The sequence below is a fragment of the Archocentrus centrarchus genome, chromosome 9, assembly GCF_007364275.1.
Source record: "Archocentrus centrarchus isolate MPI-CPG fArcCen1 chromosome 9, fArcCen1, whole genome shotgun sequence".
NCBI lineage: Eukaryota > Metazoa > Chordata > Actinopteri > Cichliformes > Cichlidae > Archocentrus > Archocentrus centrarchus.
In genome coordinates, this window is record NC_044354.1 from 20,807,003 (window position 1) to 20,927,352 (window position 120,350).

The 120,350-nt window shown below is 40.8% G+C and overlaps 5 protein-coding genes across 7 annotated transcripts; 1 reads left to right on the plus strand and 4 right to left on the minus strand.

Moving 5' to 3' along the window:
- Positions 1–31,614: 31,614 nt before the first annotated feature.
- Positions 31,615–54,314, plus strand: rorb (RAR-related orphan receptor B). 2 transcript variants are annotated; one of them, XM_030737455.1, is made up of 10 exons: positions 31,615–31,916; positions 46,459–46,544; positions 46,655–46,796; positions 46,981–47,412; positions 47,929–48,050; positions 48,454–48,586; positions 49,154–49,261; positions 49,396–49,506; positions 49,761–49,873; positions 50,103–54,314. In XM_030737455.1, the coding sequence occupies exons 1-10, from the start codon at positions 31,910–31,912 to the stop codon at positions 50,265–50,267; spliced, it is 1,419 nt and encodes a 472-aa protein (XP_030593315.1). In that variant the 5' UTR covers positions 31,615–31,909; the 3' UTR covers positions 50,268–54,314. The 2 variants fall into 2 exon arrangements, with proteins under 2 accessions (XP_030593315.1, XP_030593314.1); XM_030737454.1 differs by lacking the exon at positions 31,615–31,916 and adding an exon at positions 45,627–45,834.
- A 191-nt stretch (positions 54,315–54,505) lies between these two features.
- Positions 54,506–72,559, minus strand: trpm6 (transient receptor potential cation channel, subfamily M, member 6). The gene is made up of 40 exons (XM_030737453.1): positions 72,437–72,559; positions 71,556–71,635; positions 71,306–71,344; positions 70,650–70,839; positions 70,143–70,356; positions 69,730–69,854; positions 69,408–69,579; positions 69,144–69,318; positions 66,452–66,575; positions 66,299–66,371; positions 66,004–66,104; positions 65,768–65,902; positions 65,482–65,535; positions 65,032–65,166; positions 64,783–64,908; positions 64,391–64,659; positions 63,965–64,193; positions 63,282–63,434; positions 63,010–63,165; positions 62,760–62,888; positions 62,414–62,665; positions 62,143–62,317; positions 61,153–61,267; positions 60,872–61,068; positions 60,654–60,786; positions 59,640–60,078; positions 58,682–59,324; positions 58,484–58,581; positions 58,288–58,390; positions 57,979–58,025; positions 57,815–57,879; positions 57,684–57,709; positions 57,515–57,565; positions 57,326–57,391; positions 56,944–57,242; positions 56,733–56,815; positions 56,453–56,658; positions 56,275–56,326; positions 56,027–56,139; positions 54,506–55,280 (listed from the first exon to the last, which is right to left on the minus strand). Exons 1-40 carry the CDS (start codon positions 72,512–72,514, stop codon positions 55,186–55,188), a joined length of 6,015 nt encoding a protein of 2,004 aa, XP_030593313.1. The 5' UTR covers positions 72,515–72,559; the 3' UTR covers positions 54,506–55,185.
- A 4,114-nt stretch (positions 72,560–76,673) lies between these two features.
- On the minus strand, positions 76,674–82,918 carry carnmt1 (carnosine N-methyltransferase 1). 2 transcript variants are annotated; one of them, XM_030736914.1, is made up of 8 exons: positions 82,779–82,918; positions 82,253–82,448; positions 80,757–80,923; positions 80,375–80,515; positions 80,053–80,231; positions 78,916–79,029; positions 78,430–78,533; positions 76,674–78,337 (listed from the first exon to the last, which is right to left on the minus strand). In XM_030736914.1, the coding sequence occupies exons 1-8, from the start codon at positions 82,916–82,918 to the stop codon at positions 78,140–78,142; spliced, it is 1,239 nt and encodes a 412-aa protein (XP_030592774.1). In that variant the 3' UTR covers positions 76,674–78,139. The 2 variants fall into 2 exon arrangements, with proteins under 2 accessions (XP_030592774.1, XP_030592773.1); XM_030736913.1 differs by having other exon boundaries at positions 80,757–80,926.
- A 699-nt stretch (positions 82,919–83,617) lies between these two features.
- LOC115786192 (alpha-1-antitrypsin homolog) lies at positions 83,618–89,703 on the minus strand. The gene is made up of 4 exons (XM_030738244.1): positions 89,601–89,703; positions 88,731–88,893; positions 83,943–84,090; positions 83,618–83,855 (listed from the first exon to the last, which is right to left on the minus strand). Exons 1-4 carry the CDS (start codon positions 89,701–89,703, stop codon positions 83,652–83,654), a joined length of 618 nt encoding a protein of 205 aa, XP_030594104.1. The 3' UTR covers positions 83,618–83,651.
- Positions 89,704–108,685: 18,982 nt separating this feature from the next.
- LOC115785380 (hibernation-specific plasma protein HP-55-like) lies at positions 108,686–114,411 on the minus strand. Its single transcript, XM_030736931.1, has 6 exons — positions 114,282–114,411; positions 113,129–113,744; positions 112,962–113,029; positions 112,681–112,874; positions 109,112–109,259; positions 108,686–109,024 (listed from the first exon to the last, which is right to left on the minus strand). Exons 1-6 carry the CDS (start codon positions 114,366–114,368, stop codon positions 108,821–108,823), a joined length of 1,317 nt encoding a protein of 438 aa, XP_030592791.1. The 5' UTR covers positions 114,369–114,411; the 3' UTR covers positions 108,686–108,820.
- Between the last annotated feature and the right edge of the window lie 5,939 nt (positions 114,412–120,350).

The window sequence follows — 120,350 nt, forward strand, 5'->3', positions numbered from 1 at the left end:
GCCCCTCCTCAGCTCAGCAGCCATGCTGAAGACGGGGCGATGCGCTGCAATTACTCTAATTGGTTGTGACTTCTTCATTTACATGACAAGTGCGCAGCAGTCCTGGGAACCAACGGCCTGCTTTCTGCACCCTTTTGCAGCTCTGGTCAGCTTGAGCCTGAGGTCCCCTGGGTTTGGAGGGGGGGGGGGGGGGGGGGGGGGGTCACTATGAGGAGCAACGGTGGGAGACCAAGGGGAGGGTGTCTGGCATTAGATGGTTTATGAATCTGCTCATGGGTCTCAAGAGTGTGAAGGACCCAGACTCATGGGAGTGGATTGCATTAGAGGGGAGTCTCCAGTAGAGCACCAGAAGTTCAGTCTCTCACAGAGTAGTTCTTGGAGGAGATGAGAAGCAGCTGAAGGTTGTTGGTTCTAGTTCAAATCCAGTCTAGAACTAAAAAAAATAAGAGATTAAAATAAGAATCTAAGGCAGAGAGGTCCTGCCATCCCTGAGGAGGTCTTGGAAGAAGTTTGCACTGGGAGTGACAACTTTCGGGGGGTTAAGGGTGATGGGATTTTGGATGGACGCTTCAGAACAATATTGTCTGCTTCTCAACATTCCTCCTGCTCATCGTCACGGCGACGCTGCTGCTGCGGCCACCACCCCTAACAAGGCAGCGATCTCAAACAGTGAAACTACTCATTAGCGTGGCCAGTGTGCATATGTGTGTGCGTGTGCAAGTGTGTGTGTGCTGTACTGTTAGTTTAAGCATTATGAGAGTACTCAGCTGAGCTATTCTTATGGTAATTCAGGAGTTAGGTATTCATTCAGTGGGCGGCTCTAATGTTTGCTTTGCGGATAAAAAAGGGCTTTTATTACCAGATGAAGTTCACTTGTCAAGACTAATCTCATTTAAACAGCTATTCTGCAGGCCAGAGAGGGCGAGAGGCAGCGGACACAAACTATTACTCAACAAGCTGGTGGTATTGAGAACGGTGCTGTTTTTTTTGTGAGGTACTGAATTATTGCCTTTAGAGAGCAGAGAAGTTTCTCTTAATTGACCCTGAGGAAGAGTGTGCTTCTGAAATATGGGTTAACATTTTTCTTGCCTGTCTTAAAGCAACAGTCACTTGTTCACATGTAAGATTAACATGGTTTTGGTTGCTTAAATTACTGCATATTTGACTACCAATATTAGGATCAGTCAAAGATCCTTTATTTAACCCAGATTCTTTGAGTCAAGCATTCATTCATCCACATGAAAATGTGGATTCTGTGATGCTCAGCTGATAAGAGAGCAAAAAAATTGAGTGATTTTACCACTTTTTACCACCTTTCCCTTAAAAAGAAAAAAGGGGGTCAATCTGTGAGTGACATAGGACTAGTAATATATGAAACAGCGTTATTATTGAATAGCTACGGCCACTGAGAAGTGTAGTGAAGTTACTGTATTCACCAATAAAGTGTTAAATGCAAACTTTGTCAGCAAGAATTTCCATATCATCCAACAAGACAAACATGGCAAGCTACAACCAAATTTCCAATAATCTTGTAATGCTGCAACGCTGAATAAAAGCAGCCCATCAAGGCATTAATCCTGCAAGGTGAAAAAGGATACTTGCTCTGTGCGTTTAAATGAGGTGCAAAGTGACAAGTTAGGCGTGAGACCCATCTCACTATTACCGCAAACCTGGTGCGTCACTGCACCTACGCCATAGGACACTTTGTGCGTTCAGCGACTTTTACAAAATGACCGTATATGATGCCCTGGGAATGAGAACAGGCTGAACTGTTTTACTTCTCCCTATGAGTGATATAGCTTATACCAAACTCAACAGAGCTTAAGGGAAAACAACCGGCAGCTAAAGTCAGTGTTTTCAGTCTTGACCTCTGCTGACCTTTGCGGGGACACTTTACCACTGAGAGCTTAAACAATAGAGATCACCCTTCAGGGGTTAGAAAGAGGAGAACAAGTGACAATGATGGGCAGTAAAACATGTCTTAGACTGATTCTCTCTTTCTGTGATGGTTGTATTCACTTTCAACCTGCTGAGGTAAGTTGAACAGAGCAAAATGAAAAATGAATCCAGTTTGTTTTCAAACACTGTCATGGCCATAGTCTTAGTTGTCTGCTAAGGTTACTAACCTATAGAAGAAGGTGGAGTGACATGAAACAAATGATTTTCTGCAGAGGAAAGAAGTGGAGAGAAGTTGAGACTGACAGTGATGTATGCAAAGGAATTGTACCTGCAGTAAGGAAACTTTAGCAATTGCGTTGCGATGAATATCTAATTAAACTTTTTTCAATATACATTTCAAAATCCAATTGGTTCACACAAAACCAGTGCACTGCTCTCCCAAGATGACAACAGATTAAAATAGATTCAACTTCAAATCATCCTTTTAAACGAATCATTAGGCTACTCTATTGCTGTCAGATCAAACTCTCTGATTTCAGGCATTAAAAGAAACACTATCACCACCAACAATACTGGTGCCAATTATCTTCTTCCCGCTTTGATTAGGTTTTTTTTTTTTTTTTTGCTCCTATGTTCATATTTCAAATTCATGTCATAACTAAGCCTCCAATTTTCTGCTAAAGGAAGACACAGCAATAATTTCAAAATTGATACCTTTCAAAATCTCTGTAATTCCTCTGCAGTTGTTGCAATATCTTTGCTCAGCAGCTTAAGAGTCTCCACGTGATTGTTTTATTCCCAGTCTCTTGTGGTGTCACCATCCAAACATTTCTGGACCTAACTGTAACTTTAAGTCAAACCATGGTAATCACATATCTCTCCTTTAAACTGAGGCTTTCACAGGTACCTTGCTTGATTCAGATTGTCCCTGTCTACTCTTAACCACAAGAGGATGGCACCTGTTTGTGTAACCAGAGGTACATTCAGTTTTTACAAGCAAAATAGAAAAATATGGCAGTATTTTTGGAAGCATATTGGAGCTTTTCTCTGATTTTACAGGGTGAACTATATTTAGACACAAGTATACAGCCTTTGTTTTGCCTAGATTGAATGGAACTTGTTGAAATTGTTAGCTAAGAGGAAGGGGTGAGCAAGACATTTATTTTTGAGACACAGAAGAGGTTTCTGGCTCACTTCACCTGCACATATTTACACAATTTTCATCTAAAGATTCAAAATATTAAACTGAAGTGAGAGCATGCTTTTACACCCCTGTAGAATTGGGCCTGTTTGAACAACTGACAGGGACGTTTAACAGCACTTAGTGCTTATTTAAAGATTTTTCCACAAATCTCAAACAGTCTGGACCATCCGTCCATCCACCCATCCATCCATCCATCCAGGAAGGTGGGGGGTTGGAGTCTATCCCAGCTGTCAGAGAGGGCTACACACTGGACAGGCTGCCAGTCTGTCGCAGCAGTCTGGGTGATCTGGAGGAAAAACAAGTACTCACTGCACAGTAAAACAAAATGCTGCAAATGCAACATAAAACCTGGGTACAACAAACCCAACTATTACAAATACTGTAAAGATATAAACATTTACACTAACATAAATAATGATATTTTTGTATGTGTTGTTTCTAGGTGTCATATTTGGATGAGCAAAATGAATTGCAACTTAAGAAAAAACTATTTTAATGTACAACAGTGAGATTTTTTTTTTTTTCATCCAGACTGTCTGTTTTGTTTTTGGTTTTTTGTTTTGTTTTTAATATCCCATTTTTTTTTTTTTTTTTTTGCCAAAACAAAAACAAAACCAGAAAAATCTGTGAATTTTCATCTCATCTGGAAACATTTCTAACTTTTACTATCACTCTCTTGTTATTTCCGTTTTCAGTTGCTGTTCAGGCATCAAAACCTAAATTTTTTTGTGACGAGTTTAGTTAAAACAGAACCTTTTATAAACAATGTTAAATGCATGCTAGAAGCCTCCATTTCTTTGCTCCCTGAGCACCCCATCTAAAGGTGACACTGCCAGCACGCACATTCGACATGCACACACCCACCTGCTAGTCATTGTTCAGCTTTAAAACTTAACTGCAGGTCATATGAACAGCTTGTACAAATGACCTTTTTTTCTAGTGGAGCTGCAGGTGGGCAGTTCTGAATTTTTAAAATATTAATATAAAGCCTTCAGATTGTATGTTTTTGGATGAAAAAAATATTCAGATTTAAAAAAACTTTTTTGTTGTTGTTTCGTTTTGTTGTATTGTGTAGCATTTCTTGAGTTCTGCTAGAACATCTTCAGATGGTCATTCCACTCCTTTACATATATAAACTTTGGCACTGGTAAATACTGTAATCAGGAGAGATTTCATGCAACAGATCACCTCTGTTAACTGCTCTCTGCATGTAACTGTGACCTGCTTACGAGGAGTTTGGAGAGTTGCTCTGAGCTTGCATCACTCAGACCTGCAACTGTGTTTGCATGGCTTCCTCACTTTGAGCTAATATGCAGCTATCAAAGACACCCCCTGAAAAACATGCTCCTTCTCGCTCGTGAGCTTGTGTGTGGATTCAGTCAAACAATTGAGCCGAAGCCTCGGTCTTATCTGTTTCTGGCTGAGCAGACACCAACACGTGATAAAGTTTTTCACAAGAAAATGTTCTTCTTTACTTCCTCCTCTTTACCTTGCCTCAAGGAAGTTGTGCTTTGGCAGCCGTAAATGCCAGTATCACTATAATATAAAAGAGTGATTGTTTCTTTATTCTCTGGGGCCTTTGAATCCTGCTGAGATAGTATGCTAGGTGTGTTCTCAGAAAAAGCTGTGTGTCCATGTGTGTGTGTGTGTGTTTTCTCAGCAATGCTTTTGTTGACTGTGTGAAACAGACACTTTTTAAAGCTGCCTTTTGAAGTTGTAGATCCTCAGAGAGAGAAGAGCAGTGAGACAGAGAGCTTGCAGATAGTGACAAAGCAAAAGGTACGAGGCGTATAACAGGGCAGGACACACAACCGCACAAGACATGTGATCACTGATACACACATTTACTCTTGGCTTCTCAGCAGACTGCCAGATTCCCTGCTGAACAAGCCAAGGATGAAACCCAAAGCTAACGTGTGTGTTCTCTTTCTGACCACAGCTGCTCCGCTCTCACGCTCCCTGAGGTGTGTCTCTCACATACACACATGCAGAGACACACACACAGAAACACACAGCATGCAGGGACAAGATAGTGACTGAAGGAACACATAGAATTTTATAAGCAGAGGGAGAGGGATTTTTTTTTTTCTTGTCACCGCTCTCATCATCGTATCATTCAGAGCCAGGTCACGACCAAAGAGGCATCAAAGATGAACTCCCAGTGAAGCGAGAGAAAGGGAGGAAGAGGTCATGACCACAGTGGCACAGAAATGAACCCTTGACTGTCATCAGGAGACCGAGCAAGAAAAAGAAGAGTTAGATGGAGGTGTGTTGCTAACAAATTAGCTTGGGCTTGTCTTTAGAGATTGGCCATTTTGATTGGTTCCTTTGGTCTCTTTGGCACACAGCAATTAGGAACCATACAACCCCTGCTCTCCACAGAGACAAAAGCTGGAGACGCCACTTCTGCTCTGCCATGCTGACTGAACCCCGGACGGTTTCTGGTGGGGGGAAATGCAGAGGACGAGGATGGCAAGAAATAAACACACATTTTCATGGTTTATGGGCAGAAACAGAAGGGGGAAGGAGATTGTGTTTTTGCAGAAGTTAGATGGTGGGAGATGGTTTCACAACAGTGCTTAATGTCATATATTACATGTGTTCACAGCATGCAAACCAGCACACTGGCTTTTTCTGCAGACACATAGTTACACTCGCAAAATTAGAGTGTATCCTTTTCTACACTGGTAAGACAATGACTCTTGGAGATTTAACCAATATCAAGGTAACCGGGGTTTTTGGATTAAGATATGGAGTAAAGATTGATCTAATAAGAAAGACTGAGTCACAGTGCCAGACTGAAAAAGTCTCAATAATGTCCACAAGGAACACATTTTTTTCTATCATCCTCTAAGCACTCTTATATCATCTAAGCTTGTCTTTATTTTCATAGACACACAGATTTAATATGTTGATAGCTAATGCTTAAAAAGAGAAGAGAGACAAAGTGGAAGCAGTGTAGAACAGCTGGTGAGCAGATACAACACACCAAGCTGAGATTTCAGAGATCTGTATTTGATTGGCGGCTGGTGTGAGCGTTTCAGACTGATATTTTTGGTGTGAAACGTATGCTGCTCTTTGTTGAAGGTGACCGTGTGTGTGTGTCTGTGTGTGTGTGTGTGTGTGTGTGTGTGTGTTGAAGCTCTTGCTCATTTCCAGTCATAGCAACCGCAGGGCATCACTGTGTGATTTCTGTAGGGTGTCCTCCTGTCCTCCCCTCTCTTCAGCTACACCACCCCTAAACCAGGCTGACATATTCACTGTCCTGTTTTCATGGACATGAAATATGTGTGTCTCCAGACTGGACAATTCTTTTTAAGTCAGCTTAAAGTGCAGTGTGGATGACTTACGTTTAAAATCCACAATGACCTTATTTTAAACAATTTGCTGTTGCTTTATCAGGAGTTTGAATTCAGCTGGTGTGAAAACAACTGAAACCTTCAGTTAATCTATGAAATGAATCTTCTAATCAGTATTTAAATTATTTTTGTTTGATTTCTCTGATTGTCTTTGTCTTATGTGATTGCAAAAAAAAAAAAAGTCTTATGATGGGTGTTTTTAATTTTTTCTGGACTATGCCATTAATAAAACTAATTGACAGTGGCTAGCTGCATTCTTCATAGAAGCACAAACACAGGGATCAAACCACTGAGAGTTATACTGTGGCTTTAATGTTGCTACATTTAAAGAGTTTTAAAAAGATGGGCACCCAGAGGGGGAGACAGTGAACCCCCAATACTCCCTCCAAAGTAGGAAGGAGTGTAAGGTACCCGGAGGCAAATAGAAGACAGGGAGAGCAAAGTTGCCACATCACATTTTGGTAAGATTCTCATAGTGGCCCAGGACTGGTAAGTTTCGGATGGGACCCCACACCTGCTTCTACAAGCACCTGACGTCAATCTATCAGCCCTTGGAAAAGATTGCTGGACTGCCAAAAAATGCAGTTCGTTTAATGGTCACATGAAACTTGCTCCACAAAAACTGAGTCAGTCCCCATAGACTCCTACGTTAGGATGCCCCAAACCAGTAGAAATAAACATCTTCATAGCCTTGTACAGGAAAGTGTTTTTTTGTAATAACTGTCCAAGGGGTATTTTTCAAGGCTTAAAGTTATGGGCTCTGCTTAGCATGACATTTGGATGCCAACCCATGTGGCTTCACAAACCAGTGGGTGACCTTTTAACTATTCTGAAACCCCAAGGCCAACACTTTGCATGCATGGGAATGGGTAATTGGATAGATAATTAAAGCCTTGTTAGCTTCTGAGACATTACTGCTAATAGAAGAAAATCATTTGTAAGTAGCAGCCACTATTGTACAGTGTAATATAGCTATTGTATAGTGTCTAGTGGGTATTTACTAAGTTACAGCTTAGCAGATATGTGATATCTTGCTAGCAGAACTGTAGTTAATTAAAAACAATCTTGGGTATTAAAATGATACCTACAATCAATTGGTTCTTGAAAGAAAATTGCACACTAACGCTAGAAACATCTACCAGCCAGCATACTAACGTAAATGAATCATAAATAAATGTAAAAATAATCATTTTAGATAATAGATCATTTTAATGTGTTATACTGAAGTGAGACTCAGGGTTGAACACATCCAGACTGCTGTTGATTGATGCCATGCAAGCAAAGCTGCCACCTGTTATTATACCAGCACTGACAAGTTCACACTTAAACACCAAAGTGTTCCTCTGCATTAGAACAGATAAATTAATTCACCTTTAATTCACCTTTGTATGGTCTGCAGCATTTGTTGCTGAGGTGTGATCTCCAAATTTGCTGTTTGTAAAGTTTACACTGTACACGTGACCTTTTATTTGGTCATCCATCTCAACAGAATGTAGCTCTTTGACAAGGTGTCAATAAGCTTGACTGAGACTATTTTTGCCACTGCAGAGTTAAAGTTTGCAGTTACAGTTTAATTTGCACATAACAGCACATAGCATAGGACACCATTTTCCATCCTGAATGTGATTTGACCATTGTGCTAATTTGACCATTAGTTTAAAGCTTTTCAAAAAGGAACAATATCTTGTTGTGTTCTCTTGTTGCGGTTGTAGTCGTGGTAGGTACTGTTAAGTCTTTAATTTCATTGTTGAAAATGTAGTTCAAGAACTACTTTGAAGGTAATCCAAAATAAGCTGAGCAATCTGAACTGGATAAAATTAGAATTAACTTATCAATCTGCTAATTATGTTTTTTCATTATCACACCATTTCAGTCTCTTTCTTCCCAATTCTCTCCTTTGCTTCCTCCTTCGGCTCTCTACTTCTCCACACACACGGAAAGTTACACAGAAAGTTCGCACAACTCCTGTGGATTGGGTGGCTTTTTATTGTGTTCTTTATTCATGTGTTATTTGTTTATGTGGATTAATAATTAAAAATTTAGTGCATTTTACAAAGGTTCAAGTCTGCAGATAATGATTCCTCTCCATTCTCTCCCAATGGGTTGTGTTTGTAATTTTCTTGAATATAAAAGTTGCATAATTCATGTGTATCGGCGGGCCACATCTATTAATTATGTCAGTCTTTTAGGTGCTCACATCTTTACCGCATCTTTTTTTCCTTTTATTCTTTCTCTCTCTTCCTCTCTTTCTCTCTTTTCTGATTCGCAACAGTAATAAAGACTTTTTCCATTTTCCCCTCTCTTTCTCTCTCTTATTACTCAGTTCATGGGGGTCAAATGGACTGTGTTCAAGTTTCATCTAGAAAAAGATAAAAAGAAACAGCGGAGAAAACGAAAAAGTTTGCAGTGGTGCTGTGATGTAAATGCCCTTATTTAGTAATTTATAGAAGAGGGAATTGAGCACAACTCTGTGGAGATTCATAAACTATTGATGTGTCTAATCTTTTAGATCCTGCCAACATGATGATCATGATCTGTGTTAGCGTAAGATGCTTCAGCCCCCCCACCCACCACCCTCTGCCTCTCATTCTTCTGTCTCCCTCCCCCATAACTCTTATTTCTGTCACTTTCCCCCGTTCTCTCTTTGCCTACACTTTTACTCAAAATGATTAACTTACTTCATCTCCATTGTTCATCTCGATGCGGTAATGATAACGGCCAGGTTTTTAATGCCTCATTGTAGTATATTGTTTATGCCAGGGATACAACAGAGTCGATAGAAATATACACTCAATGGCCCCTTCATTAGGTACACCTGTTCATCTGCTCATTATTGCAAATATCTAATCAGCCAATCACATGCAACTCAGTGCATATATGTATGTAGACATGGTCATGGTGAGCATCAGAGAAAGGTGATTTAAGCAACTTTGAACGAGGCATGATTGCTGTTGCCAGACGGGCCAGTCTGAGGATTTTCCCACACAACCATCTCCAGGGTTTACAGAGAATGGTCTCAAAAAGAGAAAATATCCAGTGAGCAGCAGTTCTCTGGGTGAAAATGTCAGAGGTCAGAGGAGAATGGCCAGGCCACTTCAAACTGATAGAAAGGCAACATTAACTCACATAAACACACTTCTTACAACCAGGGTATGCAGAAGAGTATCCCTACACAACATGTCAAACACTGAAGCAGATGGGCTATAGCAGCGGAAGACCACACCAGGTGGCACTACTGTGAGCTAAGAACAGGAAACTGAGGCTACAGTTCACACAGGCTCACCAAAATTGGACAACCGAAGATTTGAAAAACGTAGCCTGATCTGATGAGTCTCAATTTCTGCTGCAACAGTCAGATGGTAGGGTCAGAATTTGACGTAAACAACGTAAAACATGGATCCATTCATCCTTGTATCAATGGTTCAGGCTGGTGGATGGAGTGTAATGTGTGGGGGATATTTTCTTGGCACAATTTGGGTGCTAAGTGCCAACTGATCATCATTTAAACACAGCCACAGCCTACCTGACCATGTCCATCCTTTTATGACCACATCTTCTGATGGCTGCTTCCAGCAGGATAATGTGCCATGTCACGAAGCTCAGATCATCTCAAACTGCTTCACTATACTCAAATGGCCTCCACAGCCTCCAGATCTCAATCCAGTAGAGCACCTTTGAGATGTGGTGAATCACATGATGGAAATGCAGCTGAAAAATATGCAGCAATTGTGTGATGCTATCATGTCAATATGGACCAAAATCTCTGAGGAATGTTTCCAGCATCTTGTTCACTCTGTGAAGAATTAAGACAGTTCTGAAGACAAAAGGGGGTCCAACCCGGCACTAGCGATGTGTAACTAATGAACTAGTCAGTGAGTGTATGTTTACTACCTTTTGTCTTGGTGTCATTTCTCTGTTCTCCTCTGACCTCTCTGCTTACAGATCTGTGTACATGTAATCTGTCAACAGTAGAACTCCCTTTCTTTTTGTTCGAAAGAAAAAGTAAAATGAAAGAAAGATAGGCCCCTCCTCTCTGCAGATGTGTAAATGATATTCATAATGTATGTCAGTTCTCATGTTGAATGAGCCGTGACATTCAATTCTGTGACCTGATATCACCCTTTATTCAGCCTAACTCAGACATATTTTTAAAAATGTGCTACTCACCACAAATGTGGCGGAGGTGAAGTAAAGCAATGTAAACAAAGTCCTATATATATATATATATACAATAGAAATAAACATGTAATAGACTATTTGAATATGGAAATGAGATCCCTAAAATAAGTTCTAACACAGCATTAACCATATTTTTTTGTTTTGCAATACAATATGAAACCAGCAGTTTGTGTATGAAAAAAACCCCATCTTTTCCATCATGTGCACATCTCAATAAGCTTCAGTCCTCGCATATTAAACTCCTTTCCATCCATCACTTGAAATAATGGGTGGTATAATCAGACACAGTTAACAAAAGCAACAGCAGGAATAGGAATAGAAATCTATGCACATCTAAATAATACAACCATCAGTATATGCCAAATCTCTCAGGCTACAATCTCCCCCCTAAGGGTGCATGCCTGAAGCTGATTTGTATACAAAACAAATCTAATGTATGCTTTCAACACATATTTAACATATGCCACTCACTGATAAATTATTCAAGAAAAGAGGCTTACATTTTTAATCGTCAGCGTTTCGTCTTCCCAGTAAGTGATGAGGAAATGGGAGGACAATGGGTCTGTAGAGAGGAATGAAAATATTTTGTTGACGTTAATTGAATGTAAAAGTGATGCTAACATAAAATAATGTGCATAGAGATTTGTCTAGACAAAGATTTTCCCTATTTACTCCCCATATTTTAACCCCTGATGGATCTATCTATCTATCTAAACCTCTTCCAAATGCAGAAAATCATCACAGTATTGTAAACATACAAATACAGCAGAGTGAAACAGCAGTTAATTTCTCTCCAAAAGTCTACTCACAGAGACTGCTGTGAAAAGATCTCCCCCCAGCACAAACATACATGCATGGGGGTCCGTCCAAGTTGGCAACCCACATCTGCGCACTGACTAACACGTGAACTCACCCAGAAGTTGAACCATGAAGGTTAGTTGTGTTCAGGGGGTGATTTGTGACACACAGATGATTCATAATGCAGCCATGCAAACTGTTGTTCAACATAATAAGTATTCAGATGCATGGCCAAAAATAAACACAGGCAGACAGACTTGAAACCGAAAGGACACACAGAAGTAAACACATGTAAATTTCTATGCATAAGTACATAAGAAAACGCAAATACATGCATGCACATGCGTGTGCACACACACACGCACGCATGCCTGCACACACACGCACACACACACACACACACACACACACACACATGGAACCAGACCTGCTCTCGTGCAGGGAAGTCAGTGTGAAAATGTTATCAGTCCATCTTGTTTCCAGATGTTAACTGAGTGTTTTTGAGTGGATTTTGCCTTTGCCACATGCCTGTTTGCTCACACATACACATTCAATAAAATGTTTAGGAACAAATGAAAGCAGAAGTGTCACAGACGTACTCACAGATGCACACGTGTAGTCCCTCTCTGTCTTTGCTCTCAGCGTCTTGGTGTGTTTCATGCTATTGACAAAGAAACCTGACATGACTCTTGCCACACAAATAAGTGGGATAACTGAGAACATAACTTTATGTTGAGCAAACAAATACATTTGTTTTTCATTAGGAAAAAAAAATTTTAAGCACAAAAATTCACAAAAAAAAAGAACCATTTAGCATCCTCAACAGCACCAAAGATTAAAACTGTTAAATGTGGATTTTTAAAATCAGGTCTCTTTCTTCTAAGTCCTTGCTAGTAAATGGTTTTATAATTGATCAACATATTGATTTATTCTGCCTTACAGAAACCTGGTTACATCAGGATGAATGTTGTCACCTTCCTAAAATAATGGCCTAAGCCATTTTTTGACAAAAATGTTTGTTTGTTTTTTTGTTTGTTTGTTTTGGTTTGTTTGGTTTTTGTTTGTTTGGTTTTTGTTTGTTTCTGTTTGTTTGTTTTTTGCTTAAATCATCATATTTTCAATATTTGGTTCAATTTTTTGTGTTTTCTGAAAAACCTGAAAAAATGACTTAGGCCATTATTTTAAGAATTTGTTGATATATCAATTTAAATGAATCAACACCCCCGAGTCACACTAACTGTCAGAATGTGCGAAGCACAGGCCGAGGAGGAGGAGTAGCAGCAATCTTCCACTCCAGCTTATTAATCAACCAAAGACCCAGACAGTTTTAATTCAGAGCCTAATTCATACCCTTGTAGACTAACTGGAAAACTAAAAAAACAAACAAAAAAAAAACAAAAAACAGTTTTATTTGTTGTTATCTATTGTCCACCTGGCCCTTACTCAAAGTTTCTATTTGAGTTCTCACATTTTTAACTGATTTGGTGCTCAGTTCAGATAAAATAATTATAGTGGGTGATTTTAACATTCATGTAGATGCTGATGACAGCCTCAACACTGCATTTAATCAATTATTAGGCTCCGTTGGCTTTTCACAAAATGTAATTGAGCTCACCCACCACTTAAATCACACTCTGGATCTTGGCATATGGCATAGAAACTGAACACTTAACTGTATTCCCTGAAAAAAACCCTCCAGTCTGATCATTTCTTAATAACATTTATATTTACAATCGATTTCACAACAGTGGAGAGTAAATTTCATTAGAGTAGATGTCTTTTGGTTTAAGGATATAATTCCTCCACTATTATCTTCTTCAATGCCATGTGGCAGTACAGAGGTTGATTATTTCATTAGTTGTTTTACATCCTCATTACGTACAACTCTGGATACTGTGGCTCCTCTGAAAAAGAGAGCCTCAAATTAGAAGTGACTGATTCCGTGGTAAAATTCACAAGCACACACCTTAAAGCAGATAACCCATAAGCAGCAGAGGAAATGGCATCTCTCTAATTTAGAAGATGCTCATTTAGCCTGGAAAAAGAGTTGCTCAAAAAAACTGGTACTGTGTACCACTAAAAGATTCTGCACCCGTACACAGTACCTGGAAGAGGGGGTCTGCTGTAAAGCTGTCATTCAGAACCAGTCATGGCTGCACTTTGGGTCATAATAGATCCGCTAACAATAAGCAGTCTAAAACACAACTTAATCAGTTAATAAATAGCTTTTTTTTTTCTCATTTCAAATTGTTTCTGAACTGTCCGTGCTATACTGGAGCCTCAATTCTCTAGCTTCTCTCCCCTCGGAGCTCGAGGCTTTCGTCAACGGCCAGCCTTTAAAACGTTCACCGCTATGTTTAATGTCTGTCTGCTCGTTACAAAATATCCCAGTTAAAAGCAAAGAGAGATTAACTAATTGTGTTTCATGTTATTCTGCTCAATTTCAACAACACAGGACAGCTCGATAACACTGCTTATGCCCGGAGATTTCGATTTAATGAACTGTGTCATTTTACAAAGGTGGTGCACAGACGTTAAAAACTTCTGCTTTCATTGGGACAGGACGAACAATAAATCACTTATCATCTACAGACTTTTAAATAAAAACTGTGAAAACAACTGAACTGTCAGATTTTTAATTCAAACAAAATCAAAACTTGACTACAATGCAGAGAACAATAACTTCTTTATTCAAAAGAAAAGACAGGGAAACCAAAGATGAAAAGATACCCCACAAAATCAGAAAAACAGCCGATGAAGATTTTGAACAATCTGAGAGTCAGGGTGAAGAGGCACCCTGTCAGGAAGAAGGAGTAGAAGCTGCAGGATCTTCCAAACAAAAAACAGGTCATGATGCTAGGCCTACTGATTATTCCTCTGTCTGGACAAAGGATCAATATGATCAGTTTAAAAGCAAAAAAAAAAAAAAAGCCAGAATCCATGGAGGTGGTCATTAGTTGTGTTAAGTGTACAGTGTGTGCAAACATCTCAGTTATAATATATATAAAGTAATAGTATAGTATAAAGTAATATATTCCACATTGTCAAGTGCTTCTAATTTCTGGTTTTTGCCGGCAAGAATTTAAAACTACTTTCACTCCCAGTTCACTGATTGAAGAAAATAAGAACAACCCCAGGTTTCTTTTCAGCACTGTATCCAGGCTAACAAAGAGTCAGAGCTCTGTATTCCTTTAATTTTAACTAGTAATGACTTCATGAATTTCTTCACAAATAAATCATTATCAGAGGCTCTACTAAATATTGATGTATTTTTTTTTTGGGGGGGGGGGTGCAAATTTATGCACCTACCTAATTTTGTTTAAATATTTATTGCACACTTTCTGTAAATCAATCTGCTTTTATTAACTGGCTATGGACAACAGACCTTTAAGGTGGCAGTAATTAAACCATTACAAAGAAAGCCATCACTTGACCCAGCTGTCTTAGTTAATTATAGGCCAATCTCCAACCTTTCTTTTATATCAAAAATTCTTGAAAGAGCAGTTGTAAAACAGCTAACTGATCATCTGCAGAGGAACGGCTTATTTAAAGAGTTTCAGTCAGGAAAGAATTCATCATAGCACAGAGACACCATTAGTGAAGGTTACAAATGATCCTCTCAAGGCCTCTAATAGTGGACTCATCTCTGTGCTTGTCCTGCTAGACCTCAGTGCAGAGTTCTATTACAGAGGTTAGAGCATGGCTCAGTGTGTGAAGAAGACTCCCCATTTATATGAAGAGTCTTCTTCACACACTGAGGTTAATTATGGAGTTCCACAGGGTTCTGTACTGGGATCAATTTTATTTACACTATACACGCTTCCCCTAGGAAGGCATAGCATACATTTTCATTGCTATGCAGATGATACCCAGGTCTATCTATCTATAAAGCCAGATGACACACGTTAATTAATTAAACTGCAGGAATGTCTTAAAGACGTAAAGGTCTGATTTTCAGCTTCTAAATTCAGATAAAACTGAGGTTATTGTACTTGGCCCTACAAACCTTAGAAACATGGTGTCTAACCAGATACTTACTCTGAATGGCATTACCTTGGCCTCCAGTAACACTGAGGAATTTTGGAGTCATTTTTGATCAGGATATGTCTTTCAGTGTCTTACAATGTGCATAATAAACAAACATGTAGGACTGTTTTTTTTGCATTTGCACAATATCTCTTAAATTAGAAACATCCAGTATTAGTGTGATGCTGAAAAGTTAATTCATGCATTTATTACTTCTAGGCTGGACTCATTACTATCAGGTTGTCCTAAAAAGTCCATGAAAAGCCCTCAGCTGATCCAAAATGCTGCAACGAGATTGCTGACAGTGACTAAAAAGAGAGACAGCATATTTCTCCCATACTGGCTTCTCTTCATTGACTTCCTGTTAAATCCAGAATTGAATTTAAAAGCCTTCTCTTTACATACAAGGTCTTGAAATATCAGGCCCCATCTTATCTTAAAGACCTCATAGTACCTTATCACCCCAGTAGAGTACTTCACTCTTGTTTGTTCGTTGCCAAGTACTTGCTCTTAGGGGGCTGTCTGATTGTTGGAGCCTCTGTGCCTTGATGTGACTTGTGATTTGGCGCTATATAAATTGAATTGAATTGAATTGAATTGAATTGAATTGAATTGAATTGAATTGAATTGAATTGAACAAGGAAAATATTATACACCATAACATATGGGGGAATCATATATGAAGATAAATATAAAGAACTGAATTGTGTTTTTTTTAAGCTTATTTCTTCCCTCATGTCAGCCATTTGCATATCTGACTCTGATCACTGCCACCATAAGTTTAACATGAGTACAACCCTTCTCTAAACTTAACCTATAGCCAAAATTTGAACCATATCAGTGGACGGGGATTACATAATTCATCATTTTTGGTCTTTTTCAAAGGCTGTGACAAACATGTTTTTTGTCCTTTATGCTGGGGAACACTGAGTAACTCATTGGCCTACTGCCCTGAAGCCATCAAGGTCAAAAAAGTCAGGGAGAGATCTGCTCCACACACTGCAACAGCAAATCAGCATTGCACCAAAATTTAGAGTAGAGCAACAAAAGAACTGATAATGATTCTTTCCCCACAATAACCTTTCCTCCTGCCTTTGTTCTTTTTACCCACACTCCTCTCATCCCTTCATAATTTTCTCTTTCACTAAATGCTTGTCAGGTCTCTCACTCCTTCCCTTGCTTTTCTGTCCCTCTCTGTCTGTCTCTCTTTTTCCCCTCTCTCTGGGTAAGAATAAGGAGCAGCACTGCTATTCAGACCGGTAATTACATTTCTGTCCTTTGTTGGAGCCGAGTGTTATTTTCCATTAATGGTTGGACATATTATATAAGCAAGTCTTTATGGAAGTGATAATGGTCAGGGACAGAGGCGATGGTGAGCAGGCGAGTGTATCAGTGTTGCTCTTTTTCACAGAAGGGGCACAGCAGAGCTTTCATTAATCCTTCAAGAGTGCACACCTAACCCTGCTGTAAATGAACACACACATACGTACAGCTAGACAGGGATAAAGTGACACACGCGTACATACACAACACAGATATACTCACATATTCGCATATGTGGTTGGCCACCACAAACATCAGCCATCATCAACCCCACTCCCCATTCAGAAAAGCAGAGAAATAGGCCATGGTGATACGCTGATGCAGAGGTTATGCCCACTTTCACGATATAATTAATTCATCTGTTGTTTGCAAAATGCTGTATGAAATATAGATGGTCTGAGTTTGGCTTTAATGTTTCATACAACCATGACTGTGGAAGCAGGAAGGCTGGGAAACGTGGCCCTTGCTGCACACTCTGTTAACTCATGATGGATGGATGGATGGATGGATGGATGGATGGATGGATGTTAGTCATAAGTTTATTATATAATTGTGCACTCAATCTGTTTGCAGTATTACTGTATATTTGCACAGTGTGTTTGTGGAGGTGGGCAAGTAGCAAGTGCAATTTCACATTTAATGTCAGCTCAGCAGAATACAGAAATGGAAATTATTCAATAGGTTAGGATTATTTATTTATTTATATATATATTAAAAAAAGTATATACAAAAAAACCAATATATATATATATATATATATATATATATATATATATATATATATATATATATATATATATATATATATATATATATATATATATATATATATATATATATATATATATATATATATATATTGGTTTTTTTTTTGGTTTTTTTTGCAAATCTATCTAACAACTTATTGAGCTGAAAAATGAAGCCAATGTGGAAATGCCACAATCTCCAGTTCTGTAAATGGCCACTTGGGGCTACCTCCAAAAGAAAGTCAGTTCTTATAGACTCCCTTGTTAAAATGTTCAGCTTTAAAGGTAAAATAAACATGTTTACAGACTGCTACAAAAAAAGGGTGATCTGCCATAATTATGCTCCTTCATCAAAAAGGTTCTTGGCATACATTTTTATATAACTCACTTTTTATTTGTTTGTTTTATTGTATTAAGGCTTGAAGTCCTGCAATATTAGGGACGTCTACATTTTTAGAAATAGATAGATCCCTTTGAGGTGATTGTTTTGTCATTTGTAAATAAAGTTGAACTAAATTGCTAAGTGTCACCGCAGCTAATTCGGGTTACTGAATGCAACCTTGTGACCTTCACCTGTCTGTGGTGACGGAGCGTTTTGGAGCATTTTTAATGCAATTATCTGACAAGTAACATGTCCCGCTGTGCAGTTTTACTGAAGATTTGGTGCGCTAAATTCTGCTAAAAGCTGCTTTGCACTCATTAACATTTTTTTCTGTCTGTGGGATGCACACACGCACTTACACACAAAGATTTAGATAATAAATAAAGCACTCCACCTTCTCATGAGAGTTCACAATCCAAAGGGGATGTCACAGTGGCTTTTACTATATACAGTGAATGTTAATATGCAGTACATATACTCACACTGACATGACCATGTCTATATATACCATGGCACTGAGTTGGTGCCATGTGACTGGCTGATTAGGTATTTGTGTTACTGAGCAGCTGAGCAGGTGTACCTAACAAAGTAGCTGGTGAGTGCAATAAATGCAACCTATAAGAGTTTTGGAGGCCAGTAAAGCTTATGAACATTTCCTACACACAAAAGGAAACTATATCAATATTACAACCCAATTCCCAAAAAAGGTGGGACGTTGTGTAAAATGTAAATAAAAACAGAACGCAATGATTTGCAAATGTCATGAACCTATATTTTATTCACAGTAGAACATAGAAAACATATCAAATGAGTAAATGTACCATTTTAAGAAAATATTTTTAACTTTTTGTCTTCTAACAGCAGTTTATAAACATCTGGGAACTGAGGAGACCAGCTGATGGACTTTCGGAAGAGGAATGTTGTCCCATTCTTGTCTGATACAGGATTCTAGCTGCTCAACAGTCCTGGGTCTTCCTCACTGGATTTTTCATTTCATAATGCACCAAACATTTTCAGCTGGTGAAAGATCTCCACCCCTGTGCCATCAGAGATGCAGGCTTTTGAGCTAAGTGCTGAAAACAATTCTTTAGTCTGGAGAACACAGCATCCATGTTTTCCAAAAAGAATTTCAAACCTTGATTTGCCTGACCACAGAACAGCTTCCCACTTTGCTTCAGTCCATTTTAAATGAACAGTGATATTTCTGGACCATGTTCACATATGGCTTCTTCTTTGCATGATAGAGCTTTAACCTGCATTTGTGGATGGCGCAGTGAACTGGTTCACAGACAGTGATTCCTGGTATAGTCAAAGCCTTCACAATTTTACACTCAGAAACATCATTCTGAAATCGTTCCACAATTTGTGGATGCAATTTTTTTTGGAGGTTGATGAACCACTGCCCATCTTTACCTCATACTCATACTTGTGTTTAGAAGCTAAACTGTACTTACCAGTGTTTCTCACAGAGCCAGTACACACAGACACATCATCACCTGTGTCTACTGCATAAATTAATAGACAACATGTGGTATTTTGTTTAATTACAATGCACAACTTGTGTATTCGGGCAGCATGGTGGTGCAGTGGTTAGCACTGCTGCCTCACAGTTAGAATAACATCTGGAAGGCCTGGGTTTGATTCCACCTTGGCCCAGGCCTTTCCCTCTCTCTGTGTGGAGTTTGCATGTTCTCCCCGTGCTTGCGTGGGTTTCCTCCGGGTACTCCGGTTTCCTCCCACATTCCAAAGACATGCACTTACTGGGGTTAGGTTAATTGGCTAATCTAAATTGCCCATAGGTATGACTGAGCGCGTGAATGTGAGTGTGAAAGGTTGTCTGTAACTCTGTGTTGGCCCTGCAACAGGCTGGCGACCTGTTCAGGGTGTACCCTGCCTCTCGCCCTATGACAGCTGGGATAGGCTCCAGCCCCCCCACGACCCTGAACAGGATGTGCGGAAGCGAATGGATGGATGGATGGAACTTGTGTATTCTTAAATATTTTCATGTAAATGCAGTTGATTAATTGTTACTAGAAGTCTATTTATTCCATGATAAGAGTGGATAGCTGGGATGTTTGGTTGGTTCATAAATTGGCATTTATGGATTGTCTACAGGTGTAACTTTCCTGTTAGGCCTGAGCATGATGAGATCAATGTGAAAGTAAAACATGGTCCTGATCATTTTCACTTCACTGTAAAAGGTGGCATTGAATTCAAACAGACAAATTCAAAATGATAATATAGTTTGGCCAGCCAGGAAAAAATAAACATGCATAGCAACACACCACACAGCCATGTAGCATCACTTTTACCTACTAGAACAAAACATGATGAAAAGTGGCAGCATTGCTTCGGGCAACATGAGAGAAAGAGAGAAGACAGAGATGGAAACGGGGAGGGGAAGTAGAGGATAGGCTGAGCTATACTGTTACATCAGTGTACATAAAAATGCACACACCTACAAATCATACCGCAGCCATACATGAGTTGTCTAGTCTGGCATGTTTTGATTTGGGGAGTGTTACAGTGCTGGGGAAACATTTGGGAAGACCACACAGGTGGGTGTTGGACCAACACTGCTGATAGGTGGATGTCTGATCTTGGGCAGAGTATCATCCCCCGTGTTCCCTCAGCTAATTTAAGTTAACCCAACAGACTACTGCCTCCAGCTAAATAAGCCATGAATATAAAAGTGGTACTTATCCTCTCATTCAGCTCTTAGCAAAAAACATAATAAACTAATTTTCCAAAATATCCCAAAAAGATTTTTATGGTTACACAGTAGTTTCATTACACTTCAGTTCTCTATGAAGGGATGCTCCTGATTGGTCATACTTTGTAGATTATAAAAGTAGCCATCCTTACTGAATTCTGTTGTAATGCAAGAAGTAAGCAAAGAAGGACTGTAATTCATCATTTCACTTTAATATATAGTGTTGCCTTAAAGTTTCTGACTTGTGTTTAAAGTCCTAACAACACTCACATTTTATGAAAACAGAGCAGAGTTTGTCAGAAAGCTATTAATTTTTCAATTTCAGAGTTTCTGTGTGTTGGAAATTTGTTAAGAGGAATATAAAGTAGGGCTGTTATTAATATTTATTGCAGTCACTGGATACATATTCAATTTACGCTGATAAAAAACAAAGACAGCAACAAAACCCTACAACCCTACATATAAGAAACAAAAACCTTACATTTACCTAGACCTAAACACAATGCACAAGTCCCGAGATATTCCTATAAGACTAATCAGGGCCACAGCAAGGAAACAAAACTGTACACACCAGCTCACATTAGGAAGAAATCAGTGACCTTGTATCTTAGTACACATACACAACACTCAAGTTAAAAAAAAAAACAACAACACCATATTATACTCTGAAAGTCAAGTTGTTTGATCTTGTATCAAGATGATGCAGGTGATTGAGTACATTGCGCTGACAAGGATCTAACATGGTGTCCTTCAGCTCCACTATTCTCACATGTGCCTGCAAAGGTAATATTGCAGAGTAATCACAACAACATGTCTCCCTCATAATGCCCTGTAATGAGATTTCCAGTCGCACATCCATTGATTTCAGCCTATCTTGACCCTCTCAGACAGAAAGAGGCTGAAATTGGTTTTGGCACCAAGAGGTACTGAAAAAGACTCAGAGAAAGAAAAAAGAGAGAAAAGGCAAAGACACTGGACTGTTGGTCCTTCATATCTGATACATATATATATATATATATATATATATATATATATATATATATATATTTTTTTTTTTTTTTTTTTTTTTTTTTTGCAACAAGGTGATGGAAGAGCAACAGAACATGGTCTGTGTTAGGTGTGCAGAGAAAATGTTTATCACTTTGTATTTACAAAACAACATACATAACATTTGTACAAGCATCAGTGGCAAGTTCACGGGCAACCATGCATATATATGTGTGCATTCATGCGTGCATGTGTTTATATTGTGTGACAAAATGCATGTAAATCCACAGTTAAATGATGTCGGAATCTTTGAGCGAGGATGTCTACATGTTATAAAGACCTGTAATTAGCGGATACAGTGAATCATTATCAAGATGACACTTATGAAAGAAACCAATTTGTGTGTCATCTTGTCGTACATGACCCTTTTTAGTGTGTGTGTGTGTGTGTGTGTGTGTGTGTGTGTGTGTGTGTGTAACTGTATACATGTCTGTCTCCCTGTATTTGTCATGTTAGGCGAGAGTTGACGTTGCCAGCAGGTTTTCTCATTAGTGAAAAACGAAAGCTCTTTCGTGCTTTTAACCCACGAGACTTGAAAGATAAAGGAAGAAAGACAGAATGACAGACAGGGGCTGGGAGGGGGATTATGGAGAAAGAGGCTGTGATTGACTCGCTGAGCAACTTAATAAGTTTTTAAATGAGAGACAAAAGGAAAACAGGATTGAGAGAAAATGAAAAACTACACTCGTGAGGTCGGGCCAAAAGGAGGTAGACGGGGCAGACAAGAGGCACAACATTATTTATGGGCTGGGAGTAAGGCGAACATGAAGCTACTTCACAGACTGGATATGTCTTCTAAAAAGCCAAGTGAAGGTTCGCTTTTCTCCCACTCTATGTCTCTTCAAACACTCTGAAACACTCATGAATGCTGACAATGCACAAGCACAGCACGCACACATACACACACCTTTAATCCCATTCATCTATCAATATTTCAGCGTGGCAGGACATGACTGTTACCAGGCAGACTTAAAAAAAAAAAATCATATTTAAAATGATGACAATCAGCAAGAAATGGCAAAATTGTTGCATGAAAAACTGAAAAGAGGAGGCACAAAATCATTGTGGTGACAGTTCTTCAGTGCAGCCATGCACTTGTACTGTACAACCACTGCACCCATCACCCCACTGGTCTGGCTGGGGAGACAGAGGGCTGGCAAGGCTGGGTGGAGGGACTGAATCAGTATCCAGGGAGAAAGGGGGTGGGGGGTGGGGGGAATCACATCTGGACCACAGACTGAGCGAGAGGAAGAGCAGGATGAGGAGGAGGAGGAGGGGTGGAACATAGACTCAGCTTAATGAATCATTGCCCTAACAAACACACATGCAATCATTTTTCCACCACTTCAGAGGACACTGACTTAAATGCATTCCCCGGAGACATTCCCTAAGCGTGAGCATAACTACTACTTTCCAAACCCTAACCCATTAATCTAAACAAAACCTTTAAATCAAAATTAAAATTAACAGTTTACATAATGAGGACATGCTTTGTATCCCAAAAGAAAGGCAGGTCCCCCACACTGTGACTGTGTAAACAGCTTTATTCAACTACAACATGAGTAATACACATGCCCTTCCCCACTGCATGTTTCACCCTGCAGCGCCCCCACCTCTCCCCCCACCCCCCACCCCCCTTTAAAACAATCCTACACAGACATAGTTACAGTGCATTCATTTCATGTAGACACTCAGACAGCCATACACATACTGTGACCAGTTTTTATTTCCATTTATTGTTTTGGGGATTTAACACCAACCCAACTCAACAAAGGAGAACTTCACGGAATACCGCATTAACATTCTCTTTCATCAGCACTGGATTTGCATCTATGCACAGCTGAAAATTTTAGATCAATTTAAAGGAGCGCCCCGTGGTCATGTTTGCCCTGTTGTAAATATCAACTCCCAGCTAATGGCATTTACAATGACATTTCTACCACTCTGCTTTTTTTTCTTCACAGATGGCATTAATGTTTTTGGGAATGCCCGGCGTGCTGTGGAGCCTTCCTATAAGAACTTTCCCCCTTCAGCTTTTCCCCTCCATTTGTGTCTTTGCGTGTGCTTTTCAACAGATATGGACACACACATTCCACAGTCAGGCAGTCGATGGAGCTCCAGCGTGTTGCGGTGATTATGCTGGTCAATGTGCTCTGCTGTGTGACTGCATGCCCCCAAGACTGAGGCTGAGTCTAGACACGAGTCAGCCAAGCCGCCCTGCTGACCTATATCCTACAGTTACACAAAGTGAGAGACATAGGGAAACAGAGAGAGAGAGACGGAGAGAGGCAATGTGCAAGGGAATAGAGAGCAAGAGAGAGAGAGAGGGGGATGATGGGAGACATGAAGAGAGGATGCAGAAAGTGAAAGGGTGCAATAAAGTGAGAGAGGAAATTCAGAGAAGGGGGAAAAGACGAGCACGCAAGACAGAGAGCGAGCAAAGATGCAGACAGGAAAGAGGGGGATGGAGAGGGGAAAAGAGGAAGGGCGAGGGAGCGATGCTTCTATGGATAATTCAGAACGAGTTAAAAGGGAAAAGGGATAGGAGAAGAGGAGAAATTGGAAGTGGCAACCACTAAAGCAAAGAGAGAGCAATGGCTAAGTACAGCATGTAAAGCAAAAGAAACAGAGGAGAGAGCACTGAAAAAAATCCCAAGAGATGGACACCGACCACATTAAACTATCACCATGATATCAGCGCTGAGAAGATGCATCAAAGCCTGCACTGGCATATTGCCCCAAACCATCTTCAATATGACTGTTTGTATCTGGAATCCAAATAACATTTTTCTAAAATTTGCAATAACACTTTAAATTGAAGACGGTGATCAATTAACAATTTATTAACTTTCACCACTGTATCTATGGCTTACAATTCTACTGTCAAAGCTCCGAGTGTTTCCAGTAGCATCGGTGATTTGATAAATACAATCCTATCATTTTAGCTGCAGCAGTCATCCTTTTGTTACAGTACACATGCACACATCCAGACCCAGTAAAGCCACTCTGAAGTAACTTAGTGTTTACCATCTCAACCATGAAGCTCAATGGACAACTCATCATCTATGTCCTTCCAATTTTTTCTTTCTCTTTTCCCCATTACTCTTCCTCCCAGAATGGGAGAATGAATAGGCCCAGACAGAAGAGGACAAAGACTTAACATGTTTTTCTCTCTTTTCTTCTGCGCATTGAGAGGATGAGCTGGACTGTACTAATAGTCTTTGTGTGTGTGAATGGGACAGAGGGCTTTTTTGTGTGTGTGTTCCAGACAGCGGCGCATAAGGCAGGACTTAAGTAGATGTTCGCCAAAGCGTGCGTAATGCCAGGGAAATATCAACTAATCCCTACACTCTTCTACCCTTTACCCCTCCCTCAACATTCATTCTTCTCCTCCTCCTACTCATCATCAGCATCATCACCATCATCACCCTACTGTGTGGCTACACTGAACCCTTAAAGTAATATTTATAAATGTGATTTTACATCTTAAATGAAGGATTCAAAAATTCAGAGATGAAGATTCAGACATGGAATCCCAAGCACACTGTACTGCACTCTCCCTGTCACACACACATAAACACACATACGCACACACGCAGTGTGCACTCCATGGGGGATTGTTGTTGTTTCTTAATCCTGGTGGATTAAAAGACTAACAGACTCATTTTACCTCAGCCCAAACAAAGAGAGATGTCAAATCATCCACCCAATGCTAAAGGTGATGACTGTATTAACATGATGAAGCTGCATGTGTGTACTTGTGTATATTTGCAGGGGTTAGGGTGTGGTGGCAGGGAGTTATCTGGCCTCTATTACTACTAGCAAAAAAAGGAAAAGGGTGAAAATCATAGCACCTGTTGAGAACGTTCACGACCTCACTCAAACGCTCAGTTTTTCACACAGAAACACAACACGCCAGAAATGCGTCCACACGTCGACATATATGCATCAGGCCACAGTACTAAATCACGTGCCAGCGCTCAGATTGCATAGGATGTCATTAGCCAATGCGCTAACTCCAATATTCTCACAGAGCTGTGAACGTAAACTGCTTAAAGACGTAATCGTATATACCCTGTGGGACACGGTGCGTTCTGTCAAACAGTGGTGCTGCAGAGTAACCACTAATCCACATGCTAGACTCCAGATTAACAAGACGGGAATGGGGATGGGGATGTGGGGAAGGGAGGGGTTAAAAACATGCCGGCCAGACCCTCTCCCACCCCCCACCCCAGCTACATCATCACACACATACACACACATAATCACTCCCCCTCCCCTTCAGATTATATTATGCTTAGTGCTGCCCCTGTGCGACAGACAGTAAGAGGATCTCTGGATGGCGTCCCCCTGGGCTCTGTTATTGGTCTTCTGGAAGAGCCCCCTGTGGACTGGACACCTATAGACAGGATAGGGGTCAGAGGTCAAGGAGTAGGGGTAGAAAAGGTTTAAAATGAGGTGGTTATAAAAGACACATCTGTTTGTTTTGATGAGGGGGATTATTGTAAATCAATCCAGTCATGTCTCATGAGAGGAAGGCAGAAAAAACTTAAAATTCACTAAAGCATGACATGTCAGGAGAAAGGGTATGAAATCTGATTATAATGCAACGTCTCACACACACGCACTCAAAATGGCATACAATGTGATTTTTGATCATTCTGGAAGGTGCAATTTGCACACGCTCGCTAAAATCTGACACACGCAGTTTGACTGGTCCTCTTCAATAAAGACTAATGTCGAAAAGTGTTCCTCTTTAGGCCGACCCGTCTTTCACAAACCATCTGTGAATATTAACCGAAGAGGCTGATTTGGAAAGCTGTTTCTGTATCCTCCACTGGTTTGTATCATTACATACTGCTTCAGAAAATCAACATAACTATCAAGTAGCCTTGAACATGAAAGCCTCGTACAGTCCCCGTTTGCAATTTCCTCCCCATTTCAACGTCAACATTTATTAAGCTCTCCCAGAGAAATCAACGACGACTAAATTATTTTGAGAGAGAGCCTCGGGCTACAGAGGCATATTCGATATGCCTAACGAAAAAATATATATTTAAATATATATATATTAAGAGGAACAAGGAGAAGGGGGAAATGACTGACTCAAAGTGAAACTAGATTTAATATCTTAATGGCTTTGTGTGAAAAAAAAAACAGATAATAGAGAAATCCAATTAAAATCTGATGATTGGCACTGTGAGGTAGAGACATGAAACTGTTTGTCTGAACCACTGGCTCTATATAAAGCTTTGATTAGATGATGCTCGTAATAGTAGCAGCCAGACTAATAGGTTGTATATTTTTAACTCTGATATACCACAGGCTCTGAACACTTAACACAGATATATAACACTAGTATTAAAAAAGGGACGCGGGCAAAGTGGATGAACGGTGGAGTAACTCATTACAGAACGACATGAGCATAAAGTTTTAGATTTGCACGAAGACTTGAAATTGTACTGAACAGTGTTCGGTGTGTGTGTGTGTGTGTGTGTGTGTGTGTTCGTGTGTGTGTGTGTGTGTGTGTGTGTGTGTGTGTGTGTGTGTGTGTGTGTGTGTGGTGGGTAAGCGTTTCCCCTAATGCCTCTCAAGGTGACTTGGCCTTCCTCCTTCAGGGCTTTCCTTTCAATTCTTTTGGGATTGAAATTATGATGAAGTAATTTTTCTACAGAAATTGCCTATGTCACTTGTGGTATCTCTCGGCAAATTTCTCAAGTGTATTTTCAATCTCTCCCTCTCTCTCTCTCTCTCTCTCTCTCTGTCTCTCTGTCTCTCTCTGTCCTCTTCTTCCATCTCTCATCTCTCCCTTTTTTTGGCTTTCTTTCTCTTTCTTTGAGCTCTCACTTGACATGTCAATGTGTCAATGTCACATTACACCCAGGAAATATGTGTGAAACAATTTCGTGCATGGGCTAATAGGAAAAAAAAAAAAACACGCTCTTTATTTTGCACCAGCAAAACAGCCTAGCTTGGCGGTATACATTTACACTCACATGGTGTAGCTGTCTGTATATGTGTGTGTGTGTGTGTGTGTGTGTGTGTGTGTGTGTGTGTGTGTGTGTGTGTGTGTGTGTGTGTGTGTGTAAAGTAGGATGTATTACAATAAAACAAGACACTTAGCAGTACACTGCTGGTGTAACTATGCGCACTCACTCAAGTCACAGACCCACATGCTCCTACATACACATGCACATACACATGTAGTTTTACAGTGAAAATAAATCACCTGCTTGTTTCAGGGGAAAATAAGAGGCAGTGTGGAACATGTCGTCAGATTGAGAGGGAGATTCCTCAGAGACCTGTGGCCTAATTTCTTATTTTCAAGAGGAAACTTATCTAATTATATATAAGTTAACTTCCTAGTGGTCGATTCAAGGGCAGCACTGAGTGGTTTAAATGAACAGCCTTAACAGAAAGAAGGATATCACTTCTAGCTCTTTCCCAGCTTGTTGTTTTCTCTCATATCTCTCCATTGGTGTCTTGTTCACACATGATGTGAATTATTTGGAAACCATCACCTCAGCATAGCTAGCAGGCAGCATGTTAAAATGCTTTGATGATGGTTAACCACTGCAGTGCATTTAGTGACATTTGTGAAGGAAGTATAAGAAGCTTGAGAAGGATTTCCATGTTACTTTGATATTGCAGATTGAAACAGTCAAATAGGAATGGAATCTGCTGCTAAGTGCTCCATGAGGCTGAACTTAAGCTACAATCTGTGTTAGTTTACCATGTCAGCCCACTAATATTTGCTAATTAGCACTAAACACAGCTGCAGTTAATGGCAGTCTCTCTGCTGTTAACCTTCACAATTTATGGTTGCACATAGCTCTCCCTTCTCTGCAGAGGCATAATGCCAGCTTTACTCTGAGAATACATGTTTCTTCATTGCAATACATCCAATCACTGCTGAAATATATCTCTAAAAGCCACAGATTCAAGCAGAGAAGGATGGGAGTGACAAACTAAGTCATTAAAAGCATAAAAACAACTGGGTGCAAGCATAATTACGAACGCGACCGTCTCAAAACAGATCCACAATCAGTCAGCCGAGCAGTGCGACCTGCACTTCAAGGCAGGAGGACCATAGATGGGTGAATAGACAGACAGAGATGTAGCAAGTGATCTCGCAGCCAATAGAACCAGACAGCGAAACATAAAAGGCAGAAGGACCTGAGATCCCATCTCAGAGGAGAGCGCTTCTTTCTCCAAGTTTAGCCCTCAGGCATGGCCCAGTCTGCTCCCTTCCTCCCTCTTACCACCATATGGACAGAGCAGCCTACACGCCATTATATCTCATCAAACACAACCGTTATGTTCTTTTTCACAATTTCTCGCCCAGCAGACAACGTAGTTTACGTTCACGTTTGAAGTAATTTTTCTGCTATCTCTGTGGCTTTAGGAGAACAGTGAATGGTTGAAAATGAGGGGTAATCCTTCTTAATGGAGTCCCCAGCCCTCAGATGGATTGAAGTCCACACAGAGCACAGATCACATAAAGACACATTTTATTGCTTTGACAAAATGGGGAGAAACCTTTATTGTATTCTTAAGAACTACAACCCCCCCTTTTCACCCCTCCTCTTTCCCTCCACTGTCTATCGTTCTCTATCTCGTCTTCTCTTTATCTCGTTCTCCTGTCTGCCTGTCTTCTAGAGTGTTTCACCCTGACCAGTCTGCGATTTTATCACGCTTGCTTTGGTCATTACATCACAATTATGGAGCTGTTGGTACGGGAGAAATAAGAGATGAAAAAAAAAGAAGAGTGGAAAAAAGCGACAGATGAAATGTAGGTCAGTGGAGATGTGCTTGGGGCAGTTTCTCTCTCTGTTTCTCTCTGTGTGTCTCTCTCCCTGGGCCAGAGCTAAAGGAGGCTAAAAGAGACCAGGGGTGAAAGTGCCTCACACACACACACACACACACACACACACACACACACACACACACACACACACACCTGCCTCTGTCCTACCTTGCACACACTGACAGAATCTCCGGCAGTGTTACCTCTTAGAGAACCACTCTGATGGCACAGGCCTATGACTGAGTGTGATGCTAATTGTGAGTGACAAGGGTGGCTCTTTTCAGCACTGAGTGGAAAGACACTCACTTCTGCACATTGATGACATTATAATTTAGATTTTTAAATTTTTTTTTTTAAGTTTTATTTCAGTTCTTCACATTTTGTTAATACTTCCCTGAGCATCGCACCAGAGGTCAGCACGAGTCAGTCCAGGGTCAAAGATTACTTGGCAGTGGTGTTTATAAATCAGCTGGTAGACACTGAATCATGAAAAAGCAGACAGAGGGCTTAATTATCCCTTTATAGTTGAAAATTCACCAGAAAGGATCATATGCTAGCTCTTTAAATGATGTTACAAGTATTTAAACACATCTTATATCATACTAACCCTATTACACCATTTTTACTGTAATAACTTTTTCCTATATGAAGATATAACACAGTTGACACTAGTGTTTTGCAAACATATAAAGCACTGGTTGCCATGGCTTTAAAAACCATTCAATCACCTACGTGATGCATTTATTTAATCTGTAGTTATGATAGTCAAGTTTTAATGACTGTCAGGAAATTTGAATGTGCTCTGAAAGTGAGCTCATGCTAGTTACACTGACAGTGTAGTGAAATGACTTAATATTATTATTACTTCAAATTATTTAACACAATTATCTACATGATTGAAAATTCAGAGCACCTGGTTGAAAATTAGATCTCACACACACAGAAATTTTAATGCCTTGCAGCATACACCTGCTCAGCCACTCCACAGTGCAGTGATGGTCTAACACAGACCTTCTCTCTCATTGTCCAGCTCCGTATTTCAGTGAATCTCTGAGGAAGAAGAGGACCCCGCCCTGAAAATCATCCCAGAGTCACCTGAGACACCTGCTGTTATTTGAGCTGCTCTTCTTTCTCTTGCATATTTTCAGCATTCTATGAGTGACCTTAAGAGAATAAATGTTTTATTGTTGTTATAAATAAATAACAACAATAAAACATAAATTAACTTCGATGTAATTGATATAATAATTATAGCAATGTTATTTACTGTAATCACTGTGATTCGGCTGGAATGTCTACGGTGGTTTCAGTGACAAAGTATCCTGCTGGGTGCAGTAATGCATGCACATATGCAACAAAGTGTTAAAGTTTCAACAATTCAATAAAAAAAAATATTCCATTCAATGGACATTAAATGTGTGTGTGTGTGTGTGTGTGTTGGGGGGGGTTGTATTTCTAATTTTTTAACATCACATTTTTTGAGAATGTGGTTTCAACTTAAATGCAATCATGTAATTATTTGATTATTTGTCAGTTTCAGTGTAATGTGCATGTGCAAAATTTTTCTTTTTTTTTTTTTAAATCAAATGTTATCGTTTTTAAACTCTTGGTTTGTACACAAAAAGTGACCTTGACTCATAAAATCAAGTATAGTCTAACCATTTAAAATATTTTGCTGACTTGGAGAGGCTTGACTTGCAGATTCATTTAGACAGACGATACTGAGTAACTTTTTAGTGCGTGTTTCTATTCATTTCATTAAAGAAATAAAAACGAAATAGAACCAGAGGTTCTATGCTGCTAGACAGAAAGTTAGATTCCTATAAATGCGAGACCAGATCAAAGACTAACTTTTTATGTGCATGGATAAAAACAAGACTGTTATATGTGGAAGGTGAAGTTAAAAACTTCGCTGAGACTGCCTGTGTCTCATACCCAAATAGTGGGCTCGGGGTGTGTGTGTGTGTGTGTGTGTGTGTGTGTGCAGGTTCCAGGCTGCAGGCTGAGCAGGAGAGAGTGGGAGGAGCGGAAAGTGCTCCAGTCCAATCCGGGCCGCCGGGTAAAGCTCTCCTATACGCTCTTCCCTCCCTTAGCCAGCAGAAAATAGTGAAACCCTCCCATAGAGGTGAGAGCGCAGATATCATGAGAAAAGCGGCCACACAACCAGAGCGCACCGACCGACGCACCGACCGACCTCAGCACGCCTCCCTGCGCCCCGCTCTGGGATGCTTTTAGCGCAGAGACGCTTCCACTCAGGGCAGCCAGTGGACGTCGACGCAGATCATCTACACTCCTTTCGTTGTTATTTTTAACCGAGGATCTTTCACCCCCCGCAGCCCCTCTTTTTTTAAGTGTTTATGTTTGTTTCTTCATGACTGCTGCTTTGGGAAGCGAGCCTCAGCACCAGCTCCAGCAACGCCAACACGATGCGAGGTAAGACCATCCCACTGTGTTCGCACTTTCTCCCGCTGAACACACACATACGCACACGGTACGCCAAGCTTTCTCACACATTTGGCTTTGAAAGTTTATTCTGGGAGATTTAGACGCGAATCTGTATTTGTCACTTTCTTCAACCTTAAGCTCAAGGCAGTGTGTCTGGGGCTCCCTGCAATCTCATCAGCCACGTTAAGTAGTCTTTAAAAGTTTATTTGGATCCTTTCTGCGTGTGTGTTTTGACTCAGGAGTGTGTGTGGAACAGGCCTACGTTCCTGCAAATTTACTGGAGTCTGGGATTGGAAATTAAAAGTGCCGCATTATATTTAGCTTAATCATTTGAGCTCTACTCCACACGGGCGGAAATTGCGGTTAGGGTGCTAGATCGGATCAGATTAGCCCATGTGCAGAAAAAAAGAAAAAAACTTTATTTCGTTATGTTCTGGTGGTAAACTTTATTGACTGGTTTAGGGATGCGCACTTTGAAGCGCTCCACTAACCCATTTTCCCCAACGCCGCGCTGGGGATGTTGAAATTCATTATCAATGTCGTCCTCTGCACACTCACGCGCGTGCACACAACAATCTCGACCTGTCTCACGCGCGGGGACGCGCGCACGCACAGGTCATTCCGCTCTTAGCCTTTTCCTCACCGTTAAATTCCATTTAAACCAGAAAAAGCGCCCTTTTCTTGTTTCTCCTTAAACAGTATTTGCAGTTCATCGGTCATTAAAAGTCCAGCGCGAACGCTTTAATATTTAACCTTAATACTATCAGCTTAGTGTTTTGGAATTCGCTTTATTTACTCTTGACGTTGTGCAATTACCGCTGGCGCAAAGTTACAACAGTCGTTCAGCTGCATGATTTGAACTCTAATTTATAAGTCAGTCTGTTTTAACTGTCCGGTCCTTCTCGTACTAGCCTCAGAAATAAGTTAATTGGTTTACAAGGTAGCCTTTATGATGCCTTAATGTCCCCATATTATGTTGGAGGTGAGAATTTGTTGGAGCATTTTGATCCAACGGTACAAGGTCGCCTTCAAATTAAAGGCACGGCTCAGAAATCAGGGCCTGTGGTTTGTCAAATGAAAATGCTGCTCACACGTGCTTAAAAATAAAACACTCGTTATTGTCTTTTTACATCGAGTAATATTGTTATCATATTTTGCACTAACAAAAGTATGTTCTGACCAGAGGACAGGCCTAAGTATTATTCAGAATAATCATTAAGCAGACTTGTGTTATCATTATTTTAACTTGATTATTAGTTATGATGATGAATAATGATTTAATGAGAAGGTTCATTTTAATGCAGGTCTTACTTTGAAAAAAAAAAAGTTCAAACACCAATCTATCCATTTATATATGTCATATAAAGCTATCTGCTACCTCAGCTCCAGGAAATCAAACCTTGGGCAAGAAAGAAAAAAAGGAGAAGGCCAAACATCCCCTCCTCTTGCTCTCTTTTTCCAATCCCATGGCAAACTCTTCTGTCATACACCTTGTATTTTATCCACATTTTAATGGGCCTTGCGACTACTCTCGTGCATGGGAGGCTTTGGGGGGTATACCAAAAGCTCCTGCTTTCACTTTATAGCCATGGTTGGCAGAAGAGGCCCCTGAAGCGTCTCTCTCACCCCTCTTTTACCATGTCTATCTCTCTCTTTCTCCCTCTCTCTCCATCTTCCTCTCTCTCTCTCTGCACGCCCCAAAGGGTTTTGTCAGATAGAATTAAATCAGTGTGGGCCGTGCGGCCCCCACTCCCAACCTGTGTGTGCGCGCGTCTGTGTGTGTGGAGTCTCGGCTGCCCTTGCACAGAAACGTGCTCACAACCGCAAGGTTTTAAAAAATAGAGTCCCCTCATGAGCTGTGGTAATTATCATTTAACAATAGCCACAGCTCCTGAAGCCCTGACCGAAGATGATGTCACGCCATCACCAAGCAGAGAAATAACAGATATAATATAATCATAAGGGCCTTTTCTGCTTCTCTGAAAATGAAGCTGGCTCAGTGTTGTGTAGGATGTTGTAAACAGGCTCATTATCTCTGTACTTTCAACAGCAACACAGTGAAGCTGTGCTGTAAATGCTGCTCCTCTAAAACCCATCAAAAAGTTGTGTAACATAATGATATTATAAACGGTGGCAATATATATGTTTAAGTGTCAGCAGAGTTTTACTCTTCAGGTCTTTATAATACGACCATAAATGAGTAGGAAATAATACAACGCAAACATAATTAACATCCTTTTTATTTGAATGAATAATTTTAGTTATTGTAAACGAATGTTAGATTTTTCTTTTTTTTTTTGAAAGTCATATTTTGCAGAAATAACTTTTACCTAAAGAATATCTGAGCTAATCAAAATCAGCAACCTCATACCAAATCTTAAATTAATGCTATAATCAATATGAGATCAGAGCCTGTATATGAAATTAGCATATGTGTGCTTGGAAACATGCACAGCATCACACAAACATAAACTGACATGTATTCTACATGTGAGTAGCTCCCTGTGTTACACAGCGATCCTTACAGTCCACATTATACTGCATATGTGTATGCTTTTTATTACTGTTATAAGCCTAAGAGCTTATAAATGCAGGCGGGTCAGACAGGTCCACAAGTTCAGCGATGGAACGAGCAACGGTGGAGGAGGGGCTCGCAGTGCCATTTCTCCTCTCTTAGCGATCTGTGCCAGTCACCATCTCTCATTCTCCTAACACCATAGGAAAAGATAGGATGACGGGAAGTGGGAGAGGACAATGAAGTAGTAAGATAATGACAGGAGATGCAAAAAAAAAAAAGGCTGGTGGTGGTGGGGAGACAGAAACCATTAGAAATGTTTGGCTCCAATCTACAAGAACACATTAGTGGTCATCCCATTTCTGGCATTATTTATGTTATCTTGCAAGATAGCATGTGCACACATTCAAAATCTGAAAGCAGTGAAAACACACACTGACACAAACAGCTGCAATACTACGCATGACGGCCTCATGCCAATAGAATTAGTCCCATCCTGCTTTGCTTTAGAGGCTCGTTTGCAAATTGATTTGTCCAGTTCAAAAGCATCCCGGGATCAATTTTCAGTCAGTGACAATGGCAGCAGTCTGTTTAGATGAATCTGTGGCACATAACTGAAATGGCTTTACTTTAGACTGAATTCTAATAAATATCTGTATCTTTTAAAACATTTTTTGCATGTTTTCATGTTTGTTCCTCTTATTTTTTTGTCATAACAACATCTCCACCATTTAGAGTTTTACGGTGTTGTGGCTGTGAGTGTTCAGTGTTTACTGTTGTTTTTCTCCTGTGAGCACACACAAGTAGAGGCTGGTGTATAAACACATGGATGACAACACAGGAAAACTCATATGAATGCATACAAATGCTGTACAATAATAAACACATAAACACAGCTTTTCACAACCACATACATAGATATATTTAATTCCTAAGTATTTACATAAGGTGCTAAATAGGGGCGATAAAGTAAAAGGTCAAAAATCAATGGTGCTGTGTTCAATTTCAATACCAACAATGAATAACAGCATGAAAAATATAAGATGGCACAATTCATACTGGTTGACGGTGATGCCAAACAGCAGGTTAACACACGGTTATTTTCGCCAAATCACTGCTTTCCACTGTCACCATGAAATCTCTTATTGTACACCAGACTGGGCACCTGGCCTGAGTGAATCTTTGCTTTGCAGTGTTATCGCTGCATGTGTGGTCTGTTGTCCAGCTCAGGGTTGTTGATTGTGTTGTTTATTGTGTGTTTGTGCTGACTAATGGTCTAGTGTTATGTAAGAAGAGTGGAGAGATTACCCCAAGCTCACACAGGCCACACTTTTAATCCCTCATCACAGCCCTACTGACTGACTGAGGTACCAGCGCCAGAGTGCTGTTGCAACACTCACATATACACACAGTCATCTCACATTCAAGACTCCCTCTTTCTGCTCTTGTCTTTAGAAACCCACAGTCTACTCCTCACCTAGTACTTCTGCATGACCTTTTTTGTTTTTTCCAAGCCATCTACTTAAAGCATCCCACCATGCTTTGTGTGTGTGCAGCCTGGATAGCACTTCTGTGGTCCCACTGAGCCACTATCATAGCCTGTGTTTGTTTAGCATGCGCTCAGCATGCACCCACTGTTGGTTTTATCCCTTTGCGGCCGTCTAGGGGAGTCTAGGCGAACTGTTTTGCCTCCTCAGTCAATTCTCCCTCTTTCTTAAATCTTTACACACACAAAGCGTGGGCTATACGGCACGCTTCAGTTTGTGTCTTCACTTTATCTTAGCCGGGAGGGATTTCTGCCTGAACCACTCCTAAACTCTAAATCTGCCTTGAAGTCATAGAGTCCTCTGACAGCTCCTTCTGTTTTGTCAGTTTTACTCATCCATGAAGGCAGCGTGTCTCAGTGGACGCACAATGATACTCAATATTCACATTTTCCTCTGATTTACACTGAAGTAAAAACTGGGGGAAGAGGGTGACTGCACTTATTAAAACACAGAAAGCGAGTAAAATATGACAAAGATATCGTTGGAGGGGTTGCTTTTATAGGAAAAATATGCTTATATCAAGAGCGGGAATCATCATATCATCATAACAAATCTGGTTCTGTGGAGAGGGATGTTGAGTGCACCGATTGATAGTCCAAAGTCAGAGAGCAATGCACATGTGCTTCTATAGTAAACTCTGGTTTCTGCTACTATAGAATAATGTAGAGCTTTAGCCACTTATTCAAGTTTAGTCACTTTATGAATGAAGTCATTCTCTTTTATGGGATTTTTTTTTTTTTTTTGCATCTGTTTAAAGACCATGAGTTTAGCTGAGAATCTATAGGGTGAATAAACAGAAAATGAAAGGAGAGACAAGCACAGAATGAGAGAAGGGAGACTATGAGCAAGGGAATGAGTGAGATAAGAAAAAAGAGGGCAAGTATGAGAGAGACTTAAGAGTTATATAATAGTGCAAGCGTGGATGTTTGTGCGCATTTGCCTAAGCAAGTTAGTGTGCGCTTGTGTGAAAAAGTGAGTTCGGGTGCAAAAACAAAATTTACTTGCGTGCATACTGGCACAAACACACACAGATACAAACAATCCTGTTCTCGTTGTTGCATTTGCACATTGTAGTTGCACGAAACAATGCATAACGCCGGTACCTGTTATAGTTGTATCCAAAGTCCACACTTGCAAACCACCTATCAGACTTAAGCTAACATTCAAAGTAGATTAGGTCATATACTAAAGTTGTGTGCCAGTGTAGCATTTCACTCTCTATGTTACACATAATCATATACATATAAGATATGAATTTGCACAACACTGATTACTTGGAAGTGCTGCAAAGCTCTTACATTTACAGCTTTTGCACAAAATGCAGAATCTGTTCCCCCAACGTTCTAGTCAAGATGTAAAGACCACAGATAAAGTGGCACATTATATCCCTATACTGTGAAGGTGTTCTCTGCTAGCAGCTACAATAAGCCTATAAGATGACTTAGCCTACTGCTGTATCTTTTCTTAATGACAAAGATTAGACTGTTTTAGTGCTTGTAATCTCATTGAAGGGACTCTTATTAGGTCTACCTTTCTTCCCTCTCTCTATCTCTCGCTCTCAGTTACTGTGTCCAAGTCATGAGATCCCTCTCTTAACTCTGTGCATGAGAGTGCTCACATGTGCGTGTGTGTCCACAGCGGTGGCTGTTGATGTGAGGTATCCTGCCATTCACAAAGAGAATGCAATTATGAAACCAAGACTGCCGCCGCTGCTGCTGCTTTTGCTCTCTTAACTCAGATTTAATGTTCATAACGCATTCTGTTAAATCATCCCGCTAGAGAGAACGAGGGAGAGAGAGAGGGAGAGGGAGTGGGGGAGAGACAGAGAGAGCAGGTAAAGAGCAGAGCAGGCTAGGTCGAGCCGAGCTGAGTTGTGTGATAGTCTTTGTGATCAATTTGCCTCTGCGAGAGATGCCCCTGGGGCCACTTTGGGGAGAACCTTGTTAGGCTGAGTTAAATTGTTGCCCGAGGCGAGCTATTAGCGGCCATCCCTGGGAGAGGACACACACATATAGTCACACATGTGCATGCTCACACACTCAAGTCACTTAAACAGAAACACTGAAACACAAGTACATCGAAACCTTTTTAACACGGGCGTTAACTCAGAGGGAACTCATTCATATGCTCATGCTCACTCTTGAGCAGACAGCCTGTTTTACTCCAAGAGATACATAAGCTCACAAGCAGCAGGCCAAGGCTCTTTACTCAACATTGTGGCATTCTGGTCTTGAAAGGTGTCATGCAAAAAAAGAAAAAAAAAAATCAAGTAATAACCAGAGGTATCACTGCACATTTTAATTTAAAAATAAATAAATAAAGGAAATTTTGCTGCATGATTTGGGAAATATTGAGCAGGAACCAGTGTGATCCTCTAAGAACAATTATAAAAACATATTTTTTAAAAGTAAAATGTCATTAAAAGCCATTATAATGCAAAGTATTTTTATTATTTGATCATTGTTATTAATATTTATATAATGCTTTGTATTTTATTTTAGTTTATTATTTACACAATTCTCATAGGTTTCAAATTATTTTAGTGAAGTACGCGCGTGTGTGTGTGTGTATGCATGCATGCATGAAAAATTTCAAGAGTATCCCATCACATGCAGAAGTAACCTCTGTTTATTTAATTTAAAACAGTCACACAGACGAGTTTTCCATCCTCTTCTCCGTACTTTAATTCTGTTAGCGAGTCACACTAAGTGCTGCCCTCCTCGTCAATGCTTTAAAGTCCATTCAGCCTCACTGATCTTGATGTTGCCATTTCCTGATTTTTTCTGCCTGTCCACTGACTCTCACTAGAAAGGATGCGACTCCAGCAAAACCGAGGGCAAATTTCTCTCTACCTTATGCAAGAAGTGAGAGCAATTTTCTATCTCCATCTCTTCATGGATGTCCTTCTCTTTCCATTTCTCTCTTTACACTGTGATAGCCACCTTTTCTCTCCCTTCCCCCTCAAAGACACACACATGCATGCACACACACACACACACACACACACACACACACACACACACACACACACACACACACACACACACACACACACACACTGTCATCTACAATTAGGCTCAAGAGAAACACCATAGTAGGAGGAGCGTGAGGTTAAGCAAGGATGGCCATTGCTAACATAATGTTATTTTCTCATCTCAGGAATAAAGCGGTGGGATCTTAGTCAGTGTGTGTGCAAACATATTCTTCCCTGCACCGATTCCCTTCACCCAAACAAAGCATGAACACTGCTCAGTGTTTTCACAGCTCAGTGTGCGTCATAGGTGTCTGCTAGCATGAGGGTAAAGGTGCGAGATGAAATGGAAAAGAGAGAGAGAGAGCTTTAAAGTCTTTTAGTGTGTGTTTTTCTGTGTGTATGCATATATTAGCACTGTCTGATTTCAGGATGGTAATGACCAGATGCAGACCTCTCACACTTGGACTTGGTCCTTCCACTCTGATTCATTCTCTGAGTCCCTAAAGAGAGGTCAAAGGGTATCAGGGCCTCATAGGTCAGCCAGGGGGTTGAAGTGAGTGTGCACGCCTCTTTACAGTGACCACGAGAGGGGCTGGGTTTACCCTGTGGATTTTTTTCCCACGCCTCCGTCTCCTTCTTATCTATCTAAGGACACATGCTGCACTGGATGCGAGACTATCTGTTTGTGTCTGTGTGTGTTTGTATGTGTGTGTGTGTGTGTGTGTATTGGAGCTAGGATGGGAGCAGTGTGACCATAAAAATCATACTGTAAAGTGTGCTTTTTTGAAAGTGGTGTGCAGTAATGTGTGCTTTCAAGCATGTCTGAATGTGTGTCTCTGTCTGTCTGAATGTGTCTCTGGGAGCATGTTGGTGTGTGTGTGTGTGTGTGCGTGCGTGCGTGCGTGCCTGTGCATGTGAATCGATGCTCTGGATGGCAGCCAGTGGCCCCCTTCTGTTCCCTCTCTGCGGCGTCCAATCACACCATGGCACAACATTCTATGAGCAAATTGCAGCTGATCCCAGACCTGCTATCTGAGCAATTACCCAGAGTGCTTTGGGGCCGCATGGCAAGCTGGACAAGCTCATGCCCTCTGACATACAGCATTGGGGGAGGGCGAGAGCGGCACTGTTTTTTTCTGACAGTTTTATATGTGTGTGTGTGTGTGTGTGTGTGTGTGTGTGTGTGTGTGTGTTTATGCGTTGGACTGGGGGGGGGGTGGTGACGATAGACCGATGGGAAAAACAGAGATGGGGGGTGGTAAACGTATGCCTTTGCAGCAACAGTATGACTGTCTGTATAACAAAATGGACAAAGACATGGTGGAGATGGTTCCACTGCATGGCTTTGTGATTATCACCAAACTCACTGTGCAGCAGACTGTAGAAATGAAGAGAACCAGTATGGGGATGTGCCACCTTACATTATTTTAATGAGGCTGTTTCATGTCAGCATCATGTTTATCTGTTCAGGCCAGGTCTGAGATCAGTTTAGGTTTGAGTCTAGAGTGGCATATACTTCCCTGCTGAAGGGAAGGGCTGAAGCTGAAGAGCTTTTCACAAGCAATTAATCTACTATTTTCTCAACTAATCAAGTAAGTGTTATAAAATGTCAGAAGTTGCTATAAAAAGTCAGAAAATTATACAAAATGTCCACCTCACTTTCCAAAACAGATATCTGCAGTGAGATTATTAAGTCTGATTGAAAGTCCAGATTTCAAAGGAAATGAATTCTTGGTAATATTACCCAGAGAAAAGAACAAAAGCAGAGAAAAGCCATAGCATTATTTGATGAAATCTGCTGTTTGGAAATCAATGAAATTACTCATTTTTGCAGCTCTAATTTTTTGCAAGTTCTTTCTAAATTAGTTTAATACAACTGAGCAGGCAACATTAATGACATCAATGGATCTTTGCCTAAGAAATAAACATTATCAAAACCTTAAATATGTTTTGTATCAGACAAGCAAACAGAAACCAGAGAAAATTGTACTGAGCATTGTTAAGTACTGAAAGCCAGGCTTAAGGAGAGGATAGACAACACAGACTGCGAGAGGTGACTTAGAAATGATGTGCATCAAGTATCCATAGCCAGGCTGCAGGGCTCCCAAAAAATTTCATTTGTGGTAAATACTGTAGGCTGGTGTCGGAATCACAAAGTACAAAGATACAGTATGGAAAATGAATTTAAGTGAGGAAATCTATTTTTTTTTTCTTTTAGTTCAGCACAAAGTCCATCAGTCCTTTTATATTTTATATTGTGTGTGCATATATATATATATATATATGTATTCCATGTTTCAGACAGTAAAACAGACAGGAAAGAGGGAAAGTATGACAGACGTCCGTTTGAAACCATATGCCGTGGCAGGGTTTCATTGATTTTAATGGGACAGTATGATGTGGAAACATGACAGGAAACACAAGGGAGATAACCCAAGAAGCACTGCTATAAACTATTCCCAGCTGTGTGCATTAATCCGCTCAGTGATCACGACACCAAAAGTTTCCTCAGTGTTTTTCATCATCAGCAGAGAAGGAGAGAGAGGAAGAAAAACCTCTGCTTGTTCCTCTAAGTTCTGTGAGACAAGGAGACAGAGTTTGACTGAGAGATGGAAATAGATCATGAAATGCAGAAACTGAAGTGATTTCCCAGTCACACAGCCGCTTACAGCGAGGAGGAACACGCGAATGAAAAAGTCAAACAGACTGAAGCAGAGTGGATGGTGAAAAGTGATAGCATAATTCACAGTATATAGACATCTAAGACCAGCGCCAGAGTTGTTCAGATTTAACAAGGAGTGGTGGTGGTGGTGGTGGTGGGGGGTAAAGTGCTGATCTCCTTCATTTTCCCAGAAGATATCAAGTTAAGTGGGAAGAAGCTATGCATATTTTTTAATGAAGTGGAGATACCACCCACATTCATCCCCAACAAATCAACCCCTGGGACTACAGTATGAGTCGTGTTTGCATTTCTGAAGTGGCTTACACTGGCAAAAGTTACGGCAGGAAAGTGATTCCAACTGCTCCATAAGCTCTAATACTATAACAGCAGTCTCTAGTGTACACTGTGTTGTAGCTAACTGCGTGATACTGTGTGCTGCTTGAATATGTTTCTGTTGGAGACCCACCCTGCAGGCTAAATGAATGAAACATGCATGTCCATTCTGCCCTTTTGGAAACACACACACACACACACACGCACTCACAAACCCACAACTTAGACTTGTACAGCAACACCTAGTGGCCTCACTTTGCTGTTACATTGCCCGTATAAACAAGCTCCTTTTAGATAGCCACTTTATTCTCTGTGTATCTACGCACGCATTAACTCTCAGTAGTTCCCGTGTGTGAGCTACTTATGTGCTTTAGAATTAAGTATTGCTAAGATATTGGTGCAAGGCTGCTGCTTTTTTTTTTTTTTTTTCCTGTAGTGCAATATGGATAATTAGGGCTCTATTTAGGGAAAGGGCCAGCCCAGGAAATTCACAGGAGATCCTCACTTCATTAAAAATCAATTATCACAACACACGTGCTGGTGCAGTACAACCCTCAGCTACACACACATGCATGTGCGCGACTCACATTACAGCAACTATCTTTGCCTTCCCTATTTCTTAAGTGAAATTCATCTCTAGTTAGTTCTCTCTGTCTTTTTCTCTCTCAAGAGATTGTGCAGGCCTGATCCTCCTCTTAGCTGAGGAATCGCCAGCGCTGCAGTCCCGTTCTTACATAATAACCTCAGGATAACACTCACGCTCCGGCTGGCTGAGGACCCCGTCAGTCACTCTGCTATGACTGGGTCAGTTCAGGTTGGAAAAAAGTCCCGCCCACCCTCCAGAAAGGCATGTAGCTAGGAGCAAAACAGTCTCCAAAAACAGAAAAGAGTGGTTTATTCCACAAAGAGAGGTTAATGGAAGAACTGCAGTAGACTTGTTTATGTGAAGTTGTACTCACTGCATCTTTTAAGCTGCACGTTTGCTTCTGTAATGTAAAATCATGAAATCCAACACCCAAAGTGCATTATTAAATGTTCTAACTTTGAAAACAGTAAGAACACAGCTTTTTCTAAACAGATAAACTCGTCTTAATTCTGCCACATGCATAATCCATCGCTGCAGCTACAGTATAGCGTGTATTGTTGACTGGATGTGGAAGTGGGAGTCCTTTGGTAAACAATTCACAAAGCCTCCGCTGCTGAAGGAGGGCGACAGGACGAGCAGTGATGATACACCGAGTTGGCTTCACACACCAATGACATCATTTCCTTTTAGGTTGTGACAGCTTAGCACATCATCGCGGTGACAGCCAGACGAGTGCAGCGAGTGGGTGGTCACCCTGGCAACAGCTATGCTGTCATGACCATCTCCCTATATCCTACCTGACAGTCCCCACTGGCAATGAGTACAACACACACACACACACACACACACACACACACACACACACACACACACAGACAGACACACACACACACACACACGCACACAGAGGAAACAATGCACACACCCACACATACACACACACATACATTCACAAACACTTTGCCAAACACACACACAGTCATGTACACATATTTTATCTTTCTGTGTCTCTTTCTCATAAGTGAAACGCTCACTCAAACCATCCCTGAAACACACACAGAAACAATGCACATGCCCACACGCCCATGCTCTTTTGGGCATAATGACTTGATACAAAGAGGAATACAATCTCCCATGGGGTAAAAAGAAATACAGTCAAGATATAATATAATCAGCGTAGAGGACGAGGAAAAATGTAAAGCGCTTGTTCAAAAAATCAACAGAAATAATAACTCCGTATATCCACATCAGACAGCAGCAGGTGTGGGCTGAACGCTTTCAGATTGTCTAAACCCACAGAGATTAACTTGCTTCACGATTAACATTTTGATCAAAGAGTTTGACTGAAACTATGGGACTAACAGTGCCAACTGCAAAGAGTAAGAGGATTGTGAGTGCAAAGAATGAAGATGATTAGAAGCATGGCTGATGCACTGTTGTCCCGTCTTCTGTTTATGCTCAAGTGTGGTCTGCAGATAAATGCGGTCTGTTGATACCAGCCACGTCCTGGGTGCAATTGACCTGTTTTACAGACTAAAAATAGGGGCACACAGGCCGCGTTCATTGACAGCTCTGTGTATGTAGTCTGTGTGTCGTCCCAGTCCAGTGCCTTTCTGTGACCCAATTTGGCGAGTTGGCCGAGAATTGGTGGAAATGGGTCACATCTTGGGCTGCACCAGAACTCAGAGTATAGCCGTGCTACCCTAAGCATGCATTCAAACAGCATATGATTTTGTTGGCTGGGTAGTCATGGGCAACCTGCTGAGATAGATCCAATGATCCATTGCTCGGTATAAGCTACTAGAGATAGATAAGGAAATTACGTCTTCAGTAATAACTATGAAGATATGTGTAAGAAACATCTTGGAGTATGTGGTCCAGGATTATGGCAGCAAGTAAAAACATTTCATGTGTCTTAATAGCCACCAGGGGGCAGATAGGCAAACAAATTAATGAATGATGAGGAAAAATAAATGACTTTTTCACTGTCCACTCTTTGCATTTCATGTTCATGTAAAGAGAATACAGTGCAAATAAGGCATCATTTATTTATAGCAGATATGTGGCATAGAAACAGTAGCATGCACCTATAAATTAAACCAGGGACTTAAAAATCTCCTACCGGAAAGTTTGAGCATATATAAATATGCTATTTTAATAAATACATAAAATAATGAATAATAAAATGAATATGAATATGCAGATATGTTTATTTATATTTTTTTATTACAGTTTAACTAGAGATGTAAGATGTCAGTGTTTGATGTGGGCAATGCTGGCTCTGTGTTTTCAGAGAAAACACACAGAAACTTTTCACTTTTTGGAAATTTCATAACAGATGTGCATCTTTTTTTCAGGGCTGCTGAAACAAATAAAAGAAGTAACACTCATTAAAACCCATAGTTAATAATGATAAAATATTCAGACTCCCTGAAGTACAGGTGGAATGTATAGAAGTGGTTGTCTGTACCTGCGCAGTTGCTAGACAGACAACTGCTTCCATTCATCCTGATAAGAGATTATCCAATTATGTATACTGTAAACTCATTCTGCCAGACAGCATACACACATACATATTTTACACAGGTACAGTGCATGCATATATGTGTGTGTGTGTGTATATATATATATATATATATATATATATATATATATATATATATATATATACACACACACACAATTAACTGTCAAACTAAAGCATCAGGCTCAAATGAATGCAAAACTAATACAAACATAAAACTTGTAAAGCTGCTCTTCAGTGTGCACACGCATACTTGAGACACACATCTATGTGAGAACATGCACACAAACACAATGCTGTACAAAAAGTTTAGTGGAGTGCATAAGCGGGATCAGTTAGTCAAAATTCATGCAAACATGAACATATGTTATTGACTTCATCTGTTTCTCAACCTCTCAGGAAATTCATAAAACGTGCAAAATTTCCCACAGGCGGGAGTATGCAAGGAGATTACATGTGAATGGCTATTTCAGCTGTGGCTAAGCCAGCGCTCAGCAGAGGAGGGAACAAGCTCGTTGGGAAATAATTTAGGATTAGATAGGCTGTCTAATCTCTTTATAGAGACTGTGCCATCTCAGCAGCATACCTGCCTACCTCTACATCCATGTCATATCTCTTAACTGGAACTGCAGCTTTCTCTTTCCATATATTATGGATACTAAGTTCAAAGGCACCCATGACAGGTGCTTCTGTGTGTTGAAATAATTTCTGTTGTTCATATTCAGTGCCTTTGGTTGTGACTGTACATGGAGCTGCCTATACACAGTGAGTAAAATCAAAAATGAGCAAAAAGTAGTTAAGTTAGTTTACATGTAGATTAAGAGCTTCTAAATACTAACATCATTTGAGTTGTTGGACTCAATGTGTGTGTGCGTGTGTGCGTGTGTGTGTGTGTGTGTGTGTGAGACAGAAAAGATAAGAGTTGAAGAGCAAGTGTAGTCTTTTGGTGACACAATGTGTTTTCTCATTATGGGCAACCTTTCTAACCTGCAGGGGTCTGTCCTTTAAGGCTAACACAAAGAATCCACAGGCACAACCCTGTTACTTTGTGTGTGTCCTCAGTGTCCCGTTCATTAGAAAACTCCTAGAAGCACATAACAAATGCCCGCATGTCACTGTGCCCTTGTGAATTTGGAGTTAACGTGACACAAACGCAGTATGCAGGCACAGTGTAAGCTCAGTGAGGTCGTACAGCCAACTGATAACCCAGTTGGCTGGGTTACTCACTGTATGTACATTTAACATCAAATTAGACCACCAGCTGCGGTCTGACATCTGTGAGATGACTGAACGAGGTGTTCGCAAAACCCCAACTGCAAACTAGGCTGTATCCAAAATCTGATTAGTAACGCACATCTTTTTTGTTCTCTTTTTGTTTTTTTCTTACAGCCCAAATCGAAGTTATACCATGCAAAATCTGTGGAGACAAATCATCAGGAATCCACTATGGCGTCATTACATGTGAGGGATGTAAGGTGAGACTTTATGTGGTTTAATCAAAGCCTGATTTATTTGCTCAGAAACATCACCCAGTCTGTGCTCAGCGGGTACCTGAAGCCTGTATTCTCTTCTGACATGTAACCAGGGTTTCTTCAGACGTAGTCAGCAGAACAATGCCTCCTACTCCTGCCCCCGCCAGAGGAACTGCCTCATCGACAGAACAAACCGCAACCGCTGCCAGCACTGCCGCCTGCAGAAATGTCTTGCCCTAGGAATGTCCAGAGATGGTGAGGCCCAGTATACATTTATATCTATGGTGCATGAGTGTGCAAGCAAATATAAGTACTAACCCTCTATCTGTAGCTGAGCCAAAAATAGGATCACATATATTGTTTTCCCCATTCTTTCTACTTTAGTGGAAATATTGGCTTTCTTTTCATCCGTTATTTTATTTATTTTCTTCCCATAAAGCGGTAAAGTTTGGCCGCATGTCCAAGAAGCAGCGTGACAGCCTGTATGCAGAGGTCCAGAAGCACCAGGCACGACTGCAGGAGCAGCGGCAACAGCAGACAGGCGAAGCAGAAGCTCTGGCACGCGTGTATTCATCCAGCCTAACCAACGGACTTTCCACCCTTAACCATGAAATTGGGGGCACCTATGCCAATGGTCACGTCATTGAGCTACCCAAAGGTGGCCATGGCAATGGAGGAGGAGTCCCTGGGGGCTACTATGGGATGGATTCCACCCAGCCATCTCCAGACCAGTCAGGTTTGGACATGTCGGGCATGAAGCACATTAAGCAGGAGCCAGTGTATGACCTGACGCCAGTACCCAACCTGTTCAGCTATGGAGGCTACCAGGAGAGTCAGCTTGGGCCCAATAATGTCAGCATGGGAGAGCTGGGTAAAAACTGCATTTTCCTCTATTTGTCAAATAAGACGCAGCAGAATCATTTAAAAGCTACCTGACTTAAAGACATGGACATTTACGTGTTTGCACACAAAGAAGCCCTTTGGGGAGCGTGAGTCAGGGTCTTAATCTGGGAGCAGAACAGGAGATCAGACAGGCTTAAACTTACAGCAGGCAAGATGTCATACTACTGTACGCACAGCTAAGGCTGATAGCACAAGTTAAGATTTATTTAAGATTAAATCCTTCAGACTAATTCAATGGAATATCAAATCAAGTAGAAAGTGGGCAGCAATAAAAAAAAAAGAAGTTGCTTTCTTTTTCAACATAGAATGATCATAGTACCTGCAGCACAATGTGCACAATGCTTCAGACTAATTTTCAGGCCTGCTCACCCCTAAACATACGCACTCCACATACTGCTATATCAAATCTATAGTCAATTTACAAAAAAATAACATTGTGTAGGGAAATGAATACATAACCATCACGAATAATCCTCTTTTCCAGATCGTATTGCTCAAAATATTATCAAGTCTCACTTGGAAACATGTCAGTACACAACAGAGGAGCTGCAGCAGCTAGCCTGGCAGACACATTCCTATGAAGAGGTCAAGATGTACCAGAGCAAGGTGAGGTGTCATGTTATGACACCATCCAAACATGACATTTACAGTTACAGAGTGCTATATATCTCTGTATTCTCCAAGTCCTTTTTCCCATTTCAGTTACATTGGTTTTCAGCTACTTCTAACATACTGAAAAAATAAGGAATTTAGGAGTATGTTTGTGTTCAGTGCAGTAATGGTTATTCACATGTAATGCTTTGAACTTTGAATACTTGAGGTACTTATGTGGACATTCAAATTCACTTTACTGACTTAATGGGATTTTTTTCACTAATCATAGAAATGAAACATACATAAAATCAGAGAACATGTCAGTGATGGCAGTAAAATGCAGTTCATTTCATTTACTCACATGGATGTAGATACAAAAGTGCATAAGCCTAACCTGTCTCTCCTTTGGTACTAGCCCCGCGACGTGCTGTGGCAGCAGTGTGCCATCCAGATCACCCATGCAATCCAGTACGTGGTGGAGTTCGCCAAGCGCATCTCAGGGTTTATGGAACTGTGCCAGAATGACCAGATCCTTCTTCTCAAGTCAGGTGAGCCAAATGTCAGTAGCAGGCCAGGCCTATGTCTTTATGTAAGCAAAGGTCAGACATAGTCAAGTCAGCGGACAGTAAAGGACATTTACACCAAGCAGTGCAGGCTGAGGGCCATGAAGATCCTAAAACAGCCCAGCCACCCCGGACACTCTCTCTTCTCCCTGCTCCCATCAGGCCGGCGTTACCGCTGCCTGAGGGCTAAGACTGAAAGGTTGAAGAAGAGTTTTTACCCACAAGCCATCCGTCTGCTCAACTCTGAGCCCTAACTGGACCATTATTGCACAGTGTAAATATCATAATTTAAAAAGTGTGTATAGTGTATAGTATATAGAGTATAGTGTATAGTGTATAGTGTGAATTACTTTTTTTTTTTAATTTTTATTCTTATTTATATGTGTGTGTATATAGGTTGCAGGTACAAAATACATTTCACTGTGCATTGTACTGTGTATAACTGTGCATGTGACAAATAAACACTATCTTATCTTAATATACTGTGGATCCTTGCTTTGGTTGCCTTTTAGTGAGTATGTCAACTTCAAAGTTACCACAATCTCTCTCCAGGTTGTTTGGAGGTAGTCTTGGTGCGGATGTGCAGGGCATTCAACCCTCTCAACAACACTGTACTCTTTGAAGGGAAGTATGGAGGCATGCAGATGTTCAAAGCCCTAGGTAAGACATTAATACCTAAACATTTTGTCTTGGTATGAATGAGGACCACAGTCAAGGAGTATGAAAAAAAGACTGACGATGAAAATAATAAAGTTTTCTCTTCTTGTCTGCCATTCCCTGTGCATCCCTCCAAGGTTGCGATGACTTAGTGAGTGCAGTGTTTGACTTTGCCAAGAGTATGTGCTCGCTGCAGCTAACAGAGGAGGAGATTGCACTGTTCTCTGCAGCTGTACTAATTTCCACAGGTCAGTGTGACTCTGCTTATATTATAATAATGCAGGTAGCAATGTGCATTCACTTTAGCACTTGAATTAAAAAAAACTTTAAAGTAAGCAAAATAAGATAGTTACTCTGTTTACATTCATCTATATCAAGCAGTGTATTCAGTCCCGCCCATGTAGCATTTTATACAGTGACCTCACAGTCATGTCAACTTTATGTTCAGCCCTTCAGTCAACTCTGTGGACGGTAAAAGAGTCTATTCTTCTTTTCCACTCAGATCGACCGTGGCTGATGGAGCCTCGGAAAGTTCAAAAGCTCCAGGAGAAGATCTACTTTGCTCTGCAGCACATTATGCAGAAGAACCATATGGATGAAGATGCACTGGCTAAGGTAGGGCTGGAATTTTTAGTGTGAAAAGTCATACCAGCATAGCCTCTGAGACCTAAAATGCATGAATCTTTAGGCTAAGACAAATCAACCATAGACAGGAGCTCCTCTGGTCTCAGAGACAGGTGGCTCAATGGGGAAAAAAACACAACAGAAGTAGCAGTACAAAGACTGACTTCTGTCAGTCTTTAAATTTCCTTGTCCTTGATCATCTCCCCCTCTTTTCTGGTAGCTGATCAGCCGAATCCCAACGTTGTCAGCCCTGTGCACACTCCATACTGAAGAGCTTCAGGCCTTCCAGCAACTCCACCCAGAAACGGTCAATGTCCTGTTTCCTCCACTCTACAAAGAACTCTTCAACCCAGACCCAAACTCTGCCATGGCCATGCCCAAGTGACTGCCTGTGGTCCACGTGCAACAAATGACGGCAGCAGAGGACCAAGAAAATAAGACAGCCGCATCCAACGAGATGATAGCAGCTATGTCGACTACGTCATCGTGGCAAACAGATATTACCAAGCTCCCCCAGGCACATTTCAAGCTGGTGGGTGAGGAGTCATCTGCTAGCAGCTTAGAGTTACCGCCAACAATACTAGGAATGTCCAGCACTTATCCCATTCTGTTCACCGATACAGTCTGAAGAATGTATATATAAATGAAACGTGCCCCAAGCCACAACCTGAGCGGGGCATCCACCTCTCTCCTGAACTGAACTGACTGACCAGTAATGTACAGACTTTAAAACATCTAGGAACAATTTTAAGCTGTCAATCTTTAAAAAAAAAAAAAAAAAAAAAATTGGTAAGTTAAAATGATTTAACTTTTAAAAAAAAAAATCGTTTGAATTATTTTCCACGTGAAGACATTGTGAAGTTGGAGAAGCTGGATGGGGGCGGGAACTTGTGGATTTAGAGAAGCTATTGTAGATATTCTTCTAGTGGAGAGCGGATTCCAGTATTACTTCTTGTTCTGTTAAAATAAGTTAGTCCTAATTTAAATATACAGCAGTCCACCGTGGCTGACTATACCGTGTCTATGTGTTTTTATTTTATTTGATAGTTTCGTGTGTACAGAATTTGTAAAGTTGAGACTTGTAAAACAACACTGGCTAAAAACCGGGAGTCAATTTGGGTTTGTTGATATATAGAAGCCTTGTCTGGATTTTGTTTATTTAAAGAAGGTACTATATCCTTCTTATCTTATAGTAATGTAAAGAGAGCATATGAAGGATTTAAAAAGAAAATAATGGCTACTACTACTTTTCAAGCTGGAGATATATACAGAAATATTCTATTTTGCAAGAAAAAGAATCTGGCAGCTTTGCCATCTTATCACTCGTTTATTTCTCGCTGCAATAATTACGTCCAATAAAAGCTGGACTGCTTTCGAACAATCAACCACAAACGGCTAATCGGAGACTAGGACCTTGCAATGAACCCCAAACCTCTTCCCAGATTCCCCCTGTACCCAGACCTTTTATCTCTCATGTACTGGGACCTTCACATAAATATTTGGCAGACATAATTGGATAGAAATCACAGTGAAGACGTGTATAGATATCCACCAACAAAAAAAAATAATAAAAGGCAACAAAAATTAAATAAACCTGATTCACGACTTTCCAGTCACTCAAACCTGTATGAGTGCCATATGCCTCATCCGTACAATCACTGTTTGCACAATCATCACAGTCCGTGGGTAACAAAGACTCTGTGGGCTGTGAACACGTGGGGCCCTTTCTCTAAAAAGCAATAATTTTCACACTGCCTTTCTGATCTTATTCTTTTCCTCTTCTTCCTGCTTTCAGCTGTTTAGATCAAGGTAGCAGTTTGCACTATATTTCACTCAGTGGTTATTTCTATGGGCGGTACTCATTCCACCACAGACTCTGCAGTGTTTTCAGTGTGACACAATGTGAACTGAGGTTAGGACACTAAAGAGAGCACTGATTTATAGAGATGAAGAAATGCAGAATAGCCTCCAGTCATCCTAACACCATTTAAAGCTGCAATATGACATTAACAATTTGAAAAAAGGAAGCTGTGATAGACAATCACTTTTTTTTTTTTTACTTAGTCATTCCATAACTATTAGCACTTACATTTTGTCTTAGTTTCTTTCTTTTGTGTGTTTTGGTCACTGTTTAAAATCACACTTATTTATCTGGGCATGTTGTTATTAGTCTTTTGGGTTTTTTTTTTTTTCCTGGTGAAGGAATAATTTGAAAAATCAATGAGTATATATGTTTCAGTGGTTTCTGCATACAGCCACTGGATGCTCTGTGAATCTCTTGTGTAAAGTAATAAGTGCTGTGAAATCTCAGCAGCACAGCTAAAGAGCTCCCTTTCAAAATGAGCTAAAATAAGAGACACTTGACACAGCATTAGCACAGAATTAATCAGCTGATGATACTTTTATTACCTGAATACATGTTGGACTGACTGGCAACTAACTTTTTAAATCTGAAAATCGCACTTTTACCTCAACTTTGAATGCTATGATCAGCGGACTATTTAGGCACTAAAAAAGGGAAGGTTTTTCTGATTTTTGCAAAGTCAAAGTGGCCAAATCTTTGACTTCCCCACAGGCACAGATGCAGTCAGACCAGTAATGCATCCCTTAAGACCACTGGAACCCCTAACATTTATTGTCCTGTCATACACAATTTTTTTCCATGTGAAGAACAAAACAATGTGGATAGCACGAGGGCGCAAGTACCAATGTTAACATTAGCAAATCAGCTTACGCTGATGTGTTCCACCCTGCGTCCAGTTAAAGGTTCCCCCCCAAAGTCCAACATCTCTCCTTCAACCCCTGACCCGACTACAGATCAGAGGCCAGTGACTCTTTAAAAGACAATCACTTGCTCATTAAGGCTCGATGCACTACAAAGCATCTCTCAGGGAGCAGCTCTTTTTCAGATTTTGCATTAAGAGGGTTTAATATTTTTGCAAATTTACAAAAAAAAAAATTATTAAAGAATAACTTTTTAGGATTAAAAAAAAAAAAGGGGCATACACCACCAGTGTATGCCAGCAATGAAATCTGCCCAGACAAGGCTTTGACAGATGTATGTCTGTGTGTATGTGTGTGTGTATAGAGCATGAATTCACTGTCCAAATCTCTTTAGACTCCAGATTATATGGTAATCATCATTTCATAGGACTAGGAAAACTTATATGCCAGCGTGCTCTTGTCACCACTCTACGTTCATGTTTACTGCTTATTTTGCTGCTCTTGGGTCAGTGAGGGAAGTCCATTAGTAAGCTGTGACACAAGCGCCATCACAACACCGCAGGGACAGTGAATTCCAACTCTGAATATGAAGTTTTTATGTGTGACGTTTTTATTATCCCTTGTTAGACTGTGAATCAGAGGGCTGGGATGGGGTTGTGAGGGGAGGGGGGCAAGAACGAGTGGCAACGCAACACTGTAAGTAAGATACTGTAGCAATAAGAACTGGAGGCATTTACTACTGTCATGTTTGCATTGTAAGATTATTTTTTATTTTATTACTATTTACTATTATTATTGTTCTTATTATGACTACTATTCTTCTATTACTATTAGCCTATTGTTGTTCTGTTCTATTTGCATGATGTTTCATAGCAATGAAACATTTGGGGCTTATTGTGTTTTCTCTTCTCATGATAATGTGGGTTTCGTGGGAGAGTTTTTTGTTTTGTTTTGGTTTTTTTGGCAGGGTGGGCAGTGGGTTTTGGGAAAATTCCACATCAATTTAGTCAGTTCAAAGCAATTTTTTTCACAAACTGAAAGGATTTTTAAATAAATGCTCTAATTTATACACGACCAATTTTAATTTGTTGCTGGATTTGAAATGTTTTTTGTTCTCAACCTCTGAATGTGTGCGTTGAACGGCCCTTTCTGAACTGGCCTTACTGAATCGGATAAGACGCCCTTAACCTGCTGTGGGAGAATAATCGATTCTGAATGTTATGGAGTAGTCTGTTCAGTGTGAGGGACTGAACGCATCATGCGCCTTTACCACTCCATCAACACAGAATGACATCACGGAGCGCACAATGAGCAGTCGCCGTTCTTTGGCGTGAAATTGCGCAGACAATTTTTAATACGCTCAGTCTGAAAAAACATTTCCTACACTTAGTCAAATACAGTCCAAACCTCCTTCTCCCTTTCCTAAGATGAACCCGTGTGTGCGTGAAAGTGTGCGTGTGAGGAAGAAAATGAGAATGAGATGATGTTTTGCTCTACCAATGCTTTGTAAACTTTCTTGATGCATTACACATTTGTGCAATTGGAGTAGTGTTGAAAATTGTTAATTTATTGTTTAGAATGTCTTTGCATCCCAGCAAGAGCAAATAAAACAAAATGTAGCAATCTGTAACCGAAACCTAAAAGGTACCTAGGCTACAGAACCTCTTTTACACAGGACTAACAAAACAACAACAAAAAAAAAAACACAAAAAAAAAAAAAATACAAAAAAAAGGAGACATTTGTTTGTTTTCAAAGTGCCATAGCTAGTGAGGGGAGGAAGGATTGGCAGAGTGGGGGCGTAGATGCTTTACTGTGTGAGTTTACTTGAGAAACCAATCAAAAAAGGGGAACTCCAAGGAAAACCTGTATTTGATTACACTGACAAACCGTTTTTACATTTTATGCTTTTTCATTTGGTGGGGACTCTGCTTGACTCTGAACTCTGACTCTGCTATAAGTCCACGAGCTACTGTCCAACTTTTCATTTTGAAAGAATGAAAGAGTGACTGTGCGTGTGTAAATGCATGCATCTGCAATAAAGTGAGTCACACCCAAGAACGATGGATCACACTGGGTTGAAGTTCAGAGCTGTGCAGGGGCCTTAGTGAGTTCTCCTTTGAGATGTATATACAATGTGAAGGTCTGAAGTGATTTTTTTTTTTTTGGTTAAATTCTATATTTTATCGCTTTTGTAGACATTTTGTTGTGGGAAGAAAAAAAAATAAAAGAAATTTTATGGGTGAGATTCTGCTTCATTTTTCTGACTCACATATATAATACATATTAAATGAATCCTCTTTATATTAGTAATTGAACTAAAAACAGTAATTTAGAGTGCAAAGTCATATAAAACTGCATTTTTTTTTTTTAGTGTTTTTCTTTACTGTTTCTTATCATTTTTGCATAAAAGTGTTCTGCAACACTGTTTTTCCCTCCTGAAAATTCTATAAACATCCTTAGTCCAAAATCATTGGTAGTATCCGGTCAAGGCTCTTTCATGAAGAGACAGAACTCGTGATTATGGAAGACATCTCTAAAAGCTCTCCTGGTTTCTTTTCCCTGCTTCTTGAGTCAAAGGTCACTTCCCGGTTTCATCGTCTTCTTGCTCTTCTGTCCCCGACGTCGGCTCCGCATCAGCGCTGTTCTCGCAGCTGTCCGGCTGGTTCCTTAAATCTGAACAACAGAAACATCAGTTAGCGACATGTCGCTCCAATAACACAGTCATTACCACAAGAAAGAGAATACTGACAGGCCTGGGAGGAAATCCATGCATCCAGCATGAATAATTTGGTTTGATTTGTCGGTGAAATCTTGGAGAGGACACAAGAAGAGGAAGAGGAAACACAACGTACCTTTGAAATATCAAAACAACTGTGTCTGAATGTTTGTGTGTTTGTTTGCTGGGCTTGTTTGTTTGTGAGCACAGTTTCTTTCCGCGCAGTTATCCTCTAGATGCCGGTATCATGTCTACCCAGAGACGTTAATTAATAGCTAATCAAAGCTAATGTCTCAGCAGCACATCGCCAGCACAAAGACATGATTAATACGTAATCAAAGGCCGTGCAGCACAACGCACAAAGAAGGGCCCTCCCCCATGCCTCAAACACTACTGTTGTTATAGAAATAAACGAACACTCGCAGCTTAATTAGCTGGCTGCTCGTGTGTGTTGTCTTCATTTGAAGTTGTTGGGGATTTCTCTCTGAGCCAAGCTGGCCTCCTGAGTGACGACACAGAGGTGACACACAAAGACATGTACATGCACACAAGCAAATAAAAAAAGGTGCATACCGTGAAATGGTAATCCACATGTCACACACTGGATTATACAAATACAGTACTCATATATTATATATTAACACACACACACACTCTTTGACCCCTTCTCTTTCTCTTAGACAAACTTTTGTACGTTTCTGACCTTTTAGGCCCAGTCTGCGGCAGCAGGCATTGCAAGAGTGTTTCTGCAGGAAACCGCTGATGGCAGCATCTCCAAGATTATCGGGGCCAAAAAGCATCTCACCCCTGCTAACACTGCAACAGAGTCAGAGGCAGCATGAAGAGTACAGACTTTCATCAGTGCATGTGGGACAAAATCTGAATTTTTTTAAATCAGAAAACATGAATTTCTGTCATTAATTATACGCATGGCAGAAATGGTTACTGTACCTCTGGTCATCGACCATAATGACTGTCGGATCAGTCAGTTCCTCTCCTACTCCTGTCAAAAAGAAGAAAGGAATGAAAAAAAAAACCAGAGAGGAAAGACAAAAAAAGCAAGAGCCAACATCTCACGTGCAAATATAAACACACATTCCACAAACACACACAAAGTAAAAGTATCTGCCTTGTATGTCGAGCACCAGGAGCTCTCTACACGAGTACTCATAGGTCCAGTGGGAGAAAGCCAGCAGCATTTCTTCCAGTGAACAGCAGGGGGTGATCTCCTCTCCTGTGTTGTTGTTGTATTTCCTGAAGTCACCACACATGTTCCTTTCAACCGTCAGCCACTGGCCATTAGGATGCCAGAGGGCCAGTGACACGTCAAGAAATCTGGTGGATAAAAGAGGCTGTTCTTAAATGCACAGACAAACCTAACACACACGTAGGAAAGACAAAACACAGACCTTGGCGAGTGGTGCAAATCATCAGGTTTGACCTGGTTGAACACTCGCATCATCTTCTGGGCTGCTCTCTGCTGCTGTATCTCCTATAAAAATGTCAAACAGAAACTGAGCATAAAACTACTCAATTTAAAACTGTGAAAAAGTAATACATTTGCTAACCAGGAAATGTAAGTTACTCCTTGATTACTTTAAAGATTTTTGGTACACATACCCTTAAACAGAGCTGCAGTGCCGTGCTACCATGGAAGCACTTCTGCCAGGTACGAACCACCTCTGGTCTGAAACCTTTCACCACATATATCAGACCAGGTTTGAGCACATCCTGTTCTGCCCACGTACAGAGTACCCGGCGGCCCTGCCGGAGGCCACCATCCAAAGACCCTTCTTCACTCAAGAGGGGCTGCAGCATAGCGGACAGACCTCGTGATGACCAGGAAGAGACTGAGCTGGATTCAGGGTCAGCATCAGAGGCTACTTCCTCCAGAGAGTAAATGCTCACCTCTTCACCTCCTACAGAGAATGTGAAAAAACTAAATTAAGGGCATAGAAATGGATGGAAGGGTATTCAAACAAGCACCAAACAGGAAAGTTACCCAAAATTGAGACAGGAGTGAAAGGGATGGTCTGAGCCAGTCTCATCAAATTGTTTCTCTCCATGGCTGTTAACACACAAACGCAACACAGACAAAAAGTGCATATGAGCTAAAACACAACTATAATTACTCAAAAAAATGAAAAAATAGATGCACAATAGATAGACACCATTTTTGCAAATAAACTACCTGAATAGTGTGGATACAAACTGTCAGTCGACTGGAATGAAGGGCTCTTGGCTGCAGCAAGTAAAGTAAAGGGAAATTTAAAAAAAATAAATAAATAAATCTCAGTATAACAATCACTACATGATCATAGTCTACAGAAAATGTATTCAAGCTGTACATCCAAAAATACCTTCCAGTGAAATGCCACTCTGCAATCTGCAACAGGCATAAAGAAAAATGTGTGACAGTTAAGTAACGAGTTCAGTCAAATTCAGGGTAAACCTGGAAGGCAAAGAGAGAGAGAAAAAAAAGCAGACTTACGAAGACCTGCGGCTCATGGATCTGGCACAGCTGTTCCAAGCTGAATGAGTGGGGCTCCAGACATCCTAACAGTAATCAGAGAAACATCACTGGCATATTATACAGTAATTATATTACAATTATTATTACTAATGTTGACACAAATTACAAAAATATATCTTTACCGGATGAGAAAACACCTGTTTCTGCATCAAATCCAATGGTTCGAAATCTGAAATAATATTGATATTAACAATTTTTAAGTAAAACATGAGAAACTTCACAATGTTGATAATTTACACATTGCATATATCCATATTAGTGCTTGTTTATTTTGGTATAAAAAAAAAAAACAACCCTGTCCACTTCATTGTTCTTCTTGTGCTACTGTACACACACTTACAGGTTAAGTAGGGAGATGCATATTAGCAGGTGCTGTCCGAAAGCTCTAATTACAAATACAGCATGTATTCAGTCTAAATGCAGGTTCTTACTGAGCTGACTGAGGCTGGTTGAAGCCGACCAACATGTGGGTTCTCCTATCAACCGCCGGCACTTTCCCCAGGTGGCATCAGACAACTGAGACTGCATGGCTCCCTATTGAAATGGACAAGTTTCCCTTAACATTATGAGAAATGGCACATTATGATTCATGCAATGTTTCTGAGGAACACAACTTTTTCATATTACTGAATCTGGGCTGCTCTCTTGTATCTTCACAGTCTTTCTGTTCTGGCTTTTGCCTTTGTTGTCCAGGACCTGAGAGAAGTCAGACGATTTGGACCACTCTGCAGAAACACAGACAGACATGTGTTAATGCAAACAAATCACTTTAAACCATCAGCTTCCAAAAATGAACTAGGTTTTCACACCTCTGCGTTACCATACCTTGGCTCCTGCTGCACTGTAGTGATATATTGTTCTTTAAACTCTCATTGTTCATTGGTTCATCGAGAGAAGGAAAGGATCCCCTGGTTGGACTGAGGGGTGCTCCAGTGAAAGCCATATTCTCCATGCTGGAAGACAAAGACCTGCAGTAGCCATAGGGACGGTCTCTAGACAAACATCCCCACCTGGAGGATTTCATGGGTTTTCTCCACTGGTTGGACTTTCTAGACCGAAAGGTTGGCTGGCTATCATCATGAGAAAAAGCAGGATTTGTCAAACCCTCTGAGATGTCTTGTGGGTCGAACAGAAGATAAGCATTGCTGGAGGCTCTGCATGCTATATTAGACAAGTCTTCCTGTGACTTTTCTTCCTCTTGCTCTTCTTCTTCCTCTACTTCATCCTTCTCTTCCATGGAAGTTTCCTCCTGACTGGGAAACAAATATGGATCACAAGTCCAGAATTTAAAATGGAGTGACTCCAAGCCTCTGGGAGAAAGAGGAGACCCACACTGGGATGGTTCACAGGACTCACAGGGTGTCTGATCTCTGATACCACCCAGAGAAACTCCTCCACCAGTACAGGGGGAGACGGAAGCATAAGACCCAGGCCTAGAAGCTCCCAGACGATTCTCATATGGATATTCCTAGAGGAAAAAATATGTGTTTAACAAACTATTTTAAACTCTTAAAGTCACTGATTAATTAGTGACAGTTTAAACCGTATAAAGAAGTGAAGACAATGCTACATATTAAAAATAAGATTCTGATACTTTGCAGATCTCTTTTAGCTTGTCTCCCCCTAAAGGCCAAATTCAGGTTTGCAACAAGAGTTTAACATGACAAAGGTCTAAGGATTGAAACATTGTATTTCCCATTAAGTATACTGTAACTGAAAGGACAGTGTGTGGGAGTACTACTGTTATTATGAAATGACAGTATTAAAAGACAGCAGTAAGCACCTCCTTTGCCCTTTCTTCTGGCTCTTCTGTGTGTCCATGTCTTCCTCCCCTGCTTGCTCTGACTGCTACATAGCACTCCTGTGATCCCCGTCTACTCCCTGCCAACGTGTAGCCCTTTAGCAATGAAGGCGGGGTACTTTTACAGGACTTGGCTACCAGTCGCCGTATATTAGTAACATCACAGTCAGCAGGACTTCTGTGTGCATGGGTCCAGCTGTGAGGGATGGTGTGCTGAGATCCTTTAACAAGTCGACACTGAGCCAGGCGTGTCTCTTCCTGATGTATGTTGTTGGATGCAGACAGAAGAGTGAGGGTGTCCACACCCAGCGCAGAGAGGTCCTGGAGATGACCGAGCTGAGAGTCCAACTCCGTCAGGGTATCCTGAATGAAGTTGACCTTCTCTGAAACTTCCCCCACCATCATGCACATCTCTTCAGCTCTGATGGAGTAAAAATTTGGAAAAAAAAAAAAAAATGGTTAAAGATGTCTTACTGCTTTAAATACTGATGTTAAATGCTTGCTGTACACCAAATGTGACGGCTGACAAAAATCGTTGGCACGGTCAACTGTAAATTCACACTGTTGTCAAGTTGTGAATGAATTGTTAAACAAAAAGTGACGCCTGTGTTATTAGGTTCACAGTCAGAAAAAAAGTGCCTTTTTTGGACAGATACACAAGTTAAGTTTTTATCTTTGAACAGATGCATCAACTTGATTACTCCATTATTTATTACACGATCAAACCACAATCAAAATTAGAGAAAATAAGAAGAAAAAAAGAGCAATTGTGGGTTTTAAAGAAGGAATCATTTATTGGCTCTTGCATCGCACACGAGAGGAACTCTTGCTAAACTTCACCAAAGCAATTATCCTGCGCATGGGTCCCAGACCAGAAAGTTGCCAACAACTGTGATATTGCCGGAGGAAAAGCAATGCAGTATTCCACAAGAAACACACAGGCACTGGTGCCGCATCTTAAATAATTGCACAAATTGTTTAGAACATCAGTCCTACCTCTCAGCTGTGGCTTTGATCCTGTTCATTTGGCTGCTGTGCAGACCTTCACTTTTCTCATGAAAATAGGCCTCCACACATTTCTCCTCAAACTCGTGCAGCTTCTTGCGATCCTCGTGGCCCAGATAGAGCTCTAGCAAAGGCAATACAGGAGAAGTGTAAAGATAACTTACATTTTTACTATTTTTTTTTCTTTTACAGAAAATGGTAGTACTTACTAAGTCCAGAGACTCTCTCTTCCCGCTCAGCGTCTCCACTAATTTTCTTGTAAATAGCTCTCAAACTCAGGTCTATGTGACTGAGGAGGGTAAGGGGCGGTGGCAGCCACGGTCTCTCTTGATAGGTCATTATGTAGCGGTACCGGTTGTACTTCCACAGCTTGCTGGATGTTGATGCCATGTCAAAGTAGATGATGCTGTTGACAAGAGGTTGGTTTATTGAAGGGTAACCACTAAAAAAAAAAGATTTACGATGAACTAAGATTTTTCACAATACGCACTTAAAAAATGCGATGAGGATGTTGACCATGATGATATACTGGACAAACATATACACAGCCTGGAGAAATGGTAAAAGAAAGGATGCAGGAGGACACGGACCATCCTCATCACAAGCTGTTGACACATAAAAACACACAGATCTTACACTCATCATCCTCATTAATGGTGAAAATACAATGCGACCCATCAGGGGCCACTTCTTTGTTCAACTTATTCACATGTCACGAATACAGAAGTGCTTGAAAGAAGACTTTCATCTGTTCCATCTAAAACACATGCACATGTATTGGGCGCAGTAGATGTTGTGATTCTTATTCATCACACAAAAACCATCAGACTTGGTACGAATCTCTTTCTGCATCATGAACACAAAATTAGAGCCAGAGTCATAGAAAACTCTCTACAGGCACAAGAAAAAGGCACAGAGTCTTGCAACATATGGTATGGCCGACACAGAGCTCTGATTTTAACATCACTGATTCGGTCTGGGAGACATCAAGACACAGAAGCAACAGAGACGGCCTAAATCCACTATGGCACAAAGTACATTTACAAAACTGAAACTAAGAGAGAGCGGTGCAGTTTACAGAGCAAAGTGTGGCTTATCATCCACTGATCTCTTTATTGTTCTGGAACTGCCTTAATCATTTATAACAATTGCATTTTAAAATCTCTTGTTATCTACAGTATATTTTATATGCACAGAGCATCAGCTCCTGCACTAATTAAATTTATTAGATTCCTGAAACAAAGAACACCTTTCACCTTTAGTCTGCAGTCTATAACAAAGGTGAGTCAAGCAAAGCTCACTTTGACTGTTTGAATGACCTTAATTCTGGAATGGGATAAGTAGCAAATTAGCCTTGCAGCATTTTTCCACTGAGCATTTCCATGAACTCAGGGCATTGTCCAAATCATAAAGGTTCAATTCTACTGCTTAAAAAAAAACAACTTTGGTTAATAAGTGTCTAATGTTTTGGACCACTAACCATCTATTTCTGATGCATAGACCTCTCCATAGATCATCCAGTAGGGCTGGAAGACTATGTCTCGAGCGAGGCTCCAAGATGGCTCCTCATCTGGTGACAGGATGGCCTTCCTGGACACCCCATAAGTCAGCAGAACTATTGCCATCATCACCACAATGAAGAACATGTTTCTGGTCTAGGCACACACAAAGAGAGAGGGTACTAAAAAAAAACACACACACACTTCTCAAATGTTTCTTTTTCCAGTGAGTGCTGTACAGTCTGCACCCACCATCTTAGTGATCATGGTGAGGTAAGGGCCAGCATGCTGATTAACAGCCAGCAGATCCATCACTCTGATAAACCAGAAGATGATGTCCAGACAGTATGTGATGCGTCCCGCTGTCTGATAGGGATTAGCCTGCCAACGCATTGCCAGTCCAGCCAGGAAAAGCAGGATGGCGATGAAATCCGATATGTTCCAGTACTCTGAGAACCAAATCTTCAGCTTCTGGCTCAGTTTTGTTGGCTCAGACATTAATACCTAATTAAGACAGATATAGTTACTGATTTAGTTCATTATTTACTTGTGTTATTTTATTATCTTCTATATAACACTTTTTGTAATGCCTTCTGACCTCTCTGGTTTTCTCTGCTGCAGTTGACAAGATGTATGCTATGACCAGCCACTCCTGAACACTGGGTTGATCCCCCATCTTCACCAGGACAACATAGGAGAATAACATCAGAAAGGCCAAGTAGGACATCTGCATTTGAGAGAGAGCGGGATGAGAACAATATGTGACAACAACCATTTTTGTGATGCGTTTTGAGAAAGAGAAATATTCTATTATGTATTTACTAACATAAAAGATGCACGCCACCTACTGTGTGAAACCAAAACTTGACCACAGGCGCTGTGTAGAAATCATAGAGCCTCGTGATCCAGGAAACACACTGTACAGTTAAAGAGGACATGGTTTCTGACACAGGACCGAAACATTCGTCTTGGAAAGAGAGCCCTTGCTCTGCATCCTTACTGTCCTACGAGGGCAGAGCAGAGAAAAAGAGAAGACCAGACAGGAGAGGTGTAGTACTAAAGATATTATCCAGCTGAAATTTGAAAATAGCGCTGGATAAGTGCAACATTGGCACTTTACCATTTGACCAGCACCCCTGGTGCCTGGTACTGGCTTGACAGAGTCGAGTCCAAACAGCATTGCCTCGTGGGTCTGTGGTACGTGACACATTTCAGCTTTGCTTTTAAACTCCAGAAGCAGGATGGCAGGAGGCAGAAGAAGGCTCAAAATGATCTGAAAAAAAAGGGAATAAGTGTGTCTGGCTACTTTAACAACCTCCAACAAAGCATGATACAACACACTTCTTTCACCACTTGAGGAAAAAATATGCCATCTAGTACAACCAGGCTATGAAGGAAGAGATAATAGCAGCTGGTGATGTGTGGCCCAAAAGTAAACAACAAAGCACGGATAGAGCACTCTACATGACAGGAAGATCAAACGATGGAAGGAAAATTCTGATGTGGTTAGATGGTGGGAAAGCAGAGCTTTAAGCAGCCGGTTTGAAAGCTCAACCGAAGGTACAACATTCCAGGTAGAAAATGTTTTTCAGCTTCGACTTCATTGTGTGACAAAATCTCTCGAATCACCTGAATGTGCGACAGATGCATCAAAAATCCCACAAAAACAATTAAATGACGACACACAGTCTCACTTATTGCTAATACATTTAGGCAAGATAACATTTTTATAATTACTGTTAGACTCTTAGCTGACACTAGGAACTGGGACCCACTTCATCTGGCATCTTCTGAAAAGCTTACCTTCAAGAATGAGTTTTTTCTCATGTTGAGTGGACCAGTCCAGAGATCTGTGAGGAGAGTCTGGGTGCAGGAGTGTGAGACAAATGGTCTAAGACATGAGGAGACTGCCATCTGCAGACAGGTGAAGCGGCTCCATGCCTCCATCTCATAAGTCAACAGCTTCATGGCCATTTGCTCGTTCTGACGAAACGCGCAATCTAACACATCCACCGCCAGCTGACCAAACTCACTGACACACAAAGACAGAAGAGAGAAGAAGAGCACAGATGACAAAAATTCAAATAGCACACCAAAGAATAAGGTATAATCATTGGCACCTGCTCTGGATTCATCTACTTTTTCCATTATGCACCACTTGTCTGAGTGCACCACTGTTAATAAATTAATAAGCACTGGATCACTGCCATACATTTCGATGACACTCACAGTGAATGTGTCTTGAATCGCTCTACAATATTGTCATCCAGGCTGCTTTGCCGTGCTTCAAAGGCCATGGAGCGGTAAAGCTTGCAGGCCACAGTCGCACGTGCCAGCGCTTCTTCTCCGTGTTGCCACAGGAACAGTGCCATCTGCTGCCTCTGTTGAAGGACAGCCCACACAAACAAGTCGTTGAAGTTGAAAGAAACCAGCAGTGACGTGTCATCGAGGCCTGGACTTGACATCTCTCCGCTGGTACCGGGTGACACATCTTGCGACTAGATGAAAAAGTTAGAGTTATGAACAAAATAATTGACAAGGGAATGAAAAAATAGACAGATGGGAGATTTTTTCATAAAACCACTTTAGCGCTCAAACCTCAAAAGATAACTCACACCAACCTTGCGTTTGTAAGGCTGGGCAGTCCTAAAGAAATGCAGGTCCTGGAGGCTCCTGCTCCTCGTAGAATTTGGCATCAGTCCTTGTCTGAGTTTAGAAAACGTGGCCGAACTGTCTCGTCTACCCTCCTACAGGCACCGACGGGAGAACGTTATTTGTGTGAAACTTCAAAAAGTAATTTAAGCCAAACCATTTTAAGAGGCATTTATCAGGATAAAATGGACCAAAAAATGAATACTATCAAAGCTCACTTTGTCATGCATACGGCTGTATGCAGCTCTGAATTGTTTCCGTGTGTAGGTGCTGCGGTACCCTCCTCCTATAAGGTATTCTATCACCAGGCCCATGTCAATGAGGGAAAGACGATAACCTGCAGGAAGAGAGGTCTCCCCACAAACGCACACAAACATAGTAAATAAACTTATACTATGCAGGTGTACTGTAGATATGGCTGCTACAGTAAATTAAATCAGTATTTATATGTACGTAAAAACGGGGGGGATCCAAAGCTTGCATCTGAAATGGTATGAAGGAACATTAGCGCACATGGGTAACTTGCACATCTGTCAAGGCCTCCTTAATGCTGAACAGGTTTTGGAGCAACATGTCAATCTAGTCTTTTTCAGGATGGGCTTGCATACTTCAGCAAGACAATGCCAAGCTAGATGTGCACCCACAGGTGCTCTCACCATAAAACTCACCTGTTTTGCATCTTCAACGAGGTGGTGCAGGAAGCGGGCCGTGGGCCGGTGAGCCTGGGGAGAGGAATTTGTATAATATAAAAAAAAGCAAATTAAATCTACTGGTTACTTTAAACAGCTGCACAAAAGTACTCTGTTAAGTGAGGAAGGTTATTTTCTGAAAACTATATTTTATAAAATTAATTCTACTGTTCACCTTGATTGATGAAATCACGAATAAAAAAAAAAGAAGAATGGAGAAGCGTCATAAATATTTTAAGTAGATGGCTGAATATTTCATAATAACCAGATTGTAGAGCTCTTCGAGGCGATCCACTGTGAGGAAGCGGCTCATAGTCATGCCGTTGTCGATCAGCATCTTGACAAAACTGACGCGGTCCATCACCAGGGCATCCAGCATGGCTTGCTCCAAGGAACCCACCTGCATAAGTAAAAAATAATGTACAATATGTCTCATCTGCTTTAATGAAAAATAATCAAACAACATTCTCCTGTGACTCCCTTTGCTGTTGACGGTCTCACCTGCCAATGCTGTCCATAAACAAGAATATCTTTCTGAGCGATGTCAGCCCTGTCCCAAGCCAGAGTCATACTCAGCTGCTCTGCCGGGCTGGCCTTTGTGCCTGTTTTTGATTAAACAGCAACAAAACACATAACAGAACTTATACCTCTGTATTTCTAGACTAATACGTACACCTTTTTCCTGGTAGTTGTTTTAACTTACAAAGAGAAAAGCTCCAGTCCTGCATTAATTAATCAAAATGTCTGCAGAGAAAATGTGTGATATTTAGAACCAAAAGAAGAAGAAAATAAATACCTTTGAGAGTAGCAGTCAAAATGGCAGCATCTGGTGCCATCTGGTCATCTGACTCTGAGTCAAAGATGGTTATCTGTTGTTCAAAGAAACACTGATTTAGTAAACTATGTCATCAGTCACAACCACACATTCTTCAAAGGCTGAGTTACTCACAGACTGTCTGTGATCCATACACTGCAGCAGGAGAGTGTAGAAGTCAGTAGCTTCACTCCTCTCCATTCCAAACACATCTCCAATCGTGATGAGAAAGTTATCTTTGATGTGAGGTTCCAAATGCCTAAAAAAAAAAAACAAAAAAACAAAAAAAAAAACAATTAGTGTGCATTTGGGCCAGCTGGGCCCTTTCTGTGTGGAGTTTGCATGTTCTCTCTGTGACTGTGTGGTACTCTGGCTTCCTCCCTCAAAGCTTGTGAGGCTAACTGCTGACTCTGGCTATAGGTGTGAATGTGAACTGTTGTCTGTCTCACTCTGTTAGTCCTACAATAGACTGGCAAACGCTCCAAGGTGCACACCAACTTTCAACCTGTGAAACTGAATTGGATAAGAGGTTAGGAAAACGGATGGATGGATGGATGGATGGATGGATGGATGGATGGATGGATGGATGGGCACCATTTATGTATCCAAAAATAATAATTGATAAGCTAATCACAAGCAGCAATCTTCAACCCTAAAAACAAAGTCAAGGTGGAAGTTCTTTGAATTGCCAGTAAAATGCCAGACATCAAGGCTAAATCTTGGAAAGTAGAGGGCAAAACATCCAACAAATACTGAAAACTAGATTTTAAATAAAGTTTTATTTAGGTTTCCATTATCTTTGAAATTATACTCTATTATTACTTTCACTGAACTAAGTTTTAATAATGGATACAGTCTATCTTAGGTTAATTAGGTTCAACAGTGTCCCCACCCACAGTTTAGTCGTCACACTTATAAACAGGCACAGAACTGCACTACAAAATGGCTATGCAAAAGTGACCTTCAGATTTCTTAATGAATCCATGAAAGATAGCCAAACTTAGCAAATGGTCAATCTGCTCCTTCGAAACTCATGATTACAGTCTAACCACAGTTAGGTTCACAGGTTTTTGAGCAATGGCATAGGTTTTTTTAAGGGGCTTAACAAAAGAATTGCATTAACTATTTAAGAATTACAGTCAGCGTTATACACAGTCTCCTATTTCAAAGGCTCAAAATTGGACAAAATAATTTTAAATATAAGTACTTTTTCTTGACACTTGGAAGAAAAATGCTGTATTTCCTCCCACGAGAGGCTCTGCTAGGCCTTTAGAAAGTAATTAAGTCTTATGTCCTCCAATAATACTCAATTTTGAATTTCTAAGTATTTCAATGAGTGCCTTATAAAGGGTAAAGCAAGTTAACGATTCTTTCATTGTGCAATTTAGTTATCTTCTGTGCTTTTTCAGCCCTTTTGGTGTTTCTGAGCTGCCCAGTGCATTGTTTCTTTTTTAAAGATGAACCTGATTGTTGATTTTGGCACTCCTAAAGTTTTTGCTCTCCCTGTAAGGTACTTCAATAGTTTTCTTAAACCCCCTGTAATAGTGTACAGAGTGAAAATTACAAAAAATGGCTCATTGACCAAAGAATTATGGCTCTAAATGTATGTCGGCTATTTCTTTGCAGGCAAGCAAGCAGAAGGACATGTTTTCTTAGATCATTATGCTTTAGGAGACCAGTATATTTATAATATTATGTGTACATATTTGACTTCATTTTAAAGACCATCATCATATTTGAAATTCTGCATAACCAATGTACATTTTACAGCATATATAATTTATACAGCTGTTATTTAGCTTTAGAGCTGAGGGTACTATTCAATTTATAGTGCCATCCCCACAGCACCCCATGGGTGAAACAAGTTCCTACAGCTATGCTTCATGGCAGAAATAAACATGTTTACAGCCTGGTAGAAAAATAGTTTTAGTTCCTATAGCTCATTTCCCCTTTTCACGAGATCTGTGCTGTGATATTTTGAAATAATAACTCTTTCAAGACTTAAATTATGGGTGTGTTTTGTCTTTACCTTGTTTGTACTAAAATAACACCAGTTTCTAGTTTCATTCTAAGTTAACGTCTCATTTTATAATCAGTGAATTGCAAATCCAACTTGTTAAACAAACTAACTCCCTGGGCCTGCCCCTCTCAGCGAAATATGGTCAGGTCCGGCTTCAAAAGAAAAAAAAGCAAGATGGTCACAGCGAAGCATCATAGAAGCTACATCCATATACATCAAATTTATCTAGCAGAACAGTATCATATTTTGATACAACTTGCAGCTGTGGCTCAGGATGTAGTGTGGGTTGTCTACTAGTCAGAAGGTCATTGGTTCGATCCCTTACTCCCCTACACAACAAGGGCAAGAACCCCTGAGTGTGAATGATGCTTGTAGTAAGAAAGCACCACATAGGTACAGTCTATTTACAACTATTCAAGCTAACAAAACACCAGTTATAACAACAAAAGAGAGATTTTTCCTCTTCTCACATTTTCTTTTTCACCTAAAAATATCTTAACATGTAACATAATACTTATGATGAGGGCACTACAACCATATAAGCATAAATTGTGCTTGTCAATCAATAGTCCAGTAACATTTGAGAGTGAAAATGTATGAAATGTGCAAAAGTGGCTGTAATTCCTAAACAGGTAATACAATAAACCCCGCTGTAGTACTGTACAGAGTCAAAATTGCCTCATTGTCCGAAGACTTATTGATCTAACTGTATGTTGCCTATTTCTTGTCTGCTCATTAAATCCGGTGGCTTAAGAAGTCTGACTACTATGTATCCACTACAGGCCTACACCAGCCTACATACTGTACCTGTCAATAGCAGTCTGCTTGTGTATGAAGGCAAGCAGGTCGGCAGCCCTGCCTGATCCCTCAAACACAAACACTGGCACAGGGGGCACAGTGCTAACATAGTCCAACACTGTAGACACAACGGAAGGACCTCCTTCCATCACCACACACACCACAGGCACTCCTTGGTTCAGTCCTGAAGAAAAAAAGGAAGATGATATGACATCAGTCACATCAAATCTATGTGCTTCCTGTATGTTTTTCACAAAACACACAGTGACTCACGGGGATGTATCTTCTGTAGTTGTATGTGTTTCTCCAGTTTCCTCCTGAGCCCTTGCTGACAGCCATGTTTGCCCAGCGTTCCATCATCCACCAAAAGGAAGTGGGAGTGGAAACCATTAAGACAAGCTCTCTTGCTCAAAGGGTTTCCCAATGGCTGGTAAGGCCTGAACACCTGAAGTGATGTTGAATCAGTGTCAGACGAGGAGCCAAGCAGGAGTCAAAGTAAAGCAGCACAGTGGGATACAGTGCTCTGGACACATTAAAAAAATGTGGTGAGGAATGGAGTAATCTCACTGTGCACAAACACAGTTTCAGTACTGACGTCTCTGCCTATTAGGTCCGTGTTGTTGTCAATCACTCCCCAGGGTGTGATGCCAACTGTGTTTCTCTTCCTCAGGTCATGGCTTCCAAAGGTTTTAACTGCATCACCTACATACTTGGACACACCTAGAGGACACACAAACAGCAGAAAAATGCACAGCAAATACACAATTAGAAAAAGCACTAAAATCCTAAAATCACTCATAATGCAAGGGGTACTTTTACAACTGCATGGCATACAGAAATGCACATGATAACCAAAATTTTACCTTCCAGTAAGAGAACATGGATCAACATAGAGTTTTCCAGATGTTTTACATTAAGTGATGTGATTGCAATCAGCCAATAGCTCAAATATCAGTGTCGTTCAAGAGTGGTAAAGAATAATGCTCCACGACGGTTTGTAAAACTTACCTGTATTAATGCCATCAGTGAATATCCATGCCCCTGTGCTGAGGGCTGCAGTGATCAGCCCTTTGCTAAAGGCCTGCTTGACTTTAGGTGGCAAAGTAAAGTTTTCGGAGCCTCCGTGTACACTCAGTAGTAGCTTGGGTCTCTCCATCTGCCATTCCCTCAGCATCAGCTGGAGTAGCGCTTCTGGCTTGGAGTCCACAGCCACACGAACATACTGGAAAAACATGAAAGTGTTTGTGACTGAGAAGCTCTTTGTACTTTTCTGAGGTGCTGCTGAGGCAATTGTTTTGTCACTGCATTAGATAGCATCTTTGCTTTCACGCAGCCCGATTAAGTCTGCTTACATCATAGCAAAGTTTATACAACCATCAAAATCTAGATCTGACTGACTGGAGAAAAAGTATTTGCCTCTATATTTCAAGCAATCTTTTGTTCATGTGTAAATTTGCTTTGTTTGCTTTATTCAATTTTTTTCCCTTTGCACCAGAACCATGCAAACTTACAGACCTTGGCTCGACAGACACGTGTGGCGGTGTCTTCAAAGTCTACGGTGCCATAGGCATTGGTGGGACTGGCCCTGGTGTGGCGCTTCATGGACCACTCCTCTTCTACATCCTGTCCAGGACCAGGACAGAGGGATAATGGAGGAAGGGAGTCTTGCCAAGAGTGTTCCCCTATCAGGCGGCCACAGCAACATCTAGCAAATAGGAAGATTTTTCATGGATGCATAAGAAAAAGTGACAGTGGCTGGCATTTTGTAGAGAATAACCTCAAACCTTTGCACCTCAAAATAAAGGCAGGGTTGTTTACATATAATCTGCAGGCACATGACAAGCTACAGTGATTTCTCCATTTTTCCTAAATCCCACCCTTCCTCTTCACCTCCCTGTGTCCTTGAGTCCCCATTTCTGTGTTTGGTTGTTGTTAACATTTAACAGACTGAGAAAAATCACACATTTCCTCCAATTTCCCCAAACTGTGAGGTGAAAATGTAAGAGAAACAAGGCAGAAAGCACATGATGAAATGCTGAAAGAATGAGGGTCGGGGAACAATACAAACGTTAAATCATAAGAAAATAAACAGCTGGAATATGTGGAAAGCTTGTAGAGTCTGATGATGGCATAAAGAGTCATAATGTAAGTACACAATTCATCAGTGATACCTGATCAAATTTTGACAAACGTGGCATACTGGAATACATCTGAAAGAGACAGGAAATAACATATTATCACAAAAATCCACATGGCTGCTATTCCTGGAAGTAAGGGCTGTGTGCCAAATAGTTGCTCTCTCAGAGAAATGCTACTTCAAACAACTGCTGTTAATGTTACACTACAAACTGTGAAACAAACCAGCCTGTATTTCTTCTAAGAGTCATAAAAGCTAATCAGTGCAATCAGATTCCACTTTACCTGTGCTGATCCCAAGAGGAAGGGATGAACTTCACACACTCTCTCTTGGAGAAGGTTTCCTCAATCCAAGACTTCCTGGACTGAAATAAAAGCAAAAAAATATTTACTTACAGTACATAGAGCCTGGCGCAGTTAAGCACTACATTCTCGTCTTTATTGTCTCATATTCCAGGAAGTAGAGGGCCATTACCCCTGAAAAAAATAAAATAATAAAAAAAAAAGCGTTAATCAGTGACCTTGACTTTGAAGCTCATTTTGGTGCAGCTGTCTACAGGCTGAACAAACAGGGCAGTGACTGTGGGCCAGTCCCCATCACAGAAAGCTGAATGGCAAACACGTAAACCTGCAACATTCAGCCTTTCATTCCCCCATTCACAGTAAACTTTCCGTCATGTTTCCCAGGAACATTTAACAATGCCTCACCGATGAGAGCACTGTTGTCAGGAAGCATGCGCGCACACACATCCTCTTCCTCCGTTTAGACTACGCGGCTGGAGAAGTAGACGGTTTCGAAGTGGAATTGTTAGTGTTTTATATGCAGAAGGACGAACAGTTTCTCAATGCAAAGCCGAGTTATGTTACTACACTAGTTCATTATAACTTTACTATTATTATTATTACCAGTCCCCGCGATCCTGACTTGGTTAAGCGGAAGAAAGCGGATGGATGGGTGATTACTGGTTTTATCTAACTTAAAATCTCTGCTAAGCGGTGCTAATATTAACGTCAGCAAATTAGTAAAGACGACATGAACATATTTAAATTACTCACTTACTGGAAACAAGCTGGCCCGTTTAGTACATAATAGTAATATATAGCTTACCATGGCTGAAACATCATGTGAAAACATGTTCAAGTTTAACAGAGATACTCCGCTTCACCTCCCGACGAAGACTGAGCGCCCTTTCATCAGCCGCTGGTCCAAAGGGCAGCCTTCCAATAAGCCTTGGGGAGTTCATGACCTCCTCCCTTCAACTCAGCTGGGAGCGTTTTACCTCCTTAGCTGTCGGTCAGCAAATGGTGGAGGCGTTAGGGTGTCCTGAAGGAATGTGTGCATGATAATTGGTCACAGTGGACACTGCTGAGACTGATTTAGTGTCACTGTCAGCTTTCCCTCAAACTCAGCTACACACAGGCGAGCTGAGGCTCAAAACACCTGCAGTGACAGCGACGTAAACCGGGTTACACACTTTAAGCAGGACGGGGGAGTAATATAAAATAATAACGGAAACAACAACAACATCTGGCAGATGCCTCTCTGCCAAGATAGATACCATACTGTGAAAAACTCTTGAACCACCCCTCATTTCTTTATGTTTTCTTAGGAAATGGGAGCAGTCATGTATTGAAATGTGCAAATATAGATGAAAATTTAGCGTATAAGGGAAAAAAACAGAATTTGTACAAATTAAAGAATTTTGAAAGTCAATATTTGGTATGATCAGCTTTCTCTGAGGAGGCCAATCCATGACTGATAGTGTTCTGCTGTGTGTTTTTCTATTCAGGTATGCTTTTACTGCATTGGCAGTGTGTTTGGGATCATTGTCATACCGACAAACGAAGCTGCTTGCATGGTGGAACAAAATCTATAATTCCATCAGTTTTGATCTCCATATTTTAATCTCCAACACCACTGGCTAAAATGCTGCCCAGAACTATGACAGAGCCTCTACCGTGTTTTGCAGATGGTTTAGACATTCACTGCAAAATGATGTGTCTACACCGCAGAGAAACTGCAGTATAATTAATGCATTAAGGCCAAGAAAAAAGGTGCAGTGGTTGCTAACGTGAATCGTCCAACATGAACACAGACATAAAAGCGAGTCTGTAGCGCGTCAGCGTATCCAACCAGCTCACAAAGACGCACTTAAATCACCCACGGGACCCCACTACATTTGGCCAAAGATGTGTGCCCAGTGCACGGTGAGCAACGAATGCTTCAGGATAACGGTAAACTTACTGGACAAAAGATACGTTATCCCCTTGCACAAATATTTTTCCTAAAGCAGCAAAACATTGCAGGGGAAAAGTAGAGGGATCTCACAGATGCACAGCACTTTGCTACGAGTTTTATCCACATCTGCCATGCAAGCAGACCGAATGAAGTTAAAGTATTTTTATTGTCTATAAAGATGAATTTATAAAGATTAATTTGCGCAGTGTAAAAGTGAAAGCTGTGCCCTGTTGATTTAGCGCCCAATTTACGTGAATGAGTACCAATTTAATTTTAAAGACTTACACAGATTAGAAAGGTGTTCTATGTACATGACAGTGTTATTAAAAAATAAATAAATTAGCTGTCACTAAAATGAATGAGTAATCGTGACAAATAATCGTGATTATCATTTCGGCCACAATCTCAGCCCTAAGACAGGGTAACAGCAAAAGGAGTGTGTTAGAAAAGGTGCTCCATGCGCCTGTCCAGTGTGGTGCAGAGGGTAGTTAATATTATGAACCAAAAAACCCACAAAACTAAACAATTAAAAAAAAAAAAAAAAGTCACACAAATACAGATTTTTTTTTATTGCCAATGAATACAAAGGCCTGTGATAATCAGCTCTAAATGGTAATCAGATGCACTGATATATATAGAATCAGATCCTGAATATACGCATATACAACCAAAAAATACACACTTCAGTCACACAGTTTACAAAGTGCGACCCTACATAATTGGACCGAATAAGTTCTGAACGATAATGGAAAGTGCTAATAACGGCAACTATTATCTGCAGAACAAGTGCACAGCTTCGATTAATTCTCAAATTAATTTGACAAGATAATGCACACATGTTTATACAATAATACTCCACTGTAGGTTTGTAAGGTTAGGGACTCAGCACTGAACACGGGGGATCAGCCACTGCTGTTACCAGGCTGACACACAAAGCTCTTGGATCAAAAAAAAAAAAAATTTTTTAAAGTCTGAAAGAGTCCCACCCAGGCCGCTGAAATCCTGCACCAGACTGTAGCTCACTTAAAAGCCTGCATCGCCCTACCGGGATCAACCTTGGCAGTCTCCGTTTGTCGCACCTCACCTCGATGCATTTCAAGCAACCTGCTTTTGACACTATCTGCTGAAGAACATCACATGGTCCTCATCACGTCCTCATTACAGCACTTGCTTGTAACTGGGGGGCACCTTAAAGGGACCTGCTGTACCCATCATCTTCAAGTCTCCATGGCGTCAGCAGAGGCTTTTAACTTGTCTTTTGTTTTAGAGTGGTCGTTTGCGTCTTCTAGCAGTGAAAGGTCCAGTTCGGGTAAGGGCACCCTCCAATACTGAAAGGAGTTGTAAGTGCAGTCTTCAGTGTTTTTGTCCTCATCAGCCTGAAAAGGTAAAGACAGAAAGAAATGTATCATCCAAAATCAACTCATTTTGTTACAGAGGGGTTAAACGTGATGCGCTATCAGAGCCCCCCCCCCCCCCCCCCCCCCCCCACACACACACACACACACACACACTGGCTCATAGTGAAAACGCAGGGAAGACTAGGATGCGTAAATTGTGACATCTAGTGGTCATTCACTGTAGTTAACCTAAATGCATGGTCGCTTATCACTGTGGACATCCCCGACTTCTGTTATGTCCTCATTAACCTACTTTATCATTAGCTTTGGTAACAGTTTCTGGATCCACGCTGTCCTCTCGAGGTCGTTTCTGGGTGCCCGTGACCGTATTGAAGCTGCGACGGTCCTGGAAACTTCCAGAGGTCTGCACCGCCGAAACACTTAGTGCACGCTTCCTGGCGTCGCAGTGTGGCGTCTTGGGATAAAAAGCGGTCTCTTCTTCGTCGAAATAGCACGGCCTCTTTCTACAGCGGGTCCCCAGCAAAGCCAGGAGGGATGGCGGACTCACGCCTCTGGATGGAACCATGCTCTCCACCATGTCAACAGCGCAAAGGGAGCGGTAACATCTTTTGGAGGGAGAGTCGTGCAGCAGAGTGTCCTCGGCGCGTCTCTTTGCCATGCTGTCTCAGTGCGCCACCGATATGCAAAGAAAAACTGAAAATCCGTGATGCTAAACCCTACCGGTGCTTACTTGAAGAAGTACGACAACGAAACGAGGAGCAGCACCGGTAGTAGAATTAATGCGAGGAGGTGCGAAGAACCAATCAGAACAGAGCACCGCTATCTAACCCCGCCCAGAGCACCCACGCTCCAATCACGAACTCTCGCACACTTCCTGGAGTTCACTCATACAGGAGGGCTCAGGAAAGTTTGCAGATTCTGGTATTCATAAACACAGACCACAATGGCTGAGAAATGTCCGGACCAGAAAGCCGGATTGCAGAAAGCCGGATTGCTGAATGCAGTGTGACAGCGAGTTGCCGAAACTGGATCAGTCATTTTTAAGTCACATCAAAATGTCATTAATTCAGTTATTTCCTGTTTCACTGGACTGAGCCAACATTAATTGGCAGCACGCGTGCTTTTTCATATATTCTCTGCTCTTTAGTTCCCTCATGATCTTTGTCCAACATGTTTCAGCTGAGGCATGCAGGAAACACTAGAGACGTGACTGAAGTGCGGACCTTCAGCTTTGGTGTGTCTGAAAGTACTGCAAAGCCATTTTTATGCATAGTCCTCCATTTTCAGAGGCTGAAATTAATTGGTCAACTGGCTGACAACCAGTTTCATAGCTAGTTGTGACAAATGTGTAAAAATTGTGTTGTGACAAGCACATAAATTATCTGGAGGTGATTCCAAGCACTGGACTTGCATTTGATAGCTTAATATGGAATTATCAATATGAAGCCCAAAGACATGTTGATGCAAGTAAAGCCATTAGGCTCTAAAAACAAATTAAACCTCTTGATAGATAGGAAAAAAATTAGGAACAGTAAAATGAACAATCTAAAATATATATATATATATATATGCACAGGCCAGACCTGGATGACCATCAAAGACAACTAAAGTTGATGATCTTGGAATTCTTTCCTGTTAAGAATAATCCCTTCACAACATCCATCCAAGTGAAGAACATCGTTTAGGAAGGTAGGCATATCACTGTAGAAAGTCTACTACTACTCAAGAGACACCTTCATGAATGGTAATACAGAGTTTATAACAAGGTGCAAACTACCAGTTACACTCAAGAACAAGAAGGTCAGATTAGACTGCCAGAAATCATTAAAAAAAAAACAGCCTGCATGTCTGGAAAAAAATATTTGGCACATGAAACCAAGATTAACTTGTAATCTTGTAATCACAATCTGAAACATACCACATCTGTGTAACATGGTGGAGGCAATGTTATGGCATGTTCATGTATGGCTGCCACTGGAACCAGGTCAGTAGTGTTTATTGATGATGTGGCTGCTGATAGAAGCATCAGGATGACTTCTGAAATGTACAGGGTTACACTCTGCTCAGATTTAGCCAAATGCTGCAAAACTGATCAGACAGAGCTTCACAGTGCAAACACATAATGACCCAAGGCAAACGGTAAAAAACAAACAAAAAAAAACAGGCAAGGTTTTGTCAAGGCAAAGCAGTAGGATATTCTTCAATGGCCAAGTCAGTCAACTGAGCTCAACCCAACAGCACATGCTTTTCACCTATGAAATAGAAAACCAAAGGTTGAGAGACCCACAAACGAGCAGCAACTGAAGGAAGCTGCAGTAAAAGCCAAGGGAGGAAACACAGCATTTGATGTCCATGGGTTCTAAACTTCAGTCACTGATTGCAAAGGATATTCAAGTATTAAAAACAGTCCTTATTAAACTTTAAAATGTCCAATTAATTTGGGGCTTCTGAAAGTGGGGACTGTGTATAAGAATGGCTGTAATCCCTTTAGTTATTGCTATACTTTTTAAAAACCCCTTGAATCAAAGCTGAAAATCTGCCCTTCAGTCACACCTCATTTGATTTCAAATCCAGTGATTTTTGTACAGAGGCAAAAAAAAAAAAAACATGTCCTTGTCCAAAGACATATGAACCTAACTGTATAAAAGCTTTTATGTGGACCTATAGCTGTCTTCTCTGTTGGTGTTATTGTTTTGCAAAGCTGTTTGGAGTCTCACAGATTTAAAATGTTTGACTTTATTTCAAAGTGTCAGGACAATCCAGAAATCTAGATGAAAATAATTTCTACCTTTAAAACAACTGCCTAATGAAAATGAGCAGATGTAGTTATTGGCACATAATAGTTAGAAAGAAAAAAAAAAATCTAAAGCAGGCACTCACATCACACTCTCCTATCACATGCACACAAGGGGCCGAAAACAAAATGATGCTGTTCACGGCTCGTAGCTGACACACAAAACATGAACACAAAATAGCAGCCAAAGGTGAGCAAATCATCTCAAACAGAGATCATGATGAGTAGTCAGGCTTTTGTTCAGATGTTACAGATCACATATTACTGTAATACTTGACTTCATGTTACATTCCACATTTTGAGCCACTGTCAAGTGCTTGTGGAGTGGAGCACATTTTTCCAAGAGAGACGGCATAAATATATATATGACCAAAGGAATATTATGTCCATGTGCCCATTTTTCTTTTCAATTTGCTGTCATTTCTCATCCAAGCATTGTGCTCTTCTGATTTCACTGTGTTTGTGAAAGGACTTCTTGTCACGTCGGGCTATCGGGACCTTCTCGGCGTGGTGACTTAGCAGCTGGTGGACAGTTTTGTAGCTGGTCTTCGTTTTGACCGTTATAATACTGCAGCTCTGCAGGTTTCCGTGCCACAAAGTAGACACAGTCATAAACATATCTCAACATGGAGCGGTCGTTCTCTGTGTACGTGGTCTGCATTGACTCCTTCTCCACCTGCAGGAGGAATGTGATGTCATTTTACATCCCAAAGAAGGTTTGAAAAAGCGTAACATTAAGGCTGAATAATATTTACATGTTTAGTTTACCTCAAGGTGGAAGCCAAATTTGACCATCGCTGTCCTAATGTCTTCGTAGCTAAGCTCAACTGAGAGTTCGTTGGCCATGTTCTCAAAGTGATACAGCAGTGGGCCTTAAAAACATTAAATAACATTTAAACTGTTAAGTTTACAGACTTAAAAAAAATATTTAAAACATCCATATGAAAATAAAACTCAATAAAAACAAATTTACTTTAAAACTTCTTCTATACTCCAGTGTGCATAAACAGCGGCCGGCTTCATTTCACATGCAGTGTTCCTCCACTGCCAAAGGCCCGAGCAAAGCTACAGTTAAAATCTAGCTTACTTCAGCCTGGGGTACTTTCTGTTAATGTGGGTCACACAAACTATGGACTCAACATCTGTGTAGTATAAATATGGCTTTTAAAATATTTGTTTTAAAGTCTGACCCAAAGTAAACAGATTAAAATGCAAACAGGATCAGGTAATATGAGTTTGAATACAGACACTCACCCAGGTTGATCCACACTCCACCAGGCTTAAGAATCTTCCAGATGGTTTCCACATATTCCAGGACATTATGAGCTGTGTCAATAAAAAAGCAGGTAGCCACACAGTCCCAGGACTCTGCCAGAAATACACAATATGATCACTTTTATTAATACTTATGAAACCGTACTAAAGTGCACACTGGTGAGATGCACTCATACACTCACTAGACACATTAGGTAAGCCTGTTCAACCGCATGTTAAAGTAAATATCTAATCAGCCAATCAAATGGCAGCAACGCAATGAAATTAGGTATGTAGATATGGTTAGGATGACCTGCTGAATTTCAAACTCAGAATGTGGAAGAAAGCTGATTTAAGTGACTGAGTGTGGCAAGGTTTGTTGGTGCCAGATGGGTTGCGGAGGTCAGAGGAGAACAGGCAGACTGCTTCAAACTGATAGGAAAGCCAACATTAACTCAAATAACAGCATTACAACCAAGGCATGCAGAAGAACATCTCTGAATGCACAACAAACAGGCTCAGCAAAACCAGACAACAGAAGATTGGAAAAATTTCCTGGCACAATTTGGGTGCCGTAGGACCAACTGAGCAGCATTTAAATGCCACAGCCTGCCTGAGTATTGTTGCTGACCATGTCCATTCCTTTATGGCCACAGTGAACCCATCATCTGATGGCTGCTTCCACCACGATAACACACCATTCCACAAATCTCTAATCATCTCAAACTGGTTTCTGTTCACTGTACTCAAATGGCCTCAACAGTCACCGGATCTCAATCCAGTAGAGCACCCTACTGGCGTTCTACTGGATAAACGGGGCGATTTACATCAAGCATGTGCTGCTGACAAATATTGAAGCAAGTGTGTGTCATGTCAACATTGTCCAAAATCTCTGAACACTGTTTCCAGCACCTTGTTTAATCTATGCTGTGAAAAAATTAAAGCAATTCTGAAGGATAACGGGGGTCCAACTCAGCAGTAGCAAACAGCACATCCAAGTTAAACGCTTAATTGAGTCAACTATAACTTGTTTTTTTAAAAGAGTAAAAATGTAGATGTTTGATCCAATATGAGCACAGTCATTGTCCCTTTTCAGGGATATTTCAAAGGTTAAAGATAAATGCAGTTTTTATTTACCTGGGTCAGTGTAGATCTCCACAAAGTCCCCTGCTACCATGGAGAAGTCTGCATGCCGCGACAAGCTCTGAGGGTTGACATCAGGGAACCTGATTGGTCGTGTTTGGTCAGAGGATCTCTTGTTGTTGCTAAACTGGTGGATCCAGGGGTACAGTGTCAGAGCATTCACCTTTTCACACCTGAATGGAGCAGTGAAATTTGACAGGCACAGGTACATGGAAGTGGTGTTCTAAGTATCAAGTGAGAGTAGTGTTTACAGACACAAAAGAGAGTAATAGTCACAGATGTCCTTTCAGGGCATTAATTTCTGTGTATGCGTTACCTATTGAGGACAAAGTTTGAGGAGAAGAGCATGAAGAAGCTCCATTCATTGCCCTGGCACGTATAACCCAGCCGAGCTATCTCCCAGGCTAGACGGCCAAGCCCAGCCCCCGGAACCAGCACGCTCACCTTAGACACATCACTGACATAATGAAATGCACAAAATGCACATATCACATAGAAAAAATTATGTAAGTCATACAATCATACAAAGATGTTGAAACCATTGTACAAGAAAAAGGTGACTGCATTTCTTAAGCAAAACATAAGCTTTAATTTGTTATTTTTATGTATGCAGGTGCCACATTATCAGCATCACCGCTTTTCTCTGTGTTGGCATGCATGTGTTTGTGTCAGTGTAATTAAGCATGTAAGCTTCTTACTATTGGTCACTTGAGAAAAGTTTTTGGATCTCTTGGATGATGGGCTTATAGCAGGTGTCTCTCTCAGCCTGGCCTGCTTCACTCCAGTCTCTCACAAACTGCTTTATGGTGGACTTAAGTTTGTCCATGTCAAATGTAGAGGATGGACGAACCTTCCTTGGATCCTCCTGCTAAAAGAATGGAGACATAGTAAATACATCGTCTTCTTTCTTCTTCCTCTTCTTTCAGCTGCTCCCTTTAGGGGTCGCCACAGTAGATCCTCCATTTCACCCCATCCTGAGCATCTTCTTCTGTCACATTATGCCTGTGCATGTCCTCCTTCACTACATCCATGAACCTCCACTGTGGTCTTCCTCTTTTCCCCCTGCCTGCCAGCTCCACCTTCAACATCATTTGCCCAATATATATACACACCATCCCTCCTCTGCACATGCCCAAAACATCTTCTCCAAACCATACATCATAGCAGGTCTCACTACCATGTCGTAACCCTTCTCTTTCACTCTTACTGCTATCTTTCTGTCACAAATCATCCCTGACACTCATCTCTACCCACTCAACCCTACTTGCACTCTCTTGTGCACTGTCTGTTGCTTTGGATGACTCACTGCTAGACTTGCCTCTCTCTCATTCACACATGTATTCTGTGCTGCTTTTACTAACTCTCATTCTCATTCCTCTCTCCAGAGCATACCTTCACTTCTCCAGATTGTCTTCCATCTGCTCTCTCTACAGATCACACTGTCATCTGTGAATATCATAGTCCACAGAAATTCCTGCCTGACCTCATCTGTCAGCCTGTCCATCACCATCACAAACAAGAAGGAGCTCAGAGCCGATCCCTGATGTAATCCCACCTCCGCCTTGAACCCCTCTGTCACTCCTACCAAACACCTCACCACTGTCTTATTGTCCTCATACATGTCCTGCACCTCCCTCACATGCTTTTCTGCCACTCCTGATTTCCTCATGCAGTACTACAGTTCCTTTCTTGGCACCATATCACATGCTTTCTCTAGTCACACAGACACAGTGGAGCTCCTTCTGACCTTCTCTATACTTCTCCATCAACACTTTCAAAGCAAACATCACTATTTCTTGGCATGAAGACATACTGCAGCTCACAGATCATCACCTCTCTCCTTAGCATAGCTTCAGTGACCCTTTCCCATATCTTGATAAATTGGCTCATCAGCTTTATCCCTCTGTAGTTACTCCAGTTCTGCAGATCACCGTTGTTCTTGAAAATTCCTCAGGCATCCTCTCACTGTATTAAACAATCTGGTTAAAATGTCCACTGCCCTCATTACAAAACATTTCCATATGTCCACAGGTATCCTATCTGGACCAGCCGCCTTTCCACTCTTCACCTCCTTAAAAGCTGCCCTCACTTCCTCCTTACTAATCACAGTAAATAGACAAAATGCTGGGGGGGGAGTAGAAATATGCAGCTCTGGATCTGTGACTAAAGTTTCTGTAGCTGATTTAAACCATACCCTCTCTCCATACTCCATATTCTCAAACATGTGGAGGCTATTGTGAACGATGGCCTGCAGCACCCCCTGGTTGTGGTCCGCACACTGGCTGATTCGGGCCAGGTTGGACAAAACGCCAGGTAGCAGATCCCGGTGGTGCTGTGGAAGGCTCCGAAACTGACGCTCGGCACGTTTGACCTGCTCCTGGACATGGATCCTGGGAGGAAGACACAGGGCAGAGTCTTCACCGGCTACGCTGAAGTAGCGTTCATCTAACCCTGATGTGCACGCGGTTCATTATTTACGTTTCCTACTGTGTTTAAGTTTCTTTTAAATATGAGAGGCTGAAAAGGTTGATCAAAAGAGGTAACATCCAACGAGCGGGACTAGCTTTACTGCAGGATGCGCTATCTAGTGTTTAAATAGAGTTTAGCTATATCAGCTTTTCTTTCAACCTAGTGAGCTTTCCTTTGCTATTATTTGCTAACAGTCATTTATTGACATCAACACCCGCTGCCTGCCTTTATTCTATAACACCTTTTCATACCTGTAATATCTAAAAGCATCAATTATTCTCCAGAAATGCTGCTTCTCCAGCTTGGCCTCCTCCTCCGGGCCGTATTTTATTCTTTCTTTTGTATAATATGGTCCACCTCGCGCTCCTTCTTGTCCTGTTGTTTCAGCCATGTCTTAAAAAAAAAAACTTCCGATCCAATCAAAACGGGACAAACTTCTTCTTCTGATCGGCTTTCAGCGCTGAGCAGACTCCACGAGGCGCCTTGCTGCCACATACCGCAGGATGTTTAAACTGCAGTTAGTTTAATCTAAAAAACTATAAACGAGAGCTAATAAATTGATACAATAATACAACTCTGATCATGGCAGATTATTTAAAATTATATGGGTAGAGCTACACAAGAAGAATAAGTTACACAAACTTCTGTGCAGATATTCTGTCTAACTTGACTTCAGTGAGTCTAAAGACTCCTGACATGCCCCTTTCAAGAGACTGAGTAAAATGAATTCATTGCATTTGTACAATATTTGTACTTAGAATTCAATAAATTTTGAAATACTAACATGGCCGTTTAGTCTTTCTGAAGGCAATGCCATTCACTTCTAGGTGATGTTATAAAGTACAACAGTGCAGGCCCTACTTTTGATGGGTTCAGATGTGCGCATCTTTACAACATGCCTTTTTTTTGGTCACCCATGTGCTTGACCCAGCAGGTTTTCAAGTGGGAGGCATTTTGTGTTGGTGCAGAAATGTGTCAAATCAGTGCATGTGACGTAATAATGCACAATTATTAGTGAAGATATTTGAAAACATAAAGTTATAGAGGAAGACGTGACAAGGTTTTTTTCTGAGTATTTTATGTGTATTGCAACAGCCATGCTGGAACACACAATTTTTCCTCCATCAGATGTTTGGGTTGATAATCTTGCCCATGAAAAGAATGTTTTCTGTGTTGCGCTCAGTGATCATGACCATAAATGGACGGTCAAACTTCAAGACCGGAATGACCGGACGAAAGAGGGAGGACCCGACCATGAGCTCGATGCCTGTGGCAGCTGCTGCTGTGGCTCCAGCTTCATTAACATCCAGGGTGGCTTGGTGTACAACCTACAGCATAATGGAGTGAGAGAAGGGTGAGAGAATAGAATAAAAGGGAGAAGTGTGTGTTTAATGATGCAACCTTTCTGTTCTTACCTTTGAGACTAACAGTTGATGCCCCTCTGAAATACCAGTCAAATTTGCACGATCATTAAACATGTCTGACATTCCCATTTCAGTCAGCACATTGTTCAGTTTGTAGGAAGTCTTGATGGAGAACTTTGGAACATATATTTCGTATCTCCTAAAAATTGGGAACGAGATCAGTAGGTTTGATATTCATCTATCACTGGTCAACAATGATTTTGCTACCTGGAGAAAAATACATGATATCAGGCATTTCACATATGCTGATTGCAAATCTATAATCAGAATTTCTCTAACACGTCAGGTTCTTGAGTTATGTGCATGTCAGTATTTAGCTAATGTATTGCTGTACTGGAACTTCTCACACAAATGTTGAGCGTGGTGAGATTTTCTAATTTTGAAACAGTGGCGGATCCAGAAATATTTTTCTGCAGGTGCTAAGGGGGAGCTAAGCATTTTGCTGAGGGTGCTATGATGGATCATTTGTTCTCTCAGTTCTTAACACACACAGACGCAAGCTATTTTCTTGGGGGTGCTACGACTTTTCCAGGAGGAGCTATAGCACCCCCTACCGCCACCTGGCACTGCCACTGTTTTGAAATTGAACAGAATTTAACAATAATTTGGCTGATTTGGGGGTGCTGAATCCAAATATAGTCATTAAAATTCAGTCAGCTAAAGTTTAATTGCCAACACTGAGGATCAACAATGCCAGAAATTTGCAAATTTTTATAGTGACTCCTTTCTGTCAATAGATAAAATCAAAGTTTTAGTGCTACATCAGGTGATGGAATAGTGTTTCTGGGGCAGTCCAAAGTGATGCCAAGCTTAAAACTGGGATCTTTGATGGACTCCAAGTCACTGAGCTTATTAGAGACAAACAGTTTCCATCTAAGCTCAGACCCCTTGAACTAAGAGCATGGGAATCACTTGTTCAGGTGCTACAGAATTTCTTGGGCAACCGCAAAGCCACAAACTGTGAAGAACTAGTTGACAACATGCTCATGCATGGGTTGCAGAATCTCAGTTAAGCTTCACGTCCTTCACTCTCATCTTGACTTCTTTCCACCCAGTTTGGGTGATGTGAGCGATGAGCATGGTGAAAGGTTCCATCAAGATATCTCTGAAATGGAGACCAGGTACCAGGGGCGCTATAACGCAAATACGATGGGTGACTACTGCTGGTTTCTACAGTGTGAAACTTCCGTGAAGCACAAGTGTTTGTCACACTTTTGAACTGTTTAGTCAGACTAATTGTGGATTGTATTAGCTTGAGATTCCTCATATGATTGACTTTGGTATCTGTGTCCTGCGTCTTCTTTTTTTTAAAGATATTTTTTGGCCTTTTTTCGGCTTTATTTGATAGTTTTCCGGTGGAGACTGATAGGAAAGTGGGGAGGAGAAACGGGGGAAACACGCGGCAACTGGCCGGGAATTGAGCCTGCGCTGACTGCACAGTCAAACTGCATGCGTGGTCGCCTGCTCACACTCTGGCGCCCCATCTGTGTCTTTTTTTCACCAGTTGTGTGTTCATGGTGTACTTTTCTAATAAAATCACTGACGTCAAGTTTGGCGATTGCCATTTTTTGGCATAGTTACATAGTTACATAACTGACATGGTAGAGAAATTCTGTTTGCATGTTTGGAATCAGCATACCCAATTTTTTTTTTTTTTTTCTGTTGACCAATTATCCAGTGCTGTAAAATAGTATTTGCCTCCTTCCTGATTTTTTTAGTTTTTGCATATTTGCCACATTTACATTTTTACAAGCCCATCACAAATGTTTTAATATTAGACAAATATAACCTAACTAAAAACAAAATGCAGTGTTTAAATGCTGATTTAATTTATTAAAGGAAAACAAGCTATCCAAACCTACCAAGTAAAATGTAATTGCCCCCTCTTGTTAAATGATGATGTAACTGTGATTAACCACATTTTTTGGAAAGCTGAGTTCAATTGCACTACTCACAGCCAGGCCTGATTACTGCCAGACCTTCTGAATCAAAGAATCACTTAAATAGAACCTGTCAATTAGGCTCAAAGATCTCAAAAAGCAGCACATCATGCTACGATCTAAAGGTACAGCTGAGAAACAAAGTCACTCACATCTATCAGTCTGGAAAGGGTTCCAAAGCAATGTCTAAGGTTTCACTTGTTCCTGAGCAAATCAATAAAATAGATATTAAAAATATTTACTCAGGAAGGATCACGAGAGCCTTTTGACCAGGAACATCACAGCAGCATGTTGATGCTGTTTATGGAGATCATGAAGCCTGATGGCAAGCCTGCTCCAGAATCGATCAAATTACATGTTTTAAATCTTTATTCGACTCTATTGTAAATGCCGTCTGTCTGTTGTAAGTGTTGGGAGTCATCTGGGATAACAATAACATTTTAACATCTGACCTGTTTGTTTTTTGTTCAGTAAGCAGCTGAGCTGTGTATACATATATAATGTTTTTATTCAGAGATGAAGTTTTTAATTTAAATTAATCAGTTTTCAATCAGTAAATTTAATCTGGAAGGTGATAGACACACTGGAGCTGAGTTGTGATGTCATCAAATCCGCTGGGGTTCAAATTGAGACATAGTTCCCTGTATTTGGGAAGTTCGTACTTGTCAAGTATGGAAGTACAAACTTTTTTACTTGAGTATTGAGAAATGGCCCAGAACAACATCTAAAGCACTCTCAGGCCTCACATGTCTCAGTTAAGGTCAGAGGTCATGATTCAAGAATAAGAAAAAGACTGGGCAAAAATGGCATCCGTGGGAGTGTTCCAAGGAGAAAACCACTGCTGACCAGGGTTATTATAGTTAACGAAAACGAACGAAATAACGAAAACTGAAATTGAAAAAACATTGTCGTTAACTGAAATAAATAAAAACTATAATTAAAAGGAAAAAACGATAACTAATTAAAACTGAATTGTGAGTTTACAAAACTAACTAAAACTAACTGAAATTATCGATAAACTGACTTTCATTTACTTGTTTTTTTTTTTCTAAGCCTTGTGAATTGATATGAAATCATTTTTTCCGCTCTCCGAGTTTAAGCTGGGAGCGCCATAGGACAACTGTGTGAGTGCGCATGTGCGTGCGCTCACCGCACTGGTCCGCAAAGTAATGGCTGCGGCAGAGTCCCGTATGGAGGTTCTTTGAGTACAAACACCTGCACAGGACCATAAGGTAATTAACACACACAATTCAGCTACACAAGCATAAATGTGGACATGAGGTCGACAACTTCCGTGGGTTGTGTACAGAGGCCGCAAAGACCCTGCAAGTTTAATTAGCAGCATCTAACCAAGCTAGCTCCAAAACAGAAGCAGCTTCAGGTGGTGAGAACATCAGGATGCAGTTGGATTTGAGCTTTGACTCCTTCAAAGAGTTTGTTTTTGTCAAACACCACATGTAGGTGTTGTTAATCTACTGCACTGATGCTGAACTTTATTGTGGAGTTTATTGTAGAATTTATTGAGTTTGGGAGTTCATGTTTTTCTTTGTTTCTCCCTGTTGATGTTCATGTGTGTCCTTAATATTACACAAATTTAGCATGTCTTGTGAACAGTTGGTTGTTGAATATATTTCTTTAAATGGTATCTTTTTGTCAAGTTTTCATTACACAATAGTCACTTTTGCGCCTTGAATCTTGCACCTGATTAGGTATGAAAATACTAAAACTAATACTGAAACTAACTGAAACTAACTAAAACTATGCATGAAACCAAAAATAAAAACTAATAAAAATGAGAAAAACCACTCTGAAAACTAATTAAAACTAACTAAAACTAAACTATAATGTAAAATCCAAAACTATTATAACCCTGCTGCTGACCAAAAAGAACACAAAGGCTCATCTCAGCTTTTGGGAAAATATTCTGTGGAAACAAAAGTTAAACTTTTTGGAGGTTTGAGTTCTGTTATATCTGGCTTAGAACTAACAGCATTTCATAAAAAGAACATCACTGCAACAGTCAAACATGGTGGTAGTAGTGTGATGCTCTGGGGCTGCTTTGCTGCTTCAGGACCTGGACGACTTGCTGTAACTGATGGAGCCATGAATTCTGCTCTCTACCAGAACATCCTGAAGGAGAACATCAGTTCATGCCCTCAAGTATCCCAGAATGCATTTTAAATGAAAATCAGTTTGTGCCCTCAAGCTCAACTCACTTACAACTCACTCACACTTAGCTTCAGATGGAAGCTAAGAATGGATAGGTGAATGCAAACGTGTTGTATAAGCGCTTTGAGTGCTCAGTTAGAGTAGAAAAGCACTATATAAGCATTAATCTATTCATGTTTGAAAAGTCTCCAGTGTGGCTGAATGAAAACACAAAATTCCTCCACAGTTCATATGACTCAATGCCAAGGGTGGCACAACCAGTTATTAGGTTTAGGGGGGCAGGTAAGTTTGAATAGTCATCACTTAAAAACTGCATTTTATATTTCTTTGGTTATCATTAATATTAAAATTTGTTATATGCACAAAACTAAGAAATCAAGAAGGGACCACTACTTTTACACAGCACTGTGTAGTGTCTAAAACAGGGGTGCCCAATACGTCAATCGTGATCTACTGGTCGAACACAAGAGGAGTTCAGGTAGATCGCACGGAACCCCCAGTGGAGTTGGGGGAAAAAATGTAGATCGCACGGCATTAAAAGAAGTTTTGTTGCCACCCTACGCATGCGCATTTAACCACGCTAGCTTTGCTAGTAGCTCACAAGCTGGAAAAGGATGGGCACCCCTGGTCTAAACCAAGAAATTAAGCATGATTTGAAATTCTACCCAACCTGGACTCCATCACTTTCAGCCATTTGGTGATATGACCTGAGTTTATGGCATTCTCCAGTCTTGTCATATTACCAGGCAACATCAGCCACATGGAGTGGGTGCCCTTGATGGGGAGGTGGAGGACTGATGTGTTGATGGTCTGGTCATAATAAATGTGCCTCCCTCAGCCACAAAGCGAAGGTCCATATTCTTTTCACCACAGATGTTTATTCAGCACACAAGGTACCGACTTACAACACCGTAGAACTAGACAGAACATATTCAAAGGAAACAAATCAATATAAATTGTCTACAAAATGCAACTCAAATGATTTAAAATAAACTATTACAATCATACCACTTTTGCCCGCTTGTGAGCTAAGAGAGGGATTTGTTCTTCAAAGTTCTTGTTTTTTAACTCAGAAAGTCCGTTTGAGCGATCCGTCTTTTTAGCGCTACTCCTTCTACCGTTTACACCAGCCGTTTACACCAGCCGTTGCGTAGCAACGCCAACGGGAAGTGACACACAGATCGTGCACACTTAAGAGCAAATAACTAAAATTGTAAACTTATCTATCCATAAGACTTGGTTACTTCTTGTGATAGAACTGTAACACAATCAAACACAAACATTTTGGTGCCACACAGTGGTCACTGACAAACACTGCACAGTTCAAACAGGATGCCTATAGCGGCAGATACACTCCCACCATCATGCAATGCGTGATCATAAAATAAACTTATCAAGTCACTGAAAGAACATCATAAAAACATAATAAGAACCAAACTTAGCCTTGTGAAGTAAAGTTAAACAACTTAGCTTAAACTTCAATCAGCTTCAAGTAATAGCACTGTCTTGTGTATGGGCCTCTCTAAATAGACTGGCTTACTTGTGCGTATGCCCCTGCTATCTAGTGTTGCGTCACTCTTCAGTAGTTTGAGTCTTCTCACCCTTCCATCACTGCCTGGGAAGACCTCAACTACCTTTGCCATCTTCCAATGACTACGTGGTGCAGCATCATCTAGAAGCAGAACGATGTCGCCAATCTTGGCATTTCTTCTTTCTCTGTTCCACTTGCTTCTCAGTTGTAAACTCAGCAGGTATTCCTTTCGCCACCTTGTCCAAAATTCATTCACCAGGAATTGCACTCCTTTCCATCTCTTTTGAAGGTAAAGTTCCTCCCTCATGAACTCTCCTGGTGGTGGTGCAATGATTGCAGACTTCATTGTCAGCAAGTGATTTGGCATTAACGGTTCTGGCCCTGTTGGATCATTGAGGTGTTCTGTGGTCAATGGACGACTATTCACTATAGCCATTGCTTCATACATGAATGTTCTTAAGGAAGAGTTGTCTAACCTTCTGGCAGACTGTTCTAGGATTGACATTAAAACATTTCTTATGGTTCGTATCAATCTCTCCCAAACACCACCCATGTGGCTGGAAGAAGGTGGGTTCATGACAAAGCTGCATCCCAATTCTGTCATGCGTTCTTGCTCCATTCCCTTCATTAGTTGCAGGAATTCCTTCTTTGCACCTGCAAAATTGGTCCCTTGGTCGCTATGAAGTTGACTCACATTGCCACATATAGTGATAAAGCAGCGGAGCGCCTGTATAAAGGCATCAGTAGTGAGGTCATCCAAAACCTCCAGATGTACAGCCCTTGAGCACATGCATGTGAACAACAGACCATATCTCTTCAGCTCTTTCCTGCCATCCTTAACATAAAATGGCCCAAAACAATCCATTACACTGTATGTGAAAGGAGGGGTAGCTTCCATCCTTTGTGGAGGTAGGTCAGCCATTTTTTGTTCTTGACTGCTCTTCCTAAATTTCCTGCACTTTATGCATTTGTAGATGAGAGATGACACTTCACTACTGCATCCAAGAATCCAAATTCCATTGGAGCGAATTTCATTAGTGGTCATTCCACGACCTTGATTTTGCACCCTTTCATGGAAATGCCTTATGAACAAGCGAGAAACATGATGTCCCTTAGGAAGGATGGCTGGGTGTTTGACATGAGGGTGAAGTGCTGCTTGTGTCAATCTTCCTCCCACCCTTAAGACATTATGGCTGTCAACAAATGGATTTAATCTGTTCAACTTGGAAAACTTGTTCACTGTCACTTCCTTCCTCTTCTTTAGTGATTTAATTTCCTCATGGAACACTTCTTCCTGGACTGTACGAATTATGAACAGTTCAGCATCATTTCTTTCCTCAAGTGTAGTGGTGTTATTGAATTTGGTTTCCAGCCCTTTGGCCTTCCTCGCCAGGCATTTGAGTCGTGCTATGGCTTTCACCAGGTTCTTCCAACTTGAGAATCTTTGCCAGCAGTCTGACAGAGGATTCCTTTCTTTGGCCTTGATAGTGTGGACATGTGTCCCTTTAAGTTCTGGGTCCTCATTATCAGTCTCTCACATCTTCAGGAAGTTTGTCTTGCCATAAAAAGCTTGGTCCTGAGAACCAATTTGAGTCCACAAGTTCCTTTACAGAGAGCCCACAGGAGGCCTGGTCTGCTGGATTGCTTTCAGAGGGAACATATCTCCACTGATGAGGTTCTGTGCTTGATTTGATACTTTGGATTCGGTTAGCCACAAATACATGGAACCGCCTTGCATCATTGTTGACATAAGCAAGAACAACCCTGGAATCTGTCCAAAAGTATTGTTGAGCTTCCTGCAACTCTAACTTTCGCTTGAGAAGATCACTCATCCTCACTGCTACAACTGCGGCTGAAAGTTCCAATTGTGGGATTGTTGTCACCCTTGTTGGAGCTACTCTTGCCTTTCCTGTGACAAGAGCACAGTGGACCTCTCCAGACTTAGCCACTGCTTTGAGGTACGAACATTCCCCATAGCCAGCTGAACTCGCATCGGAGAAATGGTGTAGTTCATACCGCTGAACTTCCTTAGATGTAAATGGTATATACCACCATTGTATCTCTATTAAAGAGAGGTTATGAAGGTCTTGCAGCCAAGCTTCCCAATGATGCCTGAGGTCATCAGGAAGAGGCTCGTCCCAGCCTGCCTTATCTTGGCACATTCTTTGAAGGATTTTCTTCCCAATCAGAATGAAAGGGGACACAAATCCAAGAGGATCAAAAATGGAGGCCACTGTAGAAAGCACTCCTCTTCTAGTAAAAGGATTTTCCTTTACTAGCACTCTGAATCTGTACTCTAAGTGCCCGTTCCATCTTGGGTTCACCAAGGGCCATGTCAAAGTCAGTTGCACCTTCTGTGCATTCCTCTTTAGGAATTGTGTCATTCACTTCCTTACTGTTAGTGATGAATTTTTGTAAGCGAAGCCTACCAGTGCTGCAGAGCTCCCTTGCTTCTTGGACAAGCTGGATGGCTTCTGATTCAGAGTCCACGCTTGCCAAGCCGTCATCAACGTAGAAATTGTGTTGTATAAACCTTATTGTGTCTTGACTGAACCTGCCTTCACCTTGTGCAGCAAGGTGTTTGAGTCCAAAATTTGTGCATCCTGGAGATGAGGCTGCACCAAATAAGTGCACCGTCATCCGAAACACTGATGGTGGAGTTTCTATGTTGCCTTCTTCCCACCACAGGATCCTGAGGTAGTCCTTATCCCTTGGTGCAACATGGAACTGGTGAAATATTCATTCCACATCACACATGATGGCCACTCGTCCCTATGAGGGCATTTGTGAGGTCTGGCCCAGTGAGCAGGTGTTCGTTAAGGGATGTGTTCTCAAACTTCGCTGAGCAATCAAAGACAATGCAGATCTTGCCTGGTTTCTGGGGGTGGTAGATCCCGTGATGAGGGATATACCATGCTGGTTGTTTGTTTATATCCTCCTCTGGAACCCTTTCAGCATCACCTCTGATTATCATGTCCTTCATGAAAGCTGTGTAGTCACCAGAGGTGGGAAGTAACGAAGTACAAATACTTCGTTACTGTACTTAAGTAGATTTTTCAGGTATCTGTACTTTACTTAAGTATTTATTTTTCTGAGTACTTTTTACTTTTACTCCCTACATTTTTACACAAGTATCGGTACTTTCTACTTCTTACATTTTCAAACAGACTCGTTACTTTTTAACACGTCAGAGAGAAGTTTGCATTTCCGGTCAGTGCGCCGTCAGTCATCAAACGATCTGAGCCTAAACGGAGGAATAATAACACATAAGAGACACTCGTACTGGCGTATCCTCCATCATTGGGGCTTATCTCGTACAAAGGGATTAAATACACAAACCCGTATAATTAATGTATCATTTATAGCGCTATAATCGGGCCGGACAGAGTCTGTAAGTTGCGCTGCGGCACATAAACAGCTTAGCTAGCGCTACTGAAGAGGAGCGAGCATGAAGGGAGTAACGTGTGGCAGGTAAATGCAACGTTTCTAAATGCTCAACAAATATCAACAAACACACAGTGTGTGCAGTTTGTCACACAGTGTGTCTGCTAGCTAAAAGAAGAGCTGCTGTATTTCAGGGAGAGCAAAGAGAGAGAAGTTCACTCAGAGATGGAGAAAGGGGACAGGAGAGGAAGAAGAGAGGTTAGAATTAAAGGTAAGGACTGGAAAATAAACTGAAGTATGCTGACGTTGATTCAAAGATTGTATGAAAATACTGCAGTTTAGTGTGTAACAAACAGGTTATCTTGTTGTACTGTATTTACAGTAAAGCTCTGTGTTGGACTGGAGCACAGTGTTCATGGTCAGAGTTACAGGTTACATCAGTGCAGCAGAGATGAGTTTGAATCAAAGCTGCTGATGCTGAGATTCATTCACTGAATCCAACATTTCTACAGCCTGTATGCTGTCAGTGTAGGGGATGGAGATCAGCTCAGATAGCTGTGAAATACTGGGTTACATCTTTGTGAGTTCAGTACATCCACACAGAGCAGTAAACCTCAGAGCAGCAGCAGCAGGTCAGCTGATCACAGCCTGCACACCAACATCATTTACTGCAGCTACAATAGAAAGTTGTGATTCTTCTCCCCATGCAGAGCCACTACAGCTGATCTTAGGGTTCCTCCAGCTTCTGAATCCCACTGTAACCCCTGAGTATCCTCATGTTGGTGTTTAGGTGGAGACACAACCACCCTCTACTATGGAGGACACAGAGAATAGAGCTGGGTTTAAATTCCCTTTCACAGTTTGTGTCCTACGTAACAGATTCAAGCTGAGTGCATTCATTAGGATTAAAATTTAGATTGGAATAATGTTTCTATTCTCATGTAATATTATTTTATATTATTACAATAATATATAACAAGGTTCGGTTAGTTTTACACAAAAATAGCTGGTAGAAACATCCTCCAAAGAACTACTTTTACTTTCTTACTTTGAGTACATTTCAGAGCCTGTACTTTTTTACTTTTACTTAAGTAGAGAAGTTGAACCAGTACTTCGACTTTTACTAAAGTATTTTTTAACATAAGTACTTGTACTTCTACTTAAGTACAGAATGTCAGTACTTTTGCCACCTCTGGTAGTCACTGTGGCACTGTTTGTATCTTGTCAGTTGATGTTTCAGGGATTTTAGTCGATGCTCAGCACAAACTTTGTTATTTGGCAGGCTAGGGCTCTCCTTTCAAAAGGGTAGTGGCATTTCATAGTGCCCATCTTGCTTCTGTCGAATTCCTTCTTTCAGTTTTGTCAGGAACTGATCATCCTCCTGTGTTACCAAAACTTCTTCACTGGTCTTTTCAGAGAAATCTGACTCAAATACCTTGATTATGTCTGCTGGAGAAAACATTTCTGTAACTTGGTTTCTAAGCACAAAATGGAATTCAGACCTCAGCTTACAAAATTGTTTAGCTTCTGGTACAACGTGACTCACAATGATACGGTGACTCATACCTACTTCATCTTCATAGTCATGGCTGGAGTTGTCACCACCAACAATGCTCCAGCCCAACACTATTTTCAGTGGAAATGGCTCATCTTACTTGCCACTAATGACATCTCTAGGACGCAGGGCTTCAGGACAGTTGTAACCAATTAACAATCCCACTTCGCAGTCAAGCTCAGAAGGCATTTCGTCTGCGAGCTGTTCGAGGTGTGGCCAAGACCTTGCAGTTTCACACGTAGGTATGTGGGATCTATTTGCTGGTATGTGATCCCTAGTGTAGGTTACTGGAAGCTTGATTTTTGTGTCAGACTTGATGCCTCTTACTTGCAGTCCTGTCATTTTTTGACATGAAATGACCTTTGTTTTTGACGTTATTGTTGAAATTTTGAGATTCACTGGTTCTTTCTTGGCATTCAGCTCCTCAGCTACATCCCTTAGGATAAAGGCAGTATCACTCTGGGTGTCAAGCAATGCATACACTAGAATTTCCTTATCTGGTTCAGTAAGTGTTGAAACATACACTGGAACAATTGATGAAGTATGACTATTGCTCCTTTCCTGAATCACTTTGTTAGAGGTTGCTTGATTAGATTCTTGTCTTGTTTGTGACTCAGACCTTTCATTTGTTGAGTGGCTTTCCTTTAACTGTTCTCGACTGGGTCTTGAATTTTGTTCTTGTTAGTTTTCTCTCGATCCTGGTGCAGACATGTTGGATGACGTTTCTCACATTTCTCACATTTACTCCTGGTTGTGCAGCCTTTAGAGGAGTGGCCAGGCTTAAGACAGCCAAAGCACAACTTCTCCATTTGTACAAACTTAAGCCTTTATTCAACTGGCCTTTCCATAATCTTGCGACATTTGTGGAGAGTATGGCCTTGTTTTTTACAAAAGCTGCACATCCTGCTTGCCCTTTCACTGGAGCTTATAGTGAATGTCTTGGCTCCAGGATTGCGGCTGCATTGAGACTTGAATTTACTTTGACCTGTCAGCCTTGATCCTTCTGTCTCTGCTAGCTTCATTGCATGTAATGATGTGATGGGGTTGCATGCAATTCTAGCCTCTTTCTTTAGGAACTCTACAAAATATCTGAAATCAGGGAATATTTTGTATTCATCTTGGAACTTTGTGCATGTTCTATTCCAGCGTGAACTCAACCAATCTGGTAATTTGGCTGCAATCTTTTGGTTTTCAATGCAGTCATTTAGGGATTGTAAACCTTGAACATGGGGCATGGCTGATTCAACACTGCACAAAAAGTCTGCAAATTCACGCAGGTCATTGCTGTCTTTTGTTCCAACTAAGAAATGCCCTTCAATGGCTCTTTTGGCTTGGCCACCAACATACTTGTGTAGGAAGAAGAGTTTTTCTTGAGTTGGCAGGTTCTTGCGATCGATTAGTGTCTGGAAAGACAGTTTCCAGTCACTGTAATTAAGTGGGTCTCCTAAGAAAACAGCAGGTTCTGGGATGGGAATACGATTGGCCATAATTGCTTCAGCAAGGGTTGCCACTAAGTCACTGGAGGATGTAGTGAGTGTGGCTGGTTGAGTGGCAAGAGCTTGGGTGATGGGAGTCTGTGGAGTGGCAGGGATTTGGGAAAACGTGGTTTGCTGCAAAGAAGGGAGTGTGAAAGGTTGAGGGCAAGGAGCAGAGTTGACTGGTTGTGAAACTTAGTGAAAATTCAAAATTTGTCTTCAAAGGATATATTTTCATTAAACTTATCTGTGCAGTTCTTAGAGCCTTTTCTGCACCAGCAAGAAGGAAAATGTCCACTGCCAAATTTGGGATGAGGGCGAATGAGACTTGGCACAGCCGAAACTTTAGTGACAGTTTATAAGTTCTTCTGCTCCTTCCAAGACACTAATTCAAGGTGCTTGCATGTTTAGCCTTTACTTATTAACTTGCTTCTTCATTCTGCCGCGACAGTCCCAAATGTGGTACTTCCCTTGTGGCTGTGTGTTGTCTTCTTCTCGCAGAGTTCTGTGCGCCAATTTGCCTCATACAATTGGCCTTCTCAGATTGTTTTTTTCCAGAAGTTGTTCCGGCATCATGGCACAAGCTTCTCCAATCAGCAATAAAAGCTCTATAAAGGCACACACACCTTCCCCTCTCACATGTTCCTAATCATGACTTGGCAGTTTTATTTTCCGCAGCAACAGAGTACGATGACCTATACACACCCTTCCCTCCTTAAACACAGATGTACATGTTTTGGCAAAACCTTTGGGGATAAGATAAACATATTCTTCTCCGAGAACGAGAAGGTCATAAATAAGATAAACATATCTCCCAAAGGTCATGAAGTTGGTCCGGCACTATCTATCTGTTGTGCTCTGTCTAATGTATTATTTAATTATCCATTATTTGGTTCAGTCGCTGTTTATTAATTAATTTACTAGAGTTTACTTTTAAACATTTGTCATTTTATTCATTGGGTAAAAAATAATCTCTCAGGGTGCTAGGTGAGTGGTGCGGCTCTGTGTGCCCTTTTTCTCTCTCTGTAGGCTGGGCAGCTGGGTCGTCTTTTGCTGGGCGGAGCTGGGGGCTTTACTCGGATGGCTCTCACACCGGATGTGCCAAAATAAGACAGGAAATCAGCCTCCCTCTGGTTTTTTGCAGCCACTCGCAGTTCCTCGCAGGCCCTGGTCACACATTGCACTGGACTTCGTAACAGGCCTACCCCCCTTCTGATGGCAAAACCGTTATTCTGACTATAGTAGATCGCTTCTCCAAAGCTGCTCATTTTGTTGCTCTCCCAAAGTTACCCGCAGCTGCCGAAACCACCGACCTCCTGATAGAACATGTTTTTCGCCTTCATGGCATTCCCAGAGAAATAGTGTCCGACCAACGTCCGCAGTTCGTCTCCCGAGTCTGGAGAGCTTTTTGTTCAGCATTAGGGGCCAAAGTCTGTTTGAGTTCCAGTTTTCACCCCCAAACAAACGGAGAGACTTAATCAAGAACTAGAAGCCGCTCTCCACTGCACTGCCTCAAGCAATCCCTCATCCTGGAGTTTGCAGTTACCCTGGATCGAATACATTCACAACTGTCATACATCATCTGCTACTAACCCTTCACCCTTTGAGGTTTCCTTAGGCTACCAAACTCCGTTATTTCCAGAGCTGGAACGGGACTTTGAGGTTCCCTCAGTCCTGCATCGTCTTCAGCGGAGTCGGCAGGTTTGGACACGCACCAGGCAGGCTCTCTTGCGCAACCAAGAACGAACCCATCGGTACGTGGACCTGCATAGAACCCCCGTACCCCACTACACCCAAGGAAAAATAGTTTGGCTCTCTGCCGAAGACATTCCTCTAAGATCTCTGTCTCGGAAATTGGCACCTCGGTTCATCGGTCCTTATGAGATCGAGTCTGTCATCAGCCCTGCGATGGTCTGGTTGAAGCTGCCTACATCTTTTCGGATTCATCCTGTGTTTCATGTCTCTCAGGTGAAGCCAGTTCGTGCTAGCCCACTGTGCCCTCCGGCCATTCCTCCGCCTCCCGCCCGGCTGGTGGAGGGTGGTCCAGTGTATTTGGTCCGCCACCTGGTGGATGCTCATCGTTGGGGCCGAGGTTGACAGTATTTGGTGGATTGGGAGGGATACGGTCCGGAGGAGTGGACCTGGGTTCCTTGGTCCTTCATCGTGGATCCTGCTTTGGTTCGGGATTTTCATGTGTCCCGGCGTCGGTCCAGCGCCGGTCGATTGCCTCCTGGCGGCCGTTGAGGAGGGGGCACTGTCAGGGTGCTAGGTGAGTGGTGCGGCTCTATGTGTCCTTTTTCTCTCTCTGCAGGCTGGGCGGCTGGGCCATCTTTTGCTGGGCAGAGCTGTGGGCTGTACTCAGTTGGCTCTCACACTGGATGCTCATCCATCAGTGATTACCTCTGCTTTAAAGACCAGCTGAATCCTCCAGTCTTCGCCGGAGTGTTTGTTAACCCACCTGGTAAACAATCTTTGAGCCACCCCTTGGATTTTTCGAGTCAAGTTCAGGTTTGTTGTTTCATTGTGTTTTTTCCTACGCCTTGACCATCTGCCTCGCCTGTTTCAGATCTCTGACGGCGCTTTGTGATTCTCCCAGCCTTCCAGCCTGCCTGCCCTCCGGACCACTTTGTTCCGCATCACTCTGTATTTGCCAAACATCAGAGTAAGCTACTTACACTCATCTCCCTTTCCTTGCCATTACTTAAGACCCCCATCTTTCTGTTGAACCCGCTAATAGTTATTTCCCTCTTCTTAGACCAACTCTCCTGTGATCCATGCATTCGTGAATGCTGCCTGTGACATATCCAGTACTTGCCCCCGTAGAGACCTCGCCGGTTCAGCAGTTGTGTTTGTTTTTTCGTAAATAAACCATTCTAATGTTTGTTGTGACACCTGGCTACCGAGTCTTTCTGGCTTCCAGCTTCTGAGTTTTCCCTGGTTGTGACATAATCCCCAACAACTGATTCCTTTTTCACACCGTTCAGGTGTGTTATTAATCTATTAATCAAAAACTAAAAACAATAATGGCATGATTATAATATATTTTAAGCACAATAAGTAATTTCAACACAGACATGATCCAAACTGTACGCCATTGTTATCTACAGTATGTTTATCTTACCAAGGTCAGCACATCACAGGGGCCAGATAGAGTTCAGCACAGCTCTTCTTTTTTTTCTTTTTTGCAGTAAAGAATGGCAAAGCATATAAAAGCATTTAATAGCATAATTATTACAAGCACTCACATTTTCCAAAACCACCCTCCTTTTCTATAAATTAAAACCAAACAAACAAAAATACCAAGCAAGTAAACTTATGCACGAGACTAGGTCTGAAACGATTCATTGATTAACTCGATTAATTCGATTATCGACACAAATTTACTGTTTCGATGCTTCGTTTAAACTCTGCAGTGCTCAGTTGTCTCCGTGTAAGCGGCGCTCCTCAGTAGCATTAGCAGCATTATAGTGCTCCGGCGTCTTTTTGTGGGTTTATTGGTGGCTGGCAAACCAACATAGAACTGCATTACCGCCACCTACTGGACTGGAGTGTGAATCACACACGCACGCACACACACACAGATTCTAAAAAGCTCTCCGTCGCTGCGATGGATTTCCTTTAACACAGAGTGGATCATTACTAGAGTTGCCATCTGTCTTGTAAAATACAGAACCCCGTATCAGTTACGGGACTCCTTGGAATACGGCTCTGTAACATGCGGGGTTCCGTACTTTACGGGTCGGGTGGCAACTATCACTGACATGCATTTCCACGCCTCCACTGCTCTCTGTGTGTCTGTGTGTGTTGTGCTCACTGAGAATTTCAGCTGTTATTTTTGTCTTTACTTCAGCTGTAGCTGCCAGAACTGGTTTGCTAGCGAGCGCGGGCCATTAGCACTAGCAATGGTTCGGTACTGGAAGGCCCGCCCCCCAGGACCAAGGGGCTCCGTCAAAATATTTTTTGTACTTTAATCCCTTATTAGTGACTAAATATAGACCTGCAGTAGAAACGTATTTTCGAGAACGCTTGTGAATACAAAGCATTGCAACATTTCTCACACATGGGCCATGGCTCCCGCAGGCACTAGTTTTTCAAAAACACTCATAGCAGGCATACTGAGTTGGTGCTGTATAAATAAAATTGAATTGAAAAGGCTAAAAGAGTAATGCATCCTAAAAAAATTAATAATCAACTTTAACCCTCCAGCATTAATAACAGTTAAGTTCAGGGAACAATGAAGTGGTATGAAGGGGGCCCCAAATCAAATCTTGCTTAGGGCCCCTTCAAGGCTTGGGCCGACTCTGCTGTAGGTGAAAACAGCAGCAGCGGACAGGGAGAGGAGCAGCCAGAGACGCAAGCTTTGGAAACCGAGGGACAGAGTGAGCGGGAAAGTGTAGTACATACGCAGGTAGTAACGTTAGGATACTACAGGGACTTTGAGGTGATTGAAGTAACGTTAGCTCTATTATATGAAAATGATGAGCAATGGCGATTGATTAGTATCAATATTTATTGGTATTTGCATACTTCCCAAAATCTGGCACCTTAATCTGATAAAATATAAAACGGTCAAGGCCGAGAAGTGTTGGATCAGTACCAAGTGTCCATTTTAGGCTACTTCATAGCATTTTAGATAATTAGGTTAAAGGTGTGTTGAAAGGCTGCACAGTAGTTTGAATTTGTAGCCTCTATGCTATGGTTAAAGGTTTTAAAAAGCACTAAAAGCAAAATAACAGATTTTAAAAAAAAACTAAATAAGTAAAAGCTTTGCAATTTAAGCATTACTAAACTAAGTGTAAAAAAAGTATAAAAGTATTATTAGCAAAAGGTAAGCCCACATTGAATTAGAGTAAGACAGTGTCAAGTGCTTTTAAGACATAGTTGTGGGCCGGTCTAAGCCAAAAACGCCTGGGCTGATTTTTTGTCCCAGTCCAGCCCTGCCACTACATGACTGTGAAGTGCAATTTTGAGCTTTCAGGAACCGTTTAATTTTTTCGATAGCACAAATGGTCATGGAGTTACGGTAAAAAGCCAGCTGATCAAGGTCCTTTGACCAGCTGACTCTGCGATGATAAGCTACGTCTTAATCAGCTGTTTGCGGCTAGTAAGGTCAGGAAACCCGCGTATCAGCAGCGATCGCCTGGCGTTAAAGGATTAATCTGATAGACAGAGTGTAGACTGCAAAATTCAAATCAAGCAGGCTCCACAAACAACCTGCACAGGCATATACGAATTGTTCATCCCTCAGTGCAAGTAGAAGAACAAAACAGGGCAGGTCATCAGGCAGGAGAAACAGGATCAACTCCTCAAAGGCCCTTTTTTTTTTTGTGATTTCCAATCTTTTGTTTTATAATTTGTATTTGGAGCAGTCTATTATATGTTGAGTATATAAAGAAATGTTTGATATAAGCCTAATGTATGTTTTTACATTAGTAATTCATTTTACACTTTAAAAAAAAAAAAAAATCTAAGGAGCCACTTGGGAGCTGAAAGAGCCGGCTCTTCTTTGAGAGCCGAGTCTAAAGAGCCGGCTCTCTAAAAAGAGCCAGAATTCCCATCACTAATTTATTCTGCAGCCTTTGCCTACAGGAGGGTTTATGTTCCTCCGGTTCACTATGCATCACCTGGTGACACCTTTGGGTAATGTCCTGGGATGGCGCATGGAAAATACAGTGGGATCACTGAAACTAGAGACAAGAGAAACTAGAGAAAAAATACTGGGGCGGCCGTTTCTTCTTCTTCTTTTTGATTTATTTACAGCATGGACTGAACTGTAGTCCCATAACTCATTAATCTTTTTTTTTTTTAAATCTCTGGTTATGTCTTAAAATATGTCTTAAAACATATTACCAACCTTTCACACAGACAGTCATCCAAAGAGTTACAAATAATTAGTTCTTTGAAGGGCCTGGAAACTGTTTTATTCATTCGTACTGTCAGATGAGTTTCTGACTAACACTGCATTGGTAAAGTTTTTGCTTAATTCACATAGAAATTTCTGTTTCTTTCCCATCTCACTGGTTTGAACTGGAGGGGCCTGATTTACACACTGATGTTAAATACTGTACTTGTGTGCACCCATCAGAATTTAGTTACATTAAAATCTGAATCGGTTGTTTGGTGTTTTGGTTACACTAAACTATGGCATCAAACACAGTTTAAACAAGATACACAGAAAAAACTTTTAATACAGAGGTGCAAGAAATGCTATAGTTGTTATACTGCACTGTACAGTAGGAAGTGACAATGTATAGCGACTCAACTTTAATATTAACAAATAAGAGCCCTTCTACTCATGTCAGTGGGAAATATTTATCTGTTGAGTAATGAAAAAGCAAAAGTCTTTTTAAAAAGGTCATTTCTTTATTTATATTGAATGTCACAAAGAATATAAGAAACAAAAATCTGCAACAACTATTGGCCAAGTTGTTGTTTTAAACACTGGCAGTGGTATCTGAAACTTTGCATATTTGGTCGTCTAAGAGGCACTGTGGAACTACAGTAATGTGCAAAGGTCTCGAGGCACCTCTCAGTTCTTTATATCCTGTTGGTGAAAAGGTAAAATGGTAATTGAAAGGTGTGCAAACATACATGGAAATACAGCATATAAGGCAAAAACAGAGTTTGTACAATTCTAATGAGATTAAAAGTCAACATTTGGTTTGACCACCTTTGTTCTGCAACACAGCCTAAACTCTCTGAGGCAGCTTTCTTGTAATTTCTTTAAGTATTTTTCAGGAACAGTTTTCCAGGCTTCTGGGAGGACATTCAAAGTTCTTCTTTGGATGTTGGCTGCTTTTCGTCCCATTTTCTGTCATGATGATCAACAATACTTCAATAATGTGCAGGCTCTGGAGAGGCCAATCCATGACTGAAACAATGACAGAGCCTCCCCCATGTTTAACAGGTGGCTGTAGACACTTACTTTTTTATCTCTCTACATTTTGGTAATGATTTGAATAAAAATTTTGAGAGGGACCTGGCTGCAGGCAAGAGGGCACCGCCGTACCTCAACTCTATTCCGAGACTCCACAGGAAATTGGTTTTCTTTGTGAGTTTATGCTGGGAAATTGCCAGAGTCACTTCCTGAGCCAATGCACCTCTTAGCTGGTTTGCCAGCTACTATTAAAACCACAAGAAGAAGGAGACGAGCTGCTGCTAGAAATAATCTCTTGTCCTCAGCCAGGTCCCACTCGAAAGAACTCTTGAAATGCGCTTTTAAAAGGTAAGGAGAAGTAATTGACAAATTATCATGTTATGTTCACTAAGATGTACTTCTGTGTTATCTGACCATGTAGTTTATTGTGTAATGTCTGTTACATAATTAGCCAATTAGCCTTGCTAGGGACGTAAGCACAGAAGACAGGTGTTCTGATTAGTGCAGATTTTCTAACATGTCACTTGTTTCATGATTATAAATCCGTATTGGTTTCAGTAGTTTTGTTTTGTGTATTTCATGCCTCAGAGTGAATATGTGTAATTCCCTAATACAATTCTCCCCTGAATCTCTTACATGTTCCAAAAAAGCAGTCAAGTTTCTCAATATGAATGTTTGAATGTAATATTCCATTAACTTTTTCTTTTTCTGTTTTTCTTTTTTAACAGATGCACCCATCTATTATTTGCAAAGGAGGTAGTCTAGAGAGCGTAACCTCACATCCTCTGAGCATGGATGTCCATTATGCCCCAGATTCAAAACAAGAAGAGCACAGGACTGGTGTGGGTTTAAGAGTTAACTAAACAGAAATTTGGACTTGTCAGTGTTTTTGAGATGATATAAGATGCCTCATATACACAGGCAGCCACAACACAGTCCAAGGATAACTTTTGGGCAGTGTGTCTAATTTCAAACAGAAAATGTCTTTTATGTTACAGACTCTTATACCCAGATGAAACACTGGAATGTGTGCAGTGTCAAGTGTGCAAAGGCTGACTGCATACAGACTGTAACCAGGAGCATCTGAGAGAGTTAACTGTGGATGCAGAGATTCAAATGAAAACATGAGGTACTATGGCATTTACTAGTTAAATATGTATATGAAGTATCACACAAAGAGGATACAGATAAACTCAAGAAACATTTGACTGACATATACTTGCATTTACTTACACCTACATTTCTTTAAGAATTGCTTAGCAGTTTAAACATTTTTTTTGGGGGGGGGGGGGGGGGATGCCAGCTTGGACCAAAAAATTAAACCTCAATATTGGCTGTTCCCTCAGGTAGTGTGGAAAATTGTAACTGTCTAAAACTGGAGGATGTAAAGATGTAACAGTTTTTATCCATAAGCAGTGCAGTCACACTTTCACTGAAAAAAGTCAACTGGATTTATCGTCCTGGAGAGGATCAATGATAAATGACTGGATAAAAATTTCCTAGAGTCTGTTGACTAAAGTCGGTTTTTGCAGTTGCTGATAGCTGTTTTTTTTTTGGGGGGGGGGGGGGGCTTTGTTATTTTTAACCATTCATTTCTATCTTCAGGATAATCAAGGCTATTTAGAATTGAGGAATTTTAACAGTGATTTTAAAAGATTACACCAAGGTATCTATTTATATTGTGCTATCAGTAATTACATTTTTCATAATTAACTTGATGTTCACCCTTTACTCTTTGACTTCAGAGCTTACACAATGATCTGATCATTGGGAGCATCCGCTTTAACCGGATGTACCTGTGGCAGAACCCATCTACCTCACTGAAGCTTAAACAGCACCTGAAGCCAAGAATTCTGCATTTCACTGAACGGTGGATAAATGGGAAATCTCAGTCACATGTGTGAGTATACATAAGAACTAAAAACAATTTTGATTTGTTTTTGTTTTTCCTCATTAGGTCTTTGAGCTCATGCGTGTGATCGAGGAATCCACAGGTACTGGTGACAGGATCAAGAGAAGAGAGACTGAGTTGCTGGATTTTCTCTTTCTTGTAATGCTCCCGGAGGTAAGATGGTCAGTCTTGTGTGCTTGGAAATTCTGGGGATTTTTCCTGCTGCCACTCATAGGGTCTTCTGATCACAACACTATTCCTCTTTCCGTTCTCTCTGAATGTGTTTTTTTTTTTTTTTTAAAAAGGAGTCTGCCCATACCAAGGCTGTTTTTAAGTCTGATCAGAAGAAGCTATCTGGTGCACTAAATCAGACTAGGAGTGAGCGGATTAATTGTAATCATTTTATTTGAGGTTTGGCATAAGTAATTTGAAAATTAATCAGATCACCTAAAATGTATTATCACTGTACTGTTTCCTGATCTTTTACCTTTTATGAAGCTGGCTACACCTAAGGCCCGGTGACATTGTGCAGTATCTTCCATTGTGAATTTGAGCTCCTGCCCTCAAGCAGGAGATCCAGTTTACCAAAGATGAGGTCAAACTGGTTAACAAATTCATAATTCAGGCCATCAAACTATTAAACCTCAGTGTCTGGCTCCACTCTTTTCAATAAGGTTTAACTGATGTTAAAGGTGGTGTTCAAAATTGAATGGTTATACCCTCAGCCTCCTGCTGCCATGTGATGCACTTATATCTATTTATCAAACTTGTTATTTCATGTCTTCCTCTGAGTCCATGTCTCTGGATTCTATGTTTTTGTGCTTGCTTGGCTGCAAAACAAATGTCAGTTTAGGGACTATGACAGTGAAGTTGTGAGTGCCACAAGGCATGACTGAATTATTTATTTTTCAGGTCGTCATCAAGTTCTTGACAATGCAAGGTCTGACCCGGCTACAGGCGGAGGTGGTGATGGCCAGCGGGAGTCGGTTTTAACTGTTGTCAAAAGACTTGATGGTTTAACTTTAGGGAAAAAAAATACAGTCTTGTGATTTATACACCAATGATTTATAGTTTGTGAAATCTCCATACTATAAAAGTTGTTAACCCTACTGTTAACAACAGGGGTCAAATTGACCTATTTTACAGTTTGAAGTTTTTTTTTGGTTTTTTTTTAAGATCAACTAATTTTTGCTGTTTTTACGCTGGAGGTTAAAGGGGTTGAAAGTGTGGTTACAGACAACTCCCTGGAATCATTTGCTTACAGTTTTCTTCATCAGTGAAGCTGTAACAGGCAGTCACAGCAAACATTTTCATAATTTTTTGACTTTTAAACTTTTTGTATACTTTTAATGAACTGTTACAAAAGATTAAATTGCAGTTTCAACAGGAAAAACACTGTCAATGCTTCTAAACTTTCTTCGTGGTGGAATGCAGAGCCCCCTCCTTCGGAAAAGTGGAAATTGACCTGAGTTCACCTGGATTAGAAGTGTTTGAGTTGGAAAGACTCTTGTATACTGGCAAAGTCATTATCAGCCATGCAGATGAAGTGTGTCCTAGGCTGTACATTGGTGACCAGTAAGTAACTCCCTGTTATTTTTTTTGATCAACTGACTCACATAATCTTACTGCACCATTCCTTTTAGAGTTAATATTTATTTATATACTGAAAATTATGACTCTGGGCACACTTCCTAACTTGTTGATGTCCAGATGTTATTCTTGTGTTGAGGCAGTCAAGTGAAACCTTTAGAAAAATACAAAAATCAATAGAACAGTCCTGGACTCAGTCCACACAGGTGAGAGATGAACTGATCATAAATCAGATTGAAATGCAGAATGAGTAAATTGAGGTTTGTCAGGCTGTGTTCCACATTAGTAACTTAAATAAACTACAGCTATGCTGTGTGAGAGTTTCCACTGATACCCAGGCATTGAAAGCATTTCTCAAGTCTCTATTTTGTTCTAACTTACATGCCTGACTTGTTCTTCCAAGTATCAGTTTATCACTATGAAATACTGGGTGCATGCAGTATAACCTGCAGGATTTAACTGTATTCTACTGTCGGTAAATACAGAATGTTGTGTTTTTCAGGCACAGTGCAGAGAACCAGGCTGATTTGCACAAGCACCAGATCAGTCACAGGTTGGACAACATGCCAAGCAGCAGATCTTGGTGGTGCTGTGGGAAGCTCCAAAACTGCTGCTCGGCATGTTTGACTTTCTCCTGGACACGGATCCTGGCAGGAAGACACAGAGCAGCGACTTCACCAGCTCCGCTGAGCAGACTTCACAAGGCGCATTGCTGCCACATAGCGCCGGATGGTTAAACTGCAGAGCTAATAAACTGACACAATAATACAACTGTGACATTATAGGCAGATTATAGAAAATTGTAGGGGCAGCTACACAAGAAGAATAAGTTACACAAACATCTGTGCAGATATTTCATCTGACTTGGCTTCAGTGAGTCTAAAGACTCCTGACATGCCCCTTTCTGTCATGGTCCTGGGTCGTGTGCCCAGCGTTTTGTGTTTGGTTCTGTTGTCCTAGTTTGTTTTGGTTTTCACGATTCATCTCAGTTTCACGTCTTGTTATTAGTTATGGTTTGTATTTTGATTTCCAAGTTCCCTTGGTTCCTGTTCCCCTTGCATCTCTGTCCTGTGTCTGTGTGTTTCCTGTTTTACTTTGATAGTCCTTGGTTCCTTGTGCTTTCTGTTTAGTTTTGCTTCCCCTTGTCTTCCTCAGTCTGTGTCGGCTCCTTGTTCTCTATATTTCCTCCGCTGTGTGTCCCCTGCCCGTTTATTGTTTTAGTTCTGGCTGCCGTCCAGACCTGTATAGCTCTATTCATTCATCATCTCTCAATAAACAACATTTCATTTACATCTGTCTATGAGTCTTTTGGGGTCTACCTGGTCCAGCCACACAGCACATCATGACACTTTCAAGAGATTGAGGAAAATGAATTCACTGCATTTGTACAATATTTGTACTTACAATCCAATAAAATGTGAAATACTAACATTGCCGTTTAGTCTTTCTGAAGGCAATGCCATTCACTTCTAGGTGATGTTATAAAGTACGACAGTGCAGGCCCTACTTTTGATGGGTTCAGATGTGCGCATCTTTAATACATGCCTTTTGTTTGTCACCCATGTGCTTGACCCAGCAGGTTTTCAAGTGGGAGGCATTTTGTGTTGGTGCAGAAATGTGTCAGATCAGTGCATGTGACATAATAATGCACTGTTATTAGTGAAGATGTTTGAAAACATAAAGTTATAAAAAAAAGACGTGACAAGATTTTTTGTGAGTATTTTATGTGTATTGCAACAGCCACACTGTAAACCCGGATAAGTTAAATCTACTTAAAAAAAAACAAAGTAACTCGTTGCCTTTAATTTTTTAAGTAATGAAACAGTTCATTTAACTCAGCCTGTTAAGTAAGCACTACTCCATTTCCAGATGAACTAAATTGTATGTTCTAATTGCCCAAACTTATCTTTTATAGTTCATGAAAAAATAAAATGTCTTTTGATCAATCAGTTCCCCCTATCCTTTTCATGGTTGTGTGGGGGTGGTGGGGGCTGGAGCCTATCCCAGCTGACAAGGCAGTAAGATGCAGGGTATACCCCGTACAGGTCACCAGCTTGTTGCATGGCTGACACAGACAACCATTCACACCTAAATGTCCACTATTCCAAACAGCGAGAGGCCTGGGCCAAGCCGGAATTGAACCCAGATCTTCTAGATGGCATTACACCTGTGAGGCAGCACTGCTAACCATCATGCCACCATGCAGCTGCGCATTAATCCAGTCTGTTAAAACAGGTATAAACTAGATTTTTAGCAGGTGCAAAACTTGATGATATTAAGTTGTTTGAACTCAAACACATAATTACAATAAGATAGACCATCAAAAAGTACAATCTACTCAGCATTAACAAGTAATGTTCACATTCTAGGTAATATTAAGTAATATAAACTCAATATTTTTAAGTGGAATCAAAATCTGGGTTTACAGTCGTGCTGGAACACAAAATTTTTCCTCCATCAGATGTTTGGGTTGATAATCTTGCCCATGAAAAGAATGTTTTCTGTGTTGCGCTCAGTGATCATGACCATAAATGGACGGTCAAACTTCAAGACCGGAATGACCGGACGAAAGAGGGAGGACCCGACCATGAGCTCGATGCCTGTGGCAGCTGCTGCTGTGGCTCCAGCTTCATTAACATCCAGGGTGGCTTGGTGTACAACCTACAGCATAATGGAGTGAGAGAAGGGTGAGAGAATAGAATAAAAGGGAGAAGTGTGTGTTTAATGATGCAACCTTTCTGTTCTTACCTTTGAGACTAACAGTTGATGCCCCTCTGAAATACCAGTCAAATTTGCACGATCATTAAACATGTCTGACATTCCCATTTCAGTCAGCACATTGTTCAGTTTGTAGGAAGTCTTGATGGAGAACATTGGAACATATATATCGTATCTCCTAAAAATTGGGAACAAGATCAGTAGGTTTGATATTCATCTATCACTGGTCAACAATGATTTTGCTACCTGGAGAAAAATACATGATATCAGGCATTTCACGTATGCTGATTGCAAATCTATAATCAGAATTTCTCTAACACGTCAGGTTCTTGAGTTATGTGCATGTCAGTATTTAGCTAATGTATTGCTGTACTGGAGCTTCTCACACAAATGTTGAGCGTGGTGAGATTTTCTAATTTTGAAACAGTGGCGGATCCAGAAATATTTTTCTGCAGGTGCTAAGGGGGAGCTAAGCATTTTGCTCAGGGTGCTATGATGGATTATTTGTTCTCTCAGTTCTTAACACACACAGACGCAAGCTATTTTCTTGGGGGTGCTACGACTTTTCCAGGAGGAGCTATAGCACCCCCTACCGCCACCTGGCACTGCCACTGTTTTGAAATTGAACAGAATTTAACAATAATTTGGCTGATTTGGGGGTGCTGAATCCAAATATAGTCATTAAAATTCAGTCAGCTAAAGTTTAATTGCCAACACTGAGGATCAACAATGCCAGAAATTTGCAAATTTTTATAGTGACTGCTTTGATCTGTCAATAGATAAAATCAAAGTTTTAGTGCTACATCAGGTGATGGAATAGTGTTTCTGGGGCAGTCCAAAGTGATGCCAAGCTTAAAACTGGGATCTTTGATGGACTCCAAGTCACTGAGCTTATTAGAGACAAACAGTTTCCATCTAAGCTCAGACCCCTTGAACTAAGGGGTCTGGGAATCACTTGTTCAGGTGCTACAGAATTTCTTGGGCAACCGCAAAGCCACAAACTGTGAAGAACTAGTTGACAACATGCTCATGCATGGGTTGCAGAATCTCAGTTAAGCTTCACGTCCTTCACTCTCATCTTCACTTCTTTCCACCCAGTTTGGGTGATGTGAGTGATGAGCATGCTGAAAGGTTCCATCAAGATATCTCTGAAATGGAGACCAGGTACCAGGGGCGCTATAACGCAAATACGATGGGTGACTACTGCTGGTTTCTACAGTGTGAAACTTCCATGAAGCACAAGTGTTTGTCACACTTTTGAACTGTTTAGTCAGACTAATTGTGGATTGTATTAGCTTGAGATTCCTCATATGATTGACTTTGGTATCTGTGTCCTGCGTCTTCTTTTTTTTAAAGATATTTCTTGGCCTTTTTTCGGCTTTATTTGATAGTTTTCCGGTGGAGACTGATAGGAAAGTGGGGAGGAGAAACGGGGGAAACACGCGGCAACTGGCCGGGAATTGAGCCTGCGCTGACTGCACAGTCAAACTGCATGCGTGGTCACCTGCTCACACTCTGAGCGATTCTGGCGCCTCATCTGTGTCTTTTTTTCACCAGTTGTGTGTTCATGGTGTACTTTTCTAATAAAATCACTGACGTCAAGTTTGGCGATTGCCATTTTTTGGCATAGTTACATAGTTACATAACTGACATGGTAGAGAAATTCTGTTTGCATGTTTGGAATCAGCATACCCAATTTTTTTTTTTTTTTCTGTTGACCAATTATCCAGTGCTGTAAAATAGTATTTGCCTCCTTCCTGATTTTTTTAGTTTTTGCATATTTGCTACATTTACATTTTTACAAGCCCATCAAATATAATCTAACTAAAAAACAAAATGCAGTGTTTAAATGCTGATTTCATTTATTAAAGGAAAACAAGCTATCCAAACCTACCAAGTAAAATGTAATTGCCCCCTCTTGTTAAATGATGATGTAACTGTGATTAACCACATTTTTTGGAAAGCTGAGTTCAATTGCACTACTCACAGCCAGGCCTGATTACTGCCAGACCTTCTGAATCAAAGAATCACTTAAATAGAACCTGTCAATTAGGCTCAAAGATCTCAAAAAGCAGCACATCATGCTACGATCTAAAGGTACAGCTGAGAAACAAAGTCACTCACATCTATCAGTCTGGAAAGGGTTCCAAAGCAATGTCTAAGGTTTCACTTGTTCCTGAGCAAATCAATAAAATAGATATTAAAAATATTTTACTCAGGAAGGATCACAAGAGCCTTTTGACCAGGAACATCACAGCAGCATGTTGATGCTGTTTATGGAGATCATGAAGCCTGATGGCAAGCCTGCTCCAGAATCGATCAAATTACATGTTTTAAATATTTATTCGACTCTATTGTAAATGCCGTCTGTCTGTTGTAAGTGTTGGGAGTCATCTGGGATAACAATAACATTTTAACATCTGACCTGTTTGTTTTTTGTTCAGTAAGCAGCTGAGCTGTGTATACATATATAATGTTTTTATTCAGAGATGAAGTTTTTAATTTAAATTTAATCAGTTTTCAATCAGTAAATTTAAGCAGTAAATTTAAGCTGGAAGGTGATAGAAACACTGGAGCTGAGCTGTGATGTCATCAAATCCGCTGGTGTTCCAATTGAGACATAATTCCCTGTATTTGGGAAGTTCGTATTTGTCAAGTATGGAAGTACAAACTTGCTCACTTGAGTACTGAGAAACGGCCCAGAACAACATCTAAAGAACTGCAGGCCTCACATGTCTCATTTAAGGTCAGAGGTCATGATTCAAGAATAAGAAAAAGACTGGGCAAAAAAGGCATCCGTGGGAGTGTTCCAAGGAGAAAACCACTGCTGACCAAAAAGAACACAAAGGCTCATCTCAGCTTTTGGGAAAATATTTTGTGGAAATAAAAGTTAAACTTTTTGGAGGTTTGAGTTCTGTTATATCTGGCTTAGAACTAACAGCATTTCATAAAAAGAACATCACTGCAACAGTCAAACATGGTGGTAGTAGTGTGATGCTCTGGGGCTGCTTTGCTGCTTCAGGACCTGGACGACTTGCTGTAACTGATGGAGCCATGAATTCTGCTCTCTACCAGAAAATCCTGAAGGCTAACATCAGTTCATGCCCTCAAGTATCCCAGAATGCATTTTGAATAAAAATCAGTTTGTGCCCTCAAGCTCAACTCACTTACAACTCACTCACACTTAGCTTCAGATGGAAGTGTTTGAATGAATGGGTGAATGCAAATGTGTTGTATAAGTGCTTTGAGTGCTCAGTTAGAGTAGAAAAGCACTATATAAGTATTAATCTATTCATGTTTGAAAAGTCTCCAGTGTGGCTGAATGAAAATAACTTCTACAAAGAAGAGTGGGCCAAAATTCCTGCACAGTAATATGACTCAATGCCAAGGGTGGCACAACCAGTTATTAGGTTTAGGGGGGCAGGTAAGTTTGAATAGTCATCATTTAAAAACTGCATTTAATATTTACTCTGGTTATCTTTAATATTAAAATTTGTTATATGCAAAAACTAAGAATTCAAGAAGGGACCACTACTTTTTCACAGCACTGTGTAGCATCTAAACCAAGAAATGAAACATGATTTGAAATTCTACCCAACCTGGACTCCATCAGTTTCAGCCATTTGGTGATATGACTTGCGTCTATGGCATTCTCCAGTCTTGTCATATCATCAGGCAACATCAGCAGCATGGAGTGGGTGCCCTTGAAGGGGAGGCGGAGGACTGATGTGTTTATGGCCTGGTCATAATAAACATCAACATACTCTTCCATATACATCATCTGGACTGGAACCTGGAAAATTGACAATTAATTAGAAAAGAGTTTGAAGGAGGCACAATGATGCGTAATTGTTGTAATTCATCTCCATTCGGTTTGAACCTTAGCATTAGGTGCATGGAAATGGTCTTCCCTTGTGTCCTGTGGATCAAACGGAGTCTCCCATGTTCCTGTTTTATGGTGATGAGCAGAAAGAAAGCACACCTTACAGCTGACACATCAATCTTAAACCTCAGAATAAATGAATCTCATCTCATGTGATCTCTTACCTTTAAAGTACATGTAGCTGATGAGGTACATGACTGTATTCTCATCCAGGCTTTCAACCAGCTTGTCAATCTTCCCGTTGGTCTTGGTCTCCACATACTTATTGATGGTATCGGCACTCTCTGTGGTTTGAGTGAAATCAACATTGAACCCTTCTGCAAAATAGGACTGCTTCAAGACCTCCAGGAACTCAGGCTCCGGCTTGAAGCGGTTATGCACAAACAAGGCTGTCCCTTCACTGGTATCGTCGCTCTTTGCAGTTTGAAGGAGCGTACGGAAGGACTGATCTACATCTGTTTGCGTGAGCTGGGAACTGTTGAAACCCAGACCACTGAAAAGCTGCTGGTGGGTCTCCCCCCGGGCTCCTACGGACAAGGCAGCCAAGGCAGTAGAAACACTAACTGGTGAGAAGAAGATGTTTTTGCTTTGAAGGTCAGCATGAGCCGCTAACTTTCTGTACAGATGACAGGCAAACTCTTTGTTTGCTGCGGTCACCTGTGAGAGGCTGGAATCTGTGTCTTGGGCTTCGTTGGCATAGCCCAGATGGTGATGGCCTCTCCCCACGCAGAACACTGCTGATAAGATCCAGATAGCCAAGGTTGCATGCATCATGGTCAACTGAGACAAAAGTTCAAAAGTTTGTTCATTTGCATTATGCAATGTTTGCTGTTGCAGTCAGTCATCCAAAGAGTTGCAAATAATTTGTTCTTTTAAGAGCCTGGAAACTGTTTTATTCATTCATACTGTGAGATGAGTTTCTGACTAATACTGCATTGCCACAGTTTTTGCTTTATTCACATAAAAAATATTTCTTTCTTTCTCTTCTCATGGGTTTGAACTGGAGGGGCCTGATTTACGCACCGATGTTAGATATGTGTGTGCACCCATCAAAATTTAGTTACATTAAAATCTCAGTTAGTTATTTGGTGTTTTGGTCACAGTGAATTAAATCTGATTAAATCGCTTTATGTATTTCATGACACAGAATTTTAAAGCCTATTTAAATTGCTGGGTAACTACTCAAAACTATTCAGTGTCATTAAGAAATGCTTAAAAATCAAATTAAAATAATAATGTACAGATTTTAAACTTTAAATATAACTGTGCAGCTGATGGCGGAACAGTTAAATATGCTAATAAAACAAAAGCACTTACCTTCCTCTGATTGGAGCTCACTGTATATATTATCAACCACAGAGAGAAAAGCTGCACCGAGGAAGCTCTGTTACTTATAGGAATCATCAGACTGAACTTTGACTCTGTTTGCTCTCTGTCCCAGTCTCTTATTTGTGCAGCCTCTGCATTTTTTCTGTGCAATAATTCCTCTGTAATTATGGCATCATGGATTCATCCTTCATGAATTGCCACCTTATCATGGTCGAGGGGTTTTTGTGAGTCCCAAACATCCCTGGAGCTATGTTGTCCGGGGGCTTTTTCCCCTGGCAGGACCTTGCACGGCAAATTGGTCCTGGATGAGGGTCAAGACAAAGAGCGTAGAGCCCTATGGAAAAGCTACCAAGGGAAGTGTTTACCGTGCCCAGGACAGGGTTCCCGAGGTCCCACCTTGGTGCTGGGACTGGGGAAGGTGCTCAAAGGTGAGTGTCTGGTGGCCAGGCATTTGCCCATTGTGCCCAGCCAGGCACAGCCCAAACAGATGACATGGGCCCATCCTCCAGTATGCCCACCACCTGCAGGAGGCATCATAGGGATCAGGTGCAGTGTGTGTCAGGTGGTAGTGATAGGTCGTGTGAGTTGTTTGTGAAGGGAGACACCTGAAACACTTTAATTAAAAAATGATAACATTTAACCTATTAAAGAATCAGAAGAAATCACGTGTACATGTGGGCAAATCTTGTTGAGGGAGACACAGGCCTTCCCAGCCAGCTGCCTGTGCTCCCTCCCCAGAAAAGCACTGCTCTCAGCTAAACAATACAGTTTTATACTACAAGTGCTAACAATTCAAAAACAGCTGGAGAGAGCCGTGGTTTACACTTGGCCTTCTCAGATTGGTTTGTCCAGAAGCTGGTTCCGGCATCATGGCACAAGCTTCTCCAATCAGCAATAAAAGCTCTATAAAGACACACATGTTCCTAATCATGACTTGGCAGTTTTATTTTCCGTAGTAACAGAGTACGATGATCTATACACACCCTTCCCTCCTTAGACACAGATGTACATGTTTTGGGAAAACCTTTGGGGATAAGATAAACACATTCTTCTCCGAGAACGAGAAGGTCATAAATAAGACAAACATATCTCTCAAAGCCGTGAAGTTGGTCCGGCACTATCTATCTGTCGTGCTCTGTCTAATGTATTATTTAATTATCCATTATTTGGTTCAGTCACTGTTTATTAATTAATTTACTAGAGTTTACTTTTAAACATTTGTCATTTTATTCATTGGGTAAAAAATAATCCCCAACAACTGACTCTTTTCTCACACCATTCAGGTGTGTTATTAACCTATTGATCAAAAACTAAAAACAATAATGGCATGATTATAATATATTTTAAGCACAATAAGTAATTTCAACACAGACATGATCCAAACTGTACGCCACTGTGTTCTTGTTATCTACAGTATGTCTATCTTAGCAAGGTCAGCACATCACAGGGGCCAGATAGAGAGTTCAGCACAGCTCTTCTTCTTTTTTTTTCTTTTTTGCAGTAAAGAACGTCAAAGCATATAAAAGCATTTAATAGCATAATTATTACAAGCACTCACATTTTCCAAAACCACCCTCCTTTTCTATGAATTAAAACCAAACAAACAAAAATACCAAGCAAGTAAACTTATGCACGAGACACAAAATCATGATCATTCTGCAAGCACATACTCAGAATACATCTGCTTAAATCACATGACATAAGATGATTGTTCATTATTGCACTTTGATCAATTGGTATTTATTGGTGGATAATTGATCCTGTCATTACAGGTTCAACCCCTTTTTCTTTTTGTCTCTTCCTAAGAGTTAGTCGTCTAATCAGTGACTGTATTAAAGACTAAAAGAGGAAAATTACAATTTGTCCATCTGATTTCTGGAGAAATCTGGAGAACTGAACTGCTATGGTTAAGTATTATTTAGACTGAATCAACAGCACAAATCACATCAATGTCATTTTATTCTGCTGTTTATTATGTTTAGTTCTATCACTCACTACGTTTTCCAGTTAGTCTCTGTAAAGTTGATCAGCATTCCTGATTTAATATTACAATTAACCCAATCTAAATTTTGTTTAATTTTGGCCTAAAAGATATACAGGGACTCAAACTCTGCTGCTATATCTTAAGTTTTTTAAGAACCCCACCAGGAACTCCTAAGACGTAAAAGGACCCTTTTGGGCTGATTGTTTTATTGACATTACAACCTGAACTAACAACTGTGGATGCCATCATCACAGCTCTCCACACAACACTGACGCACCTGGATAAGAAAGACACATATGTGAGGCTTCTCTTCACTGATTTCAGCTCCGCATTTAATACGATTGTCCCTAACCATCTGATCACCAAACTCCTCGATCTGGGCCTCAGCCACAGCCTGAGTGTGTGTGGATCAAGGATTTCCTATCTAATCGCCCACAGACTGTGAAAATGGGTCATCATCAATCTTCAAGCTTATCCCTCAGCATCGGAACCCCACAAGGCTGTGTACTGAGTCCCCTGCTCTATAACATCTACACATATGACTGCACCTCCTCCCACCCTTCGAATACAATAATAAAGTTTTCAGACGACACAACAGTGATAGGACAAATCACCAACAACAATGAAAGCGCCTACAGGGACGAGATTGACAGACTGACAGGATGGTGTACTGAAAACCACCTACACCTGAATGTCAGGAAAACCAAAGAACTAATTGTGGACTTCAGACGACGGAAGGCAAACCCTCAACCTCTCATCATCAACGGTGAGGAAGTGGAGATGGTCTCCTGTTTTAAGTTCCTGGGGGTTAGGCTCTCAGCCGACCTGAAATGGGAGAGGAATACCACCGCCCTAGTCAAGAAATCACAGCAACGGCTCTACTTTCTACGAACACTGAAGAAAAACAACCTGCCTCCCGAGCTGCTAAAGTCCTTCTATCACTGTTGCATTAAAAGTGTCATCACATACTGCATCGCAGCATGGTATGTCAACTGCACAAGCAAGGACAAAAAATCTCTCAGCCGGGTCATAAGGTCTGCTGAGAGAATTATTGGGCTTCCACTGCCTCCCCTGGAGGACATTTTCAAGACTCGCTGCCTCCGCCATGCACATGGCATTTTGCATGACAAGACTCATCCTACCAACCACCTCTTCACCCTGCTACCGTCTGGAAGACACTTCCGGGCCATCCCTGCCCACACTTCCATACTACGGAACAGTTTTATCCCCAGGGCCATAACAGAACTAAATAACCAAACAACCCTCCCACTTCTTACCTAGTACAACTGCACCTCAGAGGAATATGAAATGTGCAATATATCGTGCCTTGATGTTTTTAATTATTTGTGCTTTGTTTATTTATGTGTAAGATGTGATTGAAGTGAGTGTGTGGATGTGAGCACTGATCTTTTAGAAGTTGCACAAGCTAATTTTGTTGTGTGTATCAATAGCATAATAACAATAAATCTATCTATCTATCTATCTATCTATCTATCTATCTATCTATCTATCTATCTATCTATCTATCTATCTATCTATCTATCTATCTATCTATCTATCTATCTATCTATCTATCTATCTATCTATCATCCCATTCTCCTGGAAAACTGAGGACACAGTCTGTGTCTCCCAGACATCAGCCCTTCCAGCCTCTTGTTTTCTTAAACCAGGGTCTGTTTTATTAGGCCTGTCAGACTGGTGTGTTCCCACACCAATAAGGCAGGTCTCCTATTCCAAACAGACATGTCCTTCTTGCTAAAAACACATTCTCCTTATAACGGCACTCCAGGGAGCGGTTACTGGTATCCATGAAAACTAGTCCAGTTGTATAAAGTTCTGATTTTTCCCTGCTGTCTTGAATTTAAAAAGTTGAGTCTTGACCTGCAGGCCTTTGGGGTCAATATTTAAATTCGAATAGAAACTGTGGTCAGATCAGGTCTAACTATTTAACATAATTGTATTAATTTGACATATTAGTTTTATCCACTAAATATAACACCCTGACTCAAAGACTATCAACTTAAAATCTACACACAACAATTTGCCCAGACACCCATTTAACAGCATAAGTGTGTGTTTGAAAGATCTATTATTCAGTGTCTTCATATTACAGATCTCTTGATTAGTTTAACCCAATCTAAATTGTTTCTACACAAGTGAGCCTATTTTTATGCCCCTGAAAAGTTAGTTGCAGAAGTTGTCCATAAACAATTCATCATTCAAAGGTTTAGTTTATGTTTATGAGTGTTTGTATTGTATAATTTAGAGATATTCATCTCAAGCATTTGCATCTAAAGATCAATTTCAGCAGTATCATCTTCTCTCTAAACTCTACAGTTGATTCAAACCATTCAGATATAAAATTAAAATTAATTAATGCTCTAAAATCAACATTTGGCACAAATTTTAAGTCAGCAACCATGGAAACAAAAAACACACTAAAGCTCACACAATTCTCTGATTAGTCATTCTAGAATCCTACAGTTTAAAACTGCACGTGTTATACCTACAGAACAAAATAAAAACAAAAAACACTAAAGACAAAAAGATAGAAACAAACGTAAAGAGAAACAAACATATATAAAAATTGTGAATCCAAGATCCAATAATAGATTGCGTATGGAAATTCAGCCAGTTAAAACTGCCTTAAGAAATTATTTAACCCAAAAGAAAATCATTTATCATATACACTGCCTGGCCAAAAAAAGAGTCACACATTAATATTTTGTTGGACCCCCTTTTGCTTTGATTATGGCATGCATTCGCTGTGGCGTTGTTTTGATAAGCTTCTACAATGGCACAAGATTTATTTCCCTACTTTTGATGGGTTGGGATCAGGGTTATAATAGTTTTGGATTTTACATTATCATTTAGTTTTAGTTAGTTTTTACTTTCTTTTTCTTTAATTCAGTTAGTTTTAATTAGTTTTCAGAGTGGTTTTGCTCGTTTTTATTTTTGGTTTATTGCTTAGTTTTAGTTTAGTTTCGTTAGTTTCAGTATTAGTTTTAGTTTTTCATACTTTGTCAGGTGCAAGATTCAAGGTACAAGAGTAACTCTTGTGTAATAAAAGTGTCCCTTTGTACGCTTTGGCATCGCCCAGACCTCACTTTGTCTCCACCCTCCAACCCCCAAACCTCACTTAAACACTGAGCCTGCCCACCCGCTCCCTCCGCTCCCATCCCCGGTGCTTCGGCCTTTATCAAACTTTGAGACAGCCGACAGCGAGTTTTCTTACACAAGTTGGCAACAGTGGCTCAGATAAAGGAGGAGAGTTGAATACAGCTAGCAGTCTCACCCCACAGTGTTTTCATTAAATTTGATATTCTAACATTAAACAATACGGGACAAAATTGATCTATGTAATGTGGGTCTAGGCAAACCTATTAAGTTATTTCATAAAGTTTATTTGTAGTTCTGAACATATTTATGGTGGTTTTTTTCTTCACTTTTTGTCTCAAAAGATGTTTTTCCTCTCCCCTGCAGCCTCGATTGCAACTACAGTATCCAAATGAACAATTATGTAAATTAGGTGATGACGTCATATAGTGACCTCTGTTTTCAGCAGTGGAAATTTTCCCATATTTTTAAATACAAAACTTGATAGGTATGATAATAACCCTGGTTCAGATGTACGCATCTTTACTACATGCCTTTTTTTGGTCACCCATGTGCTTGACCCAGTGGGTTTACAGTCAGAGTAATTTTGTGTTGGTGCAGAAATGTGTCAAATCAGTGCATGTGACATGATAATGCATAATTATTAATGAAGATGTTTGAAAACATGCTCTACTGTTCATTAACTTAAAGAACAGCTAATGCTGATGAGCCTGTTGATTGTCCATCCATCCATCCATCCACTTCTGCTTATCCTGTTCAGGGTCTCGGGGGGGGCTGGAGCCTATCCCAGCTGACATATGGCAAGAGGCAGGGTACACCCTATACAGGTCGCCAGCCTGTCACACGGTCAACACAGAGAGACAGACAACCATCCGTACTCACATTCTCACCTATGGGAAATTTAGAGTAGCCAATTAACCTAACCCCAGTAAGTGCATGTCTTTGGACTGTGGGAG

Coding starts and splice junctions, on each gene's coding strand:
- LOC115785380 (XM_030736931.1), bottom strand. CDS start 114,368: ATGATTCCTATAAGTAACAGAGCTTCCTCGGTGCAGCTTTTCTCTCTG. Junction 113,745..114,281: donor TGAGCTCCAATCAGAGGAAG/GTAAGTGCTTTT, acceptor CTTTTGTCTCAG/TTGACCATGATGCATGCAAC. Junction 112,875..112,961: donor TCCATGCACCTAATGCTAAG/GTTCAAACCGAA, acceptor TCAATTTTCCAG/GTTCCAGTCCAGATGATGTA.
- LOC115786192 (XM_030738244.1), bottom strand. CDS start 89,703: ATGGCAAAGGTAGTTGAGGTCTTCCCAGGCAGTGATGGAAGGGTGAGA. Junction 88,894..89,600: donor TAGCAGGGGCATACGCACAA/GTAAGCCAGTCT, acceptor TTTGTGGCTGAG/GGAGGCACATTTATTATGAC. Junction 83,856..83,942: donor ATCAACTGTTAGTCTCAAAG/GTAAGAACAGAA, acceptor ATTATGCTGTAG/GTTGTACACCAAGCCACCCT.
- rorb (XM_030737454.1), top strand. Junction 48,587..49,153: donor GATCCTTCTTCTCAAGTCAG/GTGAGCCAAATG, acceptor ATCTCTCTCCAG/GTTGTTTGGAGGTAGTCTTG. Junction 49,874..50,102: donor ATGAAGATGCACTGGCTAAG/GTAGGGCTGGAA, acceptor CTTTTCTGGTAG/CTGATCAGCCGAATCCCAAC.
- trpm6 (XM_030737453.1), bottom strand. CDS start 72,514: ATGAACTCCCCAAGGCTTATTGGAAGGCTGCCCTTTGGACCAGCGGCT. Junction 69,580..69,729: donor CGGACCTAATAGGCAGAGAC/GTCAGTACTGAA, acceptor ACATCACTTCAG/GTGTTCAGGCCTTACCAGCC. Junction 56,659..56,732: donor GATTTGCACCACTCGCCAAG/GTCTGTGTTTTG, acceptor TTTATCCACCAG/ATTTCTTGACGTGTCACTGG.
- carnmt1 (XM_030736913.1), bottom strand. CDS start 82,918: ATGGCTGAAACAACAGGACAAGAAGGAGCGCGAGGTGGACCATATTAT. Junction 78,534..78,915: donor TGGAGTGTGGATCAACCTGG/GTGAGTGTCTGT, acceptor AATGTTTTTAAG/GCCCACTGCTGTATCACTTT. Junction 78,338..78,429: donor AATTTGGCTTCCACCTTGAG/GTAAACTAAACA, acceptor TTCCTCCTGCAG/GTGGAGAAGGAGTCAATGCA.